This window comes from Pristiophorus japonicus, chromosome 1 (assembly GCF_044704955.1).
Source record: "Pristiophorus japonicus isolate sPriJap1 chromosome 1, sPriJap1.hap1, whole genome shotgun sequence".
Classification (NCBI taxonomy): domain Eukaryota; kingdom Metazoa; phylum Chordata; class Chondrichthyes; family Pristiophoridae; genus Pristiophorus; species Pristiophorus japonicus.
This window is the reverse complement of record NC_091977.1, coordinates 224,294,177-224,438,355: the sequence shown is the minus strand read 5'-3', so window position 1 is coordinate 224,438,355 and position 144,179 is coordinate 224,294,177. Positions and strand designations below refer to the sequence as shown.

Here is a 144,179-nt window from a genome sequence, read left to right as displayed (position 1 = left end):
ATATCTCCATCCTTGGCCTCTTACACTGTTCCAATGAAGCTCAACGTAAGCTCGACGAACAGCACCTCCTCTTTTGTCTAGGCACTTTACAGCTTTCTGTACTCAACATTGAGTTCAACAGTTTCAGACCATCACCCTGCCGTAATTTATTTTTCTCTTTTTTTTTGTTTTTTTCTCTCTTTCCCTTGCAGCTGTTGCTGATTCTGCCATTGTCATTTACACCCTATCTAGACTCATCTTTTGTTTCTTAACTTGCCCCATTACCATCTCCTTTTGCGTTGCACCATCATTCCAAGACCTCTTAATCTCTTCTGCCTTTCACCCTATCACAGACCTTGCCTTTTGTTCTTTCCTCCCCCTCCACCCTTTCCCTGCCCCTACACTTGCTTAAAAACCTGTTACATCTTTAACTTTTTCCAGTTCTGACGAAGGGTCATCGACCTGAAACATTAATTCTGTTTCTCTCTCCACAGCTGCTGCCTGACCTGCTGAGTATTTCCAGCATTTTCTTTTTTTATTTATGATTTCCAGCATCCACAGTATTTTGCTTTTGTAAGGACCTATTAGGGCAGGTGACCAAAGGCTTGGTCAAAGAGGTAGGTTTTAAGGAGCATCTTGAAGGAGGAGAGAGAGATAGCGAGGCGGAGAGGTTTAGGGAGGGAATTCCAGAGCTTAGGGCCCAGGCAGCTGAAGGCAAGGCTGACAATGGTGGAGTGACTAAAATTGGGGGTGTGCAAGAGGCCAGAATTGGAGGAGCGCAGAGATCTCGGAGGGTTGTAGGGCTGAAGGAGGTTGAAGACAGATGGAGGGGTGAGGCCATGGAGGGATTTGAAAACAAGGATGAACATTTTTAAATCGAGTTCCCGAACCGGAAACACATGTAGGTCAGCGAGCACAGGGGTAATGGATGATTGGGACTTGGTGCGAGTTAAGATATGGGCAGCAGAGTTTTCGATGAGCTCAAGTTTACGTAGGATGGAAGATGGGAGGCCAGCCAGGAGTGCATTGGAATAGTCAAGTCCAGAAGTAACAAAGGCATGGATAAGCAATTTAGCTGCAGAGGAACTGAGGCTGGGGATAAATGCACAAAAGCTCATCCCAGGGTCAAATCCGACACCAAGGTTGTGAATGGTTTGGTTTGGCCTTACTGGTCAGGGAGAGTGATGGAGTCAGTGGCCAGGGAACGAATTTTGTGCCAGGGACCAAAGACAAAGGCTTTGGTCTTCCCAATATTTAGCTGGGGGAAATGTCTGTTCATCCAGTACTGGATGTTGGACAAGCAATTAGACAAATCAGAGACAGTGGCGGGGTCGAGAGAGGTGGTGGTGAAGTAGCATCAGCGTACATGTGAAACCTGACGCTGTGTTTTCGGATGATGTTGCGGAGAGGCAGCATGTAGATGAAAAATAGGAGGGGGCCAAGAACAGATCCTTCATGCACATTAACCGACTCCAAATGAGAATTTTCTCTCCTGGTACCAATGATCCTTGTCATTTTCTTTGGCGCCACGTGGCCTCTTTAAGGGATCAAAAATGATGAATTTCACAGGGCTATGTCCCGCACCACAGGACACCTTAACTATGTCTTGCGGCCTATTGGCCTCAGTCACCAGTCAGGCATCCCGGGCGGCCACCGTAAACAGGTGAGGAGACCCCCTGCATATGCTAATGAGGAGGTCTAACACATGATTCAGGATCCATCTGCAAAATTGGGCAGCTTTGAGCAAAGCGTGCACTGGGCATCCTCTGCTTAGGTTCTCCAGTGATTGCCAAGGCCTAACCAGTGGCCGGCAACAGAAAAATAAGATTTTATATTACCTTTGTGTGGAGTCAGCATGAGCACAAGCACTCCTACTGGCTCCACAGCAATCCTGAGGGCCGCAGCTGGCCCACAATCGCCCCTTTCCCTTTCCCATCCTCCTCCCCTCTCTTCCTCGCCACAACTTACCCGAGGGCCACTGCCAGAAAGGCATTGGTCCAAATTCATCCCCAAACTGCCCAATAGGTATCTACAGCTCACCATAAATATACTGATGAGGCCCAAAGCCCAATTTTGGGTGAGCCTCTGGTTCGTGCGCTCCCAGCACATCATGAATTCTGTGCCCGAAAACGGATCCTGGCCACATTACTTTCTTGCCATTATGTTCTTTATGTGTTTAGTACTCAGTGTTTTGGAAATGCTTTGCATGCATTAGATGCACATGTTTGAGTAAGAGTTTCTATTACTTGTACTTCAGGAAATTGAACAGTACTCAGGAAGGGTACTTTGCTTATCTTGTTCACGCAAATGTACTCAAACATACATGAAAAGCACTGGAGAGAACAGAGACTTGGGAGTACCTGCCTGGTGAATTCTATAATGTTCTTTTTGTAGAAAACCATAACAGCTCTTTGTGTTGGTCAACATTCAAGACAAGTGAGATGCAATAGCAGAAGTGTAAAGCATCTTGAAACATTAATTGTCTACATTGGAGTAAAAATGATGAAGTTCTTTGGAGAATATGAACTACATTCTTTAGTTCAGAATAGTACAAGAAATTAATGCATAATTTGTGGTTGCAATTAGCAATATATTGTCTTGTAAGTTATACCTTGGTTTTCAAAACGGCAGTGGTAAGTTCTCAAAATGGAATGTAGTTATTTTGTAGAGGTGTTTAGTTTTAATAATTTACTAGAAATAAATATAGAGCATCCTAAATATAACACAGTAAATATTTAAAAAAATATTTCAATGTGCTGTTTTAAGTTCATGATAACAAGAAGGGTAAGACCTGGTCGAAGAGGTTAGAGATTGATATATATACATATACGCCCGAGTGGAAAAATGAGCAAGAAACAGATTGTTAATAACAAAATGGGATGAGGCTACAAAACTGTTGATAATACCAGTAACTGTTTTAGTTGAACATGCTGCTATAGAAATCAATAGATAAACACAGGCTGTACAAAAAATGGTCTTGTGTTAATGTTACCGAACATTGCAGCATGTTTTCACCTCCACCCAGCATTAATATAGCACTAACTTAAGTCTGGATATTCTGTGTTAAAACAGTCACAATGCAATTTAATACATCTAAAACTCTGAAGCAAATTATTGGAATGAAATTTTGTGCTGCCTTTTGCACTAAACATGTAGGAAGACCATAGGTTTCTACAGAAGATAAGAGCTAGATGGGCCACAATTGTCTCCCTCGCCTGTACTTATTTTTTGTGGTGTATGCTATATCTTGTCTTTCAAGTAGGATTTAAGTCTCCCACTGAGGTACTTGTCTGATTTGGCCTCTCCGCATGGGTGGGCTCTCCACACGAGTGGGTGGTCTAGCTGCCGGTGTCTGACCTGTTGTCTCTTTGGTGGCTTTGTAACTGCGAGGAGACAACGTTAATTGTCTCAATGTTATCTGTAATGCATGGACTACTCTTACTTAAGTTTGAATCATTAAGTAAATTGGCTGCTTTAAGCATCTTTTGATCCTGCAAATGGTTTACATGGTGAATGTCCTAATGTCCTTTTTTCAGTTGGCTTAAGCACAAAGCTGTCTGCTGAGGTTAACTTAATTTTTTTTTCTGATCACTTCTTGCAAAGTAGCTACCATTAGTTTGGTCTTTGATCATTAGTCTGATCACTTAATCTATCATTACTAGTTCATATTTTGTGCAATAGGATAGTTATTTTCTAATAATTTTTTTTAAATTGCTGCCTAAATTGATAAAACTTTTAGAGAAAACCCTTTGCCACATCTTCAGCTGAATTTTGAACAAAAGTAAAAATCAGGCATCAATGTAAAAACCATTTGATCATGGGCCTGAAATTGCGCTCTCCACGGGCGCGTATGAGGTCCGCACGCACCCGTGGGGTCCTCCCAAGTTTAGGTATCTGAAGGACAAGGGAGCTAATTCCTAAATTTTGATTTCTAACAATCTAAATACTAGAGTATCCATCCAGATGTTGCAGTGCATATATTTTTTTAATTCTCCCATTTTTGTAGTTTGTATTTTTTTTTAAAGGCCTGAGGATAAAAATGAAATATAAAAACTGGTTCAAACTGAGCATACTGAAACATCCCTAAACCTTAATGCCAAGTCTTCCAGGCTAAGTTATTGTATTGCACTCTCAATGCACACACAAAGTTTCTCGTGCTTTCATTGTTGGTAGCAGAATCAGGAATAATACGAACCCTGTATTAATGCTCTCATTGATTGTGAATCAAACTCTCATGAAACAAAGTCCTTTCATTAAACATGCCAGTTCATGTAGGTGACACACTGTGTGATAACACATGGATAGGAAGCCAGAGACTGTATCCTCTGAGAACACCTGTTGGGTGCAGTTTGGACTTATATACTGCATTTGTTCAAACTGCATGTACAATTTGATTCTGTTGTATTGTGTGGTTGTAAGACTGATAAAACTGACTTTACGCTGAAAAGTAGACCACCCACCATGATAATGCAGAATGTACAGAATTGGCATAACTTCATAATTGATAGTTGCCCCTTTCTTCCAATTCACAATTAGACATTATGCTTTAATTTCCCTAGTTAGCATTCATCTCAATTTGTGTATAAACCAGAATGACAAAAGTAAAGAAAACAGAAGAAAGACTTGCATTTATGTAGCGCCGTGCATGACCAAAGTGCTTTACTGTAAATGAAGTACTTTTGAAGTGTAGTCACTGTTGTAATGTAGGAAACACGAGCTTTTTGGAGTGAAGCGGCAACGGTGGCCGTTGGAAAGCGGCTCGGCTGAGCGAGCGGTGGGAGGGAGCTGGGTAACCAGGGAATCCGGTTACTAGGGAGCCGGGTGGGACATGGGGGTAATGGGCTGGCCAGGTGTGTGGAGAAGGGAAGCAGGCCACTAGTCACCAGAGCCAGGGAGAGGCAATTAAAGAGTCGGTATCAGACCAATTAGGTAAGGTTCTATCTGATAATATTGAACTGATAATGGGCAATGAGGGATTTTTTAAAAAATAATTGTTTCCCTTATTTGCATGTTACTATGCACCCCGACCTGTGAGAGAACAGCTCTGCAGGTCGGCAAGTAAAAGAGCTGGAGCAGCGGCCCTGGGTCATCGTAGCCCCCGACCTGCGAGAGAATAGCTCTGCAGGTCTGGCTATAAAAGAGCTGGAACGGCGTACCACTCCAACCTCCAGCACGAGCTGCTCCAAGGATTTTGTCATCAAAACCCTGGTTGCCATTTTGGAGCATAGGCAGGAACATTGGCAGGGCCCAGGTACAGAGGAGTGGGAAGATGGGGACGGTTGAGTGGCGAGTGCTTGTGGCGGAGATGCGACAGATGAAGGTACGGGGCCCAGAAGAGCTGAGGGCCCAGGGGCAGCACGGGACAGCCCACACTGCGATGTGTGCGCACGCACTAGGTCCATGCAGCAGAGCAGGTCTCCAGTCATCTTGGTTAACCTTGCCACTGGACCAAGACCTAGCTCTGTTGAGCCCGTGTGGTGGCTGGTGTGCAATGGTCACCACACGTTAAAAAAATTCATGCACAAGCATCTTCCACCCCCTAAATTGGAGTTCAGGACTGGAACATCAGGCCCTTCATTGAAACATCTGTGAACTCGTGGAAGCAAGTCATCCTCTTTCGAGGGACCGCTTATGATGATGATGTAGAAAACACAGCAGCAATTTGTGCACAGCAAGGTCCCACAAACAGTAATGTGATAATAACCAGATTGTCTTGTTTTGTTTTTTGTGATATTGATTGAGGGATAAATATTGGCCAGGACACTTGAGAGAGCTCTGCTGCTCTTCTTTGAATAGCTGGGGAATTTAAATTCAGTTAATTAAATATATCTGGAATTTTCAAAAAAGCTAGTATCAGTAATGGTGACCATGGGTCCCAAGTTTCTCCAGGATGTGCTCTTTTTTTTTGAGCAACTTGATTTTTCCGGATTATCTTTTTAGTTGCAATTCTGGCCATTTAATTTGCGGCAGTGTAATTAAGTTAGTTATTTTTTTTTTTAGTTCCGTTTTTTTTTTCAAAAGGGGGCGTTTCCAGCCATTTACCCCTGTTTTAGGCGTTTGGCCAGCTAATAGTTGCTCCAAACTAACCTAGGGCAGTGTATGTTGCCACTTCTGTCTGCACAGAAAAACCTTACCCAGAGTTAAGGAACCGGTGCAAGTAACGGCATTTAAAGCACCAAACAAAGCACAAAAAGTAATAAGCAATTAATTAACAAATAAAATAGAATGAACCCTGCACTTAAAGCACCAAAACCAAAGTAATAAGCAATCAATAAATAAGAAATAAAAAAATAGAAGGAACCCTGCACCTAAAGCATCAAAATCAATCAGTAAATAACAAATAAAAAATAAAAGTCCTGCCTTAGGGAATGCAGCGGGCCGCCGATGAGAGAGCCCATTCGGCCAGGGCTACGCCGTGCTTCGGGCCCCTCCCACACAGCCTGCAGTGCGTACTCACAGATTCGGCCTACCACGAACTACTGCACATGCGCACAGACTCTAGCGCGCATGTGCCGAGATCCCGGCACTGTTTTCAGCGCCGGGACCTGGCTCCGCCCACAATCCATTGGGTCATGCTGTGTCACGACCGAAGAGAGGCTGGGGAGCCACCAGAATACGGACGTCTTTTTTCGGCGTGCTTGGAGGTGGACAAAAACGGCGCACCTCGAGTGAGGGCACCAGAAAAACAGGTTAGGGAAATTCTAGCCCCTACAAACTACCGGATTGTCGTAAAAACTCATTTCATTCACTAATGTCCTTTAGGAAAGGAAATCTGCCATCCTTACCTGGTTTGACTTATATGTGACTCCAGCCCACAGCAATATGATTGACTCTTAACTGCCCTCTGAAATGGCGGCTCACCACCACCTTCTCAAGGGCAATTAGGGATGGCCAATAAATGCGGGCCTTGCTAGCGATGCCCACATCCTGTGAATGATTAAAGAAAAAACAAGATTTGCTCACAGAAAACATTCCAGCTTGTTTTGATGCAATAACCCCAGAATTTCAAGGGTATGGACTTCTATTTCATCAAAGCTGGTCAAATGATATAAGTGGGGGTGGAGAAAGCAGGTGGAAGAGGTCTGGCAGAGATTGAAAATTGGGTTTGGGGCACCCGGAAATGAAGGGTCTCCAGCAGGAGAGCATCGGCACAGAGTTTCTGCCTTGTCTTGAGGTGGGTGGAAGATCTGTCTGTCCCATACAAGCCCCTGATATGGCCGGGAGAGGTTCCTCCACTAGTATTCCTATGCACCGGAAAGAGACTGCCATTCAGGACCTTGTGGGAAGGACGTAGGGTCCACCGGAGTCTCCAGGCCAGGGTCATGACCTAGAAGATCCCAGAATTAACTCCTTCATTTCTTGCCTTCTTACAAAGGAAGGCAATCACCTGGATGACTACACCTACTGGTGGGCACTCACCAGGGACAGGATTTGCTGGTGTCTAGTGCCAAAGCTTTGCAGTCATCTAGTGCCAAATCTACATTCCTCCTATCTATCATGGGTGCCCAAGATGTGCTCATATGGCATAGGTGTCCCCTTGGGATAATTTAAAATAGGTGACCCTGACCATGTATGCACTGGTGGGATTAAGTAGTGAAGGTCAGAGCTGGACTTCTGTTCCACTGCAAGTATGGCAAGGATTTTTGCACACTAGCTGTCTGAGGCAGGAGCCAAGTAATTCAAGTCAAATCCAAGCATCTTTGGAGTTTAAGAGATAATGTATTTAAATGTCCTTTGATTTTTTTTGTTTGAAAAGTATTTCTCAGCCTGTCTTGTTTAAACTGAGTAGTTCATCTGGTGCATGAGAGAGGCCAGTGAAATACTATGGGCTCATAAAGGAACACTCTAAAGTCATAAGGAGCAAGGCCATATCTTTGGGAATAGCTTAAGACAATGAACCTGAGAAAAATATTTACATAGAATATATAGTACAGAAACGGGCCATTCAGCCCAACCAGACCATGCCGGCATTTGAACTCCACTCGAGCCTCCTCCCACCCTTCCTCATCTTAACTCTATCAGCATAACCCTCTATTCCCTTCCCCCTCATATGTGTATCTAGATTCCCCTTAAATGCATCTATACTATTCACCTCAATTACTCCATGTGGTAGTGAGTTCCACATTCTCACCACTCTCTGGGTAAATAATTTTCTTCTTAATTCCCTATTTGTTTTCTTGGTGATTATCTTATATTGCTGGCCTCTATTTTTGCTCTTCCCCAGAAGTGGAAACACTCTCTTTGTGTTTACTCTATTTAAAGGCCTCTATTCGGTCACACCTCAGGACCCAGCCTGTTCATCTTTCCTGATCGGTATAACCTCACAATTCTGGTATCATCCTTGTAAATCTTTTTGTAAATCTATAGTGACTCTATATTCTTTTTATAATGTGGCAACCAGGCGAGTGTGGTCTAACCAAGGTTTGATACAAGTTTAGCATTAGTGCTCTACTTTTCAATTATATCCCTCCAGAAATAAATCCGTAGCTTGGTTTGCTTTAGTCTTATTTGCATCGCTAATTTTATATTTGTATTCCTGGATCCCTTTGCTCCTCTACCCCAGTTAATTTCTTATTTTGCAAGTAATTATTTTAAAACTAACAAAGTTAACAACTATGGGGCCGAAATTCATCGACTCATTACTCGCTGCCGCCGACTGTCGCCCACTGCCGCCAATATTCCTCTGGAAGATCCGCCCAGTGCCACGTTTGAGGTGGCCTGGAGCAGGCGGGAGGGGAGAGCCGCCGGGGAACTGTCCGCTGATGTCAGTGAGTGGTGCAACTGACCTCCCGCCCACTGAGCTCCCATATTGATGTGGGCGGGAGTCGGCGCCAGAACGGGGATGGACCGCTGCGAGGAGGTTGGTCTGTTCCCGATGGTAAGTTTGAAGAAGCTGAAAAAAAGATTAGTGAACATTTTATATATTTTTTTTCCACAGTGACTTACCTGGATGGGGTCCCCTGAAGGTCTTCTGATAGTTTTTTTTATTTTTTACTGATGATTTTTTTTCAGTTGTTCAACCCTCCATGGGCCCGACTCCATCCTCGGCGGCACATGGGTGGCAAGCGCTTCTACCGCCACAAATGAGACCTCCCTCCCGCTGCCACCCAGATTGTACGTCGTCCATTTGCTGCCCACCGACCTTCGAGGGACCTCAGCGATGAATATCCCGCCCAAAGTACCATCCGGTACCTCGGCAGCCATTGGCGACACTTTGAGCGACATTTGGGCGGGCGGGGGCCTTGATCAAAATCAAGCCCCAATATTTACATCATAAATGTGATTGTGCTACAGTAACATTAAGGTACCCTGTATTTCACTTGTCTGTACATTAACGTTCTTGTAATTTTGGGGAAGTTCAGATTAGCATCGTTCTACATGATGGAATGCACAAAAGTTCTGTGTTGCCAAAGAGATGAATGGCATTGCATAATTAACGAGCACACAAGGTCATGTATTGCTCTGTAAACAGATTGTTTCTGTGCTGCAATTTTGCTTTACATTGAATTATATTGGTGTGCACTGTGTCAGCCTAGGGACTTGATTTTGTGAATATGCATGACTAGCAAGGTGCCTTGACCACTAGCTTGCTGCTCACACTGTTTCTGATGGGCACTGTGGTGAGGTTCACATTCATAAACATCAGTCCTTCGACCTCTACTTAACTCACTTGTACTGCAAGCAGTACTTAACACATCCTGGCTGGATCCACCTTGCAAATTATGTTTGGAACAGTTTCATTGCAAGTCTGGGTGGGGTTCTTTATTGTTAAATAAAGTAAATGATCCTCGAACTATGATAAAAATTCCTAACCAAGGATCTATTTTTTTATGTTCATTTTTTGCCCTCATGCATTAATTGGTTTTTCAAAGCAGGTGCTGAAATATTACATCCATCCACCAGTGAGAGCTTTTCTTCTTTTTTTTTGATGCAATAAAACATTTATTATTTACAATTTTATTGAAAAACTAAGTTGAGGGGCCAAGGCGCACTAGTGTTGGACACCAGCAAGATCAAAGAGTAAAGGAGGAAGTAGTGATTAGGTGAAGCCAAGGTTGAAAGTTAAAAGCCTGAATATTGTCGGAAGAAGGAATGATCAAGAAAGGAAAGGATTTCACAGTTTTCAAGGCCTGGAAGAGTCAGGGCTAGAAATGCTTTTGGATAGCACCCCTTGCAAGGGTCGGAACAGGGGTGCTAAAAGGTTTGCATCCACGAGCGCCGGCATTCGCGCTGCTCGCCAAATTCAGTGTGCTGGTACCAACGGCACTGAGAAGTGTTGCCTGGGAGCCTTGTGCCGGTGTGAAATGTCCACGGTATCGCCATAGATGCAACATTTGGTTTGCGCTGCACCTGCAGCACCCTGTAGTGACATCGCCAAAGAAAGCTGGTGGGCAGAGCTGTCCCAGGGCTCTAAGGGAAAGAATGACTGCATGAGGTAAGTGTGATTGATATTTTGGGGGTTTTTTTGCGATTCAACTTTATTTGGGGTGAGTAATATACAGAGAATGTTTTTTGTTCCGATTTATTTTTACAGGGAGGCCTCTCTTAGGGTGCTATGAAGCCAGCTCTTTAGCAAGGGATATTCAGTAGCTCACCTGGCCTAGCACTCTAAGATAAGTGTGGAACACTCCACTGCCAGGGCGCAACCACTGAATTTTTTGGCTGCCGTCGCAAACCATTTTCCAGTGCTAAATTTAGCACCCGCCCGACATGAGTGTCGTAAAAACCTTCAACCGAATTTCCAACCCTTAGAATAATAATTTCAACAGTGAGACTATAAAGAGGAGGAACGGATTATAGGATGGCATCTTTGTAGTTTGGGAGGAAACAACAACAACTTGCATTTATATCGTACCATTATCATAGTCAAACGTCCCAAGGTGCTTCACAGGAGCGTTATCAAACAAAATTTGACACCAAGCCACATAAGGACATACTAAGGCAGATGAAGAGGCAGGTTTTAATGAGCGTCTTAAAGGAAGAAACAGAAGTAGAGAGGTGGAGGAGTTTAGGGAGGGAATTCCAGAGCTTGGGGCCCAGGCAGCTGAAGACATGGCTGCCAATGCTGGAGTGACTAAAATCGGGAATGCTCAAGAGGCCAGAATTAGAGGAGCACAGATAACTCGAGGGGTTGTGGGGCTGGAGGAGATTACAGAGATAGTGAGGGGCGAGGCATTGGAGATATTTGAAGACAAGGATAAGAATTTTGAAATTAAGGCATTGCTTAACCGGGAACCAATGAAGGTCAGCGAGCACAGGGGTGATGGGTGAACGGCACTTGGTGCGAGTTAGGACACGGGCAGCAGAGTTTTGGATAACCTCAAGTTTACGGAGGATAGAGTGTGGGAGGCCAGCCAGGAGTGCATTGAAATAGTCAAATCTAGAGGGTTTCAGCAACAGATGAGCTGAGGCAGGTACGGAGTTGGGCAATGTTCTGGAGGTAGAAATTGGTGCTCTTAATGATAGCACGGATATGTGGTCGGAAGCTCATTCCAGGGTCAAATATGACACCACGGTTGTGAACAGTCTGGATCCGCCTCAGACAGTTGCCAGAGAGAGGGGTGGAGTAGGTGGCTAGGAACAGAGTTTGTGGTAGGGTTTGTTGGACCGAAGACAATGGCGTTCATAATATTAAGTTGGATGAAATTTCTGCTCATACTGTATTGATGTTGGCCAAGCTGTCTGACAATTTAGAGACAGTGGAGGTGGTGGTGAGATAGAGCTGGATGTCGTCAGTGTACATGTGGAAACTATCGCTGTGTTTTTGGATGATGCAGAGCAGAAAGCTCAGAGGAACTGTGTTCATGGTAGTTACATAAAATAGAGAAATACAAGAAAAGTTGCAATAGAGAGAGGTTGGAGGCTAGTGGTGAGATAGGGATCAACTATCGGACGAGAAGCTGCTTTTGTCCTGCCCGGGTAGCCATAGGATGGTACCTTGTGTTATAGTTCAGTCTTTTTCCCCACACCTTTTCCTTAACAGTTTACATAAGCAGATTGTCTCTTATGAACCAAAACCTATGGCCTAGAAAATCTGGGGTCACCGATGCAGTAGTGTAAGTGTGGCAGGGCGGGATTTACACCTGGTGTAAATGGCGAATGCTGACCCCATCAGAAGTCCTAGGGTCAGTGAATTTGAATAATGCTGGTGGAACAAAGATTAGAGTCATACCAGCAAGTGGCCAGAAATGTTGGCGGGGGGGTGGGAGGATTCAGAAGGGCATGAATCAAGGGTGCAACTCCCACATTGGCATGAAACTTGCAATGCTGTACAGGTCACTTCCCAACATAATATTTTGAGGATTTAAAATGGGTACCAAATAATGACATGCAAACCAGGTTTCTATCATACTCAACCTGGGGATATTTAACAATGCCAGAAATCAATCCTGAAGGAGAGTTCCATTGCTGAGGAGCAACTGTAAACCTACTCCTAATGTGAACAAAAATTGTTTACAATGTTAACATACTTCAGACTATCAAATGTTCAATTGAAGAATAACTGAATTTTACTCTCTTTAGCAACAACACATTATTTTGCTTTTTGAAAAGTTTTTAAACAAGATTAGTGTACGGCGACACATTTTTCAAATGGAATTCTTTTTCAAAAGTGTTAACTGTTTAAAAGCAAATGTTGGTCCCAAGGGAAATGTACAAATTGCAAACAGTCTAACTGTATTTTATTTGGTGAAAGATGCTCTCTTTAAAACTTCTCAGTCCAGTAATTGTTTTCAATTATGTTATAATCAAGGGGCTGAATTTTAGGCTTTTATGTTTTTGGGACGATAATAGCGGCGTGGCGGGTAAGTTTGCGGCTGGGAATAGTTTGCGCTTTAGTATTTAAGTTTGTGCATCTGGACCCTGCGTCAGGGAGCACAGTGCTAAGGGAGGCGTTGTACACCTCTGTTAGCGCAAGGATGGGAAACTCCCGAGATAAAGAGCTGGGCTGGGAGCGCTCCGAGAGACATCTTGGTGCGGGGGGGAGAAGAGAAAAACAAAACAAAACACAGAAACATTCCCAAAACATTGCCCACGCCACCAGAAAACAAATTGCTAAAAAAAATTAAAAGAAAAAATAATCACACTTACCTTAGGAGTGCATTACTCACCTCTTCGCCAACAGGATGGTAGGACCTTCCTGATTTCCCAAGCGGCCATTTCAGGACGTACGTCCAGGCGGACGGGTCGGGCAGGAGCTCAAACTCACTCCGATGTCGCAACCAGGGGCGTTACACACCGGCGAAGCCGCAAAACTGGACCCGAGGATCGTTGCGGGGCGCTGGAGGCTGACCGCTGCGATTGCCGCCGCTCCGGGACAAAGAGCGAAGTGCAGTGGACCAGAAAATCCAGCCCCATGGACTTTAAATTCTTAATTTTATCTACTATAAGAACATTTTCATGAATATTCATTATTGTGTGTGTGTATATATAAATCAAATACATGTATTCTCCTTTACAGGGTAAAACTTCAAAAAGCAAATGAGTGATAGGTACAGCGCACTAGTTTACTTGCATACTGCACCCTTAAATGGTAGGATGCAGATTCTCTCCTGTCCTTTCCCACATGCTGGCAAGGCCTCTGAGAGAAAATCAGAGTGTTAGTCAACCTGCTTGCAGACACTCAGGAGTGGTGTTGTTGGCAGATGTCAGGAGAGAACAAGTTATATGGCTGCTATCTTTGCTATGGGAATAACGTGTGATAACAAGAGATCTATCGATGGAGAACAAAAAGTAACATTTTAAAATAAGGAAAATACCAAGGGCTAGAAATTGCGAAGCGTCCCATTTGGGCGATAACCTTTCAGGAAGCACAAAAGTATTGCCAGGCGAAAACAATTTGCTGCTCCTGGGAACTTCAGCTTTAGCACTCCGAAAGGGAAGTGGAACGCTAAATCAAGCACTATCACTTCCTTCCGAGTGCTAAACTGAGTGAGGGGGCAGTAGCGGCAGAGCGCTGAACAATGTTCTGTGCAGCACTCCTGTCTTTGGAGGTTCCTTTCATCGCTTGAAGGTAAGGGCCAAAGTTGGTTTGAACCAATCTTCATGCTATCTCTGTGGGGCCACGGGACCTGCACTACGTACATAACAGCCCCACGCACTCTATGAGAGTGGAGGGCTGAGGAATCATGCAGAAATCATCAGTCAAAATCAATCAGAAGGCGCCAAACTGGTGCCAGTAATAAAGTTTGCCTTATCTGACCACCACTGCTTTTAAATATCGCTCCCCAAGCAGCCAGCCAAGGCAACAACACTTCCTGCAGCTGCCATTGTTGACACCCGGTGATGCTGCAAAGGACTGGAGCGAATTTTACATCCAGGACGATACGGAGCGCAAGACAGCGAAGCGGTAAGTGTTGGCACCAGCGCAAAACCGCCAGAGAAGTTCATGGGTGTCGTTGACTTCGCCGTGCCCGGTTGGTAACCCTTAGCGCCCGTTACTGCCCCCCACAGGCGCTAACAGGAGGTGCAAACAAGGCCAATTTTTTTTTTTGCTGTTTAGCATTGTAAAATGTATCCTAAATCTACTTGAAAGAGGAAAAATAGTTTGTAATTGGTAGTGCATACAAAGTATAAACACTAGGGCATTGAGTCACATGAAACAGTTAAAATAAACCTTCTAAGTTTTTTCCCTCAATTGTCGACTGAGAAGAGACACTTTCAGAGTAGCACAAAGCCAGACAGACCAGAAGGTCCTAGGCTTGATTCTCGGCCCATACTTATATCGCTGATCTTGGCTAAAACAACAGTTGGGGGGGTGCTACAACTGGCTGCATTGTTCCCAGATTTGGAAGCAGGAAAATTAAGCAGGGCTCCTGATTACAAGTGAGCGAGCCCTGCTGCAAAGTGCATGTGTGCACACATTGGGTATTAACAGGACTGGGCTTAGCTGAGAGGTTCTTCATGGTCAAATGGCCTGCTGCTATTTACTCCCTAAGCTCACACAAGCCCTTGCTACTTGGACAAAGTACAACAGTTACCACAGGAGACTGCACTTTTAGAAGAGTTGGCGAAGAACATTATTTTTTCACCAGAGCTTGCACCATCAACATTCCCTGTCTTAAATCACTTGTCCTAAAGAGCTAATGTGAAGATGTTCCAAATAAATTTTTACCTATGTGACTAAAATGTGGCAAACGGAAAAAAGAAGCCGCACACACAGATCAACTCTATTGAGTGAACAACAAAGCCCTGGGTATACACATCCTGTCTCCTCTTGTCACAGATCTCTTATAAGGATTCCTTTCAGGGAAGTGAGCCAACTTATGTCATTAGAACTTTTCTCCTGAATTCTAACATTCCTGGTCTTTTCAAAATCAAGTCTGAGCTTTCAGCACTTTTCATGTGTTCTTAATTACCCATCTTTCAGTTTGCATCACAGATGATAATTGAGGATGATAAATGCAGGTCAAAAACGTTCACGTTTACAGATGGCAATTGAAGGAAAAGCCTATTCGACATGTGGCTAATGCATTTTAATTCACTGTTCTATTATTCAGAGCAGGATGACTCATGACATACCTAGCAGCAGATATAGAGTACAAATGTGTTTTTACTTGTTCTTACAACACAACTGTTGGGTGCACTCGCCATACTGTAAAATCAAAGTCCATTTATTTTTCAGCCTTTTTATATATTTGCCATCAAAAATGTTGTGCCCATTATGCTAATTCTCTGAGAAAAATGTACCATCTGGGGCAATGCAAACTATTCTAGAAGTATTTAGCACCTGAAGTATTATACTCCATATCGATTACACAAGAAGCGAACTAAAGTCTGGCCTAACCAGTGCACGAAACAGTTTGATCATGATTTCCTCTGACTTGTACGACATAGTTGGCTACATAGACTTGGCTACATAGTTCAACATTCTATGGGGTTTATTAATTGCTTCTCTGCATTGGTTGGACAGACCTACTAAGTCTCACAAGTCTTTCTCAACTTCAAGCCTTGGGTATTTTAACACAATTTGACATAGGAAGTGCAGGACTGAAAAATTCTTACCCATTTCCTAATATCCCAATGTGCCTGTTGTTCTTGTTTTAATATTGATACGAGTTAATCTTCTGTGGCATTACACAAGGAGTCAAGAGTTGTACAATCTGGAAAAGTTCCCGATGACAGTAAACCTTAAAACAGTGAGCAATATAAGATGCTGCAATATTATTTAGATTACAAATAAATGAAATAAACTGGAGAACTTAAATCACAACAAACTGGATTATTGGTCTTGTAATCGCAACCAGAAAACACAATTTACACACACCACATACACGACCACTCACTTCTAGCAATGAAAGGTTACTGATCAACATTCTATTAATAGTGAATTAAATTAATAGAACAGTGGCTCCATTGAATCAATAAGTTCCTAGAGTAGAAAATTAATAAATTAATAAAGAAGTGGGTACCAATGAATTCAATTCATATAGCAAGATACAAAAACAGTTAATAAATTTTACTTATTATGGCCAGCCTCCCATCCTCTGTAAATTTCTGCTCATAGAATGAGACAGCCCATCATGCCTGTTCTGGCTCTTTGGTAAAGTTATCCAATTAGTTCCACTCACCTGCTCTTTCCTCATAGCCCTATAATTTTTTTTTTAACCTTCCAACTATTTATCCAATTCCCTTTTGAAAATGAATATTGAACCTGCTTCCACCATTCTTTCAGGCCGTGCATTCCAGATCACAACAACTCACTGCGTAAATGCATTTCCCCCATCTCCCCTCTGGTTCTTTTGCCAATCACTTCATCCAATACTCTGCTGCCCGTACCCTACCCCACACCAAGTCCTCCTCACCTACCACCCCTGTCCTTGCTAACCTACTTTGTTCCCCCAATTTAAAATTCGCGTCCTCTTGTTTAAACCCCTTCATGGTCTTGCCCTTCCCTATCTCTTTAACCTCCTCCAACCTTACAGTACTGAACTGTTTGCCAGTTATACTGGTTATTTAGCTACTTGATAACTATATGAGAATTATTACAGATACTTGGGGAATGTCTGGTTTGTTACTGCTCACTGCTCACTCACAAAATCAGGTTTCACAAGATTGCCCACTGGGAAAGTGTGCACTTCCATCATTTGACTGACAATTATTAAATTCTATAGAATGCTATCGTTAGTAACCCATTTTCCGAAAAAGAGTAAAATATGACTTGATACAGAAGATTTTACACATTACTACACTCGACCAGGAGATCCATATGATAGGAGTATTGGGAATGTGGATGGGTTGCACCTCCATGTCTGAATCTCTGATAAGCGCTTCTAGCACACGAGGCTCTGCATTGGGCATGCTAATTTGTAAAATCGGCCCCTGTATGCTCAATAATTCAACATCATAGATGTTTCTAATGTAATCAAAGGTGCCCCCGTGTGGTGATTTTTAGTTTGTACATGGAAGTTCAAAGTAGAACATATTCGTGACCAATTTTCATCTCTGCTTTGCCCCATAAACTGATGCAGATAGATGATAATGGAGCAGAAAACAGGACAGAAATTAGTGATGTGTGGTCTCCACTGATTTTTTACAATGTGCATTTTGCAGCAATACTTCATTATAATATTTAAATATACAGAAAGCGATATCATAATTATGCCAACATCATTTTCCGGTCTGTACGCCAGAAGTACACCTATTCTTCATTTTGCCTACATATCCATGGTTGTTCGATTGTGATTTTCAATGGAAGATATTTAAAGGGACATGCAGCAACCTACAGGTGCAATTTCACATTGCTTTTTTGAATGCTTATGTCAGTTTCTTTTTATTTAGCTGTACTATGGACAATTTTGTGATGAAGGGGCTTTGCTGTTAACCAATTTTGCTAACCCCCACTGCTCAACATTTGGAGGCAATGGTTTTCCCTATGGGCATCCCTCTTTATTTGTGTTATTTGAATGAAGAAAAGGATGAGGAAGAATGCAAGGCTTGCTAGTTGTATCTTAGGAGTGCTGAACCTAAAGGAGTACGGAATCTCTATTTACTGAACCGTCTCACTATTGCCCTCCTAACTCCTAACATAGACAATGTAAGATTTACCTCAACTTGTCTGAGGAACAATGTACACAGAGATAAAAATAAAAAATGATGCAAACACTAGGCATGTCAGGCAGCATCTGTGGAGAGAGAAACAGAGATAACGTTTGAGGTAGGTGACCTTTTGTCAGAACTGCGAGTTAACTTCTGTGAGCTTGGGCTTGAGCTAGCCCAGCTGCAGGCTGCACTGCTTCCATAACTGCAGGGCTAACTCGGCCCTAGAAGCTTTCTTGCAAATGTCATCTGAGAGTGGTGATGGAAGGGTAGAGATGTGTTCATATCTAGAGAGCCAGCAACATCATCCATTGCCATTTCATATCAGCCACTGCTACTGGAAAATAGTCCAAACATGCTCCCTGATCTGCGTGATAATGGCTTTGGAGAGAGCACAGAAGAGATTTATGAGAATGGTTCCAGGGAATCCATGGATATACTAGAGAAGCTGGGGTTGTTCTCCTTGGAGCAGAAAAGGCTGAGGAGATTTGATAGATGTATTTAAAATCATGAAGGGTTTAGATAGAGTAACTAAAGAGAAATTGTTTCCAATGGATGAATTGTCGATAATGAGAGGGCACAGATTTAAGATTTAAAGCAAAAGAACCAAAAACAAAATGAGGAAAACGTTTTTAGGCAACGAGTGGTTAGGATTTGCAATGCACTGCCTGATAGGGTGGTGGATACAGATTTAGTGGTAGCCTTCAAAAGGGAATTGGATAAATACTTGAAGGAAAAAAAAATGAAGGACTATGGGGAAAGAGCAAGGGGTGGGACTAACTGGATTGCTGTGGAGGCTGGGTCATTGAATATATTTAAGGTGGAGATAGACAGATTTTTGAACAATAAGGGAATAAAGGATTATGGGGAGTGGGCAGGGAAGTGGAGCTGAGTCCATGATCAGATCAGCCATGATCTTATTAAATGGCGGAGCAGGCTCAAGGGGCCAAATGGCCTACTCCTGCTCCTATTTCTTATGTTCTAAGAGTTGGTGCAGACTCGATGGGCTGAATGGCCTCCTTCTATGCTGTACTATTCTATGATTCTAGAATAAACAGCATTGAGTTTACTGAAATGGTATCAATGAGTGTCTCCATGCTTTCTTTAACCCTATCCCAGAGGAGGAGATGGTGGAGCTCAAGGCTTGCATGATAGCAGACTGAGCATTTATGAGAAATGCCAGGACTAGCCTTTAGGCTACTGACATGTAGAGCTGTGCTGCAGATGTCCCAGGTCTTGCCATGGGCTTCATTTTGGACTGTATATTGTGTATTTTGTCCATCAACACAGCTCATATAGAAATTCCTCCACAGTAGCTTCCATGTGGCAAAAGACACTAAGCATACTCGCCAATGAGTTCACCAACTTTTCTTGCTCATAAAGTAACCTTCTTTTCAGATAGTTAAAAAATATATCTTTACATTAGATGAATGCACGAACCAGTAAACAATACAAACGCATACTACATATTTGTAAGATTCTAGGTCATAAACATTTTCTTTATTTTTTATCACCTGCCCTAAAGCAGGACTATTATGACTTTGGGAGTCAGGACCAGTTTGAAAAGGGTGAAACTATTTCCTAGCCTTAGAGGTTTTGTAATTGGAAGGAGACACAGGCGGTCTGGTGCACAAATTAAGGCCTTTGAGTTGGATTCAATGTTCATGTTTTATCTGGCTCACATTGACAGATCAATCCATGTTGTTGCACTTAATTTGCAGCTGAAAGTATAGGACCAGGAGGATGCTGTGGCAGGTGAACTATAAGAGTTTTCCAGATCTATGAGATACGATGGGTCAAATGTTCTTCCTCATCTTTTGATTGCAATAAATAATGGTTTTACCTGTAAGAATAGTTGGATGCATCTTGACCATAACAATAATTTGCATTTATATAGCACCTTTAATGAAGAAAACATCTAGATACATTAGGGGGGTGTGGGGAAGAATAAGTAAATAAGGGGAACAGATGTCAATCCAGGGTGGAAGAGTTAGGAGAGGTGAATGGGGAGCTGGCTAAAGGGAAGAAAGCAGGAGATAATTGTTAAGGAAGTGATGTCAGGGTGGGGGAGCACTGGATGGAATGCCTAGGATTTGGGCCTCCTACTATTCCTAACCTACATTAACAACTGGGATTCAGAAACCCAATGTTAACTGGCCAATATTTCAGCTGATACTAAACTGGAGAGGCTGTTGCAATGAATAAAGCAACTAGGGCCTACAAAAGGATTAGATAAAATCTCAAAAGTCAGTAGCATATAATACAGGTAAGTGCACAGTATTACACACTGGTGGAAAAATGGACATCACAAGTTATTATGTAGAAATAGCTAAAGGTGAAGCAGAAATGGAACAGGGTGTGATTCAGCACCTACCATGTAAAATCACTGTAGAGCAGCAATAGACAAGTGGGGAGAATACTTAATTATATTGCTCATTAAGTGTAAGTAGGAAAATGTCACACTGAAACAGTGTAATGCCCTGATCACAACATATCCCATTTCCAGAGGGATAGAATTCAAAAGCAAGAAAGTCATGCTAAACTTGTATAGAACCTTGGTTAGACCACACTTGGAGTACTGTGAACAGTTCCAGTCTCCATATTATATAGAGGCACTGGAGAAGGTGCAAAAAATATTTACTAATATCAATGTTCTCGTGAATTTATTTTTGGGTGTGCGGCCCCTTTAAGGGGCTGTGTGGTCCATTCAAAATACCTTACATGTGCGATTTTTCTCATCGAAAAGCCGGTGAGCCAGCGGCGTGGGAGGTTCAAAGAGATGTGTGGCCACACAGCTTAAAACGAACATTGACTAGAATTATATCAGAACTGAGAGGTTATCATCATGATAGACAGTCCCGCGAAATCGAGGAAGACCTGCTTCCATTCTGAAAGTGACTGAACAGTCCAATATGGGAATTACAGTCTCTGTTACAGGTGGGACAAACAGTCGTTGAAGGAAAGGGTGGGGAGTCTGGTTTGCCGCACACTCCTTCCGCTGCCTGCACTTGGTTTCTGCATGCACCCTCCCGGATGCACTTCCTCCACTTAGGGCAGTCTTTGACCAGGGACTCCCAGGTGTTGGTGGGGATGCTGCATTTTATCAAGGAAGCTTTGAGGGTGTCCTTGAAACGTTTCCTCTGCCCACTTTGGGCTCGCTTGCCGTGTAGGAGTTCTGAGTAGAGCGCTTGCTTTGGGAGTCTTGTGTCAGGCATGCGGACAATGTGGCCCGCCTAATGGAGCTGATCAAATGTGGTCAGTGCTTCAATGCTGGGGATGTTGGCCTGATCGAGGATGCTAACATTGGTGTGTCTGTCCTCCCAGGGGATTTGCAGGATCTTGCGGAGACATCATTGGTGGTATTTCTCCAGCAATTTGAGGTGTCTACTGTATATGATCCACATCTCTGAGCCATACAGGAGGGCGGGTATCACCATAGCCCTGTAGACCATGAGCTTGGTGACAGATTTGAGGGCCTGGTCTTCGAACACTCTCTTCCTCAGGCAGCTGAAGGCTACGCTGGCGCACTGGAGGCGATGTTGAATCTCGCCATCAGGAAAGAATGAACAGGCTGGGACTCTTTTCTCTTTTAAAAAAAAAAGACTGAGGGGTGACCAGATAGAAGTCTTCAAGATTATGAAAGGGTTCGATAGGGTAGACATAGAGAAAATGTTTCCACTTGTGGGGAGAGTCCAAAACTAGGGGCCATAAATATAAAATAATCAGTAATAACTCCAATAGAGAATTCAGGAGTAACCTCTTTACCCAGAGAGTGGTTAGAATGTGGAACTCGCTACCACATGGTGTGGTTGAGATGAATAGCACAGATGCATTTAAGGGGAAGCTAAATAAACACATGAGGGAGAACGGAATAGAAACATTTGTTGTTAAGGTGAGATGAAGAGGAGTGGGGGAGGAGGCTCATGTGGAGCATAAACACCAGCATAGACCAGTTGGGCCGAATGGCCTCTTTGAGTGCTGTAAATACTTTGTATCTTGAGTACTATGTTCAGGTTTGGTTACCAAAACATTAGGGAAACATTCAAGACATGTCAGGGATGTAAAAAAGCACCAAAAGCCAGATCCCTAGTGTCAAAGGATTAAGTTACAAGAACCTGAGCTTTATAGCCTTGACATGAGATGACTGAGAAGGTATTTTATACAAGTGTAGAAGGCTTCAGGGTATGCCAAGATTAAAGAACAAGACATAGATCAAGCTGGTGAAAGGAAAGCTTTGGAAGAACTACTTCATGCAGAGTGATTAACACTTGAAATAGTCTTCCAGGAAAGGTAATGGAAGCAAAAACATTATATTCACTCAAAAGGCACTTAGATGATGTGATGGGAGAATGTAAGGTTTTGTTCTGAATGGATGAGTCAAACAGCCTCCCTCATCGATATCTATCTGGTCATTTTTTTGGCTCACATCTGGAATAATATTCAATATATGACTATATGACCAGAACTACACACAGTACTTCAGATGAGGGTCTGTCCAATTCCTACACAACCTTTCTTTTATTTGTTCTCTATCCCATTGCTAATGCAACCCAAGACCTTATTTATCTTTCTTAGTGCAACAAAGATTTATTCACTGTTTCCTGATTTTCACATGCCTCTATTCCATTTAACACATGCTCTGCGCTGCCTGCAATTGGTTCCAATGGAGGACAATGTCTGAAATGTTGCCTTTGACAGATGCTCCACCTGTCTTGGTGAGTGTTTCCAACGTTTCCTGTTGCAGATTTCCAGCATCTGCAGTATTTTCTTTCCTGCCTGCAGTCAGCCTCAGGTTTGAGGAGAAATGCACCAAGGTTCTCAACTTCTCATAGAATGATACAGCACACAAAGAGTCCATTCAGCCCATCATACCTGTGCCGGCTCTTTGAAACAGCTATCCAAATAGGCCCACTCCCCCTGCTCTTTTCTCAAAGCCCTGAAAATGTTTCCTTTTCATGTAGTTATCCAATTCCCTTTTGAAAGTTACTATTGAATCTGCTTTCACCGCCCTTTTCAGACCACAAAATCTCACTGCGTAAAAAAAAATGTTTTCCTCATGTTCTGAAATTATCTACTAACTCCTGCTGAAAGCGCACATGTGGATGCCGGGAGAGAAAAGGATAATACAGGGTTCATCTGTGAAGACACCTGCAGTAGAATAGCTTATCAACACTCACTGTGGAGGAATATGTATTTTTAATTTGTTCTTGGGATATAGGTGATGCTGGCAAGGCTGCATTTATTGCCCGTCCCGGGTTACCCCCAGAAGGAGGCGGTGGGCCCTTTTCTTGAACCCCTGCAGTGCTTGGGATGATCATGAAAGAGAGGAACTTGCATTTATATAGCGCCTTTCATAATCTCTGTATGCCCCTGTAATATAGAGCTCCCCCTAGTGGAGTACTGCTCCACCAAGTGGACTACTGTGGTAATGCAACTGCTGATGTAAATACAATAAACAAGGTCACATGACAAGTTCCTGCAGAGTCATCTTGTGTAAGTGTGTGTTTGTGATGTAAAGAATATATAATATTTGTGACGTAGGATGGGATAATCAGATTCCCTAGCTGAAAGTTTTGTTGGTGGATAATTCTGCCAACCGACAGAGAGACTTTGAGAGGTTCTTTGTTTTGCAGAACAGCTAAAAATCCAAGGAAAATTTCAAGTACACTTGGCTGAACTGTGAGTCCAGATGGTTGTGCCTATAGGAATAATAGAGCACTTGGGTGAATTCCAACGAGAGACTTTCAGAGCATATGTGGAGCAGCTAGAAATATTTTTCACTGCGAACAGTATTGTCGAAGTCCCTGATGAAGAAAACCATAACCAGGTAGTATTAGAAAGAAAACAGGCTAATTTCTTGACTGAAGCAGGCCCCGAGGTGTATGAAACCCTGAAAAATGTGCTTGTTCCCATCAAGCCAAAGGTCACGCCACTGACAGAAATTCTAACCACAGCACTACAGTCCTGAGCCCCTGGAAATTGATGAAAGTTACCATTTTGGAATACAAGATCAATTGAATGACAAGAGTATCGGTGAGTAAATTGTAGCTTTAACAAAGCTATCCATTCACTGTCATTTTGGAAACTTTCAGGACCGAGCATTGTGTGACTGCTTTGCTTGTGGGATGAAAAATGAAGCAATCAGAAGAAAGTTGTTGACAACCCCTAACTTGACTTTTGATTTACCCTGTCAAACAGCTATGTCGATGGCTATGACCGACCAATACTCCTGAGAATTTAGTGCCATTTCCAGTCGTCAGACAACCGAGGTGAATCGGCTTCAGGTTAAAAGTAAAAGGCAGTTGGGCCCCAAGGCCTTAGCAACTGTCCATGGTAACAGTGCATTGAAGTCGTGCTATCAGTGCCTGGGATAACACATTTCTCAAAGCTGTCCAGATGTGAAGGCAGAGTGTTTCTTCTGCAAGAAAACTGGGCATCTTGTGAAGGCATGCCAATTGAAGAATTTTCAATGCTAGAAGTAAAAATCGTCAGACATTTCATAGCATTGAAGAGAAGCAATAGGATCAGGAGGTCTGGAGATACACGTCATCAGGAGCACAAGGGTATCTAACAACGATTCACGATGTATCTGTAATGTATGTACATAAGGTCTGCTCGCCAACAGGGGGCACTAGCGTCGCAGGTCCTAGGGTTATAGGTACACTCGTGCTGGGCCCGGTATATAACCTGAACGTCACCTTTGTATCTTCACTTCTGGAAGCCATTAAAGACTGACCAGGTTATACCTAGTCACTGGCTCACAGTACGGAGTTCATTGTATCATTTCGTACATCACAACTGGCGACGAGGCAAATACGAACCCACGCAAAAGTATGTCGAGCATAGTATGATCGAGTACTTTTGGAATTCTCAAGAGAGGATTGGGAAGATTTCACGGATCGTCTTGACCAGTATTTCGTGGCAAACGAACTAAACAAAGACAAGGATGCAGAGAAGCGCAGGGCAGTTCTTCTCACCGTCTGTGGCCCACGATCTATGCACTCATCAAGAATCTGCTCTCACCCACTCTTCCTACAGAAAACAATTACAAAGAACTGTATGCTCTAGTTCGGGAACACCTTAAATCCACGGAAGGAATCCTCATATCCAGATATCGCTTCTATATGCACGTCCGTCCAGAAGGCCAGGGCGTAGCGGCATTTGTTGCCGACCTGAGACGTCTTGCAGGGGCCTTGAAAATTTGGGCCTGCGTTGGAAGACATGCTGCGTGACTTTTTCGTGATCGGAGTCAACCATGAGGCGATCCTAAGTAAGCTGCTGGCTGCGGAGACGCCGGACCTCAGCAAGGTCATCACCATCGCCCAGGCTTGCATGTCCACGCAGAAAAGCACGAAGCAGATATCGTGACAAAACAGGAACTCCACGGCAAGTGCTGTGTACAAAATTGTATCGACGGCCGGCAGAGCTGCACATGGCAGCACCTACTCGACTGTGTCTGCAAGACCGGGAGCCGCTCAAAGTTTGCCATCGAGGGCCTACTCGACTGCGTATGCGAGAACGGGATCTGCTCAAAGCCCGCCATCAGGCGCAAATCCGAGCTCAATATGTTGGTATTGCGGGGGCAATCATCGACCCCATCAGTGCCGTTTCAGGCAGTATGTATGCAGAGGGTGTGCAAAGACGGGGCATCTTCAGCAGATGTGTCCACAGCGGAGCAAGTGAGCTGCGACACACCACGTGGATGATGATCAATTCAGCGTGGATCTGGCAATGCAGCCCGAGGCATTTGAGAGCTCCGAGGAAGAAGTGTATATCATACATGCGTTCCTAACAAAGAGCCAACCGGTAATGATGGAGGTAAAATTACTAACAAGGAGCCAACTGATAATGATGGAGGTAAATTTAAATGGTGTGCTGGTATCCATGGAATTAGACACGGGTGCGAGTCAATCGATAATGAGCCAGAAGACTTTCGAAAAGCTGTGGGAGACCAAGGCAGAGAGATCCAAGCTGAGCCCAATAAATGCAAAGTTGCGTACCTACACCAAAGAGCTCATACCAGTGATCGGTAATGCAGCAGTAAGAGTGTCGTACGAGGGAGCGGTTCATGATCTGCCGTTATGGATTATCCCGAGCAATGGCCCATTGTTATTCGTCAGGAGTTGGCTCGAGAAAATAAAATGGAAATGGTACGATATCAAAGCTTTGTCATCAGCGGATGATGATTTGTGTGCTCAAGTGCTGATCAAATTTCCCTCACTGTTTGAAACCGTGAATTGGCAGCTTTAAGGGAGCCAAGGTGCAGATTTACCTCGGCCCAGACATAAGGCCCATCATCACAAAGCCAGGGCGGTCAGTCTTACACATGATGAGAGAAAAGGTCGAGCTCGAATTGGACAGGCTACCATGCAAGGGGGTTATCTCACCGGTTGAATTTAATGAATGGGCCAGCCCCATTGTTCCAGTGTTAAAGAGCGACAGCACGGTCAGGATTTGTGGCGACTACAAGGTCACGATCAACCGAGTTTTGAAACAAGATCAGTACCCGCTACCGAAAGCGGATGACCTATTTGCAACGCTAGCCAAGGGAAATTCGTTCACCAAATTGGATCTAACATCGGCCTACATGACACGGGAACTGGTTGAATCATCAAAGAAACTTACTTGCATCAACACGCACAAAGGACTGTTTATTTACGACAGGTGCCCTTTTAGTATTCGTTCAGCGGCAGCCATATTTCAGAGAAACATGGAGAGCCTATTGAAATCCATCCCCAGGACCGTGGTATTCCAAGACAACATCCTAGTCACAGGTCGTGACACCGCCGAGCACCTGCACAATCTGAAAGAGGTTCTGCGTCATCTGGACAAAGTAGGACTCAGGCTGAAACGTTTGAAGTGCGTTTTCATGGCACCAGAGGTTGAGTTCCTTGGACGAAAGCTTGCTGCAGATGGAATCAGGCCTACAGACGCGAAAACAGAGGTCATCAAAAATGCGCCCAGGCCCCAGAATGTGACGGAGCTGAGTTCATTCCTGGGTCTTCTCAACTACTTCGGTAACTTCTTACCCAAATTGAGCACAGTATTAGAGCCTTTGCACAAGCTGCTCAGTAAAGGAGACAACTGGGTGTGGGATGAACTTCAAGACAGAACCTTTGAGAAGGCTAGAAATCTGTTGTGTTCCCACAAGCTACTGGTACTGTATGACCCATGCAAGCTTCTAGTTTTGACCTGTGATGCATTGTCCCATAGGGTCAGCTGCGTACTCCAGCAAGCCAATGAGACAGGCAAACTACAACCAGTTGCATATGCATGTCGAAGCCTGTCCAAAGCGGAAAGAGTCTACGGCTTGGTAGAAAAAGAGGCTTTAGCATGTGTTTATGGGAGTAAAAAAAATGCATCAGTACCTGTTTGGGCTTCGCTTCGAGCTGGGAACCGATCACAAGCCGCTTATATCGTTGTTCTCGGAACATAAAGGTATCAATACCAACGCATTGTCCCGCATCCAGAGGTGGACGCTGACATTATCTGCCTATGATTATGTCATTCGACATGGACCAGGCACCGACAACTGCGCTGATGCATTAAGCCGGTTACCGTTGCCCACACCGGAGGTGGAAACGCCAATGCCCGCAGAGCTACTCATGGTCATGGATGCCTTTGAGAGTCACCTGTCACTGCTCAACAAGTTAAGACCTGGACCAGCCAAGATCCGACCCTAGCGGCTGTAAAACATTGTGTTCTTAACGGAGACTGGTCGACCATCTCCAAGTAAATGGGTGATGAAACCAAACCCTACAGCCGTCGCAAAGATGAGCCTTCCATCCAGTCCAACTGTTTACTGTGGGGTAATCGCGTTGTAATGCCCAAGAAAGGCAGGGTGAGATTTGTATGGGAGTTACATAGTACGCATCCCGGTATTGTCATGATGAAGGCCATCGCCAGGTCCCATGTTTGGTAGCCTGGCATTGACTCGGACTTAGAGTCATGCGTGCATCAGTGCAGCACTTGCATGCAGTTAAGCAATGCCCCAAAGGAAGCTCCACTCGGTCTGTGGTCGTGGCCATCCAAACCGTGATCTAGAATCCACATCGACTAAGCCCCTTCCTTAGTAAAATGTTTTTTGTGGTGGTGGATGCATACTCCAAATGGATAGAATGTGTGATCATGGCATCCAGCACTCTACTGCCACCATTGAGAACCTGAGAGCTATGTTTGCCACACATGGTCTGCCATAAATCATTGTCAGCAACAACGGACCATGTTTCACGAGCCTGGAGTTTCAAGGGTTCATGAAACTCAATGGCATAAAGCATGTGAGGTCAGGCCCATTCAAACTCGTGTCCAATGGTCAAGCGGAGTGGGCAGTTCAAACCATCAAGCAGAGCCTGAGAAGCGTAACTCACGGTTCCTTGCAGACATGCCTGTCACGCACACTGCTCAGTTACAGGACAAGGCCACACACGCTCACCGGGGTCCAGCCTGCGGAACTATTGATGAAGAGAGGCCTCAAAACCAGGCTCTCTCTAGTCCATCCTGACCTTAACGATCATGTCGAAACCCGACGTCAACGCCAGCAGTGGTATCACTACCACGCTGCAGTGTCATGCGACATATCTGTAAATGACCCAGTCTATATACTTAACCATAGTCAAAGGCCCAAGTTGCTCCCAGGCAATGTTATGGATAAGGAGGGTAACCAGGTGTATATGGTTAAGCTCAAAGATGGGCAGATGTGCAGGAAACACATTGATCAAATCAAGCTAAGACACATTGACGAACCGGAACAGTTGGAAGAAGACACCGTGAGCTTACACGACCAACTAACTCACGTCCAGCCATCAGAAGAACCCACTCAGTCAAAACCCAGCCCCAAGTCGTGAGAGACTCGGAAAGCACTGGGATTGTACTGAGACGGTCAACCAGGGAGCGAAGGGCTCCGGACTGTCTGGACATGTAATATGGACTTGTGCCAAGAACTGGGGTGGGGGGGGGGGGGCAGAATGATGTAATGTAGGTACATAAGGTCTGCCCATCAACAGGGGGCACTACCGTCGGAGGTCCTTGGGTCATAGGTACACGCATGCTGGGCCCGGTATATAACCTGAGCTTCACCTTTGTATCTTCGCTTCTGGAAGGCATTAAAGACTGGCCAGGTTACACCTAGTCACTGGCTCACAGTACAGAGTTCATTGTATCATTTCATACACTACAGTATCGTCATCCAAGTAGACCTTGCAAGAACCAGGATATCCATGGAAATTGAAATTGATGCATCCATGAGCATAGTACTGGAATCGCTATATCTCGACAAGTTGAGCGATTTTCCGATGGAGAAATCGAAGATAGAGCTGTGAGGCTACTCAAGAGAGCAAATCCCTGTGGTAGGATGTATCACTGTACCGGTGAAATACAAGGATCAGTTTTAGAGCTTGCCTCTCTTAGTCGTGTTAGGAACCAAGTCTGCCTTGATAGATAGAAATTGTTTGGGATCACTGAAGCTGGATTGGAATGAGATTATTCATGTTGAAATGAGATTTGCATCGAAGGATGATGTAATCAAATAGTATCCAAAGGTGTTCCATGAAATAGGCAGTCCAATCTAAGGCTTCAAGTCAAGTGTCGGAGTACAGAAAGACGCTAGACCAGTTTATTGCAAGCCACGTTCTGTACCATACGCACTCAAGGAGCAAGTTGAGCAAGAACTCAAAAGACTAGAAACTGAGAACATTATCTCTAAGATAGATCTAAATAATTGGGTTACACCCATTGTTGTTGTCCCTAAGTCAGATGGTAATGCTGATGCTATCCCCATCACAAGTTACACCCAATAAGGAAGAAGAGTTCTATTTTTCATACATTGATGAACTGCCAGTCACAGCTGAAGAGATTGGTAGAGCAACCAAACGTGACCCAGTTATGTCTAAGGTGTATGATTATATAACAAATGGCTGGCCAAACCATGTATCAGAGAAAGATATTCATCCAAACTTTGTTCGTAGAAATGAAATATCAGCGGATAAAGATTGTATCATGTGGGGTGCAAAAGTATCTATTCCAAATACATTCAGGTCCAAATTGTTAGGAGATCTTCATGACCAGCACCTGGGACTGTGCTAGACCGAGAGTTTTGCATGCAGTTACTTATGGCGGCCAGGTCTAGATAAAGATATAGAGTACACCATTAGTCAGTGTACAACATATCAATCAGTGAGCACGAAACCACCATCAGTACCATTACAGCCATGGAAGTGGCCTCCCAAAGTGTGACAAAGGTTACATGTAGATTTTGCTGAGTTAGGACAAAAATTGTTCATTAATTTTGATAGCCATTCGAAGTGCGTAGAAGTGTTTCTGATGCGGAAAATAACAAGTAAAATACTAGACAATTTGTGAAGATTGTTTTCTTCATATGGCCTCCCAGAAGAAATTGTGTCTGATAAAGGGCCACAATTTTGTTCAGATGAATTTGCACAGGTCATGAGCAGAAATGGTGTGAAACATTCCAAAGTTCCACCATACCACCCTGCTTCAAATGTTGCAGCAGAGCGCACAGTAAAATTGTAAAACGTGCCCTCATCAAGCAAATGTTGGATTCAGATCCAAGGAAACAGCAATTGGCATTGGACCACATGCTAGCAAATTTTCTAACTACTTATCATAATACTCCTCATACAACTACTGGTAGAACACCAGGAGAGTTGTTTCTCAATGTTGTTTCTCAAACTTGGCAGTCAGTAGAAGAGAAACAATTAATACAGAAAGAAAGTCATGATAGAGGTAAAGTAAGAGAGATAAGTGTGAAATTGAATCAGAAGGTTAGAATAAAGAGCCATCACCATAAAGGGGTAAAGTAGTTACCAGCAAGAGCAGTGAAGATATGTGGTCCTCGCACATATTTGGTCAAGATGTTTGATCATGGAAAGGTTAGGTTTGTTCACATTGATCATATTTTACCAACAGATGTGGAAGGAGTTGAAAATTGGTGGGAGTTGTCTATAAGCCTCCAATCAGTAGTGGTACTATAGGGGACAGCATCAAACAGGAAATTAGAGATGCATGTAACAAGGGTACGACAGTAATCATGGGTAACTTTAATCTACATATAGACTGATCAAACCAAATTAGTAATAATACTGTGGCAGATGAATTCCTGGAGTGTGTACAAGATGGTTTTTTAGACTAATATGTTGAGGAGCCTACTAGGGAACAGGCTATCCTCAACTGGGTATTGTGTAATCAGAAAGGGTTAATTAACAGTCTTGTTGTGTGGGATCCTTTAGGGAAGAGTGACCATAACATGATTGAATTCTTTATTAAGATGGAAAGTGAAGTAGTCCAATCCGAAACTAGGGTCCTAAATCTAAACAAAGGAAACTACGAAATTATGAGGAATTAATTAGCTATGATAGATTGGGAAGATTCATTAAAAGGCATGACGGTGGATAGGCAATGGCTAATATTTAAGGAATGAATGCATGAATTGCAACAGTTATACATTCCTTTCTGGCATAAAAACACAAAAGGAAAAGTGGCCCAACCATGACTAACAAAAGAAATTAAGGATAGTATTAGATCCAAAGAGGAGTTATACAAAGTTGCCAGAAAAAGTAGCAAGCCTGAGGATTGGGAGCAGTTTAGAATTCAGCAAAAAAGGACCAATAGATTGATTAAGAGGGGAAAAATAGAGTATGAGAGTAAACTTGCAAGGAACATAAAAACCGACTGTAAAAGTTTCTACAAGTACGTAAAAAGAAAAAGATTAGTGAAGATAAATGTAGGTCCTTTACAGACAGAAACGGGAGAATTTGTAATGGGGAACAAGGAAATGGCAGAACAATTAAATAAATACTTTGGTTCCATCTTCACAGAAGAGGACACAAATAACTTTCCAGAAATGCTAGGGAAACAAGGGTCTAGTGAGCAAGAAGAATTAATGGAAATGATTATTAGTAAGAAAATAGTGTTGGAGAAACTAATGGGACTGAAGGCAAATAAATCCCCAGGGCCTGTTGATCTGCATCCCAGAATACTAAAAGAAGTAACAATGGAAATAGTAGATGCATTGGTTGTCATCTTCTAAAATTCTATAGATTATGGAACAATTCCTGCAGATTGGAAGGTGGCAAATGTAACCCCACTATTTAAAAAAGGAGGGAGAGAGAAAACAGGGAACTACAGACCGGTTAGTCTGACATCAGTAGTAGGGAAAATGCTGGAGTCTATTATAAAGGATGTGATAACGACACACTTCGATAATAGCAACAGGATTAAACAAAGTCAACATGGATTTATGAAAGGAAAATCCTGTTTGACAAACCTACTGGAGTTTTTTTGAGGATGTAACTGATAGAATAGGTAAGGGAGAACTAGTGGATGTAGTGCATTTGGATTTTCAGAAGGCCTTTGATAAAGTCCCACATAAGAGGTTAGTGTGCAAAATTAAAGCACATAGGATTGGAGGTAATGTATTGGCATGGATTGAAAATTGGTTAACTGACAGGAAACAGAGAGTAGGAATAAACGGGTATTTTTCGGGGTGGCGGACAGTGACTAGTGGGGTATCACAGGGATCAGTGCTTGGTCCCCAGCTATTCACAATATATATAAATGATTTGGATGAGGGAACTAAATGCAATATTTCCAAGTTTGCTGACGACATAAAACTAGGTGGGATTGTGAGTTGTGAGGAGGATCCAAAGATGCTGCAAGGTGATTTAGATAGGTTGAGTGAGTGGGCAAACACATGGCTGATGCAGTATAACGTGGATAAATGGTGATGGCTTGGGAAGTGGCGATGTACAGAGGGACCTGGTTGTCCTTATACACTAGTCATTGAAAGCAAACATGCAGGTGCAGCAAGCAGTTAGGAAGGCAAATGGTATGTTGGCCTTCATTGCAAGAGGATCTGAGTATAGGAACAAGGATGTCTTACTACAGTTATACAGGGCCTTGGTGAGACCGCATCTGGAGTATTGTGTGCAATTTTGGTCTCCTTACCTAAGAAAGGGTATACTTGCCATAGAGGGAATGCAGCGAAGGTTCACCAGGCTGATTCCTGGGATGCAGGACTGTCGTATGAGGAGAGATTGGGTCGACGACGGGCCTGTATTCACTAGAGTTTAGAAGAATGAGAGGGGATCTCATTGAAATGTATAAAATTCTGACTGGGTTGGATAGATTGGATGCGGGGAGGATGTTTCCCCTGGCTGGGAAGTCTAGAACAAGGGGTCACAGTCTCAGGATACGGGGTAGGAAATTTAGGACCGAGATGAGGAGAAATTTTTTCACTCAGAGGGTGGTGAACCTGTGCAATTCTCTACCTCAGAAGGCTGTGGAGGCCAAGTCACTGAATATATTTACAAGGGAGATAGATAGATTTCTAGAAACAAAAGGCATCAAGGGATATGGGGGAAAAGTGGGAATATGCTGTTGAGATAGAGGATCAGCCATGATCATATTGAATGGCAGTGCAGACTTGAAGTGCCAAATGGCCTACTACTGATCCTATTTTCTATGTTTCTATGTTTGGATGATTCGATTATTTCTGATGAGTACTAGTAGCAAATCCTACTGATGTAGGCGGAGTAGGCTTGAGGAGCTAGATGGCCTACTCCTGTTCCTAATTCTTATGTATATAATGTGGTAGCCAATTTGAGCACAGCAAGATCCCACAAACAGCAATGAGATAAATAACCAGATAATCTGTTTTAGTGATATTGGTTCAGGGATAAATAGATGTAGTAGAAACAAGTCTAAAAGAAAGTCAGAATTTAAGTCTGAGTCCAAGTCAGGCAGACAGTCTGAAGTTGTAGAGAGTCCAAATGTAAATCAAGGGTTGCCCTTGGAGAAAAACTCTCCTCAGGCTCAGCCTAGAATGAGTCTAAGTTCGACAATGTTTGGAAATTCTCTTCAAAACAGAAAACCAGTGGTTAACTTTGATTTGTAAATATAGCAAAATAAGTCCACATCTTTTGTTGTGTATAACCATACAACTTATGTATAATGATTATTTTGTTATGATTGCTTCTGCATTAAGGAGGTGCAGTATAGAGCTCCCCCTAGTGGACTACTGCCCCACCGTGGTAATGCAACTGCTGGTGTAAATACAATAAAAGGATCATATGACAAGATCACATGACATGTTCCTGTCGATCCATCTTGACTGAGTGTTTGTGATGTGTAAAGAATATATCACAGGCCCCAAAGTGCTTTACAACCAACAACATACTTTTGAAGTGTAGTCACTGTTGTAACGTGGCAGCCAATTTGCACACAGCAAGATTCCACAAACAGCAAAGAGATAAATGACCAGATAGCTGTTTTAGTGATATTGGTTGAGAGATACATTTTGGCCATGCTCTCATTTAGGTGTTACATTGGGAGGGGGGGGGGGCTCCAAGATTTTGACCCAGTGATGAAGAAAAATAATATATGGCCAACTTGGGATGGTGTGTGATGTGGTCATGGCTCCAACGACGTCAACAACCAATGGGTTTGCAGGCGTCATTGACTTCTCCTTCAATGAGGCTTTATCACAGATGGCGCAAAATTGCCAGACATTCTCGTCAGTCTTCCACCCGCTATTTACCATTGGCGCCACCGCTTAACCGCCCCCCACCATTGCTCCGTGCGGGGGCGGGGCGAGGTTCGGTTGCTGTGATACGGGAGAGGGGGCGGGGCTCGGTTGCTGTGATACGGGAGAGGGGGCGGGGTTCGGTTGCTGTGATACGGGAGAGGGGGCGGGGCTCGGTTGCTGTGATACGGGAGAGGGGGCGGTTTGAAGACGGAGCTGCATTTAAAGGAACGGTGTAAACGAGGAATCGTATGCTGAATGCGGAGGGTAAGAGGCGGCCCGGCCCGGGAGCCGGGAATGGTTGTCGATTTGTTCTATGTCTGCCGGGCGGGGACTCCGAGATTATTAGGCCCGGCCGGTTAGGCTGCTGGCTGAGCCCGGAATGTGGGAGCCTCTGTTTGGGTGACTCAGCCAGTAAACTGCCGGGGAGCAGGAGATCGGCGGGAAGGTATCTTTTACAAACCAGCAGCGAGAGCGGACCCTCTCCCCGGCTCCCAGTCTCTCTCTTTCCCTCGCCTCGCCCCCTCGCCCTCCCCTCTTCAGTCCCCTACTCACTGCCCCAGTCACTCAGGCAGCCTCCCGGTCTGAAAAGCGTTAAAGCATCGAAAGAATTACAAACAGAAAAGGTCATTAAAAAGCTCTAATAAAATTATGGGATTTATATAAAGGGCAACGAACAAAGAAGTGGCCATTTTGACCTGTGGAAAAAGTTGCTCCTAAACTCCCCCCTTTATCGGAAAGTACCATTCCTAAATTTATGCCCCTCTGTTACAGATTTCATGTGAAAATAATCTTTCACTACCTTCTCAAATCCTTTAATTGGTTTACTTTTCCATGAACCACATCCCAGATTTCTAAGTCCATCAGTCCTGGTATCATCCCAGTAAACCTGTGCTGTACTTTTTTATAACTCTCTAATGTCCATTTATATGGGGGGTAGGGAGTGCAAAGCTGTACAGTACTGATCTAACCAGTGTCTTGTACAGATTGATTGGCACTACCATGGCCCTTTATATAAATCCCAGAATTCTATAATTAGCTTTTTAACAATAGAGACAGTGGCTTTCTTGTTCCACATTGCTTTAGAAATTTTGGATGTCATACGTTCCTGTAAAATAATGGCTCCTCCAACCATAAATAAGTTCCAAAATGATTGAGACACAAAATGAAAATGCTGCAATTTACTACCAAATTATGCCCTTTCAGTAACAGAAGAGCATAAACTTTCAAAGCAGAAAAATTGGAATCATACAGCACAGAATGAGGCCATTTGGCCCATTGTGCCTGTGCCGGCTCTTTGAAATAGGTGTCCAATCAATCCCACTCCCCTGCTCTTTCCCCATAGCCCTTCAAATTTTTCCTTTTCAAGTATATAATCTAATTCTCGTTTGAAAGTTACTATTAAATCTGCTTTCACCACCCTTTCAGGCAGTATATTCCAGATAATCATAATTCTCGGCATAAAAACAATTCTCCTCATTTCCCGCGTTCTTTTGTCAATTATCTCAAATCTATGTCCTCTAGTTACAAACCTTTCTGCCAATGGAAACAGTTTCTCCCTATCTATCAACCCTTCATAATTTTGAACTCTTAAATCTCACCTTAACCTCTTCTTTAAGAAGAACAATCCCAGCTTCTCTAGGCTCTCCACATAACTGACGTTTAACAGTGATCATAGTATCATAAGGATTAGATTAGCAATGGAAAAGGACAGGGAGAAATCTAGAGTAAAAATATTTATTTGAAGGCCAATTTCAGTGTGTTGAGAAATGATCTGGCCCAGGTAAATTGGAATCAAAGGTTGGCAGGCAAAATTGCAATCAAACAATGGGCTGCCTTTAAAGAGGAGATGGTTCGGGTACAGTCGAGGTAAATTACCACGAGAGGGAAAGGTAGGGCAACCAAAGCCAGAGATCCCTGGATGACGAAAGAGAGAGAGAGAGAGAGAGAGAGAGAGTAAGATGAAGCAGAAAAAGGGGGTGTACGACAGATGTCGAGTTGAGAATATAAATGAGAACCAGACTGAATATAGAAAGTTCAGAGGCGAAGTGAAAAAGGAAATAAGAGGCAAAGAGAAAGTATGAGAATAGATTGGCAGCTAACATATAAAAGGGAATCCAAAAGTCTTCTATAGGCATATAAATAGTAAATGGGTAGTAAGAAGGGGCTAATTAAAATGGAAACCTATGCATGGAGGCAGAGGGCATGGCTGAGATACTAAATGAGTAATTTGCATCTGTCTTAACCAAGGAAGAAAATGCTGCCAAAGTCAGAGTGAAAAAGGAGGTAGTTGAGATACTGGATGAAATAAAAATTGATAGAGGATGTACTAGAAAGGCTGGCTTTACTTAACGTAGATGGGATGCATCCTAGAATGCAATGGGATCAAACGGTGGAAATTGCAGAAGTACCTGTACTGGCTATAATCTTCCTTTGATACGGGGGACTGGAGAATTGCAAATGTTACACCCTTGTTCAAAAAAGGTTGCAAGGATAAATCCAGCAACTACCAGCCAGTCAGTTTAACCTCTAGTGAGAAAGATTTTAGAAACGATAACCTGGGACAGAATTAACAGTTACTTGGACAAGTGTGGATTTATTAAGGAAAGCCAGCATGGGTTTGTTAAAGGCAAATCGTTTTTAACTAACTTGATTGAGATTTTTGATGAGGTAACTGTTAAGTATCAGATAACTCCACGAGGCTAAGTATGGTGAGCTAGTTCAGGCATGACCTTACTCCAGTTTATTTACTCTGAGGATTCAACATGGCTGCCAACATTATATACACAGCTTGCACGTGTCTGCCAGTGACCATTAGGACTCCCAACAGTCGCACCCTCCAGTGGCAGGTAAAACCCAGTTAACATACATAACATCATTCCCCCCAAAGTTCTTGATACAGGTTGTATTTACAAGTTGAGACGGTCCAGAGCCTTCCGCTCCTTGGTTGATCTTCTCAGTTCGAATCCAAGCTTGGGTGAGTTAGTAGGACCATTGCTGCATTACGGAGTAGTCGATTTGACAGGACTGTCGGGGATGGTAGGTTCGTCTTTGTGAATGACACAAGGGTCAACTGATTGGATGTGGTTGGTCGATGATGATGCCATCTTCAATTTGTTCTGGGTTGTCTGTGAATCGCAGTTTGGTTTGGTTGATGTGCCTCTTGCACGTTTGGCCATTTAACAGTTTGACTGTTCCCCTCCTTGGCCAAAACCATGCCAGCAACCCACTTCAGGACAAACACAGGGTCATGAACAGCAATGTCATGTGATACGGCCGCGCGATCATGGTACCATTGCTGCCGTTGCCTTCTGGTTTCGACGTGATCATTGACATCCAGGTGTATAGGGGAAAGTCTGGTTTTGAGACCTCTCTTCATTAACGGCTCGGCAGGAGGGACCCCTGTGAGTGAGTGAGTGGGGTCTCGTCCGGTAACTGAGCAGAATGCGGGACAAGCGGGTCTATAGGGAGCCGTGAGTCACGCATTTTAGGCTCTGCTTAATGGTTTGGACAGCCCGCTCCGCTTGACCGTTAGACGCTGGTTTGAAAGGGGCAGACCTGACATGCTTGATGCCATTACGGGTCATAAACTCATGGAACTCCGAACTGGTGGAACATTGTCGCTGACAAGGACGTTGGGCAGGCCATGGGTGGTGAACATGGCCCGGAGGCTTTCAATAGTGGCTGTGGACGTGCTGGATGACATGATTACGCATTCAATCCATTTGGAATAAGCGTCCATTACCAATAAAAACATTTTGCCGAGAAAGGGGCCGGCAAAGTCTATGTGGATCCTTGACCACGGTTTGGATGGCCATGACCACAGACTCAGCGGAGCCTCTACGAGTGCGTTACTCAGTTGCATGCAGGTGTTGCACTGATGTACGCATGACTCCAAGTCCGAATCAATGCCGGGCCACCAAACGTGAGACCTGGCAATGGCCTTCATCATGACAATGCCTGGGGGCGTACTGTGTAAATCTCGCACAAAAGTTTCCCTGCCTTTTTTTTTTGGTATAACAACACGATTACCCCATAACAGACAATCAGACTAAATAGACAATTCATCTTTGCGGCGGCTATAAGGCTTAATTTCATCCTGCATTTCCCTGGGAATGGCAGACCAATTTCCATTTAGGACACACCTTTTTATGCTTGACAGTACAGGATCCTGGCTGTTCCAGGTCCTAATTTGGTGAGCCATGACGGGTGACCCCTCACTCTTGAAGTCCATGCCCAGCAGCAAGTCTGCTGGCTGCGGCATTTCAACCCTGGGTGTGGGCAATGGTCGCCGTCTAAGCGCATCAGCACAGTTTTCAGTGCCTGGTCTGTGGCGGATGACTTAATCATAAGCAGATAATGTCAGTGCCCATCTTTGGATGCGGGACGAGGCATTGGTGTTTATACCTTTGCTCTCAGAAAACAATGAAATGAGTGGCTTGTGATCTGTTTCAAGCTCAAACCGAAGCCCAAACAGGTATTGGTTAATTTTCCTAACCCCATATATGCATGCTAAAGCCTCTTCCTCTACCATACTATAGGCTCTTTCAGCCTTAGACAGACTTCTGCATGCGAATGCAACTGGTTGGAGATTGCCTGATACATTGGCTTGCTGGAGCACACAACTGACCACATATGATGTGTTGCAGGCCAGCACTAACCGCTTACATGGGTCATAGTGTACCAGTAATTTATTGGAACATAGCAGGTTCTTGGCCTTCTCAAAGGCTGTCTTGAGATTTTCCCTAAACCCAGTCATTACTCTTTGTCAGCAACATGTGCAAGGGCTCTGGCAATGTGCTCAAACTAGGTAGAAAGTTACCAAAATAGTTGAGAAGACCCAGGAACGAACGCAGCTCCGTCACACTCTGGGGTCTAGGTGCATTCTTGATGGCCTCTGTCTTCGAGTCCATAGGCCTGATGCCATCTGCTGCAATCTTTCTCCCCAGGAATTCGACTTCTAGTGCCATGAAAACGCACTTGGAGCGTTTTAGCCTGAGTCCCACTCTGTCCAGATGATGTAGAACCTCTTCCAGGTTGTGCAGGTGTTTGGTGGCGTCGCGATCGGTGATCAGGATGTCATCTTGGAATACGACGGTTCTCGGGACGGACTTCAGCAAACTCTCCACGTTTCACTGAAATATGGCTGCTGTCGAGCGAATTCCAAAAGGGCATCTGTGGTATATAAACAGTCCTTTGTGCGTGTTGATGCACGTCAGTTTTTTTGAAGATTTGACCAGCTCCTGTGTCATGTAAGCGGAGGTCAGGTCCAGTTTGGTGAACGACTTTTCCCCCCCCCGCTAGCATTGCAAACAGGTTGTCAGCCTTGGGTAGCGGGTACTGATCCTGTATTGAGACTCGGTTGATCGTTACCTTGTAGTCACCGCAGCTCCTGACCGTGCCATCACTTTTCAACACCGGGACAATTGGACTGGCCCATTCGCTGAATTCGACTGGTGATATGATTCTTTCCTGTTGAAGTCTGTCCAGTTCGATCTCGACCGTCTCCCTCATCATGTACAAAACCGTCCTAGCCTTGTGATGGATGGGTCTTGAATCCTGGCCTAGGTGGATCTGCACCTTGACTCCCGTGAAGTTGCCGATGCCTGGTTTAAACAACGAGGGAAACTTGCTCAGCACTTGAGCACATGAAACGTCATCCACTGATGATAAGGCTTTAATATCATTCCAGTTCCATTTAATTTTCTCAAGCCAACTCCTGCCGAACAGCATTGGGCCATTGCCTGGAACGATCCACAACGATAAATCATGCACAGCTCCATCATACGATACCTTTATTGCCGCACTACCAATGACTGGTATGAGCTCTTTGGTGTAGATACGCAGCTTCGCATTGATTGGGCTCAGTTTGGGTCTTTTTGCCTTGGTGTTGCACAGCTTTTCGAAACTGTGACTGACTCGCACCCATGTCCAATTCCATGGATACTGGAACCCCATTTAATTTAACTCCCAGCATTACCGGAGGACTTTTGGTAAAAGAATGTACCCCATACACTTCTTCGTCCTGTACCTCGGGTTGAGTTGCCTATGCCGCTTGATCCACGCTGGATCGATCATCCTTAGCCACTTGGTGTGTTGCAGCACGCTAGCTCGGTTGCGGACACATTCGCTGAAGGTGCCTCATTGTTGCACAGTCTTTATACACGTATTGCTTGAATCGGCATCGATGGACCCGATGATGGCCCCCGCAATGCCAACAAGACGAGATTTGATTCACCCCTGATGGCGGACTTTGAGCAGTTACAGGTCGTATGAATACGGACAAGTAGGCCCTGCCATGTGCAGCTCTGCCTGCCGACAATATTATTTTATGCACAATACTTGCCGGTGAGTTTCGATGTTGGGAAGATATCTGTTTCGAGTTTTCGTCCGTGTACATGCATGCTTGGGCGATCATGATGGCCCTGCTCAGGTCTAGAGATTCAGCAGCCAGCAGCTTTCGAAGGATGACCTCGTGGCCAATGCTAAGCACGAAAAAGTCCCGCAGCATTTCCTCCAACACAGCTCCGAAGTTGCACGGCCCAGCGAGATGTCTCAGGTCGGCGACAAATTCCGCCACGTCCTGGCCCTCGGAGCGATTGTGCGTATAGAAACGATACCTCGCCATGATGATGCTTTCCTTCAGTTTAAAGTGGTTCCGAACCAGCGTACACAATTCATCGTAAGTCTCATCTGTTGGTCGAGTCGGTGAGAGTAGATTCTTGATAAGGCCATAAATTTTTGACCCACAGCCCTGCGCTTAATTGCGTTATCGGTTCCTTCCAATCCGTTGGCTACGAAGTACTGGTCGGGGCTGTTATGTATGAATAAGGAGTCTGACTAGATACTGTGAGCCCAAAGTAAAGTGTGACCGTAGTCTTTTATTGCAGGTCTCCAGAGTGCCTCTCCAGCCTGTGAGGCCTCCTTAAGTACAGGTGCTCCTAAGGGATTGTGGGATCCCTTGGGACTCCAGGGGATGAGCCCTCTGGTGGTTACACAAGGTATTTACAGGTTTACATATATAACGGAGGCGATCAGTGAAATCCTTCCAACCTTCCCCTTCCATGAATCTCTCCAAAATTCCAACAGACATGGTTGCGTGAAATTTCGTATTTTTAACTCGTCGCCAATTGTTAAGGATTGAATAACTCCACGAGGCTAAGTACGGTGAGCTAGTTCAGGCATGACCTTACTCCAGTTTATTTACTCTGAGAGGATTCAACATGGCTGCCAACATTATATACACAGATTGCACATGTCTGCCAGTGACCATTAGGACTCCGACAGTCGCGCCCTCCGGTGGCAGGGGCAATGCGGTTGATGTGGTGTACATAGACTTCCAAAAGGTGTTTGGTAAAGTGCCATATAGTAGGCTTGCCAGCAAAGTTGAAGCCCATGGAATAAAAGGAATAGTAGCAGCATGGGTACAAAATTGGCTAAGTGACAGGAAATGGAGAGAGTAGTGGTGAACGGTTGTTTATCTGGAGGATGGTACACAGTGGGGTTCCTCAGGGGTAGGTACTGGAACCACTCTTTTTCTTGATCTATATTAATGACTTAGACTTGGGTGTACAGGGCACAATTTCAAAATTTGCAGATAACACAAAACTTGGAAGTATAGTGAAGAGTGAGGAGAGTAATAATAGACTTCACGAGGACAGACAAGCTGGTGGAATAGGCGGACACGTGGCAGATGAAATTTAACGCAGAAAAATGCAAAGGGATGCATTTTGGTAGGAAGAACGAGGAGAGGCAATATAAACTAAAGGGTACAATTCTAAAGAGGGTGCATGAATAGAGAGACCTGGGGATATATGTGCACAAATTGTTTGAAGGTGGCAGGGCACATTGAGAAAGCAGTTTAAAAAAAGCATACGGGATCCTGGACTTCATAAAGGGAGGCATAGAGTACAAAAGCAGGGAAGTTAAGATGAACCTTTATAAAATACAGGTTCGGCCTCAACTGAGTATTGTGTCCAATTCTGGGCACTGCACTTCAGGAAGGATGTGAAGACCTTGGAGAGGGTGCAGAAAAGATTTGAGAATGGTTCCAGGGATGATGGACTTCAGTTATGTGGATAGACTGGAGAAGCTGTGGTTGTTCTCCTTAGAGCAGAGAAGGTTGAGAGGAGATTTGATAGAGGTGATCAAAATCATGAGGGGTCTGGACAGAATACATAGAGAAAAACTGCAGAAAGGTCGAGAACCAGAGATTTAAGGTGACTGGCAGAAGAACCAAAGGTAACACGAGGAAAACTTTTTTACATAGCAAGTGGATAGGATCTGGAATATACTGCCTGATATGGTGGTGGAGGCAGATTCAATCATGGCTTTTAAAAGGGAATTGGATAAATACCTGAAGGAAAAAAATTTGCGGGGCTATGGAGAAAGGGCAGGGGAGTGCAACTAGCCGAAGTGCCCTTGCAGAGAGCTGACACGGCTCAATGAGCCAAATGAACCCCCTTTAAAATTGCACCAGTTAGTTTATATTGCCTCTCTTCATTCTTCCTTCTAAATTGCATCACTTCACACTTCTCTGCATAAAATTTCATCTGCCATGCGTCTGCCCATTTCACCAATCTATGTCCTCCTGAAGTCTGTTACTATCCTCCTCACTTGTTTACTACATTTCTAAGTTTTGTGTCATCTGTAAACTTTGAAATTATGCTTCCTATACCCAAGTCCAGGTGTGTGTATAGATAACAGATTTTTATAGGGACCAAGTAAAATCCTGTGGTTTATATTATGTTTGCAAGACATTAATTTACATCCAATTCTTACACGAGTTATGATTTTCATGTGCACCATGTGATGATTGGAAGCTTAGAAAGCCATTTAACCCCTCAAGCCTGTTCTGCCATTCAGTGAGAGCACGACTGATCTGCGACCAAACTCCGTATACCAGCCTTTACCCCATATCCCTTAATACCTTTGATTAACAAAAATCTGTCAATCTCAGATTTAAAATTAACAATTGATCTAGCAACGAATTGCCGCTTGTGGAAGAGAGTTGTAGATATAAATGGTGTTTCCAACTCTTATAGTCTGTAAAGAGTTCTATTTTTTTTCCAGTTACTGGACAAACAACGACCGATGCCTCGAATCAATAAGACCATCATATTGACCCTTCTGACTGTGATAAGTTCCATCTTTCTGTTGTTTCAGCTGTATTATTATAAACAATACTTTTCATCAAAGGCAAGTATGGTACTGTGTATTTCTAGTAATTTCTGACACCAAAACTGTACTAAAATTTTAGGAAAAATATATACATCGGAATTTCAGGCAGTGGGAGCCCAATTCTAATACTCCAGTTAAAAATACAATTCCTCAATTTTGGTACATTATCTACATATGTTGTGAATAAAATTTTCTTCTTGTATTGCAAATAAAACCAATCAAAATGTGGTTATGCTAGTGGATTTACAGCTCCCCAAAATAATTTGATATTTTATTGACAATTTTCAGTCTGTCTGCCTGAGTCATCAGCTCACATGCTCTGAATAAAATTGAGATTTTTAAAATGTGTTAATTCTTGGGCCGTGGGCATTGCTGGCAAGGCCAGCATTTATTGCCCATCCCTAGTTGCCCATGAGAAGGTGGCTGTGTTCCCATGCACCTGCTGCCCTTGTTCTTTTAGATGGTAGAGAGCGTGGGTTTGAGAGGTGCGGTCAAAATAAAATACATTAAACGGCAGGAGCCCCAGACCAAAGGCAACATTGCTTTCCTAGAATGTGTATTGAATTCAGTTTTTTATTAATCATTAAAATATATCTACATGATCATTGACGAGTACAATTTTTTTAAACTATGCTGCTTTGATTCACTAAATCCTGATTTTAAAAAGCAGAGCTGAGTCAGATCTCACCCAACATCCACCTGTACACCATTAGCAGAATTGCTGTATAACAGCCAGCACCTGGCTGGTTTTTAAAAAAAAATCTTTCATAAGAACATAAATAGAAACAGGAGTAGGTCATACGGCCCCTCGAGCCTGCTCCGCCACTCAATACGATCATGGCTGATCTGATCATGGACTCAGGTCCACTTCCCTGCCTGCTCCCCATAACCCCTTATCGTTTAAGAAACTGTCTATTTCTGTCTTAAATTTATTCAATGACCCAGCTTCCACAGCTCTCTGAGGCAGCGAATTCCACAGATCCATAACCCTCAGAGAAGAACTTTCTCCTCATTCTAGTTCTAAGATTTTGCCCTCTAGTTCTAGTCACCCCTATCAGTGGAAACATCCTCTCTGCATCCACCTTGTCAAGTCCCCTCATCATCTTATATGTTTCAACAAGATCACCTCTCATTCTTCTGAATTCCAATGAGCAGAGGCCCAACCTACTCAACCTTTCCTCATAAGTCAACCCCCTCATCTCCGGAATCAACCTAGTGAACCTTCTCTGAACTGCCTCCAAAGCAAGTATATCCTTTCATAAATATGGAATCCAAAACTGCACACAGTATTCCAGGTGTGGCCTCACCAATACCCTGTACAACTGTAGCAAGACTTCCTTGTTGTTATACTCCATCCCCTTTGTGATAAAAACCAAGATTCCATTGGTCTTCCTGATCACTTGCTGTACCTGCATACTAACCTTGTGTGTTTCATGCACAAGTACCCCAGGTGGCGCTGTACTGCAGCACTTTGCAATCTCTCATTTAAATAATAACCTGCTCTTTGATTTTTTTCTGCCAAAGTGCATGACCTCACACTTTCCAACAATATACTCCATCTGCCAAATTTTTGTCCACTCACTTAGCCTGTCTATGTCCTTTTGCAGATTTTTTGCGTCTTCCTCACACATTGCTTTTCTTCCCATCTTTGTATCGTCAGCAAACTTGGCTCTGTTACACTCAGTCCCTTCTTCCAAATCGTTAATATAGATTGTAAATAGTTAGGGTCCCAGCACTGATCCCTGCGGCACACCACTATTTACTGATTACCAACCTGAGAATGAACCATTTATCCCGACTCTGTTTTCTGTTTTTTAGCCAATCCTCTATGCATGCTTAATATATCACTCCCAACCCTGTGAACTTTTATCTTGTGCAGTCCTCTGCTTTTTATCATTTAAAAAAAATCTAAAAATATAGGTTATTTTAAAACAGCAAGTTTATGTGGCACCTTGTCAAATGCCTCTGACACAAGACCAATCATACCACCCCATAGCTGCCCTGGCTGAGTTCAGCTGACGAAGCACAGATTGGGGATCGAACTAGGAGTATTTCTGGTCTGAATAGCTCAAGACCTACTACGTAGTGCCTTTACCAATTTGAGCCGTGAATTGTTTTGCAAAAAAAGGAAAGTTTTATGCTGCTGTACTTTTATTTAAAAAAAATGAAATTCCATTTTATTTTCATTCTGAGAATTTTGTTTTTTTTAAACTGTATTTTTAATAGACTAGTGCAGTGACAGATACAATTGAGTCTTATGCACACTCCTATAAATCCATTTGAGAAATAGGTAGAAATCACTGGTGGGATGACCAAAGCCATGGGTTCCCTCACGTTGGCACGTAGAATATGGTAATGAGGCAGTCCTCTGCTTTTTATCATTAAAAAAAAATCTAAAAATATAGATTATTTTAAAACAGCAAGTTGTTAGCAGAAGTATCACATTTCTTAACAGGTTTGGTACTGGAATGCCACGTTAAGGCATGCTACTTCATTAAATTAAAAACTAATCCTTTGCATTTGATAGCACAGCACGTTGACTTCAACGTACTTCCAACACTGAGTGATGGTGTGTGGTTTTGTGTTGGTCATTCTCAGAGTTAATCTCGGCTGTTTAATGTAGGGTTCCACTGAGCGGGTATCATGTTTCCCCTACAGTAAGGGGAATCGTAAGGAAGGTCAATATGAGTCACTCTTGCACACTTGCTATCTAATTCTCACAGGGTGGAACTTGCAAAGACAGGTAAAATTGAGAAGTACCATGAGGTGCTGCAGCTCTTTCTGCCACTAGAGGCTGCTATAGCATTTGTGTGAAAAAAGGATATGTACATGTTGTCCCAGAACCCCACTGTTCTGCTACAGAGCCCTAGCCTAATGAAGCTAACAAAAACCTTGTGAGTCCCCACTAGGCCCTGTTTACATTTTGTAATGCAGTGTCATTTATGTGGACTTATATTTGCATAGTCTCTTTTTTAAAGTTATTTTGTTGTATCGGTTTATTTTAGAATGGAGCAGACTTTTCTGATTTCAAAGGAAGTTATTCCATGGAAGACAGTGTGCACTGGGTATGTATATCATTTGGATTCCAATGCTATTCTGTTTTGTGGTCGGTCTCGGCAGAGGAAAGAAAGGAAGAACTTGCATTTATATCAGTGTTTAACGCATCTCCGAGACATTCTAACACATTTCATATACCATGAATTGCTTTGAATTATAGTCACTCCTGTTATGTAAGCATAGCAGCCATTTTGTGCACAGCCATGATCTTATAAAGAATCAATGAATGACCAATGAGTTAAGAATGTTGGCTAGGGCACTGGGAGAACCATCTGATCTTCGCACAGTGCCATAACATTTTTAAAATCCACTTGGTTTAACAACTCGTCTGAACAACAGCACCCTTGACAATGCAGTATTGCCTCAGTACTGCACTGAAATATCAGCTTAGATATTTGTGCTCCAGTCCCAGGTAGTCAGTTTGAGGAAGAGGGAGTGCTCCGTGAATTACCGAGCAAGACTGACGAGGAGAAGGTGGATGGCAGTAATGGAGGAAATGGAACCCGCTGGTTGAAGTGCCAGCTTGCATCTTCCGCGATGACATCACCTTGGAATTCAGACCTCATGAGCACTGCATATGAAACGTGGTTAACATATGAACATGATCACCTTGGGAATCGTGAGGCCGTCATTGAATAGGGCCTGTCATTTTTGTTTACTGAGAATCAGTGCTGGGATGCCTTTTCTTTTACCCATCTCCAGCTTCAGGGGTGCTGAAGGCAGTTGTGGCCTTGCTGTTGGCACAGCCAACATCAGCTAACTCAGTTGAGATGGGGGAATCTAATCTGGGACTTTTCCTGCTCTGTGTGGCTTAGTAGTACACTGTGCAGTGTTTCTCTTAGTGGCATCGGGAATTCAGTCTCCAAGGCCATAACCTTCACTTGCCATTCATGTTCCGAGAGTCACTTCCTAACCTCTGGAATGCGAGGGATGCCCGAAGAGGAGAGATTGAGTAGAATGGGCCTTGAAATGGGCCTTTAGAAGAATGAGAGGTGATCTCCTTGAAATGTGTAAAATTCTTAGAAGGCTTGACAGGGTAGATGTTGAGAGGCTGTTTACCTTGGCTGGAGAGTCTAGAACTAGGGGGCATAGTCTCGGGATAAGGGGTCGGCCATTTAGGACTGAGATGAGAAGGAATTTCTTCACTCAGAGGGTTGTGAATCTTTGGAATTCTCTACTCCAGAGGGCTGTGGATGCTCAGTTGTTGAGTATATTCAAGATAGAGATCGATAGATTTTTGGATACTAAGAGAATCGAGGGATATGGAGATGGGGCAGGAAAGTGGCGTGCTGTAGAAGATCAGCCGTAATATTGAATGGCGGAGCAGGCTCGAGGGGACATATGGCCTACTCCTGCTCCTAATGCTTATGTTCTTCTAAAGAAATAGTAGACTGTTCTGTTATAGTATTAAGTTTCTCAACACGAAGATCACATATCTTTTTGGGCCTGCTTTCCTGTCCCAATGACTTATCCCATTCCTCTCCCCAATACCCTCCTCTCCCTTGCGCCACCCCCATCCTCCACCACACACACACATGCACCCATTTCTCTAACAAGACTGCTACCTAGTGTAGTGAATTCTGACTTGGCCGAAACTTGCAAAACAACTTGGTTGGACTTCTGACTCCGCATGGAGTGGTGGTCCAGCATGGTCTTGGAATTGGAGTTGGATGGCAGTTTGAAGTAAATAGGCTGCATGATCTTGTTTCCATGTTCTTGCAGATCTCTATGACCTGGGAGAGTGAACTGAATTATGTCATTACATATTGTGTATCTGTGCAGTTTAATACAATTGATTTATTGTCTCACTGAGTGAACAAAGGTGAGAAAAATTGCTAACAAATTCATATCCGAATTAATAAATTTCAATTTTAAATTTGCTTTTTCACTCCAAATGGGCTCTACTACTGTTGCCTGGCCACCTGAGTTCTGTGCCCATTAGGCTCCCACTCTACCTCCTTAACGCCAAGCCTGCACCATCATGTCCTGCCCGCTAGCTCCCTTCGGCTCTTTGATTCAACACAAATGTCCACAGCTTCCCACTATCCCACGCCCAGTGGACTGAGCAACACCCCCAGTGATCACTCGTTTGACTAAAAGAACAGCATTAGATATGCTGCAGGGCTGTGCAAAGTATTGTGTGCTTTTGTTACTGCGGTTAGTACGTTGTTGTAATTTTATTAATGCTGTCTGTGTATTCTTTCCTAGAAAGTGGTCAAAAAGTTTCTTAGTTTGGTATCGGTCCACAACATTCCTTTATACCTCATTGATCCTTTGGTTTTGGCACGGATGAACGAGGATATTCACCATGAGGAAAGTACAGCCAGTGGACTGAACTGCAAATACCTATGTGCTCCCAGGGAGTTTACTACATTTGCACTATTGGACAAATTTTGGAAAAATGAAGTAAGTGCAAATAGTTTTATGGATATTATGGTTGATGCATGAAGTGCTGTATGGAAGAATCCGGTGGAACGGGCTAAATTGTCTTTTCTTATTCCGTGCTTTATGTTCTTATGATACATATGTGACAGACATCTTTCATGTTTTAAATAATAGGACATATTTGTAAATAACATTTTAACACGGCCGGTGCCTTAGGATTTTTAAAATGGATTTTACTTGGTTATTCCCTATAGAAACTATTCTTTCTGTAGTGTGGAATATGAAGATGGGACATAAACCTGAAGTTAATCAAATCAGAAATTCCTTTATTGAAGGGTAGATGCATTATTCTTTCATGCCTATTGAGTGTTATAAGGTTCAACATCCATTTAGGTCTCAGGCTCCACCTGCCTAGAAGGAATGATTGATAAAAAACTTGTTGAATTTCTAACACAGGTTTTTGAACATTCTTAAAATAAATTGAATGAAGGAAATAATCGCTTGCTGTGAACTGAGGTAGCTGCCTAGACTAAGTATAGCTGTGTAGTAGGCTGAAACCTTCAGCTCACTGGAAAGCCCCATGTTTGACCACTACAACGCGAAGGGACACCATTTAGTTTCAAACCAAGTTTTGCTTCATTTTAATGCATGTTGAAATGATTTGACAGAAAAGTTTGTACTGGTGAAAAGGTATTTGTTGTAATCTGATTTATATTTTTTTTATTTACTTCTGTATTGTTCATCACAAGTAAGATTTAAGTCACCTTTAAAGCCATTTTGTTAATGTTAACCCCAATATAAGATGCCCAATTACTTCTATGAATGGAAAGCAACCTCATGCACCAATTTTAACCATATCCAATCAAATGATGTTTGCAAATACTGACTGACCATCAGATTTTGTACGCGAACACCTTTCAAAACTATTTTTTTCAATTCACTAAGGTGTTCTTGAAGAAAGAAGCTGAAGAGGAGGGTTTTCAGTGGTTGGAGTTGAGTGGCAAAGACCCACGGCTGGCTGGAATGGATGGTCTTTCTGGCACAGAAATTCCTTTGCACTACATTGTTAAGCTACAGAATCACGCCATCCACCTGGTGGTATTTTACGAAAGGAGTGGCAACTTCCTCTGGCACGGGCAGCTGCGACTCAAGCAAAATGCAGACAAAAAATTTGTGCGTTTCCGAAAGCTGCATTTTGGGCGTTACCCTGGAGCTTACAACAAGTAAGTGCAAACTAAGTGATCCAAGACTTGTAAGAGATGTGCTGCTGGTCAAAGTCAAAATCTGTTGGTAAAACTCAGCATAACCCCTGTAGTTACTCAGTTTCTTTTTTTTCAATTGAAAGAAAGAAAGGACTTGCATCTCTATAGCGCCTTTCAAAACCTCAGGACGTCGCGAAGCGCTTGATAGCCAATGAAGCACTTTTTGAAGTGTGATCACTGTGAGAGGCCTAGCTGAAGGCCAAAGGACATTAGTGAAGGCCACAATTAAAATTTGAAAAGAGTTGGAGATAAATCTGTTTAAATCTCAATAATTATTGATTAGGTTAGTGACACAGATGAGGAAGTAAGAAAGGAATGGCAATCACCTCAGGACATCGTTTTGGGACTCGGCAGCTACTATGCAATGCGAAAGGAATGCTACTACAAGCAATCTAAGATGATTCATTTGGACTGTATATTTAAATAAATGCATATTTTGTGTGGACTATAATCCGGTAGTGTGTTTTTTTTTCAGTCTTGTGATGGTATTTGACCTAATAAGCAGCTGAGAAACAGAACGCAGACAAACATAATAACAGAGATTATAAATGGATTTTTCCACTCAGTCTGTGTGGCTTTATTGTTCAAAACTATCAAGCATCATCTGTAGCAGGACCATTGATTTATAGTGACTGAATAAGTCAAATTTTATATTTATTACGTGGGATTCTGGAGGTTTTAAACTGGAGTTGTGGGGATTCCATCCATTCTTCCATGAAACGTGCCAACCAGTATCCTTGATTGGAGGTTTTCAGATGTACAGTATTCCAAGCACTCCTAACTTGCTGGACTTTAGCCTAGGTTTTCTAAATAGCATAATTTTAACAACAATGATGACACATTTATTTGAAATGTGTTCAATAATGCCAATCAGAAACTCTAGAATTTAGACCCATTCTCTGAATATCCATTCTCTTGGGATCAACAAATATGCAGCAACTCAAACTTTTATCAGTCAGCATATAGAACTGGAACTCTGACTAACATTTTCCACCTATAATCTTCATAATTTTAATTTTAAGTCATGATTTAAAACCAATAATTTATTTATTATAGAGAAGATTTTTGTTGGGGGGAGGGGGGGAAATTCTTGTCACCATTCTGTACTAAGTATCAAAAGTGATTTCCTTGGCTTGCAGAATCCATAGAGAAATTGCAGTTCATTACAAAAAATAATTTATTTGAAAAAAATATATTTACAGGAGTCCTATATTTTAATAAATTCTATTTTATAATGCAAACGCAGGATTAGTGCTACAGGGCAATATCAGCCCAAGAAGATCCCGCTACCAAGCATATTCACTCCTCGTCATTAGTGACAGAGGACGTAATTGTAATGTACTGCACAGGAATAAACTTCAATGTGCCCTCAATTGACAAAGTACCAGTTGCAGTTCCTTAATATTGTCTCCTCCCTTACTTAACTACATAACGTAACCGCAGGCTGTGCTGCTAACAGGGAGAGAGAGAAGGATCCATTTATTTGTTTATTGATTCTTCTAGACCTGAGCTGCGACTAGCTTCAGTTGATGGACTAGAAATCCACGTTCCTAAGGAAATAACCCATTTTCTCGAAGAGGTTTCTCATTCCAGGTTTGTTGAATGCAGATACAAGGAAGCGAGAATATTTTACCAGGTTAGTATGTGTGTTAATAAATTCCCAATTATTTGGCCAAGTCTTCTTGCTGTAAAAAGCTATAACACAATTATGGGATTCAAAAATCTTTGGGTTCAATGTCTAGCAACTAACTTTTTGGTGTAGGTCAAAATATTCCACAGTTTTGCTGAAATGGATGCACAATTTGAGATTCAGGTGAAGAGGAGCGGGGGCTAGAGAAGAGAATAGATTTGATTTTAATACTCTTGCCAATTTTTGAAAGGGTTGATCACTATCGAGCTAAAGAAATAGTGAAATAAAAGGGAGAAGAGGAAAAATAGTTTGAAAATACTGAAATGGAAAAAAGTATTCTACACATCAATCCACGTAAATTGAAGAAAAAAACCTTACTTTTTTGGTAGTTTCAGTGTGTGGACCACAGAGTATAAAATCAGGACCAGTAAGCTTTTTTAAAATGCATTTAGGTCTCGGGGCAGTAAATCAAAGTAATTTTAGTCATATGTTTGAATTGAGCTTTTTATAAGGTTTACTGTGGACTTTGAGAGTGTTTTGAGATTAGACAATTTTGGAGCACGCAAGCAATTCTTAACTGGGAAATGAGGGTCAAATAGTCAAAAATATCGAGCAACAATACAATCTATCTAGATTAATTCAAAAAACCCATAGAGGTGTCTTAATGGACACCTTCAGCAATTGACACAAATCAAAACTTTTCTATTCATTTCCTAATTGCTTTGCATATTTGTGCACAATTATGCGAGCTGTATACTAATCTTGTTTTTCTAAGCAATATATCTTTCTTTGTCCAAGTATAATATCTTCATATTTATTCCTCATTCACTGGATTTTTTTGTGGTTTAATTACAGCTATAATTGTATAGTTTTGACAGTTCACTCATCACTGTATCTTTGTATATCACAGCATTGCTATACTTTATTTTGGGTGGGAAGAGTTACAATTAATGTGTAACATGCCAAGTTACTTATAACTGGTCTGGCTACATTCATGAAGGTATATCTATTTTTAGAAGAAGGAGGTTCACTTTTATTATATTTGCATCCCATATACGATTGTTTCATGATAGGTGTACCCTGAGGACACATCCCACGATGCCATGGAATTTAAGAAAAAGGCTAAGGATTTGCTTCATCTGGCTGCAAAGACATTGAATAGACAGGAGGTGCCATTCTGGCTCAGCAGTGGAACATGTCTAGGTAAAGTATCATCTGCATATTCTGGAATAGCTTTCTATTGAGGTTAAACATGCAGTAACAGTTAATTGCATTAAACAAGGCGGAGAGGTTGGAGAATATATGTGAGTATTCAGTCTCCCAGCAATCCATAAAGTTAAACAACTTTAATTGAGGTATATAAAATTATGAGCGGCCTAGATAGAGTGGACAGGAAGGACCTATTTTCCTTAACAGAGAAGTCAATAACCAGGGGGCATAGATTTAAAGTAATTGGCAGAAAGATTAGAGGAAAGTTGAGGAGAACTTTTTCACCCAGAGGATGGTGGGGGTATGGAACTCACTGCCTGAAACTCTCATCACATTTTAAAAGTACTTGGATATGCACTTGAAGTTCTGTAACCTACAGGGCTATGGACCAAGAGCTGGAAAGAGGGATTAGATTGGACAGCTCTTTTTCGGCTGGCACAGACATGCTGGGCCGAATAGCCTCCTCCTGTGGCTTTAGAACAGTGTGGCTTTAGAGCAGTGTATGGTAATAAAATAAATTTAACAATTCTGGGTGGAAATTGCTACAATAAGGGGATGAATGGATGCCCAATTAAATGAGCTGAAGGAGATCTTAGAAGAAAATTACCTGGAATCAGTGGAATGGAGGAGTCTCAGGAATGATCATTAAACCATGAACTGGATGGATAGAAAATTGTGCACATCAGCTAACTTAAACAATTGTAAACAAAGGAATAATTAATAATTGTTTGTTTGGATTTCTGGAAGAATGGAGGGAGAGATTAAAATGTTGCAATGCATAGATGATGTAAATGTAAGTGGGCCATTTGACTAAAACTCAAGGATTCTGATTTTAAAAATGTCTTCCCACCCCCTTACTGAGTAGTGACCAAGTAGAACAGACTCCCAGCAAAAATTGATAGGGCCGAGTCGACACCATGGATGAACTCGGTATCTGGGTGGAAATAAGGTTGGTGGTTACAGGACGCAATACTTCCTGTTGCAGTGGAGGGCAGCAGACCAGAATGGTGGACATGAGGGCACGGATAAATATTCCAGAGTTTTCTCAATGATCTTTGAGGATCAGGGAATATTTATGCAAAAACTTTCCTTAAGATTAAATGGTTGAAGTTAAAATAGATGGCCCATGGAAAGAATGCACATTAATGGGCCAAGTTTGCGATTTCTTGGAAAAAAAAAACTTTTTTTTTTAAACGAGTACAACCCTACTCTAAGGAACATTAAGAATAATTTTAGCTACTTGTAGAAAGTTTAATTTGATGGTAAGTGACTTGTGGCAGCACATTGTTGTGCAGAAGCAATTTGGGTGCATACGAGGACAAAATGTGATGCTCCAGACAAAGCTCCTTGAAGCAGTGCATGTTGTACAACTGAAGAAAGTTAGCAATAGAGGCTAGCGAGAGGAAATCTAGGTCAAGCAGGAGGAAACAGAACGAAAGAAAGATTTGCATTTATATAGTGTCTTTCTCGACCGTAGGTCATCCTAAAGTGCTTTACAGCCAATTATGTACTTTTGATGTATAGTCACTGTTGTAATGTAGGAAAGTGTAGAAATCATGATATGGCAAGTAGAATGTCGGGTGGTCCATCTGCTTTTATTCGAAACAATGAGAAAAAAACAGGACCGATCACCCAGCATCGACCTAGGCACAGGCTTCAGACACGACAATGGTACACCCTGCACAGTCGACCCTGCAAAGTCCTCCTCAGTAACATCTTGGGACTTGTGCCAAAATTGGGAGAGCTGTCCCACAGACTAGTCAAGCAGCAGCCTGATGTAGTCATACTCACAGAATCATAGTTTTCAGCCAATGTCCCATACTCTTCCATCACCATCCTTGGGTATGTCCTGTCCCACCGACAGGACAGACTCTACCAGAGCTGGCGGCACAGTGGTATGCAGTCAGGAGGGAGTGGCCCTGGGAGTCCTCAACATTGACCCTGGACCCCATGAAGTATCATGGCTTCAGGTCAAGCATGGGCAAGAAAACCTCCTGATGATTACCACCTACCGCCCTCCCTCAGCTGATGAATCAGGAGTCCTTCAAGTTGAACACCATTTAGAAGAGGCACTAAGTGTAGGAAAGACACACAATATACTCCTGGATGGGGTACTTCAATATCCATCACTAAGAATGGCTCGTAGCACTACTACTGACCGAGCTGGCCGAGTCCTGAAGGACATAGCTGCCAGACTGGGTAAGAGAACCAACGCGAGGAAAAAATTTACTTGACCTCGTCCTCATCAATCTACCTGTCGCAGATGCATCTTTCCCTGACAGCATTGTTAGCAGTGACCACCGCGCAGTCATTGTGGAGACGAAGTCCCAACTTCACACTGAGGGCCCCCTCCAACGTGATGTGCGGCAATACCACTATGCTAAATGGGTAGATTTAGAACCGATCCAGCAGCTCAAAACTGGACATCCATGAGCTGCTGTAGGCTATCAGCATGAGCAGAATTGTATTCCACCACAATCTGTAACCTGGCATATCCCTCACTCTACTGTGGTTCAATGAGGAGTGAAGAAGAGCAAAGCAGGAGTAGCATCAGATATGCCTAAAAATTAGATGCCAAGTTGGGAAAGCTGCAACACAGGACGACATGCATGCTAAACAGCAGAAGCAGCATGCAATAGATAGAACTAAGCGATCCCACAATCAATGGATCAGATTAAAGCTCTGCAGTCTTGCCACATCCAGTCGTGGACCATTAAACAACTAATGGGAGGCTCCATGAATATCCCCATCCTCAATGATGGTAGAGCCCAGCACGTGAGTGCAGAAGACAAGGCTGAAGCGTTTGCAACCATCTTCAACCAGGTGTGCCGAGTGGATGATCCATCTTGGCCTCCTCATGAGGTCCCCACTATCACAGAAGCCAGTCTTCAGCCAATTCAATTCAGTCCATGTGATATCAAGAAACGGCTGAGCGCACTGGATACAGGAAAGACTATAGGCCCTGACAACATCCCGGCTGTCATGCTGAAGACTTGTGCTGCAGAACTAGCCGCGTCTCTAGCCAAGCTGTTCTAGTACAGCTACAGCACTGGCATCTACCCAACAATGTGGAAAACTGTCCAGGTATGTCCTGTCCACAAATAGCAGGACAAATCCAATCTGGCCAATTACTGCCCATCAGTCTACTCTCAATCATCAGCAAAGTGATGGAAGGTGTCTTCAACAGTGCTATCAAGCAGCACTTGCTTACCAATAACTTGCTCACCAATGCTCAGTTCAGGTTCTGCCAAACCTCATTAGAGCTTTGCTCCAAACGTGGACAAAAAAAAGAGCTGAATGCCAGAGGTGAGGTGAGAGTGACTGCCCTTGACATCAAGCTAGCATTTGACTGAATGTGGCATCAAAGGAGCCCTAGTAAAATTGAAGTCGATAGGAATGAGGGGAAAACTCTTCACTGACTGGAGTTATACCTAGCACAAAGCAAAATGGTTGTAGTTGTTGGAGGTCAATCATCCCAGCCCCAGGTTATTGCTGCAGGAGTTCCTCAGGGCAGTGTCCTAGGTCCAATCATCTTCAGCTGCTTCATCAATGACTTTCCCTCCATCATAAGGTCAGAAGTGGGGATGTTTGCTGATGACTGCACAATGTCCAGTTCCATTTGCAATTCCTCTGATGATAAAGCAGTCCATGCCCTCCTGCAGCAAGACCGGGACGATATTCAGGCTTGGGCTAATAAGTGGCAAGTAATATTCCCACCACACAAGTGACCGGCAGTAACTATCTCCAACAAGCGAGAGTCTAACCACTGCCCCTTGACATTCAACAGCATTACCATCGCCGAATGCCCCACCATCATCCTGGGCACCACCATTGACCAGAAACTTAACTGGACCAGCCGCATAAATACTGTGGCTACAAGAACAGGTCCGAGGCAGGGTATTCTGTGGTGAATGTCTCACCTGATTTCACAAAGCCTTTCCACCATCTACAAGGTACAAGTCAGGGATGTGATGGAATACTCACCACTTGCCTGGATGAGTGCAGCTCCAACAACACTTAAGAAGCTCGACACCATGCAGGACAAAGCAGCTCGCTTGATTGGCACCCCATTCACAACCTTAAACATTCATTTCCTCCACCATAAGAGATGCACTGTGGCAACTTGCTAAGGCTTCTTTGGCAGCACCTAGAAGGACAAGGGAAGCAGGCGCATGGGAACACCACCATCTTCAAGTTCCCCTCCAAGTCACACATCATCCTGACTTGGAAATATATTGCTGTTCCTTCATCGTCCTGGGTCAAAATCCTGGAACTCCCTCCCTCACAGCATTATGGGAATACCTTCATCACAAGGACTGCAGCGACTCAAGAAGGTGGCTCACCACCACCTTCTCAAGGGCAATTAGGGATGGGCAATAAATGCTGGCCTTGCCAGCAATGCACATATCCCTAAAACTAATAAGGAAAAAGAATCTTTAGGGTGAGAGGAAGAAAGACAAGGCTCCAAAAAGGAATATTGGCAGGCAGCAGACTGAAAGACACAGTAGAGAAAGGGAATTCAGAAGAATGGTGACCGATTAGAAAAGAGAGCATTACATTGTTAATTTCCTGACGGCACTTCCAGTGGAATTGGGGATCAGTTATAGTTTTTTTTAACACTTTATTATGGCAGGTGAAATTGAGGAGGGTATTATTTCCCTCCCTTTCATCCAGAAACAAAAAATGACGTCTGGATTGTTACAGCCAAGCAAGCTTTGCAAAGTGATGTTGGGCTCAGAAATAAGATAATCCAGCAAGTAGACCACTGTTATCACTGATCTCGAGTCTAAATATGCGGTCTTTTGCCAATCATTTATTGTTACAAATTGTTCCTAATATTTTCGACTTTAGTACAGCAAGCCTCCAAAGCAAAGCTCAGTGTTGCCCTACATTTTGATTTCTGATTTTCTAGGATGGTTCAGACAATGTAATATCATTCCATACAGTAAAGATGTGGATTTGGGAATACTAATAAAGGATTATAAGGTTGACATCGTCACGGCGTTCCAGAGGGCAGGACTTCCACTAAAACACAAGTTTGGTAAAGTGAGTCAACGGCATGCTTTGTTATGTCATCATGAATCTTGCATATCTTATATAATTGAACATTTTTTGTAAATAATTAAATCCTTTGCATCTATGATGCATCAGTTTCTTTCACACTCAAGGGTTTCTGTAGAGGAGAAAACATGATTGGCTCAAGTATTATATAAAATTGATTATTAAAAATAATCACAAAACACTTATGTGAGCTATGCAAATGAGCTCAATTCCTCTTTTTTTTTTATACAAGTAGGAAAAAGTTAGTAGAAAGCAATTTGGTTACTAAAAAAGCTAACAAACAACAAGTGGCAACTACTGTAAAACCAACCAAATCTTCAAGTGGCCATATACACCAATAAATACAGCTTACAAATACCATAGATACATTAACAGTGATATAATTCTCAGAAACTAACTTACCTATTTGAAGTGCTTCCAAGAAGTTTCTCCTGCACAGACCTGCACCATTCTGTGAACCCTGCACTAAAAGCGCTTAGATTATTCCACTGGACTATGAATTTTTAGTTGCTGTTGACGAACTGTATATCTGAGTGAGCACGAGAGTGATGCATTATTGGAGTCTCAAGGTTTCACCCCTCTTCTGTAGAATATTTTATTGGCAAAATATATTATTATTATCTGTATGCAGAACTTTATATTTGTCTGTATTAAATTTAATCTGCCATTATTCTACCCACTTACATATTTTGTTCAACTCATTCTGTAATTTCTAAGATGCTGCCTCCAATTGAGCTGCTTCTCCTAGTTTGGGATCATCTGGAAATTTGACCAATTTGCATTGGGTGTCTGAATCCATGTCATTGATGTAAATTAGAAACATCAATCTCTGGGGCACCTCACTTTGTACTTGACCAGCACCTTAATGCGTCTCCTGTTTTTTGTCTACCCCCCATTAGTTAACCAAGCCAGAACCTTATTTTAATCCAAAACCCTGCAAACCATTACAGAGTCTGAAATTAATTTAGTCTGACCCTTTTTTTTTTATTCTGCTTCGTTTCAGGCACACGACAGCCTGGAGCTTTCATTTCAGACAGCAGATGTGAAGCTGGATATATTCTTTTTCTATGAAGAAGATGATTACATGTGGAATGGAGGAACCCAGGCCAAATCTGGCAAAAAATTCAAGTATGTTGCTAACAACATTTATTTGCTGCATCTTCTAAGAGCAGTTTCTAAATGGTTAATACCTTGCTGTAAGAGGATATATACAATGAAAAGTCTACTAACCAATGCTCTCGACTTCACAGTTTACCAAAAATCAGGTCTGGAGATGCATACACATCGCATCTGTAATGGCAGCACGTACATTGCACGAGGTTCAGACAGTGTTGTACAAACATCACTGATGTGCTGTGCACGCCCCTCCTAATCCTGATTTACAGCAGGGAAAGAAATATAGGCAATGCAATTTGGATTTTTTTTTTAAGGGGATCCGGAACATTTTTTAAGTACTGCTGTGTGGTCAGTATTCTTTATGGTGCAGTGGGCCTTTCATTCCGAGTTGGGTGTAGAGCAAGAACAGCAGTGCCCTAATCACTGAGGGGATCAGTCAAAGATTAACTCTGGCCACACACCAAGCCATTGCTTAATAAAAGTAAGATCACAACCATTTCCTCGTGCATTAGGTTCAACAATTTTAACTTTCCAGCTATCATAGAGGCAGGTAAGTAGTTGGAGCCACAAAGATAAATGGGTTCATCAAATTAACTTTTAATTGTGTTTTAAATCGAAGGATAAGCGAGAGTCTGATGGTGAGCCTCAAAGATTGTCAGTGAATTGAGTAAATAATTGAAAGTTGTCATTTAGTTTAGCTGTATCTTTTTTCAAAATCCCATGCCTATTTATTTTAATAGTGATTGATTTTTTTTTTTGCAGATTTTCTTCCCTTTTGTTTTTATACATAAACCTGAAAAGGAGATTTTAAGTTGGCAGAAAATGCTGACTTTAAAGATCATTAAGAATATAGGGATGACGCTTTCTCTTCCCCATTATGTGTACTCTTTACTTGTTTGTAAAAGCAGCCTCCAGATGATAGTGTGGATATCAGAGTATTTCTATCTTAAACCTATTCCATACAAAGATCTCTGTTGTAGACACTTTTGCAGTATTTTAATAAAACACAAGCAATTTTAAAAAGCTTTTATTTTCTCCCCTCGTCTGAAGGCACTGAATTACTTTTTCATAAGCTGCCTTGATTTTATATCAGTCTTCAAGGTAGAAGACACTAACAACATCACAATAATAGATAATCAAGGGGCTAGAGGGAGGGGCATCTTAATACTATCACTAAAGAAAAAGTACTCGGTAAAATAATGGAACTAAAGGTGGACAAGTCCCCTGTACCTGATGGTCTGCATCCTAGGGTCTTAAAAGAAGTGGCTGCAGAGATAGTGGATGCATTGGTTACAATCTACCAAAATTCCCTGGAGACTGGAGAGGTCCCAGCGGATTGGAAAACTGCAAATGTAATGCCCCTATTTTTTTTTAAAAAGGAGGCAGACAGAAAGCAGGAAACAGTTAACCTAACATCTGTCGTTGGGAAAATACTGGAGTCCATTATTAAGGAAGCAGTAGCAGGACATTTGGAAAATTATAATGCAATCAAGCAGAGTCAGCATGGTTTTATGAAAGGGAAATCATGTTTGACAAATTTGCTGGAGTTCTTTGAGGATGTAACGAACAGGGTGGATAAGGGGGAAACCAGTGGATGTGGTGTATTTGGAATTCCTAAAATGCATTCAAGAGAACTTTTTAAATTAGTGTGTAACAAGCCCAACATGGGAGGGATCGGTTCTGGATTTAGTTTTGGGGAATGAAGTTGGGCAGGTGGAAAGGGTATCAGTGGGAGAGCACTTGGGTGCCAGTGACCATAATTCAGTCAGATTCAAGATAGTTATGGATAAGGACAAGAATAGACCAGGAATAAATGTCCCAAATTGGGGAAAAGCTAACTTTGCTAAGTTGAGAAGTGATTTGGCCACAGTGGACTAGAAATAGCTACTTGAAGGTAAATCAGTGTCGGAACAATGGGAGGCATTCAAGGAGGAGATCTGGAGGGCTCGGGCTAAACATGTGCCCTTAAAGAAAAAGGGTGGGAATAACAAATTCTAGAGGCCCCTGGATGTCTAGGCAGGGGAGGATAAAGAAAAAAAGGGAAGCTTGTCATATACTAACGGCTAAATACTGTAGAATCTCTGGAGGAATATAGAAAATTCAGAGGTGAAATTAAAAATGATGTTAGGAATGCTAAGAGAAAGCATGAAAAATTCTTGGCAAGTAAAATCAAGGAAAACCCAAAGAAGTTCTATAAATATATTCATCATCATCATCATAGGCAGTCCCTCGAATCGAGGATGACTTGCTTCCACGTCAAGAAGTTCACAGATGTTTCAATGAAGGACCTAAAATTCCAGGTCCCGAACTAAATCTTGAAGGGTGGAAGATGCCTGTGCATGGATTTTTTTAACGTGTGGTGGCCGTTGCACACCAGCCACCACACTGGCTTGACAGAGCTAGGTCTTGGTCCAGTAGCAAGGATTAACCAAGATGACTGGAGACCAGCTCTGCTGCGCGCACCTAATGCGCATACATATCGCAATGTGAGCTGGCACATGCTGCCCCTGGGCCCTCTCCTTTCCTGGGCCCCGAACTCGCGCCTCTCCTGGGCCCCGAACACGTCCCTCTACAATCTCTCGCCGTTTCTTCGCCCCGACCTCGCCGCTCCTGCAGTACCTGCCCACGCTCCAATCACCAGGACAGGATAATTATATTAAGAGCAAGAGGATAATTAAAGAAAGGATAGGGCCTATTAGAGGCCATGAGGGTAATCTGTGTGTGGAAGCGGAAGATGTTGGTATGGTTTTTAATGAATATTTTGCGTCTGTTTTCACAAAGGAAAGGGGCAATGCAGATACTGCTGTCGAGGAGGAGTGTGAAATTCTGGATGAAATAAACATAGTGAGAGAGGAGGTATTAAGGAGTTTAGCAGCTTTGAAAGTGGATAAGTCCCCCGGCCCGGATGAACATAAGAACATAAGAAATAGGAGCGGAGTAGGCCATTTGGCCCATCGAGCCTGCTCTACCATTCAATAAGATCATTGCTGATTTGATCATGGACTCGGCTCTACTTCCCTGCCCGCTCCCCATAACCCTTTACTCCCTTATCGTTCAAAAATCTGTCTATCTCTGCCTTAAATATATTCAATGACCCAGGCTCCACAGCTCTTTGGGTTTTAGAATTCCATAGATTTACAACCCTCAGAGGAAATTTTTCTCATCTCAGTTTTAAATGTGCAGCCCCTTATTCTAAGACTATGTCCCCTAGTTTTAGTTTCCCCTATGAGTGGAAACATCCTTTCTGCATTCACCTTGTTGAGTCCCCTCATTATCTTATAAGTTTCAATAAGATCACCTCTCATTCTTCTTAACCCCAATGTGTATAGGCCCAACCTACTCAACCTATCCTCATAAGTCAACCCCCTCATCTCCGGAATCAACCTAGTGAACCTTCTTGAACAGCCTCCAATGCACGTATATCCTTCTTTAAATACGGAGACCAAAACTGTACGCAGTACTCCAGGTATGGCCTCACCAGTACCCTGGACAGTTGTAGCAGGACTTCTCTGCTTTTATACTCTATCCCCCTTGCAATAAAGGCCAACATTCCATTTGCCTTCCGGATTACTTGCTGTACCTGCATACTAACTTTTTGTGTTTCTTGTACAAGGACCCCCAGGTCTCTCTGTACTGCAGCATTTTGCAATTTTTCTCCATTTAAATTATAATTTGCTTTTCTATTATTTCTGCCAAAGTGGATAACCTCACATTTTCCCACATTATACTCCATCTGCCAAATTTTTTCCCACTCACTTAGCCTGTCTATATCCCTTTGCAGATTTTTTGTGGTCCTCCTCACAATTTGCTTTCCCACGCATCTTCCCACTGCAAACTTGGCTATATTACACTCGGTCCCTTCATCCAAGTCATTAATATAGATTGTAAATAGTTGAGGCCCCAGCACCGATCCCTGCGGCATCCCACAAGTCATTGTTTGCCAACCGGAAAATGACCCATTTATCTTGACTCTGTTTTCTGTTAGTTAGCCGATCCTCTATCCATGCTAATATATTACCCCCAACCCGATGAGCTTTTATCTTGTGCAGTAGCCTCTTATGTGGCACCTTATCGAATGCCTTCTGGAAATCCAAATACTGCACATCCACAAGTTCCCCCTTATTCACTCTGCTTGCTATGTCCTCAAAGAACTCCAGAAAATTTGTCAAACATGATTTCCCTTTCATAAAACCATGCTGACTCTGCTTGATTGAATCATGCTTTTCCAAATGTCCCGTTCCTGCTTCCTTAAAACTGGACTCCAGCATTTTCCCAATGACAGATGTTAGGCTAACTGGTCTATAGTTTCCTGCTTTTTATCTGCCTCCTTTTTTCAATCTGCTGGGACTGCCCCAGAATATAGGGAAGTTTGGTAGATTACAACCAATGCATCCACAATCTCTGCAGCCACTTCTCTTAAGACCCTAGGATGGAAAGCATCAGGTCCAGGGGACTTGTCTGCCTTTAGCCCCATTATTTTACCTAGTACTACTTCATTAGTGATTGTGATTGTATTAAGTTCCTCCCTACATATAGCCCCTTGATTATCCATTATTGGGTTGAAATGCAGGCTGTTGAGCGAAGCTAAACTAAGCCACCATGCTGCCAGGTGTGACAAGTCAACGAAAGCAACAAACTCACTCAAATTCCTGGAGGAACTTGGCAGTAAATTTCAAGTATCAGCTCTTCAGCAGGCTGTAAGAAAGCCTCCACACTTGGTCTTCTGTAAATCTCCACTAAATGACAGGCATCTAATATCAGGTTGGGTTAACTTGTAATCTGCATAGGACAGAATCATTTTTTTCCCAATCGCTGAAGCCATGTTATCGCCACCCAAATGTGAATGTGAAACCCTTGCAGTGTTTCCGCCAGACAGGAACTAAAACCCAGCCTGAAGGAAGTCTAATCACAGTGCGAGCAGCAGGGAGTCCGGGGACGTCGGAGGCCTACAAAAGATCCAAAGCGTCGGAGAGGCGGGAATGCAAGCAGCGGGGAGTCCAGGGATGTTGGAGGCCTACAAAAGGCCCAGCAGTTCGTGAGGCGGGAGTGCGAGCAGTGGGAGTCCGGGGACATCGGAGGCCAGCCGGTGCAGCTGCAGCAGGGAGGCAAAAAGAAGTGGAAAGAAATCGAAAGGTGATGTCACAGCCAAGGGGGTAAGTGATTGGCTGGTGATTGGTAAGTAGTTTTTCTTTTTCTTTCCTATTTCAGTAAGTAACATTTAGCATTGTTGTTGCCAATTTAAGTTAATCTAAGGGGTAAGACATGGCAGGAGAGCTCGGACACGTGTTATGCTCCTCCTGTACGATGTGGGAAGTCAGGGAAGCTTCCGGTGTCCCTGACGACTGCGTGTGCGGGAAGTGTATCCGCCTCCAGCTCCTGACGGACTGCATTGCAGCACTGGAGCTGCGGGTGGATTCACTCTGGAGCATGCACGATGCTGAGAATGACGTGAATAGCATGTTTAGCGAGTTGGTCTCACCGCAGGTAAAGGGTACATAGCCAGATAGTAAATGGGTGACCAACAGGAAGAGCAGTGGAAGGAGGGTAGTGCAGGGGTCCCCTGCGGTCATCCTCCTGCAAAAGAGATACACCGCTTTGGGTACTGTTGAGGGGGATGACTCATCAGGGGAGAGCAGCAGCAGCCAAGTTCATGGCACTTTGGGTGGCTCTGCTGCACAGGAGGGCAGGAAAAAGAGTGGGAGAGGAATAGTGATAGGGAATTCGATTGTAAGGGAAATAGATGGGCGTTTCTGCGGCCGCAACCGAGACTCCAGGATGGTATGTTGCCTCCCTGGTGCAAGGGTCAAGGATGTCTCAGAGCGTGTGCAGGACATTCTGAAAAGGGAGGGTGAACAGCCAGTTGTCGTGGTGCACATAGGTACCAACGATATAGGTAAAAAACAGGATGAGGTCCTACGAGATGAATTTAGGGAGCGAGGAGCTAAATTTAAAAAGTAGGACCTCAAAAGTAGTAATCTCGGGATTGCTACCAGTGCCACGTGCTAGTCAGAGTAGGAATCGCAGGATAGCAGAATACGTGGCTTGAGAAGTGGTGCAAAAGGGAGGGATTCAAACTCCTGGGACATTGGAACCGGTTCTGGGGGAGGTGGGACCAGTACAAACCGGACGGTCTGTACCTGGGCAGGACCGGAACCAATGTCCTGGGGGGAGTGTTTGCTAGTGCTGTTGGGGAGGAGTTAAACTAACATGGCAGGGGAATGGGAACCTATGCAGGGAGACAGAGGGAAATAAATTGGAGGCAGAAGCAAAAGATAGAAAGAGGAATAGTAAAAGTAGAGGGCAGAGAAACCCAAGGCAAAAAACAAAAAGGGCCACATTACAGCAAAATTCTAAAGGGGCAAAGTGTGTTAAAAAGACAAGCCTGAAGGCTCTGTGCCTCAATGCGAGGAATATTCGGAATAAAGTGGACGAATTAACTGCGCAGACAGCAGTTAACGGATATGATGTAATTGGCATCACGGAGACATGGCTCCAGGGTGACCAAGGCTGGGAACTCAACATCCAGGGGTATTCAACATTTAGGAAGGATAGGCAGAGAGGAAAAGGAGGCGGGGTGGCGTTGCTGGTTAAAGAGGAAATTATTGCAATAGTAAGGAGGGACATTAGCCTGGATGATGTGGAATCGGTATGGGTGGAGCTGCGGAATACCAAAGGGCAGAAAACGATAGTGGGAGTTGTATACAAACCACCAAACAATAGTAGTAAGGTTGGGGACAGCATCAAACAAGAAATAAGGGATGTGTGCAATAAAGGTACAGCAGTTATCATGGGCGACTTTTATCTACATATTGATTGGGCTAACCAAACTGGTAGCAATGCGGTGGAGGAGGATTTCCTGGAGTGTATTAGGGATGGTTTTCTCGACCAATATGTCGAGGAACCAACAAGAGAGCTGGCCATCCTAGACTGGGTGATGTGTAATGAGAAGAGACTAATTAGCAATCTTGTTGTGCGAGGCCCCTTGGCGAAGAGTGACCATAATATGGTAGAATTCTTTAAGATGGAGAGTGACACAGTTAATTTGGAAACTAGGGTCCTGAACTTAAAGAAAGGTAACTTCGACGGTATGAGGCGTGAATTGGCGAGAATAGACTGGCAAAGGATACTTAAAGGGTTGACGGTGGATAAGCAATGGCAAACATTTAAAGATCACATGGATGAACTTCAGCAATTGTACATCCCTGTCTGGAATAAAAATAAAACGGGGAAGATGGCTCAACCGTGGCTAACAAGGGAAATTAATGATAGTGTTAAAATCGAGGAAGAGATATCTAAATTGGCTAGAAAAAGGACTGGGAGAAATTTAGAATTCAGCAGAGGAGGACTAAGGGTTTTATTAAGAGGGGGAAAATAGAGTACGAGAGGAAGATTGCAGGGAACATGAAAACTGACTGCAAAAGCTTCTATAAATATGTGAAAAGAAATAGATTAGTGAATACAAATGTAGGTCCCTTGCAGTCGGATTCAGGTGAATTTATAATGGGGAACAAAGAAATGGTGGACCAATTGAACAAATACTTCGGTTCTGTCTTCACGAAGGAAGACGCGAATAACCTTCCGAATGTATTAGGGGACAGTGGGTCAAGTGATGAGGAGGAACTGATGGATATCCTTATTAGGCGGGAAATTGTGTTAGGGAAATTGATGGGATTAAAGGCTGATAAATCCCTGGGGCCTGATAGTCTGCATCCCATAATACTTAAGGAAGTGGCCCTAGAAATAGTGGATGCATTGGTGATTATTTTCCAACAGTCTATCGAATCTGGATCAGTTCCTTTGGACTGGAAGGTAGCTAATGTAACACCACTTTTTAAAAAAGGAGGGAGAGAGAAAACGGGTAATTATAGACTGGTTAGCCTGACATCAGTAGTGGGGAAAATGTTGGAATCAATCATTTTAAGGATGAAGTAGCAGTGCATTTGGAAAGCAGTGACAGGATCGGTCCAAGTCAGCAGGGATTTATGGAAGAGAAATCATGCTTGACGAATCTTCTGGAATTTTTTGAGGATGTAACCAGCAGAATGGACAAGGGAGAACCAGTGGATGTGGTGTATTTGGACTTTCAAAAGGCTTTTGACAAGGTCCCACACAAGAGATTGGTGTGCAAAGTCAAAGCGCATGATATTGGAGCTAATATACTGACGTGGATAGAGAACTGGTTGGCAGACAGGAAGCAGAGAGTCAGGATATTTGGGTCCTTTTCAGAATGGCAGGCAGTGACTAGTTGAGTGCTGCAGGGCTCAGTGCTGGGACCCCAGCTCTTTACAATATACATTAACGATTTGGATGAAGGAATTGAGTGTAATATCTCCAAGTTTGCAGATGACACTAAACTGGGTGGCAGTGTGAGCTGTGAGGGGGACGCCAAGAGGCTGCAGGGTGACTTGGACAGGTTAGGTGCATGGGCAAATGCATGGCAGATGTAGTATAATGTGGAGAAATGTGAGGTTATCCATTTTGGGGGCAAAAACACGAAGGCAGAATGTTATATGAATGGCGGCAGATTAGGAAAAGGGGAGGTGCAACGAGACCTGGGTGTCATGGTTCATCAGTCATTGAAGGTTGGCATGCAGGTACAACAGGCGGTGAAGAAGGCAAATGGTATGTTGGCCTTCATAGCTAGGGGATTTGAGTATAGGTGCAGGGAGGTCTTACTGCAGTTGTACAGGGCCTTAGTGAGGCCTCACCTGGAATATTGTGTTCAGTTTTGGTCTCCTAATCTGAGGAAGGACGTTCTTGCTATTGAGGGAGTGCAGCGAAGGTTCACCAGACTAATTCCAGGGATGGCTGCACTGTCATATGAGGAGAGACTGGATCAACTGGGCCTTTATTCACTGGAGTTTAGAAGGATGAGAGGGGATCTCATAGAAACATAAGATGACGGGACTGAACAGGTTAGATGCGGGAAGAATGTTCCCGATGTTAGGGAAGTCCAGAACCAGGGGACATAGTCTTAGGATATGAAATAGGCCATTTAGGACTGAGATGAGGAGAAACTTCTTCACTCAGAGAGTTGTTAACCTGTGGAATTCCCTGCCGCTGAGCGTTGTTGATGCCAGTTCATTGGATATATTCAAGAGGGAGTTAGATATGGCCCTTATGGCTAAGGGGATCAAGGGGTATGGAGAGAAAGCAGGAAAGGGGTACTGAGGGAATGATCAGCCATGATCTTATTGAATGGCGGTGCAGGCTCGAAGGGCCGAATGGCCTACTCCTACACCTATTTTCTGTGTTTCACAAAAGAGGAAATAGCAGAGGCCTCGACCATTATTTTCCAGTCCTCTTTGGATTCAGGCATGGTACTAGAGGACTGCTAATGTGGTATCCCTGTTTAAGAAAGGAGAAAGGGATAGGCCGAGTAATTACAGGCCTGTCAGCCTAACCTCAGTGGTGGGAAAATTATTGGAAAAAATCCTGAAGGATAAATCTACATTTAGAAAGGCAAGGATTAATCAGGGTCAATCAGCACGGATTTGTTAAGGGAAGATCGTGTTTGACTAATCCGATTGATTTTTTCGAGGAGGTAACCAGGAGGGTCGATGATTTTGGTGCGTACGATGCAGTGTATGTGGACTTTAGCAAAGCTTTTGATAAGGGCCCACATGGCAGACTGGCCACTAAGGTAAAAGCCCATGGGATCCTGAGCAAAGTGGCAAGTTGGATCCAAAATTGGCTTAGAGATAGGAAGCAAAGGGTAATGATTGATGGATGTTTCTGTGACTGGAAGGATGTTTCCAGTTCTGTAGCGCTCAGTACTGGGTTTCTTGCTTTTTGTGGTATACATCAATGATCTAGATTTGAATATAGGGGGTATGATTAAGAAGTTTGCAGATGACACTGAAATTGGTTGTGTGGTTGATAATGAAGAGGAAAGTCATGGGCTGCAGGAGGATATCAATCTATTGGTCAGGTGGGCAGAATAGTGACAAATGGAATTTAACTCTGAGAAGTGTGAGGTAAAGTGTGGTGAGGGCTAATAAGGAAAGGGTATACACATTAAATGGTAGGCCACTTAGAAGTGTAGATAAACAAAGGGACCTTGGAGTGCTTGTCCACAGATCCCTGAAAGTAGCAGGCCAGGTGGATAAGGTGGTTAAGAAGGCATACGGAATGCTTGCCTTTATTGGCTGAGACATAGAATACAAGAGCAGGGAGGTTATGCATAAATTGTATACACTGGTTAGGCCACAGCTGGAATACTGCGTGCAGTTCTGGTCGCCGTATTATAGGAAGGACGTGATTGCACAGGAGAGGGTGCAGAGGACATTTATGAGGATGCTGCCTAGAATGGAGAATCTTGGCTATGAGGACAGATTGGTTAGGCTGGGTTTGTTCTCCTTGGAACAGAGGAGGCAGAGGACAGACCTCATTGAGGGAAATAAAATTTTGAGGGGACTAGATATAGTGGATAGCAACGGCCTATTTCCCTTGGTGGAGGGGTAAATTACGAGCGGGCATAGTTTTAAGGTGGTTGGTGAAAGGTTTAGAGGGAATTTGAGGGGAAGCTTCTTCACGCAGAGGGTTGTGGGGGTCTGGAACTCACTGCCTGGAAATGTGGTAGAGGCAGAAACCCTCATCACATTTAAAAGATGCTTGGATGGGCAGTTGAAGTGCTGTAACCTACAGGGTTACAGACCTAGAGCTGGTAAATGGGATTAGATTGGCTAACCTCTTGCTGGCTGGTGCAGATACATAGAAACATAGAAAATAGGTGCAGGAGTAGGCCATTCGGCCCTTCGAGCCTGCACCGCCATTCAATTAATTCATGGCTGAACATGCAACTTCAGTACCCCATTCCTGCTTTCTCGCCAAACCCCTTGATCCCCCTAGTAGTAAGGACGACATCTAACTCCTTTTTGAATATATTTAGTGAATAGGCCTCAACAACTTTCTGTGGTAGAGAATTCCACAGGTTCATCACTCTCTGGGTGAAGAAGTTTCTCCTCATCTCGGTCCTAAATGGCTTACCCCTTATCCTTAGACTGTGACCCCTGGTTCTGGACTTACCCAACATTGGGAACATTCTTCCTGCATCTAACCAGTCTAAACCCGTCAGAATTTTAAACGTTTCGATGAGATCCCCTCTCATTTTTCTGAACTCCAGTGAATACAAGCCCAGTAGATCCAGTCTTTCTTATATTTCAGTCCTGCCATCCCAGGAATCAGTCTGGTGAACCTTCACTGCACTCCCTCAATAGCAAGAATGTCCTTCCTCAAGTTAGGAGACCAAAACTGTACACAATACTCCAGGTGTGGCCTCACCAAGGCCCTGTACAACTGTAGTAACACCTCCCTGCCCCTGTACTCAAATCCCCTTGCTATGAAGGCCAACATGCCATTTGCTTTCTTTACCGCCTGCTGTACCTGAATGCCAACCTTCAATGACTGATGTACCATGACACCCAGGTCTCGTTGCACCTCCCCTTTTCCTAATCTGTCACCATTCAGATAATAGTCTGTCTCTCTGTTTTTACCACCAAAGTGGATAACCTCAAATTTATCCACATTATACTTCATCTGCCATGTATTTGCCCACTCACCTAACCTATCCAAGTCACTCTGCAGCTTCATAGCATCCTCCTCGCAGCTCACACTGCCACCCAACTTAGTGTCATCCACAAATTTAGAGATACTACATTTAATCCCCTCATCTAAATCATTAATGTACAATGTAAACAGCTGGGGCCCCAGCACAGAACCTTGCGGTACCCCACTAGTCACTGCCTGCCATTCTGAAAAGTACCCGTTTACTCCTACTCTTTGCTTCCTGTCTGCCAACCAGTTCTCAATCCACGTCAGCATGCTACCCCCAATCCCATGTGCTTTAACTTTGCACATTAATCTCTTGTATGGGACCTTGTCGAAAGCCTTCTGAAAGTCCAAATACACCACATCAACTGGTTCTCCCTTGTCCACTCTACTGGAAACATCCTCAAAAAATTCCAGAAGATTTGTCAAGCATGATTTCCCTTTCACAAATCCATGCTGACTTGGACCTATCATGTCACCTCTTTCCAAATGCGCTGCTATGACATCCTTAATAATTGATTCCATCATTTTACCCACTACCGATGTCAGGCTGACCGGTCTATAATTCCCTGTTTTCTCACTCCCTCCTTTTTCAAAAGTGGGGTTACATTGACTACCCTCCAGTCCATAGGAACTGATCCAGAGTCTATGGAATGTTGGAAAATGACTGTCAATGCATCCGCTATTTCCAAGGCAACCTCTTTAAGTACTCAGTCCATCAGGCCCTGGGGATTTATTGGCCTTCAATCCCATCAATTTCCCCAATACAATTTCCCGACTAATAAGGATTTCCCTCAGTTCCTCCTTCTTACTAGACTCTCTGACCCCTTTTATATCCGGAAGGTTGCTTGTGTCCTCCTCAGTGAATACCGAACCAAAGTACTTGTTCAATAGGTCTGCCATTTCTTTGTTCCCCGTTATGACTTCCCCTGATTCTGACTGCAGAGGACCTACATTTGTCTTTACTAACCTTTTTCTCTTTACATATCTATAGAAGCTTTTGCAGTCCGTCTTAATGTTCCCTGCAAGCTTCCTCTCGTACTCTATTTTCCCTGCCCTAATCAAACCCTTTGTCGTCCTCTGCTGAGTTCTAAATTTCTTCCATTCCCCAGGTTCACTGCTATTTCTGGCCAATTTGTATGCCATTTCCTTGGCTTTAATACTATCCCTGATTTCCCTTGTTAGCCACGGTTGAGCCACCTTCCCTATTTTATTTTTACGCCAGACAGGGATGTACAATTGTTGTAGTTCATCCATGCGGTCTCTAAATGTCTGCCACTGCCCATCCACAGTCAACCCCTTAAGTATCATTCGCCAATCTATCCTAGCCAATTCACGCCTCATTCCTTCAAAGTTACCCTTCTTTAAGCACTTCAGGGAACCTAATATGGCCAGAGTCGTCTCCTGAACTAGTTTTGATCGCCTGAATGGGTCAGAGAGGAATTTTCCCAGATTTTTTTCCCCAATTGGACTTGGTTTTTATCTTTTTTTGCCTCTCCCAGGAGATTGCATGGCTCCAGGTGGGGTGGAATGTAAAATGTTGCAATACATGGGGTATCGCAGTTGTGTGGGGCGGTCTGGTTGGGCCGGATGATCTTTGCCTTTCCACTATTGTTCATAGGTTTATATGTAATCTTCAGGGCCTCTGACCGAGGCCCGTGTAGCTTTTTGTCAGCCGGCGTGGACACGATGGGCCGAAATTGCCTCCTGCGCTGTAAATTTCTATGCTTCTAAGGCATTCGATAAGGTGCCACATAAAAGGTTACTGCACAAGACAAGAGCTCACTGATTTGGGGGTAATATATTTGCATGGATAGAAGATTGGCTAACTAACAGAAAACAGAGTCGGGATAAATGGGTCTTTTTCCAGTTGGCAAACGGTAACTAGTGCGGTGCCACAGGGATCAATGGTGGGGCCTCAACTATTTGCAATCTGTAAGAATCGGCATCAACATCGACAGCATCAGAGTAAGCATTTTTGACTAAGTTTCGAATTTTGCTTTTTCATATTTCAAAAGAGCTGACAGCATGACTTGGGACAGGCCCAAACATTTTCCACAGGAATACACATCAGGTGTGCGAGGATAGTCTGGGATGGTTGAAGTGAGATGGAAGACCCTTTTGTTATGTAATGGGAACCCATCAGTGAAAGATCAGGTAAACTGCTCAAGCCATCGAAATGACTGAGAGACCCGGAGCGCAGGAACCTCAGGACAAAGGAAGCTATCTGGCCACCCAGACTCGTCGGAGCCTTTATCCCTAGGAACAGCCCAGTAACAAAGGCACAGGCCGAAGATGTGATTCATTGCTTTTAGTTGGATTGCCTCAGGCAAAGGACTGGTTTTTGGCGCGAGAATTCAGAAGCATTTTTCAGGTATAAGGGACGGCAGTTTTGCAGCCATCTCTCTCTCTCTCTCTCTCTCTCTCTCTCTCTCTCTCTCCCCTCTTCTACGCTTGCTTGCTTTGTTCAATGTACTCAAGGAACTAGCACTCCATCTGAGACGGAGAGAAGAAACCATCTACGAGCAAAGAGAGCCTCGCTACCTCGACTGGGAAGCTGACCTTGAGACTGGACTTGGAAACCACAGATTGGTACAAAACCAGAAGATACGTCTCATCGGGAGAAGCAGCGAGTAAGCCAGAGGGGTAACTGGTGAGCATTACCCCAGCCCACACATCCTTTAGACCATCGCGTAGTGTGAAGGGGTATCGTGTGTCCCAACCAAGCCTTAGGGGTTTAATGGGGAGGTTTCCGCGCGGATCATAGGCGTACGCACAGTCTGTTGGACAGATTCGATGGTGCCCTATTGAGCCGAGCAGGGGTGTTTTATTCGTGGGTACTTCGCGATGGGGGCCTGTTCAGACGGGCCAGTGTTGTGTGTTGTACTGTGGGGTCTTTTACACCACCAGGGTGTGTTTTACTGGAAGCAGGTGTGTGTTTTAACTTGAATAAAAACATTGTGACAGTTAAGACCGAAAGATCTGTCTATAAACTGTGTATTCTGTTCACTACTATAATTCCCAGGGTCTGGAACTGTTGTAAGCGGGGTGATTCGAAATCACCCAGAGCGAAACCACTTACAAATCTATATTAATGACTTACATGAAGGGACTGAGTGTAATGTAGCCAAGTTTGCTGCTGATACAAAGATGGGTGGGAAAGCAAGTTGTGAGGAGGACACAAAGAATCTGCAAAGGGATATAGACAGGCTAAGTGAGTGGGAAAACATTTGGCAGATGGAGTATAATGTAGGAAATTATGAGGTTATCCACTTTGGCAGGAAAAATTAAAGCAAATTATTATTTAAATGGAGAGAGATTACAAAATGCTGCAGTACAGAGGGATCTGGGGGTCCTTGTGCATGAAACACAAAAAGTTAATATGCAGGTACAGCAAGTAATCAGGAAGGCAAATGGAATGTTGCCCTTTATTGCAAGGGGGACGGAATACAATAGCAGGGAAGTCCTGCTACAACTGTACAGGGTATTGGTGAGACCACACCTAGAGTACTGCTTACAGTTTTGGTCTCCTTATTTAAGGAGGGATATACTTGCATTGGAGGCAGTTCAGAGAAGGTTCACTAGGTTGATTCCTGAGATGAACGGGTTGACTTATGAAGAAAGGTTGAGCAGGTTGGGCCTATACTCATTGGTGTTCAGAAGAATGAGAGGTGATCTTATTGAAACATATAAGATACTGAGGGGTCTCGACAAGGTAGAGGCAGAGAAGATGTTTCCACTCGTGGGGTAATCTAGAACTAGGGGCATAGTTTAATGAGGGGTTGCCCATTTAGAACTGAGATGAGGAGGAATTTATTCTCTGAGGGTCGTAAATCTGTGGAATTCTCTGCCCCAGAGAAGGCTGGGTCATTGAATATATTTAAGGCGGAGATAGACAGGTTTTTGAACAATAAGGGAGTGAAGGGTTATGGGGATTGGGCAGAGAAGTAGAGCTGAGCCCAAGATCAGATCAGCCACGATCTTATTGAATGGCAGAGCAGGTTCGAGGGGCCAAATGGCCTACTCCTGCTACTATTTCTTATGTTATGTTGATTTGTAATAAGATTTATCGTGTGTTACTGCTTTGATGGATGTAAAAATTCCTTTCAACTTAAACTATTCACATTTTGAATCATTCCCGTGGACTGCAGATTTTTTATTGTGTTTACATTTTTTTTATAAAAGCCAAGTATTATGGGGGGTTTGCTTCTCCCAGGTGTTCATAGCTAAACTTGGTTGCTGTTTTTCACATTACCCCATTGGTTATTTTGGTGGTACAGCTTCAAGCATTGGAAATATTTGGTTTATTGCATGAAGCACAAGTGGGACTCGCCTGGCTAAATATTCATCCCTGGCCACATCAGTTTGCATAACCTCAACATGAGCAGCACCTCTGTCCAGATTTCCTGGGGTTGAGACCAGCTTGACTGCTGGTTGATCCATTTCTGATTGTGCCCTGGAATCCGAGAGAGAGTGCCAGATGTTCCATTAGAGGCATATAGTTTACAACAACAACATCATTGCATATATATAGCACCTTTTAATGTAGTCAAACATCCCGAGTCGCTTCACAGGAGCGAATATCAGACAGAATTTGACAGTGAGCCAGGAGATATTAGGACAGGTGATGATGGTCTTTTTTAAGGAGTGTTTTCAAGGATGAGAGAGCGGTTTAGGGAGGGAATTGCAGAGCTTTGGGCCCAAGCAGCTGAAGGCACGGCTGCCAAAGGTGGGACAAAGGAAATATGGGATGCACGAGAGACAGAATTGGAGGAATGCAAAGATCTCTGAGGAGGTTACAGGGATATGCAAAATACTGGTGGCAGGTGTGCAGGCTCAAGTCAAAATGGTTGATTCACAGAGAAAGACGACTGCGAGACCATTGTATTGTGTTTTAAACATGAAAGTTATCTTTCAAAAATGAATGAAAACAAATGTTGATTTTATAGTTTTGTGCGAAGTATCCTACTGCTATTATTACGTTTGCTTAATCTTGTTTCCTTTTTTCTTACTAAATGTTTTTTGTAGATACATATTTCCTAAATTTACCCTGTGCTGGACTGAATTCCTAGAACTAAAAGTACGAGTCCCCTGCAAAACACTTGCATACGTGGAAGCAAACTATGGCAAGAACTGGGAAATTCCTGTAACCAGTTGGGATTGGAAAAGTTCACCATCTAATGTGCAAGAAAATGGCATTTGGCCTCCTGGGGACTGGGACGAAGTCATCCAGATACACTGAGTGTGGTTGAAACTGAAGTGGGGGGGGCGACGTTGATAAAAGAGGAACATTGATGCAACGAATGAACCATAACTATATGGAAAAGGGGGCTTCAGTGCTTAATTATCTCTGGTGGTAGAATTACCAATGTTTGAATATAAGGTTGTGCACTTGGTGCTGCACTGCCTGATCAGGTGAAGGCTATCTACTGGTGTCAATAGTGGTAAAGATTTCCCTTTGATTTGTAAAATAATCCTCTTACAACATAGAAAGCCAGTTTGGATACTGGCCTTCACCAAACTGAACTGACATATAAAACTAATTTTATTGAGCCTTAAATAAATTTCATGCTTAGAATAACCTGCCAGTAAAAGTTGAGATTTTCAATTATTTTGTGAATGTCATGCTACTGAATGCTACTTCAGATTAAAATAGTAACTTATTCATAATTTAAGAAATGCTATATTTATTCAGAAACTTAATTCTACAGTTTAAATAAACTAATAGGTTTTAGAGACAACACAGGAGACTCCTGGATGCAGATAATGTAGTACTATGATAAAAGAGAGCTTGTCTTCAGAACTAATGCACCTTTTCCTCTTTCCCTTTTCATTGATGTCATTATTTTACACCTTACTGATTTATGTATTGTCTCTATTACTAAGCAAACTTCTCCATGGAACAGTCATTCTAATGTGCAACTCATTTCAGTACAAACTGAGATTTGGACTCAGGGCGGAAAACTAAATGTAGGGCTACTGAGAGGCTTGAGATCTGGTAGAACCTCCTCCCTGTCTCGTACTTACAATTGCCTGTTTTTCTGAAGTACTTTTTTACGAAGATGCTCTTAAAACCTTAAGTTGTTATGCTTTTACTGAAAGATCCTCAGTATTAAATTTTCATTCTGAAGTTTATGCCGTACAGAAAATGTAGATCATGTTAGTAATATAATGAATTTGGAAGTACAGTAATATTTAAAATTGTACATCTGCCTAGGACAATTGTACTACCGTTTAATATATCTAGTATAACCTAGGTTATCGGAATATGTAAGATAATGAGGGGGCTCGACAAGGTGGATGCAGAGAGGATATTTCCACTCATAGGGGAAACTAAAACTAGGGGGCATAGTCTCAGAATAAGAGGCCGCCCATTTAAAACTGAGACGAGGACTAATTTCTTCTCTCAGTGGGTTGTAAATCTGTGGAATTCTCTGCCCCAGAGAGCTGTGGAGGCTGGGCCATTGATTATATTTAAGGCGGAGATAGACAGATTTTTGAGCGATAAGGGAATAAAAGGGTTCAGGGAAGTGGAGCTGAGTACATGATCAGATCAGCCATGATATTAAATGGCGGAGCAGGCTCGAGGGGCCAATGGCCTACTCCTCCTATTTCTTATAAGGCCCACATGGGGCAGTGGCCCACCCTTGCAAGACCCCTCTCAATGTAGACAGGACTCTTGGCATCTACCTAACCCAGCTGACCCAAGGCTGATTCCTTTATGACTCTGAGTCCCTTGCCCCTGCCCACCCCCCCCAAATTGATTCCAGCATGTGCCCAGTTATAGCGACAACCTCAATGTGCCAGTGAATTTTCTGATCAGTGTTCTGTGACAAAACTGCACAGCGATGCTATATTGAAACATAAAAATTTACAGCACAGAAGGAGGCCATTTTGGCCCATCGTGTCCGCGCCGGCCGACAAAGAGCCACACGGCCCTTGGTCAGCAGCCCTAAAGGTTACATATAAACCTATGAGCAATGATGGAAAGGCAAAGAGCACCCAGCCCAACTAATCCGCCTCACCACAACTGCGACACCCCTTATACTAAAACATTCTACACTCCACCCCAGCCGGAGCCATGTGATCTCCTGGTAGAGGCAAAAACCAGATTAAAAACCCAGGCCAATTTTGGGAGAAAAAAATCTGGGAAAATTCCTATCCAACCCATCCAGGCGATTGAGACTAGTCCAGGATATCACCCTGGCCGTATTCTATTTTCTTAAAAGTGATGAGGGTTTCTGCATCCACCACTCTTCCAGGCAGCGAGTTCCAGATCCCCACAACCCTCTGCGTAAAGAAGCCCCCCTCAAACCCCCTCTAAACCTTCCACTAACCACCTTAAAATTATGCCCCCTCGTAATAGACTCTTCCACCAATGGAAATAGACCCCTCCACCAATGGAAATAGACCCTTACTATCCGCTATGTCCAGGCCCCTCAATATTTTGTACACCTCAATGAGGTCTCCTCTCAACCTCCTCTGTTCCAATGAGAACAAACCTAGCCTATCCAATCTGTCCTCATAACTAAGATTCTCCGTTCCAGGCAGCATCCTAGTAAATCTCCTCTGCACCCTCCCTAGTGCAATCACATCCTTCCTATAATATGGCGACCAGAACTGCAATACTCCAGCTGTGACCTAACCAAAGTATTGTACAATTTAAGCATAACCTCCCTGCTCTTATATTCTATGCCTCAGCCAATAAAGGCAAGCATTCCGTATGCCTTCTTAACCACCTTATCCACCAGGCCTGCTACTTTCAGGGATCTGTGGACAAGTACTCCAAGGTCCCTTTGTTCATCTACACTATTAAGTAGCCTACTGCTTAATGTGCATACCCTTTCCTTATTAGCCCTCCCAAAGTGCATCACCTCACATTTCTCTGAATTAAATTCCATTTGCCACTGCTCTGTCCACCCGATCAGTAGATTGATATCCTCCTGCAGCCCATGACTTTCCTCTTCATTATTAACCACACAGCCAATTTTAGTGTCATCTGCAAACTTCTTAATCATACTCCCTATATTCAAATTGTTGATATATACCACAAAAAGCACTGAGCCCTGTGGAACTCCACTGGAAACATCCTTCCAGTCACAAAAACATCCATCAGTCATTACCCTTTGCTTCCTACCTCCAAGCCAATTTTGGATCCAACTTAACACTTTGCCCTGTATCCCATGTACTTTAACCTTCTTGACCAGTCTATCATGTGGGACCTTATCAAAAGCTTTGCTAACGTCCATATATACTACATCGTACGCACTACCCTCATCAACCCTCTTGGTTACCTCCTCAAAAAATTCAATCAGGTTAGTCAGACTTGATCTTCCCTTAACAAATCCGTGCTGACTGTCCCTAATTAATCCTTGTCTTTCCAGATGCAGATTTATCCTGTCTTTCAGGATTTTTTCCAATAGTTTTTCTACCACTGAGGTTAGGCTGACAGGCCTGTAATTACTCAGACTATCCTTTTCTCCCTTCTTAAACAAGGATACCACATTAGCAGTCCTCCAATCCTCTGGCACCATGCCCAGATCCAAAGAGCACCGGAAAAATGATGGTCAAGGCCTCTGCTATTTCCTCTTTTATTTCGCTCAACAGTCTGGGATGCATTTCATCCAGGCCTGGGGAATTATCTACTTTCAAAGCTGCTAAACCCCTTAATACTTCCTCTCTCATATTTATTTCATCCAGAATATCACACTCCTCCTCGATAGCAGTATCTGCATTGCCCCTTTCCTTTGTGAAAACAGATGCAAAGTATTCGTTAAGAACCCTCCCAAATCTTCCGCCTCCACACAAAGATCACCCTCGTGGTATCTAATAGGCCCTACCCTTTCTTTAGTTACCCTCTTACTCTTAATATATTTATAGAACATCTTAGGGTTTTCCTTAATTTTACTGGCCAAGAATTTGTCGTGCTCCCTCTTAGCATTCCTAATATCCTTTTTAATTTTGCCACTTAACTTTCTAAATTCCTCTAAAGATTCTATAGTATTTGGCCGTTGATATAACATAAGCGTCCCTTTTTTTCTTAATCCTCCCCTGTAAGTCCCTGGACATCCAGGGGGCTCTAAAATTATTTTTCCCAGTCTTTTTCTTTAAGGGCACATGTTTGGCCTGAGCCTTCCAGATTTTCTCCTTAAATGCCTCCCACTGTTTTGACACTGATTTACCCACAAGTAGCTGCTTCCAGTCCACCATGGCCAAATCACTCCTTAACTTAGCAAAATGAGCCTTTTCCCCAATTCGGATGCTCTGCGTCCACTCTGTGACATCCTTGACCCTGGCACCAGGGAGGCACAAAACCATTCGGGAGTCATGTCTACAGTCGCAGAAACGCCTGTCTGTTCCCCTAACTATAGAATCCCCTATCACTAGAGCTCTTGTTCTTCGTCCCTCCCCCCTGTGCACCTGGGCCACCCGTGGTGCCTTGGAATTGGCTCTGGCTGCACTCCCCAGAGGCGCCATTGTCCTTACCGATACTCAAGTGAATATTGATTTGAAAGCGAGATGGGCTCACGGGGGGGACTCTTGCCCTACCTGCCTAGCACACTTACTGTGTCTGGTGGTCACCCACTTCCCCTCCATCTGCACGCCTTTAAGTTGTGGGGTGACCACCTCCTGAAACGTGCTATCCATGTAGCTCTCAGCCTCGCGGATGCACCTTATTGACTCCACCCGCTGCTCCAGCTCCGAAACGCGGCGCTCGAGCAGTTGAAGCTGGAGACATCTCCTGCACACATGGTTGTCTAGCGAAGCGACCAGGACTTCCCACATACTGCAGAATATGCACTCCACAGGACTGAGCTGCACTGCTATCACTAGTTAGCCTTATCTAGTTTAAAATTTACTTAAAAATAGAGAAAAGAGAGCTACTTACCTCACCGACCTCTGTGGCCACCCGAACTCACTGACCTCTGTGGCCTCTCTGCCTCCGAACTCCAAACCTAAAAGAAATAGAGAAAAGAGAGCTACTTAGCAACTCATCTCACCGACCTCCCGACTCGCCGACCTCAGGGCCTTACCGACAAAAAAATATATATTTTTAAAAACGGATAAATGCGGATAGAAATGTTTGACAAATTTGCTGGAGGTTTTTGAGAATGTAACGAACAGGGTGGATAAAGGGGAACCAGTGGATGTGGTGTATTTGAACTTCCAGAAGGCATTTGATAAGGTGCCACATAAAAGGTTACTGCACAAGATAAAAGTTCACGGAGTTAGGGGTAATATATTAGCATGGGTAGAGGATTGGCTAACTAACAGAAAACAGAGAGTCGGGATAAATGGTTGATTCTCTGGTTGGCAACCAGTAACTAATGGGGTGCCGCAGGGATCAGTGCTGGGACCCCAACTAGTTACAGTCTATATTAACGACTTGGAAGAAGGGACTGAGTGTAACATAGCCAAGTTTTCTGACAATACAAAGGTGGGAGGAAAAGCAATGTGTGAGGAGGAGGCAAAAAAATCTGCAAAAGGATATAGACAGGCTAAGTGAGTGGGCAAAAATTTGGCAGATGGAGTATAATGTTGGAAAGTGTGAGGTCATGCACTTTGGCAAAAAAAAATCAAAGAGCAAGTTATTATTTAAATGGAGAAAGATTGCAAAGTGTCGCAGTACAGCGGGACCTGGGGGTACTTGTGCATGAAACACAAAAGGATAGTATGCAGGTACAGCAAGTGATCAGGAAGGCCAATGGAATCTTGGCCTTTATTGCAAAGGGGATGGAGTATCAAAGCAGGGAAGTCTTGCTACAGTTATATAAGGTATTGGTGAGGCCACACCTGGAATATTGCGTGCAGTTTTGGTTTCCATATTTACGAAAGGATATACTTGCTTTGGAGGCAGTTCAGAGAAGGTTCACTAGGTTGATTCCGGGGATGAAGGGGTTGACTTATGAGGAAAGGTTGAGTAGGTTGGACCTCTACTCATTGGAATTCAGAAGAATGAGAGATGATCTTATCGAGGCGTATAAGATTATGAGGGGGCTTGACAAGGTGGATGCAGAGAGGATGTTTCCACTGATGGGAGAGACTCGAACTAGAGGGCATGATCTTAGAATAAGGGGCCGCCCATTTAAAACGGAGATGAGGAGAAATTTCTTCTGAGGGTTGTGAATCTGTGGAATTTGCTGCCTCAAGAGAGCTGTGAAAGCTGGGACATTGAATAAATTTAAGACAGAAATAGACGGTTTCTTAATCAATAAGGGGTAATGGGGAGTGGGCAGGGAAATGGAGCTGAGTCCATGATCAGATCAGCCATGATCTTATTGAATGGTGGAGCATGCTCGAGGGGCCATATGGCCTACTCCTGTTCCTATTTCTTATGTTAATCTGTCAATTATACCGCACATTTTGCTTTAATGCAATATGATCTTTTTGTGGTGCATGAGCACCAAAATTGCAGTACGTAAACAATTTCTCAAACATCTGAATAATGCACTGTGGTCTAATCAGTTAGCCAGTGAGTAAATGTACTACAGGTACCTGGTGTAGTATCTGAGCCCCACAGATCAGGAGCTTTGCAGATTTGATCCTTGCTCTGTGCTGAGTTAACTGTTGTTGGCAAGCAAGGCTGTGAAAAGTAGTACAGTTAGCCTCTGTGTTTCCAGACTAGACTATCGGGCTGGTCGCCTTTTCATTGAGGGGAAAGATGCAGCATATTTTGTATATCAGAATTAAGTAATTGGGCCATTGCCTTGTATTTTTTGCTTAATTAAAAGGTGTTATCCCATTTTCAGGGAATATACTAGGGTAAGTATGGAAGTGCGAGTGACGCTACTGAATTATGTTTACATTTTGAAGCAAAGACTGCAAGTCATTCTGAACTGTTCAAAGTTCTTACTATGAAATCGATGCTGTATTTACCCATCGAAGACGTATTTTGCTACACACTCTGAATTATGAAAAAAGGTACTTTAAGTGGTTCCAACAAACATAATGCCTATGTTTGGATTAATTGTTGCATTGAGCACAAGATGAAAAAAAACAATAGTTTATAGAAACATAGAAAATAGGTGCAGGAGTAGGCCATTCGGCACTTCGAGCCTGTACCACCATTCAATATGATCATGGCTGATCATGCACTTCAGTACCTCATTCCTGATTTCTCTCCATATCCCTATATAAAAGAAAACACATGTACATTTTTGAAATGCGAAAAGGGCAAGCAAAATGATTCAATTTTGAGATGGGAGAAAGTGTTCAAAAACCTCGATCATTCTGTCCATAAGCCCAAAGGACTTTACTCCATCTTGCACTTTTATTTATCGTGCCAGTTTTGTATATATATGTGTGTGTGTGTGTGTGTGTATTTAGTGTAGATTGTGGAATTGTCCGACCTCAATTCACATGAAACCTAAGTTCACATGAAATTAACAGTTGAATAACTTAAAATGTGACGGGCTAAATGGAAAGTATTATAGCATGGCATTGACTTGACGCGCATTTCCATCTGGGAGGGTGCTGAGCACCTTAAGTCCCATCAACGAGAACAAGCAGAAAACAAGCGCAGACAGCGGAAGGAGCGTGCGTCAACTCAGGCTCCCCACCCACCCTTTCCTTCAACTACTGTCTGCCCCACCTGTGACAGAGACTGTAGGTCCCGCATTGGACTCCTCAGTCACCTGAGAACTCACTTTTTTTTTTAGAGTGGAAGTAAATCATCCTTGACTTTGAGGGACTGCCTATGATGATGATGTTTCCATCTTATTGCTACTTGCAAGTGGACTGGAATATGTAATGAATAATTGAATATTGCAGCCAGTCAGATATTTATATAGTCTTTTACGATTTTATTTGGGTAGATTTGAAATGTGTTTACCTAGCCAATTGGAGATTTCATTTATCAATACAAATGTGTAGAAAACGGGATGTACCGAATATAATGTACCTGGTCCATGCTGTTGTGAATGGGAGTGCACCCAAAATTTGCAAGTGTCAAACTTGTATAGGATCACATGGGAACTGGATTAGGTAAATTAAAATACTTGCTCATTTATTTTTCATGTATGTAATCTCTTAATCTTTGTATTCTGCAAATGAATCCCCTTTCTTACATATAAACCTGTCTCTGTTTCGTACAGCATGCTGGAACCACGGGAACGTTCTGGCTCTGTCCTGTACGAAGCTGCATTTTGCTGCCAGCGCAAAATCCCGTGCAAATCTTTGTCTGCAGCATCAATAGGGTTTGTTGTAGAGGTACCTTACCTCTTAGAAAATATATTTAGAATGCACCTTGAACTTTTACTGGTTACGGCATTATAATACCAGATCCTGTATTTATTGTACTTTCCATATTTTTAGTCACGTTCTAAACAATTACTGTACCTATGAGATCTTAACTTTATATGCATGTTTGGTACATTAAAATCTATGTTTTAGGAATAAATTGTAACTTGTTCCCTCTGTCATTATTTTATTGAGCAATGAATCGTAGTACATCTGTATATGAAAATGACCATTGCAGGTAACCGGGTTAGCCAGTGGATTAGCATTCTCTGTTCACCTCTGGATCCCAGGTTTAAATCTGGTTGAGAGGTGGGAGGAAGTCTTATTATTAGGCATGTGTAGTTTGGCACATTGCTGTCTTGTAAAGGTGAGTTAAGACGTCTGTTTGCCATGTCTAGACCCCCAAATGGTAAACATGGAAGCAGATGTACGACACTTTACCTGAAACGGTGGTGGAAGCTGATTCCATAAATAATTTTAAAAGGGAGTTGAACAGGCACTTGAGGCATTTACAGGGTTACGGACAAAGCAGGGATGTGGGACTTTGCACGAGAGCTCTTTCTAAGAGCCAGCACAGGCACAATGAGCCAAATGGGGCCTCCACTGCTGTAAATTTCTATGATTCTATGAACTTTGCATCTGATGATTGGGAGAATTTTAGAATTCAGTGAAGGAGGACCAAGAAATTGATTAAGAAAGAGAAAATAGCATATGAGAGTGAACTAGCGAGAGACCTAAAAACAGACTAAAATATTCTATAGGTATGTAAAAAGGAAAAGATTAGTGAAAGTAAATGTGGGTTCCCTACAGGCTGAGACAGAAGAAATTATAATGGGGAATAAGGAAATGGCAGAGAAATTAAACAAATACTTTGTGTCTGTCTTCATGGAAGAAGATTGCAAGCTGGTTAATGTAACCCCGCTATTTAAGAAAGGAGGGAGAGCGAAAACGTGGAACTACACACCAGTTAACCTGACATCAGTCGTCGGGAAAGTGCTAGAATCTTTTATTAAGGATGTGGTAACAGGGCACTTAGAAAATAATAATAGGATTGGGCAGAGTCAACATGAATTTATGAAAGGGAAATCATGTTTGACAAATCTGTTCAGAGTTTTTTGAGGTTGTAACTAGCAGAATAGATAAGGGGGAACCAGTGGATGTGGGTTATTTGGATTTTCAGAAGGCATTCAATAAGGTGACACATGAGGTTATTGAACAAAGTTAGGGCTCATGGCATTGGGGGTAATATACTAGCATGAATTGAGGATTGGTTAACGGACAGAAAACAAAAAGTGGGAATAAACGGATCATTTTCGGGTTGGCAGGCTGTAACTAGTGGGGTGCCGCAAGGATCGGTGTTTGGGCCCCAGATATTCACAATCTATATCAATGATTTGGATGAGGGGACCAAATGTAATATATCCAAGTTTGCTGATGATACAAAGCTAGGTGGAAATATTAGTTGTGAGGAGGATGCAAAGAGACTAAGGAGATATAGACCGGCTAAGTGAGTGGGCAAGAACATGGCAAATGGAATATAATGTGGAGAAATGTAAAGTTATCCACTTTGGTAGGAAAAATGGAAAAGCAGAGTATTTTTTTAAATGGTGAGAGATTGGGAAATGTTAGTTGTCAGAGGGACCTGGGTGCCCTTGTACACAAATCACTGAAAGTTAACATTCAGGTACAGCAAGCAATTAAGAAAGCAAACGGTATGTTGGCCTTTATTACAAGAGGATTTGAGTATAAGAGTAAAGACATCTTACTGCAATTATATAGGGCCCTGGTGAGACTGCATCTGGAGTATTGTGTACAGTTTTGGTCTCCTTACCAAAGGAAGGATATACTTGCCATAGAGGGAGTGCAACGAAGGTTCACCAAACTGATTCCTGGGATGGGGGGGATTGTCCTATGAGGAGAGATAGGGCTAGGCCTATATTCTCTAGAGTTTAGAAGAATGTGAGGTGATCTCATTGAAACATACAAAATTCTTACAGGGCTTGACAGGATAGATGCAGGGAGGATATTTCCTCTGGCTGAGGAGTCTAGAACCAGGGGTCACAGTCTCAGATTAAGGGGTAGGCCATTTAGGACCGAGATGAGGAGAAACCTCTTCACTCAAAGGGTTTCACTTTGGAATTCTCTACCCCAGAGTATATTCAAGACAGTGATTGATCGATTTTTGAGTATTAAGGGAATCGAGGGATATGGGGATAGTGCAGGAAAGTGGAGTTGAGGTAGAAGATCAGCCATGATCTCATTGAATGGTGGAGCAGGCTCAATGGGCTGAATGGGCTACTCCTGCTCCTAATTCTTATGTTTTTATGTTAAGGCATTGCAGAGAGATTTTTATATATTTTTCATCTTTTGAGGATTGCAACCTTTATCACAACCAGATAACGTGACATCTGTGCATCAATATTGATCAATGCACCACGACCGTACAACTAATAAGTAAGCAGCATTGAGAGGGAGTTTCTAAATGCAGTGGGTTGTTAAAACACAATCCTATAACATCTCTTTCCTGAAAAACTTCCTCGGCCTGGTTTAAAAGAATATTTTCCATTTCAGTTTAAAGTCGTAACAAAGGGCATTGGTGGAGGAATAGGAGCCATTAACTTTATTTTAATAAGGTTATTAAAGCTGAAATGTTTTACAAGACTGATCCAAATTTGGTACATCTTGCAGAGTTAAGCCATTTGTGATCTTGTAACAACTTATTTAATTATCAAATAAAATATGCTCAATTCCTTTGTGCGATCTATTTAATTACTCCACAACTACTATCAGGCAAAGCACAGTACATTCCCAATTGACTTTCTATGCCCTCTAATTTTCTAGCAACCAATGAGAATACACCACCTTCCTTGCCAGTACCATGCAATTAATGTTTGTGTACACGTAAAATCAACTTTCTTTCATTGTACAGTATTGAGCCCTGATCAATCTGTACATCAGTCAGTGCATTCCTGACACATTTTGCCATCTCAATTCAAACATCTGTGTGTTTCTAAGGCAAATGAGGCAGGTTAAGGACATATATCACTTTAGTGCACACAGGCCTGTTGCTGGAGAATCCATGATTTACTGGAGACTTAATTTCTCCCTCAGCTTAGATAACCAGGTCCTCTTCCCCATATCTCCCACCACTGCACCAAGGCACGCTAGCAAAGAATTTGCAGTAATTAAAGAGCAGACTGGGGTATTGTCTGCCACTCTTTATGTAACTGGAAGCACTTGCTCCACTGCAAGCTAAATAAGACCCCATCTGTATTTTAATATTAGTAATGACACAACAGTGGGTTTCAAAATCTTTAAATTTATTAGGTTAATTGCAAGATTTTGTTCCTGTGAATAAATGTGTAATTTTATTTGCAGCCTCGTTAACAATAACTGGCATTAGGGTTGCCAACCATGGTTGGACGTATTCCTGAAGATTTCATCATGTGGCCTCCAACTGCCTCACCCAGTCAAATAGCCTTTTTCTCCCATCTCCAATATGTTTACAACTAAGAAACTAAAGTGTTCAAGGAAAATAAAGGATTTTTTTTAGTGCCTTATGACTTTTCTCCTGGGATGCTCATAGCAGTGTCCTGGAGATTAATTTTTAATTACTGGAGGCTCCAGGGCAATCCCAAAGGGTTGGCAACCCTAACTGGTGCTTGTAATGATCCATTTAAAACTTGTATTTTTTCCTCTGGTTGTGTGCCTTTCCCAGGTGACTACATGGCTGCGAGTGGGGCAGGGATTATGTAGGAAGTGTCTAGTTGAAATGCTCCATCCAGCATGAGGTGTGGGGTGGTTTCCTGCCATCATTATTGTATGTTCTACATTAAAACAGGCCTGAACTTTTCCCCTGTCCATTCACATGCACACTTTGACTACCACTCCAGTCCTAAGCCATTCAATACTTTTCTACTCTTGCTCTTTCCTTTTCCCTTTATCCCTCCCTAACCGTTCTCTCCTGTCGTCATGCCTCCTTTCATCTCTCCTCTCTCGGATACTCTGCCCTCCCAAATCCCTACCCCAGCACTGACTCCGTGGACACACACTGGGGCAGCCATCACTGACCCTCTCCGCATCTTCCTCCAGAATGTCCGTTCGCTTGCGAACAAGGCCCTTCACATCCCTGAGCTTATCGTGGATGATTGCATTGACATCATGGCCCTGACGGAAACCTTGGTGAGGGACGATGACACCTTACCCTGAAATGAAGCCTCCCCGCCTGGCTATACCTTCCACCACTTGCCCTGCTCAGACTGCCTTGGTAGTGGTGTGGCTATCATCCCCAAATCACACCTTGGTCTGTCCTTCTATTCCTCCGGCACTTTCTCCTCTCAGCATCTTGTCCTATTCCACTCCTCTCATCTCTCATTTAAAATTCTAATTCCCTACCGCCCACTCAAGTACCATAAAAATTTTATTACCGATATTTCTTCACTACTTTCCTCCCTCTGCTTCTGCACTGAACGACTTCTCATCCTCGGTGATTTCAACCTCCATCTCAATTCATCATGCACGCTCTCCTCTGAGTTCACACGCCTCCTATCCTTCCTTAATCTCTCTCTCCATGTAAACTCCCCAACCCATATTCACGGCCAACCCCTCAACTTTGCCATTTCTCGTGGCCTCGCTAATCCCATCGTGTCAATCACAGATAAGGCCATCTCTGACCACTTCCTCGTATTGATCTCCACTCACATCCCCCTTCCATCCCTCCCCCCACAACCCCACCACCTCCTGTGTCCGCCCCTGAAAAAAACTCTTCCCGATTCTCTTACAACTATACTTAAGAACTCCCAACTGTCCAGCCTTCGGCCCACAATTCACCATGACATTTCTGCAGCTACCGGTCTGCTCAATCACACCCTCACCACCACCTTTGATGCCCTAGTCCCTGTTAAAACAACTACTCTCTCTCTGACCATTCCCCCCGGTACAGCCCTGATCTTCACTCCCTTAAGTCCAAGGGATGCAGACTTGAATGGATATGGCGGACAACTGGTTTAGCCATTCACTGCCATTCATCGCCAGATCCTGCTCTCATCTGCCAAAATCGTTCACTATTCCAGAATCATTTAGGAATGTAAAGATAAACTCCGGCTTCTATTTTCCATGGCTAACCGTCTTTTTAAACACCTCTCCCCATCTCCACCCTCACCTCCGACAATAAGTGTGAGGAGCTTTGTCTTTAAGATTGAGACCATCCGTTCGACCGTTTCTGTCTCCAAGGATTCTCCCTGCCCTAGCCCTGAACTCACATCTTTCTCCAGTTTCTCGCCGATCTCCCCTCATGACCTTTTTGAACTCATCCTGTCCATGAGACCCACTTCCTGCTCCCTTGATTCTATTCCCACCAAACTGTTGATCACCCAACTTCCTTTTCTGGCTCACATGTTAGCTGACATTGTTAACAGTTCTCTCTCCCTGGGAAATGTCCCCCTCTCCTTCAAATCTGCCATCATTATGCCTCTCCTCAAAGCAACAACCTTCGACCCCTCCATCATTGTAAACTACTGCTCCATCTCCAACCTCCCTTTCCTCTCCAATGTCCTTGAATGTGTTGTTGCCTCCAAAATCCGTGCCCATCTTTCCCACAATTCCCATGTTTGAATCCCTAAAGTCCGGTTTCCGCCCCTGCTACAGTACTGAAACGGCTCTCATCAAAGTCACAAATTACATTCTTTGTGACAGTGACAAAGGCAAACTCTTCCTCCTCATCCTTTTTGACTTGTCTGCAGCCTTTGACATGGTTGACCACTCCATCCTCCTCCAATGCCTCCTCCGATGTCCAGCTGGGTGGGACTGCACTCGCCTGGTTCCATTCTCATCTATCTAATTTTAGCCAGAGAATCACTTGCAATGGCTTCTCTTTCTGCCTCCGCATCGTTACCTCTGTGTCCCCCAAGGATCTATCCTTGTCATTTTCCACATGTACGCTGATGATACCCAGGTCTACCTCAATACCACTTCTCTCGACCCCTCTCTAAATTGTCAGACCTCTTGTCCGACATCCAGTTCTGGATGAGCAGAAATTTTCTCCAATTGAATATTGGGAAGACCGAAGCCATTGTTTTCAGTCCCCGCTACAAACACCATTCCCTAGCCACTGACTCCATCCCTCTCCCCAACTCCTATCTGAGGCTGAACCAGACTGTTCGCAACCTTGGTGTCATATTTGACCCTGAAATTAGCTTTCGACCACATATCCACAGCATAACTAAGAACGCCTATTTCCATCTCTAACATCGCTCATCTCAGTCCTTGCCTCAGCCTATCTGCTGCTGAAGCCCTCATCCCATGCCTTTGTTACCTCTAGACTTGACTATTCTAACACACTCCTGGCTGGCTTCCCACATTCTATCCTACGTAAACTAGAAGTGATCCAAAAGTTTCACTCACCCATCACCCCTGTGCTCGCTTCCCATTAAGCAACACCTCAATTCCAAAATTCTTATCCTTATTTTCAAATCCCTCCATGAACTCACCCCTCCCTATTTCTGTAAGCTCTACAGCCGCACAACCCCCCTGAGATGTCTGCGCTCCTTTTGAGAATCCCTGATTATAATCACTCAACCATTGGTGGCCGTGCCTTCTATTGCCTCGGCCCAAAGCTCTGGAACTGCCTGCCTAAACCTCTCCACCTCTCTACCTCTCTTTCCTTCTTCAAGACACTCCTTAAAACCTCCTGGGAGAGGCATAAAAACAGAATGGATGAGGGTTTCAACAACAGATAAGCTGATGCAGGCGCAGAGATGGGTGATGTTACAGAGATGGTAGGTGTTACATGGGTAGTAGGATGGATTGTGCAAATAGGGCTGGTGGATGTTTTTTTCTCAGGTCCATTAACTCCATTCCAGCAATACAAAATGCAATCAAATACACAATTGACTTATCCCCCTACCACACAATCTCCTGGGAGAAGCATAAAAACAGAACAAACTTGTAGCCAATTCAGGAAAATCTGGGAAATTCCACTTTGATCACATAAGAACATCATAAGAAATACGAGGAGTAGGCCATTCAGCCCCTCGAGCCTGCTCCGCCATTCAATAAGATCATGGCTGATCTACCTCAACTCCACTTGCCTGCACTATCCCCACATCCCTTGATTCCCTTAATATCCAAAAATCTATCAATCTCTGTCTTGAATATATTCAATGACTGCGCCTCCACAGCCCTCTGGTGTAGAGAATTCCAAAGATTTACCACCTTCTGAGTAAAGAAATTTCTCCTTATCTCAGTCTTAAATGGTCTACCCCTTATTCTGAGACTGTGACCCCTGGTTCTCGACTCCCCAGTCAGGGGAAACATCCTCCCTTTCAAACCCTGTAGGAATTTTGTATGTTTCAATGAAATCACCTCTCATTCTTCTAAACTCTAGAAAATCTAGGCCTAGTCTACTCAATCTCTCATCATAGGACAATCCCCCCATTCCAGGAATCAGTCTGGTGAACATTTGTTGTACTACCTCTATGCCAAGTATATCCTTCCTTACATAAGGAGACCAAAACTGTACACAATACTCCAGGTGTGGTCTCACCAGAACCCTATATAATTGCAATAAGACGTCTTTACTCTTATACTCAAATCCTTTTGTAATAAAGGCCAACATACCATTTGCTTTCCTAATTGCTTGCTGAACCTGCATGTTAACTTTCAGTGATTCGTGTACAAGGACACCCAGGTCCCTGTGAACACCAATATTTCCCAATCTCTCATCATTTAAAAATATTCTGCTTTTCTATTTGTCTTACCAATGTGGATAACTTCACATTTCTCCACATTATATTCCATTTGCCATGTTCTTTCCCACTCACTTAGCCTGCCTATATCCCCTTTGAAGTCTCTTTGCATCCTCCTCACAATTTACATTCCCACCCAGCTTTGTATCATCAGCAAACTTGGATATATTACATTGGTCTCCTCATCCAAAATAATTGATATAGATTATGAATAGCTGGGGCCAAAACACTGATCCTTGTGGTACCACACTAATTACAGCCTGCTAACCCGAAAATGAGCCATTTGTTCCTACTCTCTCTTTCTGTTCATTAAGCAATTCTCAATCTATGCTAGTATGAGCCCTAAGTTTGTTTAATAACCTCTTGTGTGTCACCTTATCGAATGCCTTCTGAAAATCCAAATACACCACATCCACTGGTTCTCCCTTATCTATTCTGCTAGTTTCAACCTCAAAAAACTCTTAACAGATTTGCCAAACATGATTTCCCTTTCATAAAACCATGTTGGCTCTGCCTAATCCTGTTGTTATTTTCTAAATGGCCTGTAACCTCGTCCTTAATAATAGATTCTAGCATTTTCCCTACTATTAATGTCAGGCTAACTGGTCTGTAGTTCCCCATTTTCTCTCTCCCTCCTTTCTTAAATAGTGGAGTTATATCTGCTACCTTCTGATCCACGGGAACCATTCTCGAATCTATGGAATTTTGGAAGATAATAACAAATGCATCCACAATCTCTATAGTCATCTCTTACAAAAACCTAGGATGTAGGCCATCCGGTCCAGGGGTCGTATCGGCTTTCAGTCCCATTAATTTCTCCAGTACAATTTTTTTTACGAACACTAATTTCTTTGAGTTCCTCATTCTCGCTAGACCCTTGATTTTCCATTATTTCCAGGAGGTTTTTTGCTTCTTCTTCCGTGAAGACAGACACAAAGTATTTGTTTAATTCCTTTGCCATTTCCTTATTCCCCATTATAACTTTTCCTGTCTCAGCATGTAAGGGACCCATGTTTTCTTTTGCTAATTGTTTCCTTTTTCATACCTATAGAAGTTTTTACAGTCTGTTTTCCCTTTCTTAATCAATTTCTTGGTCCTCCTTTGCTGAATTCTAAAATCCTCCCAATCCTCAGGCTTACTATTCTTTTTGCCAACATTATAAAGCTCTTCTTTTGATCTAATACTTTTTAATTTCTCTTGTTAGCCACGGTTGGACTATTTTTCCCGTAGTGTTTTTATTTTTTAAGGGAATGTATATTCGTTGCAAATTATCAATTATTTATTTAAATGTTTGCCATTGCTTTTCTACTGTTATATATTTTAACTGGTTTCCCAAACTAACTTAGCCAACTCGCCTCTTACACTTACATAGTTTACTTTGTTCAGGTTTAGGATCCTTCTTCACCGCCTGCTGTACCTGCATGCCAACTTTCAATGACTGAAGTACCATGACACCAGGTCTCGTTGCACCTCCCCTTTTCCTAATCTGTCACCATTCAGATAATAGTCTGTCTCTCTGTTTTTACCACCAAAGTGGATAACCCCATATTTATCCACATTATACTTCATCTGCCATGTATTTTCCCACTCACCGAACCGATTCAAGTCACTCTGCAGCTTCATAGCATCCTCCTCGCAGCTCACACTGCCACCCAACTTAGTGTCATCCGCAAATCTGGAGATACTACATTTAATCCCCTCGTCTAAATCATTAATGTACAATGTAAACAAACAGCTGGGGCCCCAGCACAGAACCTTGCGGTACCCGACTAGTCACTGCCTGCCATTCTGAAAAGTACCCATTTACTCCTACTCTTTGCTTCCTGTCTGCCAACCAGTTCTCAATCCACGTCAGCACACTACCCTCAATCCCATGTGCTTTAACTTTGCACATTAATCTCTTGTGTGGGACCTTGTCGAAAGCCTTCTGAAAGTCCAAATACACCACATCAACTGGTTCTCCCTTGTCCACTCTACTGGAAACATCCTCAAAAAATTCCAGAAGATTTGTCAAGCATGATTTCCCTTTCACAAATCCATGCTGACGTGGACCTATCATGTCACCTCTTTCCAAATGTGCTGCTATGACATCCTTAATAATTGATTCCATCATTTTACCCACTACCGATGTCAGGCTGACCGGTCTATAATTCCCTGTTTTCTCTCTCCCTCCTTTTTTAAAAAGTGGGGTTACATTGGCTAACCTCAACTCCATAGGAACTGATCCAGAGTCTATGGAATGTTGGAAAATGACTGTCAATGCATCCGCTATTTCCAAGGCCACCTCCTTAAGTACTCTGGGATGCAGACCATCAGGCCCAGGGGATTTATCGGCCATCAATCCCATCAATTTCTCGACTAATAAGGATTTCCCTCAGTTCCTCCTTCTTACTAGACCCTCTGACCCCCTTTATATCCGGAAGGTTGTTTGTGTCCTCCTTAGTGAATACCGAACCAAAGTACTTGTTCAATTGGTCTGCCACTTCTTTGTTCCCCGTTATGACTTCCCCTGATTCTGACTGCAGGGGACCTACGTTTGTCTTTATTAACCTTTTTCTCTTTACATATCTATAGAAGCTTGCAGTCCGTCTTAATGTTCCCTGCAAGCTTCCTCTCGTACTCTATTTTCCCTGCCCTAATCAAACCCTTTGTTCTCCTCTGCTTAGTTCTAAATTTCTCCCCGTCTCTGGGTTCGCTGCTATTTCTGGCCAATTTGTATGCCACTTCCTTGGCTTTAATACTATCCCTGATTTCCCTTGATAGCCACAGTTGAGCCACCTTCCCTTTTTTATTTTTACGCCAGACAGGGATGTACAATTGTTGTAGTTCATCCATGCAGTCTCTAAATGTTTGCCATTGCCCATCCATTATCAACCCCTTAAGTATCATTCGCCAATCTATCCTAGCCAATTCACGCCTTGTACCTTCAAAGTTACCCTTCTTTAAGTTTTGGACCATGGTCTCTGACTTAACTGTTTCATTCTCTTTCCTAATGTAGAATTCCACCATATTATGGTCACTCTTCTCCAAGGGGCCTCGCACAACGAGATTGCTAATTAATCCTCTCTCATTACACAACACCCAGTCTAAGATGGCCTCCCCCCTAGTTGGTTCCTCGACATATTGGTCCAGAAAACCATCCCTTATGCACTCCAGGAAATCCTCCTCCACCGTATTGTTTCCAGTTTGGTTAGCCCAATCTATATGCATATTAAAGTCATCCATGATAACTGCTGCACCTTTATTGCATGCACCCCTAATTTCCAGTTTGATGCCCTCCCCAACATCACTACTATTGTTTGGAGGTCTGTACACAACTCCCACTGGCGTTTTCTGCCCATTGGTATTCTGTAGCTCCACCCATACCGATTCCACATCATCCAAGCTAATGTCTTTCCCTACAATTGCATTAATTTCCTCTTTAACCAGCAATGACACCCAACCTCCTTTTCCTTTCTGTCTATCCTTCCTAAATGTTGATTTAGGGTCCTGAACTTAAGGAAAAGTAACTTTGATGGTATGAGGCGCAAATTAGCTAGATTAGACTGGCAAATGATACTTAAAGGGTTGTCGGTGGATAGGCAATGGCAAACCTTTAAAAATCATATGGACAAACTTCAACAATTGTACATCCCTGTCTAGAGTAAAAATAAAACGGGGAAGGTGGCTCAACCGTGGCTAACAAGGGAAATTAAGGATAGTGTTAAATCCAAGGAAGAGGCATATAAGTTAGCCAGAAAAAGCAGCAAACCTGAGGACTGGGAGAAATTTAGAATTCAGCAGAGGAGGGCAAAGAGTTTAATTAAGAAGGGGAAAATAGAGTACGAGAGGAAGCTTGCCGGAAACATAAAAACTGACTGCAAAAGCTTCTATAGATATGTGAAGAGAAAAAGATTAGTGAAGACAAACGTAGGTCCCTTGCAGTTGGATTTGGGTGAATTTATAATGGGCAACAAAGAAATGGCAGACCAATTGAACAAGTACTTTGGTTCTGTCTTCACAAAGACACAAATAACCTTTTGGATGCACTAGGCGACGAGGGTCGATTGAGAAGAAGGAACTGAAGGATATCCTTATTAGGCGGAAAATTGTGTTAGGGAAATTGCTGGGATTGAAAGCCGATAAATCCCCAGGGCCTGATAGTCTATATCCCAAAGTACTTAAGGAAATGGCCCTAGAAATAGTGGATGCATTGGTGATAATTTTCCAGCAGTCTATCAACTCTGGATCAGTTCCTATGGACATAGAAACATAGAAACACAGAAAATAGGTGCAGGAGTAGGCCATTCAGCCCTTTGAGCCTGCACCGCCATTCAATGAGTTCATGGCTGAACATGCAACTTCAGTACCCCATTCCTGCTTTCTCGCCATACACCTGATCCCCCTAGTAGAAAGGACTACATCTAACTCCTTTTTGAATATATTTAGTGAATTGGCCTCAACAACTTCCTGTGGTAGAGAATTCCACAGGTTCACCACTCTCTGGGTGAAGAAGTTTCTCCTCATCTCGATCCTAAATGGCTTTCCCCTTATCCTTAGACTGTGACCCCTGGTTCTGGACTTCCCCAACACTGGGAACATTCTTCCTGCATCTAACCAGTCTAAACCCGTCAGAATTTTAAACGTTTCGATGAGATCCCCTCTCATTTTTCTGAACTCCAGTGAATACAAGCCCAGTAGATCCAGTCTTTCTTATATTTCAGTCCTGCCATCCCAGGAATCAGTCTGGTGAACCTTCACTGCACTCCCTCAATAGCAAGAATGTCCTTCCTCAAGTTAGGAGACCAAAACTGTACACAATACTCCAGGTGTGGCCTCACCAAGGCCCTGTACAACTGTAGTAACACCTCCCTGCCCCTGTACTCAAATCCCCTCGCTATGAAGGCCAACATGCCATTTGCTTTCTTTACCGCCTGCTGTACCTGAATGCCAACCTTCAATGACTGATGTACCATGACACCCAGGTCTCGTTGCACCTCCCCTTTTCCTAATCTGTCACCATTCAGATAATAGTCTGTCTCTCTGTTTTTACCACCAAAGTGGATAACCTCACATTTATCCACATTACACTTCATCTGCCATGTATTTGCCCACTCACCTAACCTATCCAAGTCACTCTGCAGCTTCATAGCATCCTCCTCGCAGCTCACACTGCCACCCAACTTAGTGTCATCTGCAAATTTAGAAATACTACATTTAATCCCCTCGTCTAAATCATTAATGTACAATGTAAACAGCTGGGGCCCCAGCACAGAACTAGTCACTGCCTGCCATTCTGAAAAGTACCCATTTACTCCTACTCTTTGCTTCCTGTCTGCCAACCAGTTCTCAATCCACGTCAGCACACTACCCCTAATCCCATGTGCTTTAACTTTGCACTTTAATCTCTTGTGTGGGACCTTGTCGAAAGCCTTCTGAAAGTCCAAATACACCACATCAACTGGTTCTCCCTTGTCCACGCTACTGGAGGGTTGCTAATGTAACACCACTTTTTAAAAAAGGAGGGAGAGAGAAAACAGGTAATTATAGACCGGTCAGCCTGACATCAGTAGTGGGGAAAATATTGGAATCAATCATTAAGGATGAAATAGCAGCACATTTGGAAAGCAGTGATAGGATTGGTCCAAGTCAACATGGATTTATGAAAGCGAAATCATGCTTGACAAATCTTCTAGAATTTTTTGAGGATGTAACTAGTAGAGTGGACAAGGGAGAACCAGTGGATGTGGTGTATTTGGACTTTCAAAAGGCTTTTAACAAGGTCCCACACAAGAGATTGGTGTGCAAAATCAAAGCACATGGTATTGGGGTAATGTACTGACGTGGATAGAGAACTGGCTGGCAGACAGGAAGCAGAGAGTCGGGATAAATGGGTCCTTTTGAGAATGGCAGGCAGTGACTAGTGGAGTGCCGCACGGCTCGGTGCTGGGACCCCAGCTCTTTATAATATATATTAATGATTTAGATAATGGAATTGAGTGTAATATCTCCAAGTTTGCAGATGACACTAAACTAGGTGGTGTTGTGAGCTGTGAGGAGGATGCTAAGAGGCTGCAGGGTGACTTGGACAGGTTAGGCAAATGCCAAATACATGGCAGATGCAGTATAATGTGGATAAGTGTGAGGTTATCCACTTTGGAGGCAAAAACACGAAGGCAGAATATTATCTGAATGGCGGAAGATTAGGAAAAGGGGAGGTGCAGCGAGACCCGGGTGTCATGGTTCATCAGTCCTTGAAAGTTGGCATGCAGGTACAACAGGCGGTGAAGAAGGCAAATGGTATGTTGGCCTTCATAGCAAGAGGATTTGAGTATAGGAGCAGGGAGGTCTTACTGCAGTTGTACAGGGCCTTGGTGAGGCCTCACCTGGAATATTGTGTTCAGTTTTGGTCTCCTAATCTGAGGAAGGACGTTCCTGCTATTGAGGGAGTGCAGCGAAGGTTCACTAGACTGATTCCTGGGATGGCTGGACTGACATATGAGGAGAGACTGGATCAACTGGAGTTTAGAAGGATGAGAGGGGATCTCATAGAAACATATAAGATTCTGACGGGACTGGACAGGTTAGATGCGGGAAGAATGTTCCCGATGTTGGGGAAGTCCAGAACCAGGGGACACAGTCTTACGATAAGAGGCAGGCCATTTAGGACTGAGATGAGGAGAAACGTCTTCACTCAGAGAGTTGTTGACCTGTGGAATTCCCTGCCGCAGAGAGTTGTTGATGACAGTTCATTGGATATATTCAAGAGGAAGTTAGATATGGTCCTTACCGCTAAAGGGATCAAGGGGTATGAGTGAGAAAGCAGGAAAGGGCTACTGAGGTGAATGATCAGCCATGATCTTATTGAATGGTGGTGCAGGCTCGAAGGGCTGAATGGCCTACTCCTGCACCTATCTTCTATGTTTCTATGTTTCTATGTTTCCCGTTTCAGCGGAATTGACCAAAACCCATTTGAAATGTCCAGCACCGTAAATGCAGTTGCAGTTGCTGGAATACTCCCTGTCAGATCAGCTATGGCCGCGATTGTGGCGCGCAGGCCGGGATGTTTTTGTTGAGCACCCGATAGTCCACGGTGGCTCTCCACGACTGGTCCGGTTTCCTAACTGGCCAAAGTGGCGAGTTCATGTGTTTGGCTATGGCCTCAACACTTCCTGTGCTACCTGGGATCCCAGTGGCGTCTCCTAGTCGGGCTCTGCCTCTCTGGGGAAACTACTGCTTCTGTGGCTGTGACATGGGGTCCCCCTATACTCGGACCTCCACCCCCGTCACCCTACCACAGTCGTGCTTGTGTGTGGCAAACAATGCAAGGTTGTCCTGCACGTATGCCTGGTACTTGGCCGGGGTAGTATTGAACAATTGCTCGAGATCGTAACTCCCCTTTGGCTTCATGGTACACGTTACCTTTTCCTTCCGCTTTTCTTGGGATCACTACAACTTCTTTCTCCTTATCGGAATCCACTGCTCCCCAAAGGCAGTGATTCCTCAAATCCACATAAAGTCGGCCCCTAGGACTCCTGACCCCGGCTGTTCCCACTTTATTAGGACGCATTCACACCTGGTGTGGAGTGGTCCTAAATCCATAGCTAATGGCCTGGACATCGCCCCCGCCTGCTCGTTCCCCATAAACCCCAGCAGACTGAATGGAACCCTGCTGGACCAGGGTGAATCGGTCGGGTTACTCGCATGGATCATTGTGCTCGAAGCTCCGGTGTCCACCAAGTACTTCCCCTCTACCTTCTCCACCCCCATCCTCACGCATGGTCTACTCCACTCATTGTATGTGAGCGAACACAGGTACTCAGGCTGGGTGCGCGCTAGTCAGGGTGGTGGGATTACCGGAGCGGTCGGGATTTCCCTGCTCACGGCAGCGACTACCCTTCCCTGCTCTGGCACAAAAACTGTCCGAAGGACGGCCACCAGAACATCAAATAGTTCCGGGGTCGGTCTCTTCGCCTTGACAGGTTTTGTTTTAGGTACTGGAGGATCCCCTTTGCCTTGTCCCCTCCTTGGGGCCAGGCAGTCTCTCCTCCAGTATCCCATCTTCCCACACCCGAAACATGTCCTAGCCTTCCCTGCGCTAATCACTTCCTAATGCCATTCCTTTTTACTAGACTCTGTGGAAAGTATTTTTATCTAAGCTGATACCATACGGTATTTGTGTGCCTTATGATTAAAATGGAGTCCTGGCCCTTCCAGAACTTTCTGCATTTTAGCAGTCAGCTTGCATAAACAGCTAAACCTGCTGTTAGATGGCTTGTGGCCATCAGACAGCTAGGAGACAAGTCATGCTGAGACAAGTAACCCCCCATGGTGCTCTCCTATTGTCTACACTACAGGAATTCCATGTCACCCCACCCTTATCTTCTAGCCATTATCTCTTTCCGAGACCTCATCCATTTGATGCAAACAGATAAACTGACCAGGAAATTGAAACAATCCTGACACAATACAAGACAGGTGATAGCCCATTACCTATGACTCATGGAGTAATGGCCGTTTGGCTTTCTGATAACCCTGACAAAAGGAAATATCTGGATACCATGTCAGGACCAGGATATAGTAATTAACTCTTTATCTGTATTCACTGACTGTGAGACAGAGCAATACACAGGGAGAGGCCAGAACTTTGGTTTTACTGTATAAATATCTTGTTAAACTGAACCATTTCAGAGGTGTTCACTTAGCCCTTGACTGAGTGTGACCTACCTCTTGCGAGCAAGTAAAGAAAAGAAACTTCTACCGGAGCTGTAAGTGTCGGAGTCATTCTTTTCGGAGGTCGAGATTTCGACAACTCACTGGCCTTTATTTCATATACCTTGCCCTTTCTTGGTTTGACCTCCTCCTCTGAGCCAGTTTTAAAGCCAGGCTCATGTGACTGAGCACTCCGGCCTCCATATTCGTGAGGTCCTCTGCTTGCCACGGGGGTCCTGAGCCAATGGTTTCTCGGCCCTCCTGCAACTGTGCTCGATTGAGCACCCCACCCATGGCCATTTCGAAGACAGGCCAGAGCCTGTCTGCGAAAGCCTGAGGTGCTTCCCCTGCCAGTTGCAGTGTCCTCTCTACTCTAGAGAATGGACTACCCTGGGTGTGACCCATGGCTCTCAGGATTTCCTCCTTTAAGCCGGCCATGGTCCCCTGTCCCCATTTGGTCTCGGCGGACAGGGCCTGATACAGTTTCCCATCCAGGGAAAACAGCGACAGTTTGTGAGCCTCGGCCTCATTACACCCGTTAATCCCCCCAACCTGGTCCACCTCGGTGAAGTTAACTTGGGCACCCCCGAGATCATAGTTTGCAGCTGCGGGGTGGTGAACAGAACCACAAAATCACTTTGCAGCACGCCCTGACGCGCGCTGTCTACGGGCGGGCCGTACTTCTGCTACCGTATGGGCCACATCAGTCCCTTTGGCACTTCAAACGGTGGTCGGACGTCCCTACCCTGCCCCCAATCCTCACCATCTTCTCCTTCCTCTTCCCAGTCCACCCGAGCTTCCCCCGGGGCCATCAAGCAAACCATGCCTTTGGCATTGGCTAGAACTTGAGTCAAGCTTTGGATTTTTTCTTGGCAGTGCCCGTGATTCCCACTCTCAAACCCCCTACTGCTAGCTACCCTGTAAGCTGTCTTAATATCTCACAGTTGCCCCTCCAGCCCGTCAACTTTACCTGTTAAGCGGGCGTTCTCCTCCCGTACAGCCTGCTCGTTGAGCTTGGCCTTGGCGACCTGGCATTGCAGGTACTCTCCTGTGTTACGGGAGGTTTCCTCCTGAGTACACCTTTCCTGCCTCTCCTCACGTAACTCATCCACTAATCAGTTCCCCACTGTGGCCCTTGCGGCTGACTGCTGCTCTGACTCTTGGAGCTTACCAACCTGCTCCCCTGAGCAGCTGGACTTGCTTCTGCAAACTCAGGAGCCAAATGGCCTTTTCTTTTGCCTTTTTGTGCTCTTTACTCCCCGTCCACTCTGCAGCTTTGTCCTCTGGATTCTCAGCCGCAACAGGTCTAACACCCACTGCTATGTTATATTAACTTTACCGAATATGTACGAGGAAATCCTATCCCCCATTGCTGATCTCTTGACCTTGAGATCTTCCATGACTGTTCAGTCATAGCGGAGTCCTGCCCACTGTCACCAGATTCCGTAAGTGGTTTTTCCCCTGGTGGTTTCGAATCACCCCTCTTACAATAGTTCTAGACACCGGAATTATAGTTGTGAACAGTAATATACAGTCATAGACAGATCTTATTGGTCTCCACCATCACAATGCTTTTATTCAAGTTAAAACACACCTGCACCCAATAAAAACACACCCTGGTAGTGTAATACAAACATACACAGTACAACACACAGTCTGGCCTGTCTAAACAGGCCCCTAATGTAAAGTACTCATTTCTAAACTACCCCTGCTCGGATTCAAAATTGCACCACTGAAATCTGTCCAACAGAATGTGTGTACGCTTATGATCCTTGCAAAAACCTCCCCACTAAAACCTCTAAGGCTTGGTTGGGACACACGACACCCTTTCACGCTATGCAGTGGTCTTAAAGATGTGTGGGCTGGGATAAATGCTCACCAATTACCCCTCTGGCTTACTCGCTGCTTCTCCCGATGAGGCGTATCTTCTGAGTCTCCAAGTCCAGTCTCAAGGTCAGCTTCCCAGTCGAAGTAGCAAGGCTCTCTGGTGTTTCTTCTCTCCATCCCAGATGGAGTGCTTAATCCTTGTGCGTTGCAAGCAGGCGTAGAAGAGGGGAGAGAGAGAAATGATGGCAGCCACAATTGCCTCTCTTATACTTGCAAAAAATGCTCCTTTTTGCACCAAAAATCCGACTGCCATTTCCCCTGAGGCTGTCCAACTGAAAAGCAAACTCAAGTCTGTGCATGTCCCTTTGTCAACTGGGCTGTCCCTCGATGGGTGGCTCTGATGAGTCTGTGGTCAAATAGCTTTCCTTTGTCTTTCGATGGCCTGAAACCCTGGCCACTTTACTTAATGTCTTACTGATGGGTTCCCATTCCATGACAAAAGGCGCCCATCAATCATGCTGTTCCTGCTTTTAGCCATTCTCATTCCCACCCAGCTGATGTGTATTCAAGTTAAACATGTTTGGACCTGCCCCAGCCAGCTCTTCTGCTGTACACTGAATATAGTAGCAATGTCCAAAAAGTCCAAAAAGTGTTTTCGCCGAATTCTTACACTTCTGTCCTCCAGAGAGCGTTCTTGACTACTGTGTTATGTATGTTTAGCAGTACTGTAGCATTGGAAAATAAGTCTCGGTAATGGTGTATTTGCACAAGTTATGGTGACGATGTTGGGGGAATTGTTCATGCAAAGGGGTAGATGGGTTAGTAGTAAAAAGGTAACCTCGGTGTGAGCCTGGCTCTTGCAATTGGCAAAGGCAGGTCTTCAGCAACATCCTCGGTCTCCTAGACATCTTAACTTTAATCATGCTTGGTGGTCTCCTGCTCCAGTGGTCAATGCCAGTTCCTTGTTGTGCTTCAAAGTCATGGCGCTTGCAGCCGAATTTGACATGGGACACTTTGAGGTAATTTTTCGGGGTTCAGCAGCAGCAGGGTCAGGTGGGAAAGTATTTTTTTTTGACAGCGGCTCAGGATCCTGCTGTGAATCCGCTGCCACGTACCAAATGTCAGGTCTGTCAGTGCTGAGCAGACCCCACACGCAGTGGCGGGTGAGGCATTTCAGGTTATTATGACCTTGTTAGCAGAGGATTAACAACAGTGCTGAGCTTGCTTTTATAATTTATCAGCTCGCCAACGGGGTCCACACTGCTCGGTGATCACGTCTGTTAAGCTGGGTGGGAGTTGAATGGCATGGAATCATCTCATTACTTGACAGCTTGAAATGTGCTATAAAAGCTCCCATTTCACAGCTGTTCACTTTCCAAGCTCATGTTTACTGCATTTGGAAGACAGATTGAGCTTTATACAGGTTGCAAGCAATCTCTCTATCCAGTGTCACCTGATTGGAACATCCTCTCTCACCATTGACAGATTGCTTCTGGCATCTCAAGTTCACCTGCCATCTATTCCATCAGAATGGGTGCGGTTTATACTGGCTCACCTTGGTCCTCAGAATATGACCATGATCAGCCACAACACCAGCAACACCAGGCACACCGGCAACACCAATAACAACACCAACCTTCTCTGCAATCAACTGATGCTGCACAGGACACAGGGCAGCAGTACCCGACCACATTGCTGCCGGGGATGCCAGGGATGGCCTCACTATGGCCAAAATTACTTCACTTGACGCTATATATCCTGGCTACCGCATGATGTGCCAGGTTGGCACCACCGCACACCAGCACTATAAAGCATCTCTACAATGCCCTAGCCATTCCCTTCACACTCACCACCATTGCAGGGGGTACTATTATGTCTCACCATTCACTGCAACTCACTAAGCCACTTCCAAAGGTGTACACAAATCTGTCCAATAACGCAAAGTGTTGAAAATAAAGGTTTCAATGTTTGACACATTTACAGAAACTTTACATGAACAAGTGCCAAACCTTGTGTGTGTTGTTAGTTGGTATGATTGCACTAGGATGAGGGTGAGTGTGAGGGGTGCCTAGTGAGATGGGGATATGATAATGTAGATAGAGAGAGGGATGGGTGGAGATGTAACGTAAGTTGGTGTGAGTAAGGATGTGCAGGACTAGGGTAGGGAAGGCAGAGTGATGGGGATTGATGAGAGGCACAGCAGGATGAGGCTGAGTGTGGCTTTGTACTAATGTTTCATGATCTACTGAGATAATTGAAACATTTGCGGCATTACACCCAGGTCTTCCTAACCCCATCTCTGCTTGTGCCCTCCTCTGCAATGTGCAACCAGGTTGTGTTGATCTCCTGGGGAGGTCTCTTCTGTCCATGAGAAGGGAAGAGAACCTCCCTGGGTGCTGTGACTCCCTCCATAAGCATCTGGAGGGAGTCATGGGAGAGCCTTGGTGCAGCCGTGCACCTTTATGCAGTGTTCGTCTGTGTTAGCAGCGCCTCAATGCCGTAGAACACTGACAGCACAAATATCAAAATAAAGTTGTCCGTGGTCCCTTTAAGGAAACCGGCTGACATCACCAGGCCCGCTTCCTCTAATTGGCCAGGAAATGCGCTGGGCAGGCTTAGCAAGCCCAATCAGGAAATTCATTCTAGAGTCCGGGATGGAGCTCACAGCGGGGTAGGAACCTGCCACAGACTTCGCCGAGGTTCGTAAAATCACGGCCTTTGGCTGGGGTGCAACTTGGGACGCTATCATGGCCACAGCTTCCCTGGTGAACAGGAGTCTCTCTATACAGTGTTCCTCAGATAAGCCAAAACTAGAGGTCATAAGAATGAGCACTAGTTTTGGACTCCCCCACAAGTGAAACTAATGTAAAGGGTTGAGAATAGATGTCAGTAAGCACTTCACACAAAGAGTGATCAACACTTTAGACCAAGTTTTAAATGCAAGTTGTTTTTGTTGTCTTCTGGGTGAGTCAGCCATGGCTCAGTGGGTTGCACTCTCACCTCTGAGTCAGTAGGTTGTGGGTTCAAAGTCCCACTCCAGAGACTTGAGCACAAAAATCTAGGTTGGCATTCCAGTGCAGTGCTGAGGGAGTGCTGCACTCTCGGAGGTTCTGTCTTTCGGTTGAGACGTTAAACCAAGGCCTTGTCTCTCAGGTGGGTAAACCGAGGCCCCTCTGCCCTCTAAGGTGTCCTGGCCAATATTTATCCCTCAATCAACATAACAAAAACAGATTATCTGGTCATTATCACATTGCTGTTTGTGGGAGCTTGCTGTGCATAAATTGGCTGCCACGTTTCCAACATTACAACAGTGACTACACTTCAAAAATAAAAGTACTTCATTGGTTGCAAGGCGCTTTGGAACATCCTGAGATCATGAAAGGCACTATATAAATGCAAGTCTTTCTTTTTTTCTCCATTGGAGCTAAGTTTGTGCTGTCATTTAATAGGCAGCAAGGTGACATGATGAGGTTTCCAGTGAAAGGAGGCTCAGATGTGTCAAAGTTAACTCCCTCTTACTTACCATACTTACTATACTTACCATAGTTAATTACTCATGTGCACACAGTTTATGCTGATCACAAACTTCAACTTAATATATTCAAAAAGGAGTTAGATGAGGTTCTTACTACTAGGGGGATCAAGGGGTATGGCGAGAAAGCAGGAATGGGGTACTGAAGTTGAATGTTCAGCCATGAACTCATTGAATGGCGGTGCAGGCTAGAAGGGCCGAATGGCCTACTCCTGCACCTATTTTCTATGTTTCTATGTTTCTATCAACAATGTGCAATTACTATCAGCTGCTGTGGGCTCTGCTCACAGCTGCCCTCAGTTGGTCAATGAATGTATAGCACTTTGCAAAGTCCTTCATTCTATGGAGATTGATGTGATACCAGTACAAAGTTAATTTTTCCAAACAGATTAATGACTTTGAATGTCCAAACCTAATTCCCAGAAGAAATTCCTATGTTCCTAGATTTGGGAGCCAACATAGAATTATAGAATGATACAGCACAGAAGGAGGCTATTCAGTCCATTGTGCCTGTGCCAGCTCTTTGACAGAGTTATACTATTAGTCCCACTAAGACTTTGAAAAGAAAAGGAAGATTGAAAATGGGGTGGTAGTTTGCAAGGACAAAATAGTCAAGGGTGTTTTATTTTAAAGAGAGGGTGATGATGGCAATTTTGAAAGGGAGGGCGACAATACCTGATGAGAGGGAATCAATTACAATATAAGCTGGTGCAAGGGCCAGGAATGGAAGTCGGATGGTCTGCAGTTTAGCAGGAATTGAATCGGGGAGCAGGAGGGGGGTTGCATGGACAAGATGAGATCAGAGAGGGTATGATGGGAGATTGGAGAGAAACTGTGGAAAGATGTGAGTTCAGGGCTGGGAGAAGAGTCCATAAGCCCTTTGCTCTTTGAGCTTTGAGAGGGCAGAGATGAGGGGAGGAGAGGGGTTTCAGGAGATGGTTAGTAGTGAAGCTAAGAAACAGAGTTATCTTTGCATGCCAGGTGGATCCTGGAGTAGTGGGCAGTTTTAGCAGAAGAGGGTGAGGACTCAATTGTGCTTGCTGCAGTCCAGCCAGATCTGGTGTTGGATGGTTAAACCAGTTGTGAGCCTGCTGTGCTCAAGCCAGTGCCCCTTAGACTTGAGAGAGTGAAGATGGGCTCATACCAGTGGAAATAACAATAATAGGAGAGTGCAAAGGTTTTACTGGTGTTTTCAATGCTACACTAGTTCTAGACCTGTGAGTGATTACTGTACTGAACAGATGAATGAGTCATGGACAAATAACTCGGTCTCAACCATCAATGCTTTATTAAAGCTACCTCAACACATCAAAACTACAAGAAAATACAGTTATGATGCAGTACAGTCCAATATGCTGGCATGTCTAAACCGCCCCTATCATGAAGGACCCAACGTCTAAACCCTCTGCTCGGATCCACAGTGTGCCACCGAATCTGTACCGGCTGGCTGGGCGTATCCCTATGGTCCTCGCAGCAAAACCTCTCCACTAAAACCCTTCTAAGGCTTGGTTGGGAGAACACACTACACCTCCTCACAGAATGGCTGTGATCTTAAAGATGCGTTGGCTTACTCGCTGCTTCTCCTGGTGAAAACGTGTCTCTTCTGGTTCCGTACTGTCTATAGTATCCAAATCCCAGTCTCAAGATTAGCTTCACAGTGGAATAGTGAGGCTCTGGTTGCTCGTTTGTGGTTTCTTCTCTCTGTCCCAGACGGGGTGCTTGATCCTTGTAAAGGTAAATCAAGTGAGAGCAAAAGAGAGAGAGAGAGATGACCACATGGCCACCTTTTATATCCAAATTCTGTTTGCTTCTTCCGACCAAATAAAGTTTTTCCTTGTTTCGAAGCTTCTGTCTGAGTGGTCCATCATCTTAGAACTTTGTAAATGTGTAGTCCACTGATGGCTGGTGAAGGGTTTTCGCTTCCAACCGGTCTGGGCTTAATGGTTTTCTTTTGTTTATCTCATCCAGGTAATGGCTTGACCACTGACCAGTTTACATCTCTGACGAGTTCACATTGCTTAACAATGGACCCTCCATCTTTGCCCATTACCTGTGATGAGTTGCCCTCTCCTGGCCATTGTAACTTGTCTCAGACCACTCCCGCCCATCAGATGTGGATTTTTCGTGTACAACATGAAAAATTACCTGGGCCCCTCCCACAACAGTGGCTGCCAGCTCTTTTCTGCAGTGAGAAATATTAAAACGCAATGTCCAGATAATGCCCAACAATCCTTGGAGAGCCGATGCTTACACTGGGGACAAGGGCCTCAAAGGTGGAGGTGAGGGAATTGTTGAACAGATTGACAGCTGCAAAAGTATCATGGTGAATGGAGGGTCAAAGGCAAGGCAGTTGGGAGATTGGGAGCGTAGATGCAAGTGACTTTTTTTCCAGAGGTGGATAGAGAATGAGGTGTGATCAGAAGTGGGTAGGAGGATGTGTGTGGTGAGAGATAAAAAGAAGTTGGAGATGTACTGGAGCTGGATTTTCAGCTTTTCTGTTTTCAGGGTGGAAATAGCAGCAGGGCGGGAAAGTTAGCAGCCAGGAATAGTTTGCGCTTTAGTATTTAAGTTTGGGCATCTAGGCCCTGCCTCAGGGGGCGCAGCACTAAGGGAGGCATTGTACACCTCTCTTGGCTCAAGGAAGGGAAACTCCTGAGCTAAACAGCCAGGCTGTGAGTGTTCCGAGAGAGGCCTGGCGAGGTGGGGGGAGTAGAAAGGGGGTGGGGGGGGAGGCGGGTTGGGAAACCTAAAAAAAATCCCCACAAAAACATTCCTAAAGCATTGCCTACACCAACGCAACACAAAATTTAAAACAAAAAGCACTCGCATTTACTTTTGTAGTATTTACCTTTCTCTCCGCCGTCGGCATGGCTGGACCACTCTGATTTCCCAGGCGATCATTGCGGGTGCACTTTCGGGCCCTCCAGGCTAGATCCAAGACCATCCCATCCTCTGTCGTCGAACTACAATACGCGGATGATACCTGCGTCTGCGCACACTCAGAGGCTAAACTCCAAGCCATTGTCAACACCTTCACCGAGGCGTACGAAAGCATAGGCCTTACACTAAACATCCGTAAGACAAAGGTCCTCCACCAACCTGTCCCCACCATATAGCATTGCCACTGGTCATCAAAATTCATGGCGCGGCCTTGGCAAACGTGGACCACTTTCCAAACCTCGGGAGCTTATTATCAGGAAGGGCAGGCATCACCGACGAGGTCCAACACTGCCTCCAGTGCACCAGCGCAGCCTTCGGTTGCCTGAGGAAGAGAGTGTTTGAAGATCAGGCCCTCAAATCTGGCACCAGGTTTATGGTCTACAGGGCTGTAGTGATAACCGCCTTCCTGTATGGCTCAGAGACGTGGACCATATACAGCAGACACCTCAGATCGCTGGAGTAATACCACCAATGATGTCTCCGCAAGATCCTACAAATCCCCTGGGAGGATGGACGCACCAGAGTCAGTGTTGTCAATCAGGCCAACATCCCCAGCATCGTAGCACTGACCACACTCGACCAGCTCCGTTGGGTGGGCCACATTGTCTGCATGACCGACACAAAACTCCCAGGGCAAGCGCTCTGCTCGGAACTCCTACATGGCAAGCGAGTTCCAGGGGGGCAGAGATGCTACCGTACCACCACTTCACTCGACCCCTCCATGGTCTCTAAATTTTTTGTCAGACTGCTTCTCCGACATCCAGAACTGGATGAGCAGAAATTTCCTCCAATTAAATATTGGGATGACCGAAGCCATTGGCCCTGAAATTCCGTCCTCGCCGGGTCTATACGGAATACGTACGGACCCGATGAGGCCTCACAAAAGTTGTTTTTTACCGTGCAATGCGCATGTGCCAAAATCCGGCTTTTCCGATCTGTCAAGTCTTGACAGATCCTTCACATCCCCGGGAGAAGGACATCCGCGCAAGAGAGAGATTGGGCTATTTGTCCATCTCTTGCCCAGCGAATGTCCTTCAAACTCTTACACCTGGTAAAAGCAGACACATAGCCTACTTTTACCAGTGTAAGAGTTTTAAAACATATAAAAATAACATTTAAATACACATTTTTATAGTAAAAACCCTGTCCACTAAGATACGTTTATTTTAAACCCTATTAAAACACATTAAAAAAAACAAATATTTTTTTTTCTAAAACATTTAATTAACTTTAATTTCAATTAATTTTAAATATGTGTGGTGTTTTCTTTATTTATTATGTTGTGTTTGGATGTTTTAGGGGGTTATTCTCATTGATAATAATGGGAACTCGTAAAATCGGAGTTCCCCACCGAGGCATGCAGACGTTGACCCCTTACCGATTGGCAGGGATCCCCTCGTGAAATTGCCCATAGGGAAATTGCCCCTTTCCCGGTATTGCCCTGCAGGTCAGTGTCCCACTCACTGTGGCATGGCACTGCCGCGGCCGCCATGTTATTTATTTTTGTCGGCTGAATGCCAGTTCATAAGAACATAAGAAATAGAAGCAGGAGTAGGCCATACGGTCCCTTGAGCCTGCTCCACCATTCAATAAGATCATGTCTGATCCGATCATGGACTCAGCTCCACTTCCCTGCCCACTCCCCATAACCCCTTATTCCCTTATCGGTTAAGAAACTGTCTATTTCTATCTTAAATTTATTCAATGTCCCAGCTTCTACAGCTCTCTGAGGCAGCGAATTCTACAGATTTACAACCCTCTGAGAGAAGAAATTTCTCATCTGTTTTAAAAGGGCAGCCCTTATTCTAAGATCATGCCCTCTAGTTCTAGTCTCCCCCATCAGTGGAAACATCCTCTCTGCAGCCACCCTGTCAAGCCCCCTCATAATCTTATACGTTTCTGTAAGATCACCTCTCATTCTTCTGAATTCCAATTCCACTTCCAAAAGGTTGGTCCGACAATTATGCTCATGGATAGCTTGGCACCCTCTCTTGGATGCCAGGCCACTGGCCCTGCTGAAACCCTCCCTGGTGGCCCAGTGTTTTCACTAAAGTGGCTGCAGAGTTCGCGGCGGTCCTCCCTTTTAACTGAAGAGGCGAAACATTATGACGCACTAGAGCGATGACGTCATCAGCATGGCGCTGATGACTGACAACCTCGGCTACTTCGCCCAGCCCCACCTCCACCTCACTATTGACGGCCACTCTGCTCCGCCTCCACTTTCACCCCCATGATGAAGCCACTTCTGCCCCGCTGCAAAAAAATCCCCAAAGAGCTGAATTTCGACAGTGAGGCTGTCCCAATGCGGCCAGAACACATTGATGTTGGTAGGTGTGCCTTGTTTCGGGCAGTGGGCAATTTTCGACCCCTAGGTATCATATTTGACCCTGAACTGCGCTTCTGGCCACATATTCTTCAGTACCTTCACCTCACGGACTGCAATGGTTCAAGAAGGTGGCTCAGCACCTTCTCAAGGGCAATTAGGGATAGGCAATAAATGCTGGGCTTGCCAGTTACACCAACATCCCATGAATTAATTTTAAAAAAGGTCAAGGGGAGCTGAAATGGAGATTGAGGAGTCGCTTCATGCAATGGCTGAAGGAGGATCATTCAAACTCAGGGTTGGGCAGATGATAGATAATGAGGGTATTAAAGGTAAGGGGTGGAGCAAGGTATTTGAGGGGCAGAAGGCATAAGAAAAGTTGTGGTGAGAGACCAAGGTGTGACTTGGTGATAAAAACCACACCAGGACAGGTGGTGGGATAAATAGGCAGGCAAAGGGACTTTTGTAAGGGCACTGTGTTGGCACTAATGATACAAGTTTCAAAGTCAATTTGTCAATGTAATCATCAACAATAAGTTATGGGTTGCAAATTTAAGATAATTGGCAAAAGAACCAGAGGGAAGATGAGATTTGGATAGCTAAATGGGTAGCTCTTTCAAAGAGCTAGCACAGGCACGATGGGTCAAATGGCCTCCTTCTATGCTGTAAGATTCTATGAGATGGTACTGCTGCCTCTGCAGTCACCGAGAGCTATCTAAAGAGGTTGTTTTCTGCAGACAACATACTAAAACATCCCACTTCAGAGGTGGTATGAAAACAATCATCGCTGAGCCAAAGAAGGGGATATTAGGGGTGTCCTCTGGTTACCGACTTTCCTGCCAGTGGAAACAGTTTCTCCTTATTTACTCTATTAAAACCCTTCATAATTCCATGCCATCTCAAGGCAAGATCAGTGCAGCACGAGATTTGGAAACATATTTTGGAGCTCTCTCTTTCGTCCATTCACCACTTCCCTGAATCATCTGATAGTCTTTAAAAGTTTAATTTTATATCGTAAAGGAGTTTGTTAACGAATGACTAATTTCAGAGCATTAGCAACTCAGCGCATTCATATGGTGCGGCAACAAGATACATTCTTTGGACTCGCCCTATATCTGACTTTATTCAACACATTTAAATCTGGAGATGCAAACACACAAGAAATAGGGATAGTGGGGGCTTAGGGTCATGGGATGACCTGGCCCAAAAATATTCATTTCAAAAATACAACATTAAATCCAAAAATCTGAACAGTGGACAAGGATTAGTAATCCTTCTTGTCCATGCTGTGCTGTATACATAAAAGGGCAGGTGCTGCAGTCCCCTTTCAAAGCTACTTAAAACACAAACCAATACGGAAATGCTTTGCATAAGTTTACAAGTCATTACCATGGCCTTTTATGCTGTGTTGGGATGACAAGTTGTAAACCACAGACTGTGTTAGAGCAGGATTACATTGTTTATTCAACACAGCTAACTAGGCAATTTCTTATAATAGTTTACTTAAAGTGACAGTTTGAAGAATCTGCTTCCAAGAAGTGAATGTGGTTTTACTAAAACATTTTAGTTGTTGAATCCTCCTTTACCACTGAGATATATAATGACTGGCAAATTTATCATTTTAAATATGTGTTCTTTTATGAGGTTTGGGAGATAGATTGATCTATTATAGCCTGTAGGAATCCAAGCGCGTTGATTTTATATGCTGCTGTGGTACATATAGCCTTCTTCACCAACTGTGCTTGGATGAGCAAAGTTTATATTTGATGAACTAGATGTCAAGAGTAAACAATTCAAATTCTGGAAAACATGCTCATCTCCGAACTCTCACATTGTTCTCCAAGTTTTGCTCTTGAATGTCACGAGCGTGTGTTGTATTCATTGTCAACGGGCAACGACTTGATTTTCATTTATATGAGGTAGTTAATTAGAAATCTCTTTCAAAGAGCTGGAACAAGCACAATGGGCCGAATGGCCTCCTTCTGTGCTGTAAGAGTCTCTAACTCTATATAACGTTGCCCGTCAAGCGGGAGATCAGACCCTGGCCTCTGAATACTGGGTTGATGTCGAGCGGGCTGCCTGTGTCGGATGGGAATGGAATGGCCGACCCTCCCATTGCATTGAGCCAGTCTCACCGGTCTCATCGGTCAGGCTAATGAGCCTGGCCACATAAAATGGGGTCGTCATCATGGAGGCAACCCAGAGCACGATCTGCTGGATGGAGAAAGGAGTGGAAGAATGGGTTGGTTCACTTGCTGCTTGGCCAGGAAAAGAAGAGGGAGAAGAATGTCTAATTGGCTAATATCTTAATCTACTGTTGGGAGAAAGTTAAGATGCAGAGTGTTGGAATAAGCAGTGTGATGTGCCAAGTACCATGTACCATTAGACACATAATTACCTAAAATATTTCAACATGTACAGTTGAAATGTAGCTCACTGTGCATTCAATTCCTTTCCTGCTACCTCCCTGAAGAAGGCAGTACAAGAAAGTAGGATGTGGAACAAGATTGCAAGACCATAATCTACCTGAGTCTCTATGCTGACACATGACTAATGTGGAGTAGAGTGGTAAGAAATAATTATTTATATAAATATGTACATGAAATTATTAAACTTTTTAATTATAATCTAATATATTAAAAGTCTTACTTCCTACAATTTTGTGATGGGTGTCACATTTGGCTATCACTTTGAACCGATGGGTATATATAGTTACCATTTTATCTACCTCCAGAATGAACTTGCATTTCTACAGCACCTTTCACGACCTCAGGATGTCCCAAAGTGCCTTACAGCCAATGAAGTATTTTGAAGTGTAGTCACTATTGTAATGTAGAAGACATAGCGGCCAATTTGCGCACAGCAAGCTCCCACAAACAACGATGTGATAATGACCACATAATCTGTTTTATTGATGTTGGTTGAGGGATAAATATTGGTTAGGGCTCTGGGGAGAACTCCCCTGCTGTTCTTCATGTAGGACATGGGATCTTTTACGTCCACCTGAGAGGGCAGACCGGACCTCGGTTTAACGTCTCATCCCTCAGTACTGAACTGGGAGTGTCAGCCTAGATTATTTGTTCGGGTCTCTGGATCAGTGATAATGACCAGATAACTTGCTTTTTGGTGATGTTGGTTGAGAGATAAATATTGGCCAGGATTGGAAGAGGCCATTAAAAGTAAGGTTTTTTTTACTATACTGGGGAGGCTTGGAGGAGCAGCAGTGGGCTCCTACAGGCCTCACAAGGAAAGTTCAGGCCTCCCATGCCCCGGGTTCCACCACCCCCTCTCCGCCCCCCATCTTCCCTCCCCCGCAGGACCTTCCTGAAATACCCTCCTCGTAACTTACCTTCTTAGCCATGTTGCCTTCCCTTGCTGCTGTCTACTGATCTCCACCCCCACCCGCCCCCCCGAGCTTCCACTTCCACCCAATGGCCTCCCATCCCCACCCCCCCGCAAGCCTCCGCCTCCATCTGATGGCCTCCTCCCACCCCCCAAGCTTCCACCTCTGCCTGACAGCTTCCTCCCCCTCCCGAGCCTCCACCTGCGCCTGATGACCTCCCCTCTTCCCCCCACCCCCCGAGCTTGCCCCTGTCTGATGGCCTCTTCAGGCAGGTAGCTAACTGACAGCAGGCCCAGGATTTAAAACCGCCCAAGCCTGCCCCACATCTCGTAATTCCTGGAGTATCATGACTTCCTACTCCCCCAGCAGCCATGGAGACGATCAAAAGAGTTGTCCCCGGTGTCCTGGCCAATATTTGTCCATAATTAACATTACTAAAACAGGTTATCTGGTCATTTATTTCAGTGCTATTTGTTGTTGCTTGCCGTCAGCAAATTGGTTGCTGCGTTTCCTAATTACATCAGTGACTACACTTCAAAAAATACTTAATTGGGTGTAAAGTGCTTGGGACATCCTGAGGTCCTATAGAAATGCAAGTTCCACTCTTTTTTTATATAATCTGCTGGGAGAAGCAAAAAGATACCCAGGTTCAAGAAGGGAAAGAATTCTGAACAATTCCTCTCTGACCCCTTCAGGCGATCGAAACCAGTCCAGGTGATCACCTCCTGTTATAGCCATTAAGTTTGATATTGATATTTTCTCTTAGTTATGCCATTTATTATACATTACATTGAAATATTTTACTCAAGCATAATCGGCTCCTTGGAAGAGGCACCGACTAAGGTCTGAGAGGATGATTTTATCTGCCCTGTTTATCAGGTGATGCATCATCTGGGAACAAGAGTAACTTCAGTTTTTATGCACTTTATGGACTTGTATGCCTGGAATCAATCTTTCATACTGAGTCATAAATTCTCACCTTTCAGGAATCATCATCTCTTTAATGATCTGTAATATAATTGGATTTATGAAATCATGGTCTGCATAAATCAAGTTTGTATCAGATAGCAGATAAAAAAGATATTTAAACCTCCTCAGTCCGACAACCCTCTCAGATATCTGCACTCCTTCAACTCTGGCCTCTTGTGTATCTTGGATTTTCATCCCTCCATCATTGACACTCATGCCTTCTGCTGCCTAGACTCTAAGCTCTGGAATTCTCTGCCTGAACCTCTCTACCTCTCTCTTCTCCTTTAAGACGCTCCTTAAAACCTACATCTTTGACCAGGCTTTTAGTCACCTGTCCTAATATCTCTTTCTGTGGCTCGGTCTCAAAATTTGTTTGATAATCGCTCCTGTGAAGCATCTTGGGATGGTTTACTACATTAAAGGCGCTATATAAATCCAAGTTTTTGTTGTAGATATACCACTGTTAATGTAACTGGAAGAAAAGTTGATCAAGCCAGATTGCAGGACTTTCTAACAATGCAGCAGGGTATATTAAATGGTAATACAGGAAAAGCAGGCGGCACCTCAATACAAGGAACTATCTTCAACCACAGAACAGAATAAAACACTTCTCTCAATCGTGGAGCATAATATTGCTCAGATTGTAGACATCTTTTTGCAAATAGAATCAATCATATGTTCAAAGCTGGAAGGGGGAATGTCATCATCGTTATAGGCAGTCCCTTGAAATGAGGATGACTTGCTTCCATGCCAAAAAAAGAATGCGTTCACAGGGTTTCAAATGAAGAACTCGAACTATATCCTCAAGGGTGGAAGATGCCTGTGCGTGGATTTTTTTAACGTGTGGTGGCCATTGCACACCAGCCAGCACACGGACTTGACAGAGCTAGGTCTTGGTCCAGTGGCAACTGGAGACCTGCTCTGCTGCACAGACCTAATGCGCACACATATTGCAGTGTGGGCTGGCCCGTGCTGCCCCTGGGCCCCTGGGCCCCTGGGCCCCTGGCCCCAAACTCATGCCTCCCCGGGCCCCGATCACATCCCTCCACAGTCTCTCACAGCTCCTTCACCCCGACCTCGCTGCTCCTGCTGTACCTGCCCACGCTCCAATCACCGACCTGGACATTGCTGACGTCACTCTTCGCTGCCGTTGCCCTCCTGCACCAGCTCACGCTGTACCTTGTAGTAGTATGCCTCCACGCTGCTCTCGGGCCGCACGCCGCTCCTTTTATGGCCCTGACCTGCTGCTGATGAAAGGGGGAATGTAGAACCCACTCGTAGGGTTATCAAGAATATTGTCATTAGCAGCATAGTTAACTGTGTGTGAGCAGGTGACACACATCCTGCGACATGACAAATGTAGTATTACCCACTTATTTGTAAGACCCATTGGAAATTTGTGATGTCGTAGTCTATATTCACGCATGTTCTGACAGTTTGTCAGGAATTTGATGCTCACAGTTGCATAATAGAATAATTTGTGCATAATAGAAGGGTATTTATGATTAAAATTGACTTTAACTAAGGAAATGCATGATAATCATAGAATCATACAGCACAGAAGAAGGCCATTTGACCCATCGTGCTTGTGCCGGCTCTTTTGAAAGAGCTCTCGAATTAGTCCTTGTCCCCTCTACTCTTTCCCCATAGCCCTAAAAAATTCTCCTTTTCAAGTATTTATCCAGTTCCCTTTTGTATGTTACTTTGGATATACTTCCACAGCCCTTTCAGGCAGCACATTCCAGATCATCATAACTCGCTGCGTAACTTTTTTGTCCTCATGTCGCCTCTGGTTCATTTAGCAATCACCTTAATTCTATGTCCTCTGGTTACTGACCCTTCTGCTGGTGGAAAAACTTTCTACTTATTTACTTTATCAAAATCCTTCATGATTTTGAACATCTCTATTGAATCTCCTCTTAAACTTCTCTGCTCGAAGGTGAAATGCATGATAAGCAATTATTTCTTAGGAATACACATTGAAAATCCGAACTAAATACACTATATTCACTTTAACTTCATGCTAAGAAAATTCATTTTTACAGCCAGACTAAATTTTACCTTAATTTTCACAATTTTTTATTTTATGGGATTGACGGAATGGTGAGAAAACTGGATAATTACAACTTCAAATCGCACATTTCAGTGCTAAAGAAAAGCTTTCAAACAACCTTCAAAAAAACACTTGCTAGTATTTTTTGTAGCTCATTTCGAGGTAAGGAAAATATTGAAAAGTTTTCCTTGTGACGCCTGATCAGCCATTTAACCATTTCTCAAACTTGAATCTGAGAGTTGGGGAAATTGTCATTGTGCTACTGTCCCGTTTTTCAGTGTGGTAGCGAGATGACAATTGTTAAAACAAAACCCTACCACTCACTCTGAGGTCTGACCCATGCGATTTTGAAGCTGGGGGAGGGGGCCCTCGATTTAGGTGGCTGGCACTTACAGGAGAGAACCTCATTAATGTATTTAAATTGGGGTCCTAACTAAGACACGTGTTGGTGTTCCATGTGGGTGGAGTGTGCTCTCTTGCTCGTCAAGTGAAGCTGACCAAAGAATGGGGAAACCAGCGGATCTTCAAGGGGCTGCTGGAAGTTGCCATGCAAACCGCACAACTATGTTTTTTTTTTACTCGTCCAGGCCCCACAAAAATGGTCCCACCACTGTCGATCCCTCCGAGCCCTCCCTGAATTTGAGATTCTGTCAGCTCAGCTCTCCAGCAGATTCCCTGCCCTTGCCCCTGCCCAGTGGTCTGGTTTTGGGAGCTGATTTAACACTGGTAACTTACCGATTTTATTTCAATGAGGCCCAATCACCAGGTGTCAGCCATGGCTCAGTGGGTAACACTTTCGCCTGAGTCAGAAGGTCATGGGTCCAGAAGGTCATGGGTTCAAGTCCCTCTCCAGAGACTTGAGCCCATAATCTAGGCTGACACTCCCTGTGCAATACTGAGGGAGTTCTGCACTGTCTGAGGTGCCATCCTTCGGATGAGATGTTAAACCGAGGCCCCATCTGCCCTCTCAATGATTCCATGGCACTATTTTGAAGAACAAGCAGGAGTATTTTCCCCGGTGGCCTGGACAATATTTATCCCTCAACCAACATCTAAAAATAGATTGCCTGATCATTATCACATTGTAGTTTGTGGGAGCTTGCTGTGCCCAAATTGGCTGCTGTGTTCCCTACATTACAACAGTGACTACACTTCAAAAAGTAGTTCATTGACTGCAAAGTGCTTTGGGATATCGTGAGGTCATTTCAGTGGTGTCATGTAAGGAATTTCCTTCCTTCCTTCCAAATTGATCAGGCCCCCAGCCAGTGACATCACCGAAGTGATGTATTCGCCTTGTCCACTACCTGCTCGATATATACTCAAGACGAAAATTGTGCCCCCTCTGTGATGTTTCTGAGTTTAGCCTTAATTGCTGAGCATTCCCCAGTGCTCCATTGAAGGCATTGCTTAATCTCTCAGTCAGTGAGAGACATTCACAGAAATACAGCGTACAGTATCACTGCAAAAATGATTTTATAGAATCAGAACACAAAAGGAGGCCATTTGGTCCATCGTGCTTGTGCCAGCTCTTTGAAAGAGTTATCCAATTAGTCCTACTCTACTGCTCTTCCTCCATAGCCCTGAATTTTTTATTTTCAAGTATTTATCCAATTTCCCTTTTGAAAGTTGCGATTGAATCTGCTTCCACCAACCTTTCAGGCAGTGCATTCCAGATCATAACAACTCGCTGCGTAATAAAAATTCTCCCTATCGCTCCCCGGTTCCTTTTCTAGAATTTTATAATTTTGATCACTCACAGAATTACAGGATGAATTGAAGCATTGTTTTTCATTATCTAAGGTCTGTTCGTGACAGCAACTTTGCACCGAGATCAGACTACAGTTTATTAATTTATTTGTAAAAGAGGGGATCTTTTTAGTTCTTTAAATTTCCATCAAATTTATAGAACTCAGTGCTAGATGTCTGCAGGAAATCATTCTGGCAGATGATGTACATTGGATAATCTCTATATTTTAAAAAGTTGTTGAGACTATTATGGGTTGGAGCGCAATCTAAGATGTCTCTTTGATTGGTGCACTGGATGGAATTATGATGTGAACATTACTTCCATTTCTCATTCTTAGGCTGACTATCTGACCATTAGCAATGTCACATCAGCTGCAAAACTGAAGCTTTTCCACTCTTATCTGTAAGTTAATCCTTCAGAGGGCTACACCTTTCTCAACATCACCATTTTGAGATTTATTGATGTACGTCACTAAACTGCAGAATTTGACTGAACCGAATCGATCACACTTAGCATCCGAAGACCGAAAAAGATGTTAATCCTTTGAGGAATGATTTCACTGTAGTCTGAGTAAAGCGAAATGAAAATCATTGCAACCGTTTTTTCATCCTCAAGCAGCTGCATCACTGAAAGGGTTACTCAGATCTTTCTCCATTCACTTTATCATTAAAAAGGACGAATATATATTTTAGTTCACATCATTAAAATCCATGTTAATACCTCTAAAGCAGTCCACTTCATATTTTGTGCTGAAATAGCAGATAGGAAAGTGAGCAGGGACAAGGCTATATAAGAGACAATGGGATAATTTCTACTAAACTTAATGTTGGAAATGGGGACAGAAAGTAATTAAGGCACAAGCTGATATTTGAGTTCTTATAAATTAATCAGTTAGTATGTACTTGTGCAGATGCAGAAGAACCATTAAATGTAGTTGGCTGTACCAATATGCAAGTACCTGTAGTTAACTCTTGATAATCATAAAGATATCCAAGCTCATCTTGATAAAGACAATGGTGCAAGAGTCCGACGTGAAATGAGGTCTCAATCCAGTTCCAATTGGACTTGATACCACAGCACAAAACTACCACTAATCTCCACAAACACTGTACCCTAGTCATCGATTCCCTGCCATTGTCTCAGGTTGAACCAGATTTTTCACAAATTCGGCGTCCTACTTGACCCTGAGCTGAGTTTCCACCAATAGATGATGACTTATTTTAAAATTCTCAACCTTGTTTTCAGATCGCTCCATGGTCTTGCCCCTTCCTATCTTTGTAACCTCCTCTAGGCCTACAACCCTCCAAGGTCTCGGCATTCCTCCAACTCTGGACTTTTGCACATTCCTGATTTTCACCGCTCCATCACTGGTGACCATGCATTTAGCAATCTAGGCCCTAAGCTCTGGGATTCCCTCGCTAACCGTCACCACTTCTCTACCTTTCTCTCTTCCTTTAAGATGCTCTTTAAAAACTATGGCCGGAATTTTCACATTGCAGAGCGTGCAGGTTTGGGAGCAGTTCAGCAGTTAAAAATGCCGAAATTGACAATGCGTTGGGAACCCACTTTCATCCTGCCAACTTCCGCAATTAACTGGGGCGGATTTTGAAGCGCCATAGACTCTTTAAGGAGAGGCGGGCGACCTTATCGAAGTACTTAACTATTAGTTGAGAGACCTCTAAGATACTTTTGAATGTGAGGTTTCATCTTTAACTGCTTGAGCAGTGAAGGCAAGGTGAGAGCTCGGTGGCCATTGTGCTAGTTCATTAAGTGACAGCTGCATAAAGCAGATAAATACACACATCTTATACCTGCTTCCTTGCCTAAGAGAAATACTCTTGCTGACACCATTTTGTGCAGAGATTTTGCTTTCAGGAGTTTGCCGATGATTTCTGCAATCTCGGAAGCCACTTTCCCACATTGCAAGTCACTCTCATTACATTGGAGGATTGTACCTCTGATCTCCACTTTACCTGCCATCTATCAGATCAGCATGTGTTATGCTGTCTCACCTTGGACCTCAGAATGGGACCAAGATGAGCCCCAGCACCAACAACACCAGCAGCAGCAGCAGCAGCTACAATACCAGCAATCTTCTCCACACCAACCTGATGCTCCACAAGAGAGAGGGGCTCAGCACTGGGGTGTACCATGCCTGTGTTGATAACCCCCAACACAGGGTCCACAGGCAGAGGATGTGCTTCCTAGACATGACTGCTCAGCAGTGCTTCAGGAGACTCAGGCTATCGTGCCAGGTCATGGCAGACATTTGTAGCTTGCTGAAAGAAAACCTTGTGCCCAAAGGAGCTGGTGAACATCCCTTACCAGTGGCTGCCAAAGTCACCACCACCCTCAACATCTTCACCTCAGGCTCCTTACAGGGATCTGCAGCAGACATTTATAGGATCTCGTATTCGGACATCCGCAAATGCATCACCCAGGTAACCGGTGCCATATTTCACAAGTCAGCTACTTATGTAAACTTTGCCACTGATGAAGCTGGTGTTACTGAGCAGGCGCTCAGCTTTGCAGCTCTGGTTGGCTTGCTACAGGTGCAGGGCGTCATCGACTGCACACATGTGATCATCAAAGCAACCCCTGATCACCAAGCAGTGTTTGTGAACCGGAAGGGTTTCCACTCCCTCAATGTGCAGCTCATCTGCAACCATAAAAAGATCATCATAGGTGTGTGTGTCAGATTCCTAGTGAGTTGTCCTGTGCTAGTCCACCCTCCCTCAACTCTTCGCACCTCCAAACAGACTTACTGGCTGGCTGCTTGGAGACAAAGGCTATCCACTAAAGACATAGCTGATGCCCTTGAGGGGGCCAAGCAATGAGGCCGAGGAGCACTATAATGAAAGCCATATATTGACCAGATGTGTCACAGAGCAAGACATCGGCAAGCTGAAAGTGCGCTTCAAAGGCCTTGGCAGATCTGGAGGAGCCATTCAGTACACATCAGCCAGGGTCTCCAGAGTGATTGTCGCATGTTGTGCTCTGCACAACATAGTGCAGCAACAAGCATTGGAGCTGCAGGAGGGGCAGGGTGCACAGCACACAGTTTCTTTAGAGGAGAAGGAGGAGGAGGAACACGAGGAGCAGGCATTGGAGCAGTGGCTGGAGGTGGAGCGAGAAGAGGCCTATAAAGGCCCAGTGGGAGTCCGGGGATCAGCAGCAGCAGTTGGAGCATTTAGCTGCAACAGGGTTAGAAGTAAGAAAGAAGTAAAAAGTAATCGAAGGGTGATGTCACAGCCAAGAGGGTGGTTGAGTGGTGAGTACTTTTCTTTTCATTTATCTTTCTTCTTGTTCTTAGCATGAGGAAACCTTTGGCATTGTTACCAAATTAAGTAATTTATGGGTTAAGTCATGGCAGGAGAGCCCAGACCTGTGTCATGCTCCTCCTGTGCTATGTTGGAAGAAAGGGACGCTTCCAGTGTCCCTGATGATTACATGTGCAGGAAGTGCATCCAGCTGCAGCTTCTGACAGACCGCATTGCGGCACTGGAGCTGTGCATGGATTCACTCTGGAGCATCCGCGATGCTGAGGATGTCGTGAATAGCACGTTTAGTGAATTGGTCACACCGCAGGTAAAGGTTACTCGGGCAGATAGGGAAAGGGTGACCATCAGGAAGAGCAGTGGAAGGAAGGTAGTGCAGGGATCCCCTGCGAGCATCTCCATCCAAAACAGATACACCACCTCGGGTATTGTTAGGGTAGATGACCCATCAGGGGAAGGCAGCAGCAGCAAAGTCCATGGCACTAGGGGTGGCTCTGCTGCACAGGAGGGCAGGAAAAAGAGTGGGAGAGCTATAGTGATAGGGGATTCCATTGTAAGGGGAATAGATAGACGTTTCTGCGGCTGCAAATGAGATTCCAGGATGGTATGTTGCCTCCCTGGTGCAAGGGTCAAGGATGTCTCGGAGCGGCTGCAGCGCGTTATGGAGGGGGAGTGTGAACAGCCAGCTGTCATGGTACATATAGGTACCAACAATATTGGTAAAAAGCGGGATGAGGTCCTACAAGCTGAGTTTAGGGAGTTAGGGGTGAAATTAAAAAGTAGGACCTCAAAGGTAGTAATCTCAGGATTGCTACCAGTGCCACGTGCTCGTCAGAGTAGGAATGGCAGGATAACTAAGATGAATATGTGGCTTGAGGAGTGGTGCAGGAGGGAGGGAATCAAATTCCCTGGGACATTGGAACCGGTTCTGGTGGAGGTGGGACCAAAACAAACCGGATGCTCTGCACCTAGGCAGGACCGGAACCAATGTCCTAGGCGGAGTGTTTGCTAGTGCTGCTGGGGAGGGGTTAAACTAATATGGCAGGAGGATGGGAATCTATGTAGGGAGACAGAGGGAAGTAAAATGGGGGCAGAAGCAAAAGATAGAAAGAAGAAAAGTAAAAGTGGAGGGCAGAGAAACCCTAGGCAAAAATCAAAAAAGGTTACATTACAGCAAAATTCTAAAGGGACAAAGTGTGTTAAAAAGACAAGCCTGAAGGCTCTGTGCCTCAATGCGAGGAGTATTCATAATAAGGTGGATGAATTAACTGCGCAGGCAGCTATTAACGAATATGATATAATTGGGATTACGGAGACATGGCTCCAGGGTGACCAAGGCTGGGAACTCAACATCCAGGGGTATTCAACATTCAGGAAGGATAGACAGAAAGGAAAAGAAGGTGGGGTAGCATTGCTGGTTAAAGAAGAAATTAACACAATAGTAAGGAAGGACATTAGCTTGGATGAAGTGGAATCTGTATGGGTAGAGCTGCGGAATACCAAAGGGCAGAAAACGCTAGTGGGAGTTGTGTACAAACCACCAAACAGTAATAGTAAGGTCGGGGACAGCATCAAACAAGAAATTAGGGATGCATGCAATAAAGATACAGCAGTTATCATGGGCGACTTTAATCTAGATATAGATTGGGCTAACCACACTGGTAGCAATACGGTGGAGGAGGATTTCCTGGAGTGTATTAGAGATGGTTTTCTAGACCAATATGTCGAGGAACCAACTAGAGGCTGGCCATCCTAGACTGGGTGATGTGTAATGAGAAAGGACTAATTAGCAATCTTGTTGTGCGAGGCCCCTTGGGGAAGAGTGACCATAATATGGTAGAATTCTTTAGTAAGATGGAGAGTGACACAGTTAATTCAGAGATTAGGGTCCTGAACTTAAGGAAAGGTAACTTCGATGGTATGAGACGTGAATTGGCTAAAATAGACTGGCGAATGATCCTTAAAGGGTTGATGGTGGATAGGCAATGGCAAACATTTAAAGATCACATGGATGAACTTCAACAATTGTACGTCCCTGTCTGGAGTAAAAATAAAATGGGGAAGATGGCTCAACCGTGGCCCACATTGGAAATTAAGGATAGTGTTAAATCCAAGGAAGAGGCATATAAATTGGCCAGAAAAAGCAGCAAACCTGAGCATCGGGAGAAATTTAGAATTCAGCAGAGGAGGACAAAGGGTTTAATTAGGAGGGGGAAAATAATGATAGGAAGCTTGCTGGGAACATAAAAACTGACTGCAAAAGCTTCTATAGATATATGAAGAGAATAAGATTAGTGAAGACAAATGTCCCTTGCAGTCAGAATCAGGTGAATTTATAATGGGGAACAAAGAAATGGCAGACCAATTGAACAAATACTTTGGTTCTGTCTCGAAGACACATATAACCTTCCGGAAATACTAGGGGACCGAGGATCTAGCGAGAAGGAGGAACTGAAGGAAATCCTTATTAGTCAGGAAATTGTGTTTGGGAAATTGATGGGATTGAAGGCCAATAAATCCCCAGTCTGCATCCCAGAGTACTTAAGGAAGTGGCCCTAAAAATAGTGTATGCATTGATGATCATTTTCCAATCGACTCTAGATCAGTTCCTATGGACTGGAGGGTAGCTAATGTAACACCACTTTTTAAAAAAGGAGGGAGAGAGAAAATGGGGAATTATAGACCGGTTAGCCTGACATCAGTAGTGGGAAAAATATTGGAATCAATCATTAAAAATGAAATAGCAGCGCATTTGGAAAGCAGTGACAGGATCGGTCCAAGTCAGCATGGATTTATGAAAGGGAAATCATGCTTGACAAATCTTCTAGAATTTTTTGAGGATGTAACTAGTAGAGTGGACAAGGGAGAACCAGTGGATGTGGTGTTTTGGACTTTCAGAAGGCTTTTGACAAGGTCCCACACAAGAGATTAGTGTGCAAAATTAAAACATGTTATTGAGGGTAATGTATTGACATGGATAGGGAACTTGTTGACAGACAAGAAGCAGAGAGTCGGGATAAACGAGTCCTTTTCAGATTGGCAGGCAGTGACTAGTGGGGTGCCGCAGGGCTCAATGCTGGGACCCCAGCTATTTACAATATACACCAATGATTTAGATGAAGGAATTGAATGTAATATCTCCAGGTTTGCACATGACACTAAGCTGGGGGGTGGTGTGAGCTGTGAGGAGGATGCTAAGAGGCTGCAGGGTGATTTGGACAGGTTAGGTGAGTGGGCAAATGCATGGCAGATGCAGTATAATGTGGATAAATGTGAGGTTATCCACTTTGGTAGTAAAAAAACGAAGGCAGAATATTATCTGAATGGCTGCAGATTAGGAAAAGGGGAGGTGCAACGAGACCTGGGTGTCATGGTACATCGGTCATTGAAAGTTGGCATGCAGATACAGCAGGCGGTGAAGAAGGCAATGGCATGTTGGCCTTCATAGCTAGGGGATTTGAGTATAGGAGCAGGGAGGTCTTACTGCAGTTGTACAGGGCCTTGGTGAGTCCTCACCTGGAATATTGTGTTCAGTTTTGGTCTCCTAATCTGAGGAATGCCGTTCTTGCTATTGAGGGAGTGCAGCGAAGGTTCACCAGACTGATTCTCAGGATGGTGGGACTGACATATGAGGAGAGACTGGATCGACTGGGCCTTTATTCACTGGAGTTTAGAAGGATGAGAGGGGATCTCATAGAAGCATATAAAATTCTGACGGAACTGGACAGGTTAGATGCAGGAAGAATGTTCCCAATGTTAGGGAAGTCCAGAACCAGGGGTAACAGTCTAAGGATAAGGGGTAAGCCATTTAGGACCGAGATGAGGAGAAACTTCTTCACTCAGAGAGTTGTTAACCTCTGGAAGTCTATATCGCGGTGAGTTGTTGATGCCAGTTCATTAGATATATTGAAGCGGGATTTAGATATGGCCCTTATGGCTAAAGGGATCAAGGGGTATGGAGAGAAAGCAGGAAAGGGGTACTGAGGTGAATGATCAGCCATGATCTTATTGAATGTTGGTGCAGGCTCGAAGGGCCGAATGGCCTACTCCTGCACCTATTTTCTATGTTTCTATGTTTCTATGAGGAGGAGGAACCTGAGGTGGAAATGTCATCAGCAGTGCTGCACGTTGCTGCCTGGGCGGCCCATGATGGCTTCATAATGGCCCGATTTAATTAAGTTGCACCAGTGCACCCATCCGGGTCCCAGATGCTGTACCAATTTACGTGCGTCATAAATAGAACTGAAACTTAATACTAACATTTTGGCAAACACTCATGTGCATCTACGATTGTGTCTTTTTTCTTTTCCGAGTCCTTCTATGAAGCGCAACCCCTGTGGCTTCAGCAGAGGTAGAAGCAGGCTGCTCATTTCCCTGCTGGGACTGCTTCAGCACTTTTGACAGACATCCTCTGGGTTTTGGAGCCTGTGAGGGCCCTGCCAAAGACTGCTCCTCCTGCAACTGTGCAAGGCAGACTTGGTCATCAGGATCCAAGGCAGCATCTGGAGCTCTGACTGCGGGCGAGGCAATGGGGGAGAAGTGGGAGTGCTTTGAACAAAGCCCCCACTTCCATGTGCCCTCTCACCATCATCCCTCTCGTGGGCCACCCGCACTTCCCTTCTAGCAAGGAGCTGGACAACACCTCCTGTACAACACCTCGCTGTACATCAATGGGGTGATAAACGCCCAAGATTACGTTATTATTGCTTCTAGAGATGATTCCAATAAGAGTTTGTGATCTGTTGTTCACAGCAAGCATATTCTCATTTGACAGGTGCATTAGCTGCTCCACACAGGTGGTCATCCTTTCCATGGAACAGCCCATTGTCGTCATATCCTGTGATATGGTGTTGCTCATGTTGGAGATGGACTCATCCATTCTCTCTACAATCGCACACATAGCCGCTGGAAAAGCTGGCAGAGTCTCGTGTATTTGTTGCTGCTCCTCCAAGATCAACCTCTTTATCGACAGCCCCTGAGGATCAGCATCTGCATCCAGCTGAGCAGAGCTTGGAGCATCCTAACTCCACCTGTGAGGACTCTCTACTGCAGTCCCTGTTTCTATCATCTGCTCTTGCTCACTTATGATGTGTGAGACACCAGGTGACAACACTGCTTTATGTCTCGCAGGACTCACCGACGTGCACGTATCTGCACTACTGCTGGATGTGCATGGGTCTGCTGAAGGTGCACCCTTACCAAATGGAGCATCTTCTGAGATGATGTCATCAGACCTGTTCCATTTAATTGGCCTGCAAACCCACATGACTCTTTCAATTGATGTAACTAAGTTAAACACGTAGTGCAGAATGCACTACTGAATATTTTGTGGTGTCAACCCGCTACGCGGCCTGCATGCAACCGCCCAGATCCTAAGATGAAAATTCCGGCCCATGTCTTTGACCAACCTGTCTTACTGTCTCCTTATGTGGCTCGGTGTCAAATTTTGTTTGATAACGCTCCTGTGAAGCGCCTCAGGATGTTTTACTAAGTTAAAGGCACTATATAAATACAAGTTGTTGTTATAATACCTGGAAGGGGACATAAAAAATTGTTGAAATTTTAGCTTCTTGGCAAATTTACCAGATTATTATCCCCTCTATGTTATTATTCCCGTAATTCTTCACTCGCTCACAGCTGGTGTCTACGGACCATTATTTGACAACCAACATGGGCCCCAGATCTCACAGACGTTTTCAATTGTCTAGATGATTAACGACTTTATAACAATTGTGCTTCACCAATTTCACAGTAGAAACACCTCAACAAAATATGAAAACAAAGGCTTTACCTCTTGGAACTGAATGTTGTTTAGTGGAGTGAAGAGGAAGGAGTTGGGGTTTGGTCACATCTTGCCCAGTAATCTCAATGAAATTTATTCCTGGATGTTGTTACTGAAACTGCGAATATAAAAAGATTTTTAAGGGTGTGAAAAGGGGTGAATACTGTTTCCTACTTTACAGCAGTGACCAGACTTCAAAAGAACTTCATTGGCTGTAAAGAGCTTTGGGATGTCCTGAGGTGGTGACATGCGCTGTATAAATGCAAGTGTTTCTTTTGTTTCACTGAATTTGTCTTGGACAACACAAAATTAATGCACATTGGCACCAGTTGTGGCTCTTTCCTATATTGCCCCAGATTATACGAGTGGTCTGTCTCCTCAATATAAAACATTACAAACAGCTTCTGATGAAAGATTAACTCTGTTTCTCTCTCCACAGAGGCTGCCTGGCCTGCTGAGTGTTTCTGCTTTGATTTCCAGAATCTGTAGTATTTTGCTTTTTGTTATGAAGCAGAATGTGTTGTTTCTTTGGGATCCATTTCCCCTCTGTTACACTTTGCGACCAACGGAAGCCAATTGATGAGTGGTTGGAGCCACCATGTCCGTTTTACTGAGGCGCTCATTGATCTGCTTGTTAAAGATAAAGAAACAGAGATTCTTTAATCCAGTAGCCTTTCTTTGAAAAAATGACTGGAATTGCATCAACACTTTATTTTAGCACGGAAATAACACTGACATCCTTGACTGAAGGTGTCATATCTGATAAGGGTAAAGTAAAAGATCTTTTTATTCGTTCATGGGATGTGGGTGTCGCTGGCAATGCCAGCATTTATTGCCCATTCGTAATTAACAAAACAAGGTCAAAAATAACAACCTTCATCCGTTTTCTGTTTTTATTTGATTGGTTCTCAATTTCTATAAGTTTCTCTTTAAATGACAGCAGCGAGATTCTCCCTCCAAGTAACGTCAAGTTCGTCTAATCTTGGGGCTGTGAAAACGGGCTGTGCGTCTAATAGCACTAAATCAATATTGCATCTGTTTTAGAATGCGAAACGCTGGAAGTCTTGCAGTCGAACAGATAAACCAACCACTGTATCTTTTTACTGACTGCCTAACAATTAATCCTTGATTAATAATTGCAGCTTTTCTTATCGCGTCCTTCCAGAGCCTGTAAAATTCCTATCTGCAAAAGGCAGCTTACTGGAGTGATCCCCTCTCCACTCTGAATGGGAAATCAAAGAGCCAGCCTCACAATGGCTGCAAACTGCCAACTCCATAGGTTAAAAACCCGCTCACCTTCACCGCTCTTTACTATTTCATTTCAAAGACTTTCAGAGCAGCCTTGTATGCACTTTTTCTTAAAACTTCCACTTTTTTTCCACTGCCGTGATAAAGACATTATGTTTAGTTTTCAATGACTAATTATTACTGAGCGGAGAGGCAATCTTTAGCTAAAGTCAACATTTGTCTAAGCTCGTTTGCCCTTTGCGACTTGCCGGAGAGACTAATTGGAGTTTTTTTTTTAGCAGCGGTGTTGGGGGCTTTAAAGTAGATTTATTGTGAGAACTGAACTGCTGTCTGACTGAAGTCACTTTCCTCTGGAACTATAAAAATAAATGGTGAGTTCAGTGAGCTAAATGGTTGCTCTCACTACTGTCGCGACCACTGCGTTAGCATTGTGGACAATACAAATCATCAGAAGGGAAAGTACTGAGGGGTGATGCAAGTTGGCCCTTTTTAAGAATCAGATGGCCCTTTAGATAATACTAAGCATCCAAACGTTCATTTCCAGTCTCCTCAAGATTAATCCAGATGGATCAATTAAAGGCGATGCATACATGAAGCAGTTTTTGTAAATTTTAGATCCTACTACAGTCCTGAAAGAGTGTCGGCCAGAATTGCAGGTGCAGTCCTTTGCAGGGCAGAGAGTGCAATGAATAGTAAGGATTTTTTTTGACTCAAACCCACTGGGGCAGTTTTGCAACCACATGATAATCCCTGTAATCGGATTATGTAAATTCATACTCCACAAAGTACAACGCCATAGCAGTCTGTCACTTTGAAACAAAGCACTTGAGGGGAAAAATTAATAACAGCATAAATTATAAACAATGGAAGCTCACACCAAATGATGAGAATGCTGATTTACTATATATACTGAAAAAAATTCAAGTAATTGCATAATGTATTAACTTGACTCTCCCAGCAGCAGCCTATGTCTGTACTGTTTGCATTCACTGAAAGATATGTGAAAAGTAACAGTTCAGAAACCCACTATCTTTCAGTGCAGCGTGTGTCATACCCAACATGTCATTCCCAATGTTTTTTTCTGTAATTTGTTGCGATATTTCTGCCTTCATTGCCGATTATGAAACAGCTGCAGAATCAATGGACAGGAAGCATGGCGCTTCACACAACATCCATTCAATTGTTTCGAAAGGTGGTTGAGGTATTACATTCCAGCACCATAAAATATTGTTAAAGCTGACATACAATTTTCCTATCTGTTGCGGGTTTAAACAGAACAATTGTGGATATTTTCAACGTAATAAAATGTAGCGTGACATTGCCCTGCCTTTTTATTTATTAAAGGAATCTGTCCAAAGCATCGAACACCTTTTCAGGCTAAACGACACTCTAGTAAATTTGCCGAAAATGGAACGCTATTTATTTTAATGGAAGGAACAAGATGTCAAAGAATGGGAAGGGTGCCTGGAGCATTGTGCTGGTAGTCTCCAAGGAGACAGAAATAAATTCACTTGTAGCACAAAGTAGTGACACATGTCAAACAAAGGGACAGCCACAATATAAATGACAGGAGAGCCCCCCTCCCCTCCCCAAAAAAACCCATAGCACGGGTCTGCAGAGAATCTGGGTATCACTGTTTCTGCCACACACAACACAGTGCAGGTCGCAACTCAGCTCCTTCAGCCACTACTCCTATACATATTGCTGGTGCATCATCGACAGCCAGCACTTACTGAAACAGGTAAGGAATGATTCTGAGCTTTTAAAATACTTCTTTGGCACAGGAATAGAAAGAGGCTACCTACTACAGGTAGATGCATCTACCTATGCATCATAGGTAGAAATGTGGATCCTATATGTTTTCAGCAATGTAACTGCAACAGCATAGCTTTCTGCAACCAATTATTTCCTGAATATTTCTTCTTTGTGTTACCTATTGCAGAGGGGTTTTTTTTGCAATTAAATGTGTCTGTGTGTGTTTATTTTCCATTAATCGGGTTGAAATGGTAAGAACTGTTTCAGGTACTTGTTTGGTATTTCATTAATTGTTGATTGCATACTGCTGCAAATCTGTGGTCAAGGCAATGGTATTTTCAATCTCAGCATATTTAATGATAAATATATTTAAGGGGTTTATGAACCCTTCATTCCCTTTAAGTTATATTGCTACAATCTGCTTGCTCTTATGTGAGTGTGTTGTTTTTTTTCTATAATTTTGTGCCTTGAACATGAGATTTCCATTATGCTATAATGTATGTATCTGCTAACTATCACTACTAATGGCTCACCTACATCTTTAAATCATACCGATTTAAAACCAGACAGTTTTAAAATATGGAATCAAAGTGGGTAGGGGTACAGAAACATCTGGTCTCCATCATACAAGATAATAGAGACTATGGGGGAGAATGACGGGTCTGTTTTGGCTTGGAGGGGGGGGGCACCTATTCACCTTGAGGCTGAACAGGTGCCCCCCCAAGCCAATAATGTACCCCACACTATCCATTAATTATATGTCATCCTTCTGTGCTCTCTGCAACCAATGGCTGTGAAATGAATGGTCTCAAAATACAGATTCATATCCCTTTTAAACAATTATAAGCCTGAACCTAAAATACCTTATAGGAACAGGAGACCATTCAGCCCCTCGAGCCTATTCCGCCATTCAATTAGATCATGGATGATCTGTATCTTACCTCCATCTACCTGCCTTGGTTCTGTAACCCTTAATACCCTTACTCAACAAAAATCTATCAATCTCAATTTTAACATTTTCAATTGACCCCCCCCTCCCCCCTCCCAGCCACAACAGCTTTTTGGGGCGAGAGTTTCAGATTTCCACTATCCTTTGTGTGAAGAAATGCTTCCTGAATCGCCAAGCTCTAATTTTAATGTTAAGGCCCCTTGTTCTGGAGTTCCCTGCCAGAGGAAATAATTTTTCTACCCTACAAACTCATTTAATCATCTTAAGTACCTCAATTAGATCACCCCTTAATCTTCTATATTCAAGCCTAGTCTGTGCAAACTGTCTTAATAATTTAACCCTTTTAGCCCAGGTATAATTCTGGTGAATCTGCGCTGCATCCCTCCAAAGCCAATATATCCTTCCTGAAGTATGGTGCCCAGAGCTGAATGCAGTGCTCCAGATGGGGTCTGACCAAGGGTATGGAATCTAGAGATTACTCAACCAGTGGCATTCATCTTCAAAATTACACAGTTGTACATTCTGCCATCAGCACTATGCAATGAGTAGAAGTGATTTATTGAGCAGCGGGGGGAAATGTGAGCATCACGTAATGAATATGATTATACGTAGTGTCTGATCTGTGCTGTGCTAGGCAAAGATTGGAGTTAGAATAAAACCAGTATGATCAGACACTATAACCACTGATAGAACTTTGCCTTAACAAGTCCCCCTCACCTAAGCAGCCAACTCACCTGACTTGAAATCAGGCAGTATTTTACAAAATGGAATCCGGGTGGGGCAGGAATAGTGTCAATTTGATATTACAAATGAATCCTGAACATAATCAGCTACTACTTTTAAAATATATTAGAAAGGGGATCTATATTGGATATTAGTGCCCATTGTCCAACCAAATAATAGATTTTAATAAATGTTCTGCTACTAATCAATAATATCTATTTTACATTTAGTTCTTAATAATTACCTTTATTCTGGTCTTTTGCATTACATTTTGAAATACTTCAACGAAACCGGAAGTTCACTGAATCACTTGGAATATGAAATAAAATCTGGCAGAACATACTGCTACCAGATACTTCTGGGTTCATTAGACTGATTCCTGAGATGTGGGAATTGTCCTATGAGGACAGATTGAGTAGACTAGGCCTATATTCCCTAGAGTTTAGAAGAATGAGAGGTAATCTCATTGAAACTCTTAAAATTCTTAAAGGTTAGATGCTGGGAGGGTGTTTCCCTTGGCTGAGGAGTCTAGAACGAGTTGGCATGGTCTCAGAATAAGGGGTCATCATTTAGGACAGAGATGAGGAGACATTTCTTCACTCAAACGGTTGTGAATGTTTGGAATTCTCTACAGTAGAGGGCTGTGGATGCGAAATCGTTGAGTATATTGAAGACAGAGATCAATAGATTTTTGGATACTAAGGGAATCAAGGGATATGGGGGTAGTGCAGGAAGGTGGAGTTGAGGTAAATCTTATTGAATGGCAGAGTGGGCTCGAGGGGCCGAGAGCCTAATTCCTGCCCCTATTCCTTATGTTCTTATGTTCTAAATTAATAGGAATTAAATAAATCAGTGGGAAATATTACAGCTGGACTTTTATTGCAGAGCTACCAGAAAAGATGACCAGAAAGGTTTTTACCAACACCAGGGAGAGATGGAGGCAGCAAAACGTAAACAGCGCCTTTGCCGAGTTGCGGAAACTCGTCCCAACGCACCCTCCAGATAAGAAACTGAGCAAAAACGAAATCCTTCGCCTGGCTATGAAATACATCGATTTTCTGGTCAAGCTGCTTAAAGATCAGGGAATAGATCAAGAGAGCGCGGACTTCAGCAAAGCTGGATCTTTTCCTGAAGCTATCCACCGGCAGTCCCCGGGACAGAGGACACCGGTGGACGAGAGTAATGTCCCATCACCAGCATCAGGCTGCAGCAGCTGTAATGAAGGATCAGTGAGCCCCGGCAGCTCACTTGAGGAACATTCCGGATCAGCTGATAACACTGTGGCACCAAGCACTGCCATTTTGTATCTTAATCAATTTGCTTTGTTAAAAAAATTACACGTTTTGTAGTTTGTGGCCCAATTAGCACTAGTGTGTCCATATGTGTATTTTAGTGTATGTTTAGATGTGTTTGTTCTCCCTGATTTCCCATATATTGACCTAGGTGAATTACTGGTCACTAAAACCTTTATTTATTTCTATAAAAAAGTTAACTGGAAGAGAAGAAAAATAAAATACTGGCATCAATAAGTTGAAAATCTTAATTCTGATGTGACATTCGTGTACTAACCAAAGGTGTAGATTATACATACATGTGAGTGCTACACTGGTCAATTATTAAACTGAGGTTTGGGCATCGTTTAGATCCCTTCTATGAAGCATAAATTGTTTCTTTACATCTCTGAACGCCACGGGGTGGGGTTTCAACTTGCAATCCTTCAGAAACTGAGACTGACAGGGGAGAAAAAAAACTCTTTCTGTATGTGAACAATGCTATTGAAATTAATGGAAATTAAATTCGGGCAGTTTGTACAATGGGCGGCAAGTTGAAAACTTACCCGCATTTTTTCACTAAAAAGAGGAACTCTTCACTTATTTTGCACAAGCTACATTCTGTGCTTTGTAACTTTGGCAGGCAACAGACTGTGCAGGCCAATTAGAGTGTAATATACTCCAAGAATTCCCCTCACTTGTGACAACTGTTCAGTCAATCGTGTTTAACAGTTCAATGGGCTCTGCATAATTCCCGATTTTGGTCATTGAAAATTTAGTTAATCTAACTGAGATTGTCGCTCAGTCCCAGAGCGAGTGGAGAACCATTTAAAATAACACAAGAGGGTGTAAAACAGGGTGTAGTAATAATTTGATACATGCTGATATTGCAATTCCAATTATTATAATACCTACTTTTATTCTTTCTTGTGCGTTGGAATTTGTAAAATAAGATTTTACAATGTTGGATTTTAAATACCAACATAGCAAAATACCAACATAAACTGAATTGAATTTTCTCCTGAATTTACTAATGTAAAATTGTGTTGCACTCACTGTACAGGGGGAGGGGAAGAGTGAGATCATGTCAGTATCCAAAGGCTTTACAGAAGCATAGCTTCTTTCCACTGCATGACCATCTGATCTGTGACGCTAATCACAATCAATTAGTCTGACTTACATTTCAAAAGTAGGTCCAACAGGAAAATAAACTCTGTGTGTGAACATTGTTCTCTAAATATAAAAATTTGCAAACAATTTTACCGTTTTTTGTTTCCTTGTTAAATTAATATTAATTTTATTCAATTAACTTAAAGTATATTAATATAATATTATGGCAAAGAAACAACTTTTTGTTGAACTAGCCAAAGAGTCTGCAAATGTATAAAATGCCTGCAGTTCACTTTCTGAATAATCAAATAAAGGTGATTGTAGAATAAAGTACAGGCATTTCAAACTGACTCAGTTCTGAGTTTAATGTATTTATTATTAAATGTTTTAAAATCAATAATGGTGTAGCTTCATGATCAGTGGTACTTTCAAATAAACATGTATTTTGTGTAATTTGCTAGAATATACTTGATCATCTGTAACCATTTAATACTAAATGTTGTAAATGCAAATGAAAATTAAAAAAAGTGAGTCAAGCTTGTCTGTTCTCTTCTCTTACTTATTTTTAACCTGTTGCTTTCATCCTCTTTCAGGGCCTCCCATGTTATGTGCCATTTCCTGACTGAGTGAGTGAGTGGGTAGGTAACTTGCTCCGAGGAGTGAGCCAATTCTTCTCTTGATCTGGGCACTAGGATAAAGCAGAGATCAGTCCAGGTTCATCAATTGGCCTTTGTTCCCTTCATTCCCAAGGGAAATCACCTGTTCTTCAGTTGGCACCTCCCAGAGGATTGAATTTGGAAGATGGCAGTGAGGGTTTTGTGGGAACTGTATACATATATTTCTCAAACATTTCCAATAAATCTTCCTTTTCAATTTTTTCAAAACTCTTCCTTGGTAGTTCAGTGGGCTATCCATTAAGTGGCAGAGCCATAGAGGCCATGAAGACTCCAGGTTTAGTCCTCAGTATGTGTTGACTTAGCTGTTGTTAGCTGGGGTTGCAGTAGGAATGCTACAATCACCCTCAGCATCCCTGAGTAAAGACAATCTGCCTGTGTTCCTGCTCTGGATTGCAGTCACCCCAGTTGAAGTCACACATGTGGGGTCTTTGGGTCAGAACCAGATCAGGCTCAACCATGATGACCCTACTGTTGTATAACCGACGGGCAGCAAATCATGCACTGTGCATTCGTCATTTCCCAAGATGCACTCCCTCCAAGATTCACTCCCACTCTCTGGGAGCGCAGGATTGCAGCTAGTCCTTTAGATTGAAGCCACAGTACAATCCTGGATTCACTGTTTACAAACAGCAACAAAGTGCACGCTCCCCTCACAATAACAATCTGAAATACCATAATATATCAATATAACACACATTGTGAATAGATCTATCTCTAGTATATAAACCATATAAAATCTCCTGCTCACTAGAACATAATCAACTGGGATGATACCAGGGGGTGAAATTGCCCCTTTTTATAGCCCCGTTAGCGCCTCTGGGGGCGCAAAACAGTTTTCGCCCGGGGGAGGGGGACATTACCGTCTCCCGGGAAATTGCCCGGAAGTTTATGGAGGTACTGGCACGGCAACGCCATGCCCCACGGATAGCGCCCAGGCCGCCACACAACCGGTGATGATGTCATCATCATACGTAGTGACCCCTTAATGCCCTGCAAGGGAAATTGCACCAGGCTGCCATCTTTTTTTGTCGGCCGACTCTTGGGTCGGCTTGATCATGGCGGCCCTGGCGTGGTCCGGACCGCAATCATGCAGCCCGCCATTCCGTCTTGGGTGCCGGGCTGCTGGCCCAGCCACACGCTGCCCTGGTGGCCCAGTAGTGGCCATGCAGCATGCACAGCGGCCCTCCCCCTTAATCGAAAGGGAGGGGCGTTGAAGTGCGTCAGCGCTATGCGGAGCATCCGTGTAATACTTCCCTCAGCACCACAGTAGCGCCTAGACCCACCCCTACAGTATATGGAGTGCTGGATATAGCGCTCCGCTTCCTTTCAGGGGCAACATGGGCAATTCCGCGTTGGGGGCGGGGCTTCTGCGCCGGATGATAAAAGTCCTGGCCCCAGAAGGTTACTACCCCCAATTAAGGTGTACAGCAATTTTGCCGTCTCAGTTTTCACAAAATAGGCTTGCTATAATCTACTATGAGATCATTTTCTGAGATCCTAATATTATATAACGATGGTATAGAGTAATGTCGGTAGCTATATTTCCTGACACTATCTAACAGTACCATTTTAATGGTTCATTCTGTTGAAGGCATCATTGGCGTTCCATTGAGGTTGTAACAGAAGCAAAATATTTAAAAAGCATATATTGAAAGAAAGAACTTGCATTTATATAGCGTGCTTTTCGCCAACTCATTAGAACATAAGAAATAGGAGCACGAGAAGGCCATACGGTCCCTCAAGCCTGCTCTGCCATTCAATAAGTCATGACTGATCATCAACCTCAGTCCACTTTCCCGCCCGATCTCCATATCCCTCGATTCCCCTAGAGACGAAAAATCTATCTATCTCAGCCTTGAATGTACTCAAAGACTCAGCATCCACAGCCCTCTGGGGCAGAGAATTCCAAAGATTCACAATCCTCTGAGCAAAGAAATTCCTCCTCATCTCAGTCTAAATGGCTTACCCCCTATCCTGAGACTATGAACCCTAGTTCTAGACATTCCAGCCAGGGGAAACAACCTCTCAGCATCTACCCTGTCAATCCCCTTCAGAATCTTGTATGTTTCAATGAGATCACCTCTCAGTCTTCTAAACTCCAGAGAGTATAGGCCCATTTTACACAATCTCTCATCATAGGACAGCCCACTCGTCCCAGGTATCAATCTAGTGAACCTTTCTTGCACTGCCTCCAAGGCAAGTATAACCTTTCTTAGATAAGGAGACCAAAACTGTGCACAGTACTCCAGATGTGGTCTCACTAAAGTCCTGTACAATTGTAGAAGGACTTCCTTACTCTTATACTTCAACCCCCTTGCAATAAAGAGCTAACATGCCATTTGCCTTCCTTATTTCTTGCTGTACCTACATGCTAGCTTTCTGTGTTTCTTGCACGAGAACACCCACATCTCTCTGAACATTTAAAAGTTTCTCAGTATTTAAAAAATATTCTGTTTTTCTATTCTTCCTTCCAATGTAAATAACCTCACATTCCTTACATTGTGTAACATCTTCTGCCTTACTGCCCACTCACTTTGTCTGTATATATCCCTTTGCAGACTCTGAGTTCTCCTCACAGCTTACTGTCCCACCTAGCTTTGGATCATCAGCAAACTTTGATACATTACAATCGGTCCCTTCATTAAGGTAATTAATATAGATTGTAAATAGCTGAGGCCCCTGTACTGATCCTTGCGGCACCCCACTAGTTACAGCCTGCCAACCTGAAAATGACTGGTTTATTCCTACTCTCTGTTTTCTGTCCATTAACCAATCCTCTATCCATGCTAATACATTACCTCCAATCCCAGGAGCCCTTATCTTGTGTAATAATCTTTTATGTGGCACCTTATTGAATGCCTTTTGAAAATCCAAATATACTACGTCCACTGGTTCCCTTTATCTACCCTGCTAGTTACATCCCCAAAAAACTCTAATAAATTTATCAAACATGATTTCCCTTTCAGAAAACCATGTTGACTCTGCCTAATCATGTTACGAGTTTCTAAATACCCAGATACCACTTCCTCAACAATGGATTCCAGCATTTTCCCGATGACTAATGTCAAGCTAACTGGCCTGATGTTCCTTGTTTTCTCTCTCCCTCCTTTCTTAAATAGCAGTTTACATTTGCAAAAAACCTTAGGACATCTCAAATCACTTTACAGCCAATGAAGTACTTTTGATGTGCAGTCACTGTTGTAATGTAGGAAACACGGTATCCAATTTGCACACAGCAGGCTCCCATAAACAGCAATGTGATAATGACCAGATATACTGATGTTAGTCGAGGGTTAAACATTAGCCAGGACACCAGAGATAACTCCCCTGCTCTCTGCTCATCTTCGAATAGTGCCATTGAATCTTTTACATCCACCTAAGAGGACAGATGGGGCTTCGGAAAGATGGCACCTCCGGAGGTGCAGCACTCCCTCAGTACTGTACTGGGAGTGTCAGCCTAGATTTTGTGCTTAAGTCTCTGGAGTGGGGCTTGAACCGACAAGCTTCTGACTTAGAGGTGAAAGTTATATCTGAACCACGGCTGCATATTCTGCCAAAATGTAGTATATTACAGTCAAATGGGTTTTAACATAAATAAGTCTTAACATTTTAATAAGCTAATTTCCCCCTTAATTTACGTGGAGATTTCATGTAATCATTCAAGTAAAGAAAAGAGTAAATTAAAGCAAGTTAGTTTGTTATCATAGTCACAATAAACAAGGCCCTGACAGGCAATTGTTCCAACAGTTAGGGCTGGATTTTGGGCTCGCTTGCGTCTCAGCTTACGCCCCGGAGGGGTGGTAAATTGTGTTTCTAGGCGTAACGCCGGGTGTCCAGCTTTTACTGCCTGGTCTGCAAATTCGGCTCATGGTTTGTGGTGGCGCAAAAACTTACTGCCCCGCTGTCTAGTTTCACAAAAATCATGACGTCAACCATCGTACAATGCTACACTACCGTCCCGGATGCAAAATTCAGCCATAATGCCTCATTTAACGCCCGCCGAGTAAACGTCTGAAAAACCAGGCATTCCCAGGGGGCAGCAGCGGTATTGGCAGCGTATTTAAATGGAGGGATGAGGCTCCTATATCGCAGGTCACCTTGACTGCAACAGTGCGCACATCACACTGCGTGAAGCTCCGACTTGCAAAAGCCACTTTTATCTGTCATTACAGTGCTCTTACAACTTCAGTGAAGAGAATTTAATGAGGGCATTACGAGTTTGACAGCATATCATGCTCCATGCTATTGCCAGGCGGCATCAAGCTAGAAGAAAAGCTCTTGGCCATGTCGGCCGACAGATGAGGAGAGGCCGAAGACATCTGGGGAGGAGGACTTATACCCGACAGGTTTACAGGCACCAATGCTCATGCCTCTAGTTCTCTGAGAAGTAGTGTGTGAGAAGGCTGTTCTTCCGAAAGGAAGTGCTAACAGAGAAATGCATCTCCTTCCAGAGATAGCCTTCAATACCCCCCTCAACCGATATCTGAATTCATTGTGGTGTGCTGCATGTTGCACAACTTGGCCATCATGAGGGGCCAGGCATTGCCAGTGGGGATTGCATGGCCACCTCAGGAGGAGGAGAACAATGAAGAGGAGCCTGGTGAGGCCCCCATTGGATAGCCGCACCATCCATGGAGGAGGCAGTGTGGAGATGCTGCCGGACCAAGAGTCGCCCGTGGCCAGCTCATAATAGATCGGTTCACCTAGATGGAGGAAACTGAGGGATGGAGCTAATACTGGACACGTTATATAAAGGCACAACCCTGGTGAACGTTGGAATGATACGTAAGACACCAATGGCAAAGGATGAATCATAAATTTTACTGCAACAAAGTAGCAAAAACTCCCCCTACCAAAATAAAACCATACAATATATAACGTTATGTTGCAGGGCACTGAGCAGCAATGACGTTCCTTAAATCAATGAAACTTTTTTAACGCCGTGATATTCATTGCGCAATGTCTGATTTTGCGCCCCTGATCATGGAACCTCATTTTTTGCTGAATTTTGCAGACGAGGGCGCAAACTTTTACCAGGCGGAATCAGTACCGCCCCGCCATTACCGCCCCCAAAATCTCAAAAGCCAAAAATCCAGCCCTTCGTGCTTTATTGCAAATTTTATATATTCCTTAAAATGCGGCTATCTAGTTCCAGAAAATCTCCTTCATCCATGTTCACCTGGACATCTGCCCTACACATTTGGTGAAAGACAATTACAGTTGTTACAAAATGTTGGGGACAGATAATTATTGTTGAGGTTCACCTTTTTAGGATTTGAACTCCCACCTTCACTTAAATTAAGCTGCTCTACCATTAGCAGCTGTGCCTTAAGCTGCCTCGGCCCTAAGTTCTGGAATTACCTCACTAAACCTCTCAACCTCTCCATTCTCCTTTAAGACACTCCTTAAAACATACCTCTTTGACCAAGCTTTTGGTCACCTGTCCTAATATCTCCTATATTGCCAAATTATGCTATTGCCCCTGTGGAGTGCCTTGGGACGTTTTACTATGTTAAAGGTGCTATATAAATGCAAGTTGTTGTTCAAGCAAGACCAAAGTTTGTTCTGAGGGAAGTTTGTTATAACAGAGTTTTTAATAATGAGAGGATTGTCTTTACTATCTATCCCCTCCCATAGCTTGGTGACAATGACCATGATCTACTTCAATATTTTTAAATCTTCTATATCCATTGGTATAGTCTGACTGGCAATAAATGATGAGCTCAATCCACTTAAGCTGAGGATTTACTTTGGTACTGCAATACTACGCAAAACAAATCTATACAGACCCAAATGGCAAATGATTCTGCAAAGTCCGATGGAAAAAATATAGAAACAGGATGTAGCAGAACCTATTCAAATCTATAATATTAAGCAGGCAATTAAGTGGGTTAAAACTACAAAAGCTAAGCATGATGAAAGCTAGCAGTGGAAGAGGCAAGGACAGGAGAAGAGAGAAAATGTGAGAGAATTTTCTTATGGCATCATAGGCTCTTTAGTTGGTGTAAAGGTTGGTCTGTGAGGGTTTGAAATAACTGGCCAAGGGAGGCATTCCCTTCTTATGGAGATATAACACAAGGTCAGCGGTCGGAGACAGAAAATGTTTTCTGACCACCTGGGAAGCATTCCTAAAACTGGACAAATACATTTAAAATATTGATTGCAGAAATTTGATAGGGTAGATGTGGAGAATATGTTTCCATTTGTAGCGGTGACCAAAATTAGGGGCCATAAATATAAGATAGTCAGTAACAAGTTCAATGGCGAATTCAGAAGAAACGTCTTTACCCAGAGAGTGGTGAGAATGCGGAACTTGCTACCACATGGAATGGTTGGGGCGAATAGTATAGATGCATTTAGGGGGAAGCTGGATAAACACATACATGAGCCGGATTTTGGTTTTGGGGTTTTTCGATGAAAACGGTAGCAATACCATTTTTGCTGCGCTGCCATTTTTAAGCCGAACTTTTGGCCTTTATGGCAGTTAGGGAGGCGTTGCACAAGCATTCGTGGTGCAAAACGCGAGTTTCAGCAACTTTAGTCTGGGGCCGGAAGCGCTGCGAGAGAGGCCTTGGGGTGGGGTGGGGGGGGAGGTGGGGAAATTCCAAAAAACATTCAAAAACAGTTACAAGACCCTTATCTATCTAATCGCTGCAAAAAAAATTAAGAAATAAAAACTTTAACTTACCATTTTTTGCAGGTTTTCATACTTACAGCTGCTGGCAGGGCTGCACCGACACGTTTGACCTGTTGCTTTTCTGGGCATGAGGTACGGGTCGGGAGGGAGCCAAAACTCGGACGCAAACGCAAACCGAGTCGTTGCACGTCGGCACACCTCTCCCTGGTGGTACTTGAAAGCGCCGTCGCAAACAGGTACCCGAGATCCAGCCTGGGCTTTGCGGCTGGGTTTTCGCCGTGGTGGGTCAAATCACGGCGAAAACCCCAGTCACAAACCTGCCGAAAATCCGGCATGGAGAAAGGAATAGAAGGATATGGTGATAGGGTGAGCTGAAGTGGGGTGGGAGGAGGCTCGTGTGGAGCATAAGCACCGGCATAGACCTGTAGGGTCGAATGGCCTGTTTCTGTGCTGTACACACAATGTAGTCTATGGGTTTATATCTTTTGCCATCCTAAGCAACCTAATTGGTGGATAAATGACTGCTAACATCATAATGTCATGAGACTCAATCACTTATGCATAGAGAAGTGTTGCTAGTTAGTGATACTTCTCCTAGTTCTGGATGGAACTAGAGGCTGCAAAATATGCAAACTGGATACTTCATACATCTACCCAAGGAACTGGACACATGCTAGCAATAGGGACAGTGGACCAATATTATTTGCTTGTGTTGGGTCAGGATTTCTGAGACAATATCGTGATCTTTTTTAGACTTGAGTTGAGTAAAGGCGCTCATTCATAGAGTCCCACTACAGTAACATGTCCTTGCTGCTGGGACAGAGGACAGCAGGGCTGTACCAGCAGATTGATACTTTAATTCCGGCGCTGCAGTGTGAACAGAGTAATGTGCTTGCTGCACTTAAATTTGAGAATAAGAGGGTGAATAGTCTGCGGAATTTGACTGCTTATTCTTTCCTCACACCACGACGATCCTTTAAAAAAATTTGTTCCTGCGATGTGAGTGTACTGGCAAGGCGAGCATTTATTGCCCATCCCTAATTGCCCTTGAGAAGGTGCTGGTGAGCCGCCTTCTTAAACTATTGCAGTCTTTGTGGTGAACGTAATCCCACAGTGCTGGGAGGGAGTTCCAGGATTTTGAACCAGCGACAATGAAGGAACAGCGATACATTTCCAAATCAGGATAGTGTGTGACTTGAAGGGGATCCTAGAGGTGATGGTGTTCCCATGCGCCTGCTGCCCTTATCCTTCTAGGTGGTAGAGGTCGCGGGGTTTGGGAGGTGCTGCCAAAGAAGCCTTGGCGAATTGCTGCAGAGCATCTTATAGATGGTACACACT

At 43.7% G+C, this 144,179-nt stretch overlaps 2 protein-coding genes across 3 annotated transcripts; both read left to right on the top strand.

The window, feature by feature from the left end:
• Positions 1-34,740: 34,740 nt before the first annotated feature.
• fktn (fukutin) lies at positions 34,741-76,583 on the top strand. 2 transcript variants are annotated; one of them, XM_070886886.1, is made up of 10 exons: positions 34,741-34,819; positions 43,625-43,750; positions 46,738-46,797; positions 48,998-49,195; positions 50,120-50,397; positions 51,940-52,072; positions 53,140-53,269; positions 58,188-58,321; positions 59,340-59,464; positions 76,031-76,583. In XM_070886886.1, exons 1-10 carry the CDS (start codon positions 34,811-34,813, stop codon positions 76,242-76,244), a joined length of 1,407 nt encoding a protein of 468 aa, XP_070742987.1. In that variant the 5' UTR covers positions 34,741-34,810; the 3' UTR covers positions 76,245-76,583. The 2 variants fall into 2 exon arrangements, with proteins under 2 accessions (XP_070742987.1, XP_070742998.1); XM_070886897.1 differs by lacking the exon at positions 34,741-34,819 and adding an exon at positions 34,833-35,000.
• On the top strand, positions 59,415-134,495 carry tal2 (T-cell acute lymphocytic leukemia 2). Its single transcript, XM_070886909.1, has 2 exons — positions 59,415-59,464; positions 134,032-134,495. The coding sequence occupies exons 1-2, from the start codon at positions 59,428-59,430 to the stop codon at positions 134,493-134,495; spliced, it is 501 nt and encodes a 166-aa protein (XP_070743010.1). The 5' UTR covers positions 59,415-59,427.
• Positions 134,496-144,179: the final 9,684 nt, after the last annotated feature.

Excerpts from the sequence above, each read along its gene's own strand:
- tal2 (XM_070886909.1), top strand. The coding sequence starts at position 59,428 with ATGGAGGAACCCAGGCCAAATCTGGCAAAAAATTCAA. Across the intron at positions 59,465-134,031 it reads AAATCTGGCAAAAAATTCAA|AGCTACCAGAAAAGATGACC; the intron begins GTATGTTGCTAA and ends CTTTTATTGCAG.
- fktn (XM_070886886.1), top strand. Across the intron at positions 49,196-50,119 it reads ACAAATTTTGGAAAAATGAA|GTGTTCTTGAAGAAAGAAGC; the intron begins GTAAGTGCAAAT and ends CAATTCACTAAG. Across the intron at positions 52,073-53,139 it reads AAGCGAGAATATTTTACCAG|GTGTACCCTGAGGACACATC; the intron begins GTTAGTATGTGT and ends GTTTCATGATAG.